Raw genomic sequence first — 144,179 nt, 5'->3', positions numbered from 1 at the left:
GCTGAGCTGCCCGAGGCACCGCAAGGCTCTGCTTCCCCGGCTTACCGGGAAACGACGTTTCTGTGGCTTGAAAACAGTATTGCATTTGCATTTGGCATGCTTTTCCAGTTTTCTCTGAAAATAGGCGATGATGTATGTCAACTTACCCCGTATACATACAGTGTGCTATCAGGGGTGCATGGGGTGGGGACCACATTCCCATTTGAAACACCGTTGGAGCAGGACAGCAGAGGCTGCTGTAGCCAGGCCTGACCACACGCAGGCAGGGAGCCCACTGGTGGGATGACTTACTAGGCTATACAGGCGTTGAGTGCAGATGCTTCCACCTACGTAGAGATTTGTACCTGAGAGCTCTGGAAGACTACATCACCTTTGCATGTTTACCAAACATGTACAGTGTGGACAGTGTTTCAAAGTAGCCCTGTCTGGAACCACTGGAGAGAGCAGTTTGGATCCGGCTTCCAGACCTACTGACTCTCAGAGGCAATATGGAAACTGGGTTCCTTCATCTTTGAGCCCACATAGATGCCTACTGCTATTTTGTGACATTTTGAGGACAGGTGTCTCCATCAACTTCCTCATTTAGGTTGAGGTTAGGGTAGTGGCAGGTTGGCCACACACACCGCTGAGCACACACATGCACGCTGCCGGTGTGTCCCGCTGGGGTTTGACTTCTTCTTTAGCATCCACCTGATGATGGTGGGTTAGTGTGCTAGAGTGCACTGCCCTCCTGACTGCACCCAGACACCCTGACGTCAATGGAAGGCCTACCTTGCCATTCGCTCTGATTTCTATCCTGGTCCCGAATTCCAGCTTCTCTGGAGAACATTTGATTGGGCAAACTGGGACATTGCTGGGTCTTCTGTGTCCTGGACTTCATAACCCCTTCTTGGCTTATTCCTCTCTTGAAGTGAAAAGGGATCTCTAGAAATTTTAAAAAGAAAAGAAAACAAAATGATAACAAACGCAAAAACACAGAGTGCAGAGCCTTTAAAGGGTGTAGAGCCTTGCACAGTTCCAGGGGCTGACCTGACTGGGGGTGAGGGATGAAAGCGGACAAACAGCTGGACTCACAGAAAACCTGGGCTCACGTGGATCGAGCTTTCTGATGGAGAAGCCACAGCCCCACTAGAAGCTCAGCATTATTTTATTATACACCGTTGAACGAGGAGTATTGAAAACAGATACAAAAAGGAATCTGTGTTATTATATAGAGCTGAACAAGGAAACAGGCTCAGCTAAGCCAGTTCTAGGGCTCTGTGGGAGAGTAATTTTCAGGCTGTAAACACGGGGAAGAGTGGAGCTATGGTGGGCACTCTCTGTACATCCTACCAACATCTGCACTAAAACCAGCAGAAGGCTTTGCTCTGGATAAGTTTTACCCAGAGAAGGCTTTTGATGTGTTTATAAAAAGATAAAAAAGAAGGGGATATGACTGGTGGGTGTGGTGAGATATGGGGGAAGGGGAGCCTCTGCAGGCCCACGCTGAGCCCTCCTGCTGAGGCCTCCCCTTCCTCTTCTCTTCTGCCTCCCCATTTCTGCCCACACCTCCAGTGGCTCACACGGATAGGTCCTCTTCACTCTTCTCCCCACTCACCCCTCGACCCCAGCTCCCAGCCCCCGCAGGCATGCCCTGGGAACTGAGCAGCCGTGCCTGCCAGAGAAGAGTGGGCCAGTGAAGCACACAGTCTAGCTTCTGGTCTTCACTCCCTCTCCTCCCCTTCAAAGCCACTCCCCAGCCTCATCCCCAGCTCTGCAGTAGACAACCTGTTGTGGACTTTCCTTGTTCTCTGCCCTCAGGGGACTAAGCAGATCCTGGCGGGAGACCCACGCTTTCCTCCCTCCTGAGGACCCCTCCCATTTCTAAGTGTCATCTCCCATTACCTAAGGACACATTTTGTAGCGAACCCACAGGAGCCCGGAAGAATTTCCCACCAGGCAACACAGAGCCACCACTACACTCTTCTAAGAACCAGACAAGGCAATAGAAAACAGGGAACAAAAATACTCATTCAAAAAAGACATCAGCACCTAGGATGTCTTAGTTAGGGTTTTATTGCTGTGAAGAGACACTATGACCAACAACAGCATTTAATTGGGGCTGGCTTACAGTTTAAAGGTTCAGTCCATTATCATCATGGCAGGAAGCACGGCAGCATCCAGCTAGACATGTGCTGGAGGAGCTGAGAGTTCTACATCTTGATCCAAAGGAAGCCACAGGAAACTGACTTGCACAGGCAGCCAGGGAGAGCGTCTCTTCTGCACTGGGCAGAGCTTAAGCATAGGACCTCGAAGCCCACCCCACAGTGATGCACTTCCACTAACAAGGCCACACCTCCTAATAGTGCCATCTCCCATAGGCCAAGATTATTCAAACCACCACATAGGATTATTATCTCTCCAAACCCAGATTCCTAGATGCTGGCATGAAAACACAATCAGTAACAGCCAAGGTAATGTCTCCACTAAAGACCAGCAACCCTACGACAGTAGGTAGGCCCTGAGTATTCCAACACAGATAAAGTACAAAACAAAGACCTTAAATGACCTTTATGAATATGATAGAAATCCTTCAAGAGGAAATAAATAAATCCTTTAAAGAAACCTATGGAGGGGGCTGGAGAAATGGCTCAACAGTTAAGAGCACCGAGTGATCTTCCAGAGGTCCTGAGTTCAATTCTCAGCAACTACCCGGTGACTCACAACTATCTGTAATGGGATTCAATACTCTCTTCGGGTGTGAATAATTGAATAAAGGAAGGAGAAGACACACAGGTCAAACGCACAGAAAATATTCTCACAAAATCATAGAAGAAAAATTTCTTAACCTAAAGAAGAAGATGCCTATTAATGTACAATAACCTTACAGAATATCAAATAGACTAGGCCAAAAAAGAAATTCTCCTTGGCATACAATAATTAAAACATTTAGCACACAGAGCAAAGAAAGAAAATGAAAATCTATACGGGGAACAGACCAAGAAATAGATAAAGGCAAACCTATTAGAGTCACAGTTTCTAAAAGCCTGAAGGGCTGGGACAGATGCACTGCAGACACTATGAGGACAGACAGGCCAGCCCAGATTCTATACCCAGTAAAATTCTCAATAGACAGAGAAAATGGGACATTCCATGATAAAACCAAAATCAAGCAATATTTATCTGCAAATCAAATCCTACAGAAGGCAATAAAAGGGAAACTTCAACCTAAAGAGGTTAACCACACCCAAGAAAACACAGGGAATGAATAATCTCAGACCAGCAAAATCAAAAAAGAGAAACACACACACACACACACACACACACACACACACACACACACACACACCATGCCATACCACCACCACTAACAATAACAACAACAATAACAACATAACAGGAATCAACAAACACTGCTCATTGATGTCTCTTAACACCAATAGTCTCAAAAAACAATAAACTAATAGAATGGATATGAAAACAGGATCCATCCTTCTGCTGTATCCAAGCAACACTCCTTAACATTAAAGAGAGACACCACCTCAGGATAAAAGAATGAAAAAAGTATTCCAAGCAAATGGATGTAAGAAGCAAGCTGGTGTAGCCATTTTAATATCTGACAAATGACTTCAAACCAAAACTAGTCAGAAGAAATAGGGGAAAACATTACTACATACTCATCAAAGAAAAACTTCACCAAGAATATACTGTAATTCTTAACATTTATGCACCAAACACAAGGGCATCCAAATTCATAAAAGAAACACTACTATAACTTAAATCACATACCAACACTCACACACTGATAGTGGGAGACTTCACTACTCCCTCTTACTAATAGACAAACCAAACAGAGAAATTCTGGAACTACAGATGTCATTAGCCAAATGGACCTAATAGATATTTACAGAACATTTCACCCAAACACAAAAGAATATACCTTCTTCTCAGCACCTTATGGAACTTTCTTCAAAATTGGCTGCATACTTGCACACAAAGCAAGTCTCCATGGATACAAGAAAAAATAACACTCTGCATCCTATCTAACCACTGTAGAGAGAATATCTTATGTATTTTATAGATGTATCACCTGTCAATTAAAAAGCCCATGGCCTATGGCTTAGGCAGGAAAAGGAAGGTGAGACATTTAGAAAGAGAAAGGATTCTGGGATAGAGCAAGGCATGGGAGGATTCTCTGGGAAGATGTAAGGAGACAATATACATGGTTCCTGAGCACAGATCACCAGCCACAGGGCAGAGTGTAGGTTAAAATCAATGGGTTATCTTTAGTTGTGATCTAGTCATAGAAGAGCCTAGCTATATGGCCAAGGTATCTGTAATATATTTTGAGTCTGAGTCTTATTTCTGGGAGCATGGGAATGGGAGGAAGAACTGGGCCATAACTTCTACAAACCACCATAGATTAAATCTGGGTTTCAACAGCAACAGATACAAGACAAAGCTTACAAACTCATAGAAACTGAACAACCCAATACCAAATGAAAAATAAGTCAAGATGGAAATTAAGAAAGAATATGAAGACTTTCTAGAATTGAATGAACTTGAATACACAAATACCCAAACTTATGAGACACAGTGAAGACGGCTCTCTGAGGCACCATAGCACTAAATGCCTACATAAAATAATTGGAGAGATCTCATGCTAGTGACTTAACAGCTCACCTAAAAGCTCGTGAGTGAAAATAAGAAATAATATCAAAAGAAGATGATGGTGGGAGAGAACTGAACCAGAGCTACAATAAACAAAATAGGGACAAACAAACAAAAGAGAATCAATGAAACAAAGGGTTGTTCTTTGGGAAAATCAGTGAGATTGACAAATCCTTACCCAAATTAACTAAAAGGTGGAGAAACAATATCCAAATTAAAATTAGAAACAAAAAGGGGGGAGCTGGAGAGATGGCTCAGCAGTTAAGAGCACTGACTGCTCTTTCAGAGGTCCTAAGTTCAATTCCCAGCAACCATGTGGTGCCTCACAACCATCTGTAATGGTATCTAATGCCCCCTTTTGGTGTGTCTGATACAGCCATAGTATACTCATACATAAAAAAACAAACAAACAAAAAAACCCAAATAATTAAAAAAAAACAAAACAAAACCAAGAAACAAAAAGATGAACAGTAGTGGTGCATGCCTTAAATCCCAGCATTCAGGAGATAGAGACAGATGGATCTCTGTGAGTTCGAGGCCAGCCTGATCTACAGAGCTGTAGTTCTAGAGCTACAGAGAAACCCTGTCTCAAAACAACAAAATGAGTGACATAACAACAGATACCAAGAAAATCCATAGAATCATAAAGAAGGACATACTTTTATTTTTTTATTGTTATATGTAGCTATCTTCAGACATACCAGGAGAGGGCATCGGATCTTATTATGGATGGTTGTGAGCCACCATGTGGTTGCTGGGATTTGAACTCAGGACCTTCAGAAGAGCAGTCAGTGCCCTTAACTGCTGAACCACCTCTCCAGGTCCCAGGAAGAACATACTTTAAAAACCTATACATTGGGGCTGGAGAGATGGCTTAGTGGTTAAGAGCACTGACTGCTCTTCCAGAGGACTCAGGTTCAAATCCCAGCACTCACATGGCAGTTCACAACTGTCTGTAGCTCTAAGACCTAATACCCTCACACAGACATAGATACAGGAAAAACACCAATGCACATAAAATAAAAATAAATAAATTAAAAACCTATATACTGCTGAATTGGAAAGTCTAAAAGAAATGGATAACTCTCTTGATACAATTACTACTTGCCAAAGTTAAATCAAGATCAGATAAGAAATTTAAACAGACCTATAACCCCTAGTGACATACAAGCAGTCAGTAAAAGTGTCCTAACCAAAAAAAAAAAAAAAAAAAAAAAAGGAAAAAAGCCCAGGGCTGGAGAGTTTTAGCACAGATTTTTCTACCAGTCTTCCAAAGAATAGTCAATGCCAATACTTCTCAAATTATTCCACAAAATAGAAACAGAAGGAACATTTGATTAGGTTACAGTTACCCTGACATACAAACCACATAAAGATTCAAGAAAGAAAGAGAATTACAGGCTAATTTCCCTAATGATAATAGGTACAAAATTTTTTAATAAAATACTTACAGACTGACTCTGAGAACACACGAAAAAGATATTATTAAACAAGTTTCATCCCAGAGATGCCAGGATGGTTCAACATACAAAAATAAATAAATATAACCCGCCATATAAACAAAAGTCAAAAGTCACATGATCATTTCATTAGATGCAAAAAAGGCCTTTGACCAAATCCAACACCCCTTTATAGTAAAGGGCCTGGAGAGTCAGGGATACAAGGGACATACCTCAACATAATAAGGGCAATTTACAGCAAGCCAATAGCCAACATCAACTTAAATGGAGATAAACTCAAAGAAATTCCACTAAACTCAGGAACAAGATGAGGTTGTCCACTCTCTCCATACCAATTCACTATAGTGCTTGAAGTCTTAACAGGAGCAGTAAGACTACTGAAGCTGTAACAGGGCCTTCGACCTCAGCACAACTGACTGCATGATGGAAGTATCATTCAGGCTATAAAATCCAGCACCCAGACAATACCAATGGCCAAAGCTGAAAAAAGGCCTAATCTGCCAAAGTCCGTATAGTTCAGAAAAAGCCTCAACCTTGTCCTAAGCTTGGTTTTCAGTTTCTGTAGTTCTACTTCTGGCTAACTGTTCTTGTTAACTGAAATATGCAAATCCATTTTTGTGCTTAAAAACTCACCCTAAAAAAGGCTCAGGGCTACACTGGGATCCTGAACATCCAGTGTAGTTGCCTGCTAGCTAATAAAGATTTTCTATTGACTTAAATCCATGTTGGAGAAGTCTTTTCTGATAAATACTCCCCAATGAAGGGGGTACAAATTAGAAAGGAAGAGGTCAAAGTATCATTCTTTGTAGGTGATATGATAGTATATATAGTTGACCCTATAAATTCCACCAGGAAATTCCTCCAACTGATAGCACTTTCTGCAAAGTAGCTGGATATAAAATTAACTCACAAAATTGAGTAGCCTTCCTATATACAAATGACAAACTGAGAAATAAACCAAGGAGACAACACCTTTCACAATACCCTCAAATAATATATCTTGGGAGAATTCTAACCAAGCAAGTGATAAAACCTTTAAGACATTAAAGAAAGAAATTGAAGAAGATGTCAAATGATAGAAAGATCTCCCATGCTTCTGGATCAGTGGGATTAATATAAAATAATTGGCCATTCTACCAAAAGCAATCTACAGGCTCAATGCAATCTCCATCAGAATTCCAACACAATTCTTCACAGATCTTGAAAGAACAATGTTAAGCTCCATATAGAAATACAAGCACACACAAACTAGATAGCTAGAACAGCCCTGAATAATCAATTATCTGCTGGAGCTATCCCCACCCACTATTTTAAGTTGTACTATATAGGTTAAGTAATGAAAACAGCATAGCATTGGCACAAAACAGACAGGTTGATCAGTGGAATCAAACTTGGGATCCAAACACAAATCCATCTATGAACAAACAGAACTCTACAATGAAAAAAAATTACAATATCTTCAACCAATGGTGCTGGTGAAGTTGGGTGGCTGTGTGCAGAAGAATGCAAATAGTTTCTATTCATCACCCTCCACAAACACCCATCACTCAACTCCACACAGATCAAAGACCACAGCGTAAGGCCAGATACACAGGTTCTGTTAGAAGAGAATGTGGAGAATAATCTTGAATTCATTGGCACAGTAAGAGATTCTCTGAACAGAATACAATGTTGGCACAGACACTAAGCTCAACCGTTAACAAATCGGACTTTATGTCCTCTGTCCAGCAAAGGCCCCTGTCATTTGGACAAAGTGGCAGCCTATAGAATGGGAAAACATTTTCTATCAACTACATATGCAATTGAGGGCTAATATCCAAACTAATAAAGAACTCAAGAATCTAAGCATCAAGAAAACAAAGAACTCAGTTAAAAAGAGGACACAGATCTAAACAGAGAACTAAAAGAGGAAGTTCAAATGGCAGGGGAACACTTGAAATGTTCAATATCCATAGTCATCAGAGAAAAGCAAATCAAAATTGCCTTGGGATTTAATTTTAGTCCAGTCAGAATGGCTAAGGCCAATAACACAAGGGACAGCTTGTGCCATGGAGGGTGTAGTGAAAGGGGAACATTCCTCCACTGCTGGTGGTAGCGGAAACGCCCAGCCACTGTGGAAATCAGTGTGGTGGTTCCTCAGGAGGATGGAAATAGATCTACCTCAAGATTCAGCTGTACCACTCTTTGGCATATAATCAAAGGACGCTCCACCATACCACAAGGACACTTCTCAGCTATGTTCACTGCTGTCCTATCTGTCCTGTTCTGATAGCCAGGAATTAGAAACAATCCAGATGTCCCTTGACAGAAGAGTGGAGTACCACTCAGCTATTTAAAATGAAATTCTCAGGCAAATGGATGGAACCAGAAAAAAAAATCCTGAGGCTACTCAGGTAACCCAGACCCAGAAAGACAAATATGGTATGTATTTATTTATATGTGGATATTAGCTATTAAGTTATAATACCATGTTACATTCTGTAGAACCACAGAGCTTAGGTAGAGAGTAAGAGGCTGGGGGCCAGTGGGCAGACAGCTGTCTCTAGAAAGAGAAATGGAATAAATAGTAATAGATGGATGATGTATGTGTTTGGGGGAAGAGACTGGAATGAGAGGATCAGGTAAAGGGGGGGCAGGGGTTTGCAGGAGGAAATATAGGGAGAGAGAACTAACATTCAGGGCATTTGAGGGGTAGTATGGAAACCTAAGATGGTAAAAACTTCCTAAAATATAAACACATATGACAGTGATCTAAATGAAATTGCCAAATGAGTGAGGCATAGTCTCAACAGGCCATTTTTTTGGTCAACAATCAAAGTTTCCAGTATCAGAATTGGATTGCTTCTAATTGAGCTGTTGGTCAAAGGGGTTCCATTGGAACATCCAAGCAACCAAGACTGTTGCCAAGACTACAGGCTGCACTCCATAAACTGACAGCAAGGCCCCATTACGGAAGACAACACCCGCTTAACACACTGAACATGAAAATGTCAAGATGGAACCTACACAGAGCCTCTACCCCTATGTTCTACCATCTTGGGAACATTCAGGAAGGCATTCTGCATGCTGCCAAGAGAGAAACATAAACCCGGTCATCCACAAACCCTTCAGTATACCATGCCCTGCCTTCAAGATATAATAACGCAAGCTTGTAGGAGTAGCCAACTAATATCTTCGATTTGACTTAAGACCTGCTTCATGAAATAGAATCCAAACCCGACACTGGTGACCAAGAATCAGAGACTAGATAGCCCAGGGATCTAGGATGAAATAAAATACACCTGTTCTAAAAGTAAATAAATGTAGCAGTAAAGAGTCTCCTAATGACATTCTGCTATACCTCTCTGCAAGTGTCACCCACCATCAGAGAAGCTCTGTCCTGAAGCCGATGGGACAGATGCAGAAGCCCGTACTCAGAAGCTATGAGAGAGAGAGAGAGAGAGAGAGAGAGAGAGAGAGAGAGAGAGAGAGAGAGAGAGAGAGAGAGAGAGAGTCTTTAGAACACACAGCCCTAAGTGGAATGTCTACCACATCTGTCCGCTCGGGGCTCTGGGAACATCATGAATGAGGAGTGCCCTTTGCCTGTATGTTGTGGTAGTTCTGTGTTTTCGTGCAGCTCCTGATGTGTGAACAGTGGGTTTCCATTTCTTGAGTCTTCGTTTGGGCTCTTTCTATTTTCTTGTTTAGTCCAATTCTGATGTGTTCGTTTTTGTTTTATCTTATTATTTTTGATTATTATCCCAAGGAAGCTTATTTGTTATCTAATGAAAGACAGAAGGGGGTGGATCCAGATGGGGGGTAGGGAGGATTGGGAGGAGCAGAGGGGGGGAAACCCTAATCAAGATGTATGATTAAGTGAGAAAAGCATCCTTTTCAATAAAAGGAAAATAAATAAGATGAAGGGTCACCTCCCTTTCCATCCTCCGGGGGAGGAAGCTGCTTGATTCCCAGGTGAAGCTCTGACGGGTACAATGGTTTTGTGACCCAGTTGTGTGTCCCCCATGTGTGAGTATGATCTAACTTATCAAGGAGCCTGCTAAGGAGCATTTTCTCTATCCTCCGTGCAGTGACAAGGGTCAGCATTATTGATTCTGCTACTTATTGACTTGAAACAAATCAATCTAACAGGAAAAAAATGCTAGATGTAAAATATGTAAATGTAAAATATGTAAGCTGTAAAATATATAAGACATAAAAGTGAGTTTTTTTAAACATTTGTTTATTTTGTACATCCCTCGGTATATCTTTGGCAGGAACATTTTTGGCATGGCTTGTGTGTAGAGGTCAGAAGATCATTTATAGGAATCGGTTCTCTCCTGCCATCATGTGGGTTCAGGTTCACACTCAGGTCTGGCACTCACTGAGCCATCCCACTGCCTCCCAAGAAAGGGTTTCAGAGAAATATTGTTTTGAAATCCTGAAGGTAGCTCTCCTATAAAGCAGTTGTTGACTACCCTGAGCCAGTACACTTCAGCCTGAAGGCTGTGGCGTGCCTGCTCTTTGTCGTAGCATGGAAAGAACAGCCAAAAGCCCGTTTCAAAATGCTTTGTAGATAAAAGGTACCATCCCTGCTCCTCAGACAGCAGCAGAAGTTTGTAGCCCACAGAATCCCCAACTTCTCTGCATCCCCACAGGAGGGCCGGCCAGCAAGGGCAAGCAGCACACTCTTTCAAAATAACCATTCGTTTAGCACCAAGAGCTAGGTGGATAGCTAGGCATTCCTTGTTCTTTAAAGTGCCAATCAAGTCATGGGACACGCCTTCCTAACCCCAGCTAAGCCCCCAAGACTCTCCTGAAGACAAGTTAATGTCCTGGTGTCAGATTAGAATGAACCCACGCCTGACTCAGCTGAAAAAGGAAACCAAAGATATTAGGTGATGGTCCAGCCAGACAGCTCAGCAATATGGACTTGTCTCCAAGCCTGACTACCTGAGTTAAATCCCTAGAACTGACATGGTTGGGAAGAAAGAACCACTTTCCCCCCCTTTTCTCTTTCTTTCTTTCTTTCTTTCTTTCTTTCTTTCTTTCTTTCTTTCTTTCTTTCTTTCTTTCTTTCTTTCTTTCTTTCTTCCTTCCTTCCTTCCTTCCTTCCTTCCTTCCTTCCTTCCTTCCTTCCTTCCTTCCTTCCTTCCTTCCTTCCTTTCTTTCTTTCTTTCTTTCTTCTTCTTTCCTTTCTTTCTTTCTTTCTTTTCTTTCTTTCTTTCTTTCTTTCTTTCCTGTTTTGGCATTTTGAGACAGCATTTCTCTTTGTAACCTCAGATATCGTAGAATTCACTCTGTAGAACTAGGCTGGCCTTAAACTCACAGAGCTACGCCAGCCTTCGCTTGGGATTAAAGGCATATACCACCAGCACCTGTCCTCTCACCACCGAGGCAAGAACCCACACACTTTTATTGTGCAAGCATGTTTACACACACTAATAAATACAGTTAAAACTTAGAAAACAATGGTACGAGATGAGAGAGAAGACACTGAAAGCATCTGTCCAGTTCCGAGGATACCAGTCGCAGCTTCCCCCGAGTTCACACGCTGATGTCCTCCCTTTCGAGGGCTGCAAAACAGAGCAGATTTAACTCAGGAGGTGACCAGTCATGAGGAAAGGAACTCCAGAGAGGTGCCTTTTTCTGCCACCATGTGAAGACATGGCTAGAAGCAGCACCTATGGAGCGGGAGGTAGGTATCCTTGCCAGATGCCAGTGTGCTAATCGTGCTGATCTCGGGCTGCCAGCCTCCAGAGTGGCAAGTGGGGAGATGCCTGTTGTTGTTAAACCACCAGTCATGCATGTCTCCCAGCAGCATCAAAGGCCTTAGTGCTTTCCCCTTTTCACAGTTCTGAGGTGGAACAGAAAGGCAGGAAAACCCAATGAGGACATGGGAAGGGAAAGAATCCCTCGCTGGAGCTACTGACCATCCTCTAGTCAAGGAGTGAGAATTCCAAGGCTGGAGAGACTACTCACCATGCTACGGTTAAGAGTTGAGCGGTGGTGGCCCACGCCTGTAATCCCAGCACTCTGGGAGGCAGAGGCAGGCAGATTTCTGAGTTCGAGGCCAGCCTGGTCTACAGAGTGAGTTCCAGGACAGCCAGGGCTACACAGAGAAACCCTGTCTCGAAAAACCAAACCCCAAAAAACAAAAAAACAAACAAGCAAACAAACAGTTGAGCGCTTCCAGAGGTCCTGAGTTCAATTCCCACAACCATCTGTAATGGGATCTGAGGCCCTCCTCCAGTGTGTCTGAAGACAGCTTCAGTGCATTAAAATAAATACCATAAAATAAAATAAATAAATAGCATAAACACTCACATTCATAAAATAAATAAGTATCATAAAAATAAATAAATGACAAAGAACCACTGCAATGGTTCATGTCTACTGCTGAGACAGCTGAGATTCCCCCTTGAGGACCACCGCCCCGTCTTCCGCATGACCCACTCTCCCTGAGTCTCCCTTGAGAAGCTCAGACCCACACTTGGATATGCCTATGTCTTATTCTTTTCTTAACTTTTGTGCTTAAAATCTCTTCTTTGGAGCTGGAGAGATGGCTCAGCATTTAAGAGCATTGTCTGCTCTTCCAGAGGTCCTGAGTTCAATTCCCAGCAGCCACATGGTGGCTTACAACCATCTGTAATGGGATCTGACACCCCCTTCTGGAGTGTCTGAAGGCAGATTCATCATATGAATAAAATAAAAATAAATAAATCTTCTTTAAGAAGCCTTTTTCTGACTGGCTCCTTCAGCCCGTGTCCCCTTAGCACTTTTCTGCATTTAATAAACACCCACCTCTGTTCCACACTTGCTAGTCTGAAAATTCCTCCTGTATCAGATCCTAGAACGGCCTCAGTCGCAGTTCCTGAAAGGTTAAGTGAACTACTTGGGCTGCTAATGGTGATGAGGGTGACAGTGTGGAACTGCGTCTCACTGGCCCTCTGTTCCCTGGCTAGTCACAATCTGAATGGTGCTCCAGATTGCTAGGAGGCTGGGTAGCCCTGGAGCAGCCTGTGCTCAGGTCCTCCGAGGAGGGTCACATGCAAACACTGGGTACTATTTGGGTCTTATGGTACAAGCTGAAATCCTGGCCCCTCGGAGGGCTGGGCATGGCAAGTTCAAGTGCAAAATGAACTTGAGACTGTGTCCCCAAACAAAAGAGAACAAAAGTCGTGATCAAGACAAGGAAAGAAAATTCAGTCAAAACCTCAGGCCTAAGATTTACAAGAGAGCTTTCTTCCTCTGAGACCGCTGTGGTTGCACACTGACGCTATAAAGAAAGCCTAGCCTGGGATCTCCTGGGACTCCCATGCCCTGTATACCACCAAACCCACAGTTCTTTTATGCGCTCTAAAGCACGTTATCAGACTTTAAAGATAGCCTGTGACCTGCAGGGAAAAGGAACTCTTTTGCAGTATTGTCTCACAGTTCCAAGCAGAGCAATACGCTAAGGGGTGTTTAGGGAAGCAGACCCCGCTCTTTGTATCAGAGGGGGCTTCAGAAATCAGTGGAAAGGCAAAGCTGTCCTACACACCCTTCGCATCCAGACCCAAGCACAGTCATTAGTTCATGTGCTGGTTTGCCTCCGACTGCTGTGGGAAAGCACAGACTGAGCACAGCGCAGGGACTAAGCACAGCTTAGGGAAGGAGAGGGTTATGCAGCGTCCAGGTCCCAGTCGCAGCACATGACTGAGGGAAGTGAGGGAAGGAGGCAACAAGAAGCATTCCTTGCCCGCCTATGTGTCTGACCTGACACCTCTTTTTTTTTTTTATTGAGTATCTTCTTCATTTACATTGCTAATGGTAAAACCTTTCCCAATTTCCCCACTCCCAAAAGCCCCCCTCCTCAAAGATTCCCTACCCCTCCTCCCACCCCCTGCCTCCATGTATATGCCCTTCTACCCGACACACTCCCACCTCCACCCCCACCCCACCCCTGTCCATTTCCCTTTGTTGGGGCATCTATTGAGCCTTCACCTGACCAAAGACCACTCCTCCCACTGGTGCCCAACAAGGCATTCCTCTTCCACATTTTTGGCTGGAACCATGTGTACCCCTTCGGTTGATGGTTCAGTCCCTGGGAGTTTTGGGGTGTCTGGGTGTCCAAAGTCATTGTTCTTACTTCTGGGGTGAAAGTGAAAGCTTTCGGAATGTTCCATAAAGCAAAGGCAGAGGTAGCGTCTAGTAGTGTCTGAGGCCACAGTGGAGCCTCCTCTGCTTGCTTTAATCTGGTGCATGTCTTTCTGTCACTATAAGAACTTCATGAAGCAGTTAGCAGACTGGAACATGGGATTTGGGGTAGCCTGAGTCTGTTCCCAGGCCATGGCCATTTGTAGTTAGCTCCAGAATAAACTCTCTCTTCCTGTTTGAGGTGAGGTGCTGTTTTTGCATTAACATTTCCCTTTAAAACATGCATTTGATGGATTGAGAGCTTCTACTGAGAACAGTAGTCTTAGATTCACCATCCGGTAGAGAAAGCAAATGTCCAGACAGGTGATCTTTCTCCATTGCAAATCACGGACCAGTCACAAACTTCTGTGTGCCAGGCATATTGTATAAGTGGCTTGAGTGGATTGGCCCTGCTCTGACAAGGCAGCCCGGGGGCCTTTCCAGTAGAAAATCCTTGGGAAATACTATTCTCATGTAGAGAGGAAAAAGAAGAGTTGCCTCTTACCAGCACTGAAAGGGGCTGAGAGCTGGTTTCTGGCAGGAGCTAGCAAGCCTCCTGTAGCTTACCTTTCCCCTTGTTCAATCCAAGCAAAATCTCCATGTGTGAATCAAAGAGGACACAGGACTGCTGAGGTTTTGCATTTCAAAGTAGTTTTAAAATACCGGGAGTGCACTGGAAAAATTCGAGTTAGGGAAATTCTGTCAGCTGGGCTCTCTTAAACAAAGAAAAAGTTGAGGATGTGAACAAGAAATGCAAAACTCTCTAAAAAAAGAAAAAAGAAAAAAAAGCTTTGCTAAGACCATTAATCAAGGTTGTTGTGTTGTTCTTAAAATCACATGCACACCACGGTAAGCATCGGAGGTCAGACCTCTTGTGGGACTCGGTTCTCTGCCTCCACTCCATGGTGGTTGGGCTTGGCAGACAAGAAGCACCTTAGCCTCGCAGGCTCCTCTGTCAAACTTTCATTTTAAATTATCCACCTGGCAAGATTAGGTTTTGAAAATCTCTTATTGGGAGGCTGATGAGACGGCTCCACTCATAAAATCTCTGGCCACCTAAGCCTGGCAACTTGAGTTTGACTTCTGAAAGTTGTCCTTTGGAGAATTTATTAATGGTCAATCCAAAAAGCAGGTATAATTTATGTTTTAAAAATATGGAACTGGTGGGATATGGTGGCACGTCTGTAATCACAGCACTTGGGAGGCTGAGGCACGTGGATCATAAACTGAAGGACTACTCAAGCTACAAAACAAGACTTGTCAGAAACAAGGTATTCATGGTGACATAGTCTCATCCGCAAACACCATTTCATTTCCACACATATTCCAAAACTAGTTCCTGCTCCAGAGCGTTTTGCATGCAGTGCCAGCAATAGCCAGCAGGTGGCGCTATGAGGGCTCAAGCAGGCCAGCAACTAGAAGAGAAAGCCAAGTAAGGTGACTCCTACCGCCATTCTTACAGCACAGATCCCCACGGAAGGCAAACTGTGTTCTCCTGACTTCTTCCTGTTTAAACATATTTGACATTCCATCTTTTATTAACATGTTTATATCTGAGACAATTCTTTGTACACTGCCACCCTGCCTCAGCACAGGGTATCAATCACAGACTCCATAGAAATATTATGTATGTCTTAATTGTCTTGGAAACTTGGCAGAGTAATTGAAGGATTCAAAGGTCAAAGAAAACCCACTTTGTCTTTCTTACTTTTCAGAAAACAGAAACCTAACAACACAAAGATTGATAGGAATACATTTCCCCGTCTCTTCCACATGTTGTATTATGCAGTAGAGATGTCAAGCTGACAGGACTCTGTTGTCTTCTGTCTGATGAAGAACATGCCTTAGCATGCCTACTAATAGAGATGCTAACGTATAAGGAAAAGGGATGACTGGAGAAACCATAAAAGAGACAAAGAGTCAGCACAGGGGAAAGCATTTCTCCTGACTGGTAAGAGCCAATCACAAGACAACACGCCATACTCAAAAAAATCATCCACACTGTTTGCATACAGACCCATGTGAGAGAAGACCAATGCGTCACCCTCTCTAGAGAGCAAGCAGGGTCCTAGGGCATTGCTGTCCATAGTCTTGGGCTCATTACACCCTCTTAGACTACACATAGGAACAAGCCTGATATCCAGAGACATAGAGGCAGGTGTTCACTTTAGTAGTTGTATGTAGCCCAGGTTGCCCCAATCCATCCTCTGCCTCCTAAGTGCTGGGATTACATGTGTGAGCCAGCAAGCCCTGTCAGTCCAGCTAGCCTAGCTGTGAAATATTTAAGACAGGGTCTCACTATGTGCTCTCTCTCTCTCTCTCTCTCTCTCTCTCTCTCTCACACACACACACACACACACACACACACACATCTGCTCACTCACACACTCACACACACATACACATATGCTCACTCACACACACACACATTCTCACATACACACACATGCTCACTCACACACACATTCACTTACACACACACATGCACACATGCTCACTCACACACACAGTCACACACACTCACACACACACACACAAGAATGTCTCCTGAATACATTAGTGGAATGTAAGATATGGAATTACTAAGATATCCAGGATTGTAAACTTGCTGAGTGAGATGAAGTCTCCGTCTCTCCTTCGAGGTGAGCATCTAGGAGCAGGCAGGCAGGCTGTGTCCAGGCGTGGTCTCAGGAGGGCTCCATGCTGTTCTCTTACTTATCTATGTTAGTTAGTTCTAGGCAATGCATGTGTTTGTTTCAGTGATAAGGAGAAGCACCAGGAAAGTTTATTTAAGCCTGGTTTACATAGGCTAGCCAGGCCTACATAGTGAGACACTGTCTTAAAAACATAATACTGCTGGGCTTGGTGGCTCACACCTGTAATCCCAGCATTTAAGAGGCAGATGAAGGAAGATCTGTAGTTTGGCCAACCTGGGCTACATAGTAAGTTCTAGGTCAGTCTGAATTATAATATGAAATCTGGCCCATGGTGGTGGGTGGGGCTGGAGAAATGGCTCTGTTCTTCCAGAGGACCTGGCTTCTATTTCTAGCACCTACATGGCAGTTCTTCATAAATTAACCAGTCACTGACACTTGGTTACAGTAGCACAGAGGAACCAGGATTCTCTTCTCCATCTCATGTTTCTACAAGGAACCTGCATTATCTTCAGTATCAGTAAACAGTAATTTTTAAGATGTATTTATTTAATATACTTATGAGTATACTGTTGCTGTCTTCAGACACACCAGAAGAGGACATCTGATCCCATTACAGATGGTTGTGAGCCACCATGTGGGTGCTGGGAATTGAATTCAGGACCTCTGGTAGAGCAGTCTTAACTCTTAACTGCTGAGCCATCTCGCCAGCCCAAGAAAACTACTTTTAATGAAGAAAAAATGAACTAGGACTCATGGCATAATCAAAACTAACTCAAAATGGCCTGGAGACTTAAATGTAAAGTCTAAATTATAAAACTTGGAGAAGAAATCTTGGCTTTGCATTTACCGATGACCTCAGCAGACTGGGAATACAAGTTAAGTAGACTTCATCTGAGCCTCAGGCTCTCTTTGAAAGACAATTACAAAGATGCAGCAGGGTGCGCTGGCACACACCTTTAACCCAGAGGCAGAGGTTGGGGGTCTCTGAGTTCAAAGCCAGCCTGATCTATAGAGCAAGTTCCAGGACAGTCAGAGCTACAAAAAGAAACTCTGTCTTGAAAAAAAGCACACACATGAAAATGTGCACATACATGTATGCACACACATGTGCACACACACACAGACATACATGCTCACACATACACACAAATAATATGAAGAGATATGTTACCAACCAGAGAGATTATTTTCAAAACACAGTTTTGCAAGTAAATCCATCATATTAAAAACAGAAATTTGGTAAGAAATTTGGTAAGAGAAGAAAATCCACCTAAAAATGGGCAAACGGTTTGAACAGATGTCACCAACACAGGTATGTGGACGGAAGAGCAGAGAAAGACAGTGTGCTTAACCACAATTAGGGAAAGGCCAGTTCAGGCCACAGTGAGCGCCAACTCCACATGTTTTGATGGCCTAAGTCAATTGTTGTTTCTGGCCAATCTGAAAGTCCCACATGCTTATGAGGATGGGGCAATGGTATTTCTCATGAGTTATGGTGCCCATGGTGGGTGTGGCTTCACTATGAAGAACAGCAAGCAGTTCCTTGTGGGTGAACCTAGTTTCTCATGTTACCCAGAAATGTCACTTTCAGGTGTCTGCTTGTCTGCTGGCGACAAACAAAAACATATGTCTGAGAATGTTTATAGCACTTTCTTTCTTTCTTTCTTTCTTTCTTTCTTTCTTTCTTTCTTTCTTTCTTTCTTTCTTTCTTTCTTTCTTTCTTTCTTTCTTTCCTTCCTTCCTTCCTTCCTTCTTCCCTCCCTCCCTCCCTCTCTCTCTTTCTCTCTCCCTCTTCCTCCCTCCCTCTCTCTCTTTCTTTTCCTCTCCCTCCCTCCTTCCCTTCCTTCCCCCATTCCCCTTTTGCTTCCTCTTTTTAAAAAATAGGGTCTCTCAGTGTATCTCACACTGGCCTGGAGTTCACTTTGTAGCTCAGGCTGGCCAATCCTGTTTTAGCCTTATGAATGGTGAGGTGGCAGGTGTGTGCTTCTCTGTCTTTTGTATAGTATTTTCTTTCTTGCAAAGCTGCAAATGGCCCCAGCCACTGGGCGTGTAGATAAGGGTGAGCAGGCCTCTTTGCTGTAGTGGAGTGCTGCACGGCTGCAAGAACGGCAGAATGCAGATACACACCACAGTGGAGAAGTCCCAGATGCCCTGAGATGAGGAAGACCACATCAGGCATGATTCCATTTGCAAGACATTCTAGAAAAGGCAACAAAAAGACAAAGTGCCAGGAGCCATCCTCACTTAGATCTCAATGCCAGGAGCCATTCTTACGTAGATCTCAAAACCCCTCCTCTTGAAGCCCATCTGTGGATAGGTTACTATAGCAACTCCTTTCTACTTCACCTCCTCATTGACCCCCTTTATCATGCCAAAATTCCAGCAGCAATAACTAGCCTTTCCCAGAAATTATGAGAAACTGTTTCTTAGAAATAATGCCAACTCTCTGAGATTGCTCCCCCTTGACCCCTCCCTACACCTTTACCCTTCCCTTTAAATTGGCTTGTGTAAAAAATAAAATTTGACAGCTTGATTGGAATACTGACTTGCTGTCCGTCTCTCGTGTCTCTTGCCTCTCGCCTTTCCCTAGGTAGTTCCGGGGACCCTGCTGACTGTCCTGCGGGTCGAGACAACAAAGAGGATCAGAAGGCATGACCACTGGGGAAAAGGAAGGCATAAACTGGTTCATGCCAACTGAGGTGGAGCTGTATCTCTCTGTGTTTTAACAGGACTAGAAGCCAAATTTAAATGAGGCTGGATCCCTCTTTAATTTGAGTTTTCATGGTTGTTGTAAAATGAAAGTATTCTGGAGATGGAGTGTGGACAGTTGTTGCTGCTGCTGTAAAATGAGGCGCCTGACATAGTTATGATTTTGCATCTTCTTGTTGAAGACACTGGCCCAAGTGACTGTGGACACAGTGCTGTGATTAAATGACACCAAACACAAAAGATGCCAGATCGGCCAACAGGGATTTTCATTAGCCAGATCTATGACACTTTGAACATAATAAACACTGAGAAGATAAAAATTTATAACCCATAGAACTGAGAAAAGAAGCCATAGTTCCATGTTGACAAAATGTAATAACTGGAGACAGGAATTAATGGGCAAGAGAAAACCCTTCACAGTAGCTTCCCAAGCTGTGAACAGGACCACAGCTTCGGGCAGCACTGTTTGATGCTCGTTATAAAAACCACCAATTCAGCCAGGAATCTCTAAGGATAAGGAACCTCCTTCAAGGCACTCTGTCAGAAGCAGGACATTCACGTGGTCTCCATGACCATGTGATCCACAGGACCCACAGTGATCCGCGGGGATCCACAGGACATGTGTTACACAGGGAATGAGAACTTCCAGGCGAGAGGTCACCTCATCATGGGATCCAAGCCATCATCTGTATGACCATGCCCACCCCAGTGGGGATTAGTGAGGACACTCATACCATCCAGAGGTGGCATTACCAGCCTAAAACTAGACCACGTCAGATCCATGGAGAGACAACCTGTCAGTCCTCTGCCAGTGTTCTTTGAAGGAGGCAAAGACACAGATAACAGAGCTGATGCAGGACCCGTCTCAGCTTCAGTAAGACGCGTGGACTTGACTTCTAAAGGCAGATTGTGAACTTCTGCCAGAAACCACGAGAATTCTCCCACATTGGTGCATTCTCATTTTGTGACTACGTCAGTCTGTTTCCTCCTCCCTCTTCTCTCCCCATCCTCCCTCCTCCCTCCTTACTGTTCCTCCTCCTCCTTCTCCCTTCTCCTTTTTCCTTTTCCCCCTTCTAATTTGGTTTTCTACGTGTCTTTGTTTGAAATTTTGTCCATGTTGTTCTTGTTCCCAGTGGTGCAAAAGCACCGCTTCCTACCTTATGCGTGTGTGTGACACTCAGGGTGATACACTTGTATGGGCATTACTCATTTGATGTAGCCAAGGAACTCCACAGTGCTTCCTCTGCAGTGGTTCCAGCACCAAGAACGTCCTCACTGGCGCCAGTTGAACATCTCCTCTCTGACATGTGAAACATGGTTGCTTTTACCTCTTCATAGTGTGTGGCTCAGCAACATCTCATAGTACCATCAGCCACTACATTTCCTCATCTGTAATCTGGGTATTTCATTTGCCTATTTTCCTGTTGGCCTAGTGTGTGTTTTTAATAAGAGATTTGTAATATGCAGGACATGAATCATTTGTTGAGTGTGCTGCAAATATCTTTTCTTGGTTTATGGTTTGTCTTTTCACATTAACAAAATATGTATGTGTATTTGTCTTTTTTTGTTTTGTTTTGTTTTTTGAGACAGGATTTCTCTGTATAGCCCTGGCTGTTCTGGAACTCACTCTGTAGACCAGGCTGTCCTGGAACTCGGAAATCCGCCTGCCTCTGCCTCCCAAGTGGTAGGATTAAAGATGTGTGCCACCACTGCCCAGATATGTGTTTGTCTTTGTCTGAATATAAGTACAGGTGTCCACAGAAGCCATAGGCCTCAGACCCTGAGGGGCTGGAGTTACAGATAGTTGTGAGCCACATAGCATTGGTTCCTCATAAACCTTGGTTCCTCTGAGGGAACAGTCCATGCTCTTGGCATGAGTCATCTCTCCAGCTTCGTGCTTTCACACTTTAAATGTGTGCAGATACAGAGCAGTTTCTGTGTGTGGATGTGTACGGGTCCATGTATACGACAGACGGAAGCTCTCAGGTTCTCCAGTGTCATTTCTCAGGAGCTATCCACTTTATCTTTTGAGATAGGGTTTCTCCTGAGACCTGGGACTTACTCAGTAGGCTAGACCAGCAAGAACTAGTGTCTGTCTGTTTCTTTCTCCTCAGTGCTGGGAATACAAGCACATGCCCCCACACGCAGCCTTTTTGCATTGGTTCTTTACACTTGCGGGGTAAGTACTTTACTAAGTGAGCTGTCTTTCAAGCCTCTGTTAATTTATTCTATTGGATTTTTTTTTCATTTTGTTTTTTAAAGAATATCATGTATATCATGCTGGTGTCAAACTCAGTATGTAGCCAAGAATATCCTTGAGATTCTGCTCATCTTCAAGTAAAGCATTAGGATTGCAGTTGTGCACTCGGATACCATATCTCGCAGCACTGAGGGTGGTACCCAGGGCTTTACGCATGGTTCAAGCACTCTACAACTAACTGCACTACATCTCTGCCCAGCCTCACCTTCAAATGAACTCAAACGATCCTTCTACCATCCGTCAATCTCTCTGCCCTTGTTCTGTTTTTATTGTTGTTGTTTTAAATGTGCTTTTCTTTCTGGGCATAGGGGTGCATGCCCTTAATCCCAGCACTTGGGAGGCAGAGGCTGGGGAATCCCTGTGACTTTGAGGTCAGTCTGGTCTAAATGCCGAGTTTCAGGACACCCAGGGCCATATAGAGAGAGTCCATTTCAAAAGACTAAAATAAATAAAGTTAAAACTTCTTCCTTCCTTCTTTCTTTTCTTTCTTTCCTTTCTTTCCTTTCTTTTCTTTCTTTTCTTTCTTTCTTTCTTTCTTTCTTTCTTTCTTTCTTTCTTTCTTTCTTTCTTTCTTTCTTTCTTTCTTTCCTTCCTTCTTTCCTTCCTTCCTTCCTTCCTTCCTTCCTTCCTTCCTTCCTTCCTTCCTTCCTTCCTTCCTTCCTTGAAATGGGGTCTCACTGTGAATCGTTGGTTGGATGGGAATTTGGTATGTAGATAAGGATGGCCCCAAGTTTGCAGTTTCCTTTTTTCTTAGCCCCCCAACTGCTGTGCCATTACAGTAAGTTATGTTGGTTTTTATTTAATATATACTTTACATTTATTTTTTCATTCATTCATTCACTTTGTTTGTGCTGTGGTCATAGGCATGGAGAACTTGCTGTTGTGGTTATCGTCTTCACTTTGTAGGTCCAGGAGATAACATTTAGGCTGTCTGTTTTAGTGGCAAGTGCCTTCGCAAGCTGAGCCATGTCTCCAATCCCCGCATCTTGATTTAAAATTACCCTTCCCTATCCACTGCATTGATCTAATTCTACTAATAGACAGCTGTTTTTCAAAACATTGGTGTTTCCTCCCTAAGCTCTGAAGGTTAGCAGCAGGCTAACTTTGATGATCCCAACAATATCTACTGATTGTCTAAGAAGCCACACTAGCTCTTTTGAATAGCAAGGCAATTTCATAATTGTTTTTCAGCTCCTATCCTGGCAGTTTCTATTTGTTAACCATGACAACTTCAGTCTGAAACTATTCAATGGAAAATTCCATATGTCAGCATTCCTATGTTGTAAATTTCACAACTTCCTTAAGTGACAGAATCTCTTGGGACAAGAATCATTCCTTGTCTAACACATCCATGCACTGTACCTTTAGCCTGTCAATCACTTAGCCATGTCAGTTAAAGGTTGGCTGCCACAAGGATGCCTATGTTCAGTTCACCCTTAACTTAGTGAAACTTTTGTTGGGCATATCCTTATAATTGTTGCATTTCTTCATTAGTTACTGGTGGTCATCTCTCGCTGTGCGTGTAAGGCACGGAAGAGGCGTTACTCTTCCTTTCATTCACTCACCCACTGTGTCAGAAAAGCAGAGGACGACTGGATATATTATCTTCAACCACGAGGGCTACATCTTCAAATTACAAGTTAAATATTGGGAAAGCAAAAAAACCCGGCCAGATGTGGTGGTACATACCTGTAATCTCACAATTTGGGTGGTGGAGGCTGGAGAGTCAGGAGTTCAAGGTCATCCTCAGTTATAGAGTTTGAGGCCAGCATGGGCTACATAAGACCCTGCCTCAAACAAAACAAAACAAAACAAAACAAAACAACAACAACAAAAACCAAATAAACAACTCCAGCACTGCCCTTTGGTCTGGCTCATTCTATGCACACAGCCCCTCTTCTTCCATCCTCCCATTGTCTACGATGTTTGCTGGTGTATCTGCGATGCCCATCTCCTCTGCCATGTTCAAACTCCTTCTAGGCAGAGATAATTCAAGCTGCCATTAGCATGCTGAGCATGCTGTGTAGAATGCTATAAATGGCAGCTAGCAAGAGGAATGCAAACAGTAGTCAGCAAAGGTGTTTTTTGCACAGGGATATTTGGACTTCACGCCATGGGCAAATATTTATCCATAGCCCAGAAGCCAGAAGTGCACCGTCCTTCCATTTCTGCTGGTGAGGGAACGTGGCACTGCACAGGCATTGCTTCCCAACTTACTTTGTGAGAAGTTGGAGTCCACAGTTGTGGAATGGAGGGTCCTCACTGGAGTCATGCCACCTCTGAAGACAGGCTCTGCAGACACTGGGGTGTAAAGACAGGATTCTACCCAGGGCTGCCCTAATCCTTCCCATTCTTTATTTTGGCCTTTTGGCTCAAGACATAGCCTCCTGGCTGTTACAATTGGATGGAGAATTAAGGAACTAGCGATTACCTTGAAGAAGGGACTAGTCTCCCCTCATAGAGAGAATGATAGCTCAGTTACCACGTAGACTGATACACAGTCCTCACACAGAATGTGAATCCTGGTTTGGATTATGGGGTCTTGGTCAATCCTTTTACTCCCAAAGATGTTAGTTTACTTAGAAGCTACAAGGTGATAAAAATCCCATTATTTCAGAACAAATGGAGGTCATGCGTTTCTTCCATTCTTAAAACCTTTGCCAGTACATTAGTTCTTTCTAAACTTTAGAAGCTACCAGAACTCAGCATACTCACTGTAGCCAGGTATGATCCGGCACCTTAGCAAACTATAGTCACCATCCTTAGAGGACCACACTCTCTATGTAAGCCTCCTCTACTAGCAGAAAATGGTGACCATGCCCTCTCTATTACACCACTGCCCACCCAGTCAGAGATGGACGAATTGGGCCATGGTTCATCTCTGATTGTGCTTTGTGAACTGTTGACCTTGCTACCTCTGACCTGGCAGGTGTCTCAAGTCCTTTGTTCTTACAGCCACACAAAGTAGCTATAGTTGTCCTTTGTCAGCTTCTTGTCTGTAAGATAGTCTGGTCTCTTACCTGAGTAGGTGGAGACCTCTTGTTAGAAGCCATCTTTACTTAGAATTTGTTAGAACAATTTGAATTTGTTACATTAGAAGCAGGGATATATGTTCCCTGAGTGTGGTGATTGGAATGAAAATGGCTACTATAGGCTCCTAGAAAGTAGCACTATTAGGAGGTGTGGCCTTGTTTGAGTAGGTGCGGCTTTGTTGGAGGAAGTGTATGCCCAGTGTCTGCCTTCCTGCTATCTGAGGGATCCAGATGTACAACTGTCAGCTACCTCTCAAACACCATGTGTACCTGTATGCTATGTTTCTTCCTACCACGACAATAACAGACTAAACTTCCGAAGTGTAAGCCAGCTTTAATTAAATGCTTTCCTTTACAAGAGTTTCCATGGTCATGGTGTCTCTTCACAGCAACAGAAAGCCTAACAAAAACACTGAAGCTGAGGGAGTGTCTCAGTGGAAGCTAGCCAGCTACCCCACGGACACTGGCCTTTCTCCTTAGAGTTTCTGCCTATTTCTCCCAAGGGCCACTAGGTTATCTCATCTGCAAGCTTCTGTGCTTTTCTTCTCTAGTGTTCCTGGCCCCTCCATTTTAACCCTCAGTTCCTTTTAAATCCAGGTGTCTATTCTTACTGTAATGTGTGAGCAAATTGCGTTTTTTCACTGTGGGCTCTGTTCTCTGACTGCCTACTGACAGCTGGCTCCTGCCTCATCAGCATCATAAAAATGCACCCAAGGAAAGCTAGGGGATGTCATGAGGAGTGACTTTATTAACAAAAGGCAAATTACATCTCACAGTGCTCTCTTGAGACAGGATCTTACTACACCAAGCCTGGCTCAATCTAACTTTTTAGTTCGAGTATTCAATGGCCAGGCCTATGTATCCAACAGTGTCTGAGATCTTCAAGTTATGGCTATTAGTTTGATGGTGCCCGTTTTTGAATGGAACATATTGATTTTTTTTTAATCATTAGCTTCTTTCAATAGGAATGTTTCAGAACATGACCTTGCAGTTCCCCCAAGGACCCAGCTGTTTTTGTATCAGCCCAGATCTTCAGACAGATGCAAGGCTGAGACTCTGTGTGAAGGGAGGCACTCTCCCCAGGGCCACCTTTTCTTCCTGTACGGGTCCACTGCACAGCTGCAGGCTTGGGCTGGCTCAGGGTCAGAAGAGACAATGTTAGTGTTGATTCTGTTCAGTAATTTTATGCTACTTTCTAACAAGATATATAAAAAATCAGATCCAAGAGCACAAGGGTGAACTAGTGTCATTGTACCTGGCACCTCTGTGGAACTTTATCTCTTGGATCTCCCATGTAAATGGCAAAGGGGGAATAGAAAATGCTTAGGAGATATGGCCAAGTTGTCCACGGTGCTCACGACACCCTCTCCAGATTAATGTTCTGCTCTTTCATGATAGAAAACAAAATCTTACCATAGTAGCACCAAATAATGTGTCATAGTAAGTCATCACCGGCAGAAGATCCTCCTTCTTTCATGATCCATACTCTTTAATTAGCATGCCTGCTTGTGCTTCCATTTCTGTCATCTGGATGGGACTGTGGTGAGGTGTGTTGGTTGTGTGCCAGAAGAAGTGGACCCACCTCTGGAGAGGTGGTTCTGTGGTTAGGATTACTTGCTGGTTTTGCAGAGGGCCCAGAGTCAGTTCCCAGCATCAACACAGTGGCTCATAACCCTCTGACTCAAGTTCCAGGGGACCCAGTGCTATCATCTGGCCATTTTAGGAACTGTACATATGTTCACAGGTGTGTACATATATGTACATGTAGCTTAAAAAGCCTATACCCATATAATAGAAATAAATAACTATTTTTTTTTAGAAAAGAACTAGAATTGCTATTTCTCCATAATTAATTCACCCACTATCATACTCTGCTTCAAGGGCTGTGCAGCCCACGGCTTTGGGCACACATTAGCTTCTCTAGTGCACTGAACTCAGCAGGTGGTGCAGAAATGAGGGGGTCATTCCTGTGTGCACCTCAGTTTCCACTTCTAAATGCATTATTTAACTGATATGTTTTAGAAATTATCCAATTCACATGGAGTGTTTTAGTCTTATCAGTACACGTTAAGATGACATTTTTAGGCCGGGCAGTGGTGGCACACGCCTGTAATCCCAGCACTTGGGAGGCAGAGGCAGGCGGATTTCTGAGTTCGAGGCCAGCCTGGTCTACAGAGTGAGTTCCAGGACAGCCAGAGTTGTCAAAACCCTGTCTCGAAAAAACCAAATCCAAAAATCTAAAAACAAAAAAACAAAACAACAAAAAGATGACATTTTTAATGGCTTTATAATGACAGATTCTTAATAACGAGGACAAATCAAGCTTAGAAAAAAAATCAGTGTAATAAGAGAGAATTTATTATAATGGAAAGTAATAACTGAGACATAAAAAGGAAGATCAGTGGTGTGTTTCTATAGAACCAATGAGTGTGTGTGTGTGTGTGTGTGTGTGTGTGTATGTGTGTGTGTGTATGTGTGTGTGTGTGTGTATGTGTGTGTGTGTATGTGTGTGTGTGTGTGTGTGTGTGTGTGTGTGTGAAGGGGAAGCCTCCATCTCTTTACACACATGTGCGCCATGTTCAAGTAAAGGGATTTTAACAGATCAGCGTACACACCTGGTTGGGCACTCCAACAATGACTATCTGCATTCTGGAGTGGCTGAGAACCCAGTAGCTTCTTGGTGTGCAAAGTTGAATCCCTCAGAAGTCCAGTCCATCTCTGATGGAGGTTGTCTGGCACTAAGTTCCCACTGGAAGACTGAAAGACCTGGGGCATCATGTCAGCAGCAGGGACAGGTGTGCTTGTGAGGAAGAAGCCAGGCTCCTGAAGCAATGCTTGTCTTCAGGCCTCATTATATCTGGGCTGTCCTTGGGAAGATGTTACCCACTCTGAGGGCAGGTCTCCCTCAGTTAATGCTCCCTGACCTGTCCCAAGGAATGCCTCCTAGGTGGTTCCAAATCCCATCAAGCTGTGACAGCAAGATGAATCAAGATTGTCTTTCCTTGAGGCTCACAAGTTCTCTGAAGAGCAGTGTCTCTCCTGTCTGTTTTGTTTGGTTGTCTGGTCTTTGTTTCTGCTGTGGTCTTTGCCATCATCTCCTTCATCTACCTTTCCATGTTAATCCAGTTGTGTTGAGATTCTAGCTATGCACAGCACCCTCCATTGGACAAGTACTGTACCAACTGAGCTACATCTCCAGCTCCTAATTACTATTATTGTGGTTGTTTTTGTTAGTAACAGAGTCTTATTTTATAGCCCTAGCTAGCTTGACACTCATGGCCATTCTCCTGCCTCACACTTTCTAATGCTGGGATTATAAGCTTGTACCACCACAACTGGCTTTGTTGGTGAATTCCTAATAATTCAGATTGTTATCAGTCTTTTTACTGGAAAGTCAGTTTGTATTATGACTGCTAATAACCTATTAATAGCCAGTCTAAATCACTATAATATTAATCCAGTCTCTGATCTCTTCATAATGTTTTCCTTTTTACTGATTGCTTCTTTTTTTTTTTTTTTTTTTTTTTACTTTTTTTTTTTTTATTCGATATAACTGATTGCTTCTTTTTGTGGTTGTCTTCATTTTTTTTGTTGTTGTTGTTCAATTCCCCCCCCCCCCTCCTCCTTTGGTAAGGAAAATTTGGAATGTGTTAGGCATAGCTCTTATTTTCTCTTGCTCATTACATTTAATTTTGCACATGAAAGAAAAGGTGAAAGATATTATGTCGAATCCATCCTGTGAGCAGCAGAAGGTCTTTGGTAGAATCCCCCTGCCCCAGCCTCCTGACTTCTGTTTGCTGCTTGCTTGGCGCTTTATATGGAATGGTTCCTGTGTGGGGCCAGAACACACCTCCACTTTAGCTGAGACCTGGTTTTGTGCAGGAATGCCACGCTCATGGTGACTTCCCCTGTCACTCAGCTCTTGCATTGGGGCTGCTTTTCCTCTATGTAACTACTTCCCTCAGAGGCTCTTATTCCAGGCTTGTGGTTGCAAACACTGTTTTCATTTCTCGGGGTACATCATTTTGCATCCTCAAGATTGAAGAGAGCACTGGGGGGTTCTGATTTTCATCAAGAGCTCTAAAGAGCCTCTTTCTGTTCTAATTTCTATTTTTGTTACTAAAAAGATCTTCTCTTAGCTCATATTTACTTAGTACATGACCAAATTGTTCTCCCTAACTATTGAAAATGTGTTATTCTTAACTCTGTTGAGGAATGATTCATATAGAATGAAATTTGTGCTTATTTGTGATCAGGATTTCACTATGTAGCTCAGGCTAGCCTTGAACTTGAAATGCTCTTACCTTAGCCTCCTAAGTGCTGAGATTACAGTCATGCATAATCATGTCTGGCTGAACATTTGCACTGTAATCATGACTGGATGAACTGAGTTCTGTATGCACTTGTGACTGCTGACACAATGATACGATTCGTGATGAGTTCTGTATGCGCTTGTGACTGCTGACACAATGATACGATTCGTGATGGTGCCGCCCTCTTTATTCTTTTGCATCAGGCTTCCTTCCCTCCAACTCCAGCAACCAGGGATCTATGTCTTGTCACTATGGATGACAAATAAGTGGACACGTGTACTCTTTTGATATTTGGCTGCCTTGTTTGTAGCTATGAGCCCTGACTATATTGTATGCATTAGTGGCTTGATCCTCTGACTGCTAAGTGACATTCCATTCTGCATACATATCATGGCTTGATGATGCATTACTATTGGATAGAAGCCATTGCTCATGACAGGGTTGTCAAAAATATTTCATGTGCATATCTTCATTTCTCTTGGATAAAGAAAAGAATTGCTATGTCACAAGATAAGTCCTCTCCCTACCTTTTGGAGATGGAACCTAGTGTTACACACATGCTAAGCAACTGTTCTACAACTGAACTATGCATCTCTAGCAGGTCTGTTTCCATTTTACACAAATGCTAAACTCTTTCCCAAAGTATCTGTACTACTTTAAAATCCCCACTAACAATTCTTGTCTTTTTGAGCTACACCCTCAAAAAGCTTATTTTGTCTTTCTAGTTTTATATATCCTTATGAATTCATATTAGAATCTAACTGTGAAATTAACTGGCTACTGTGACTAAAGTGTTTTAATCTGCTAATTAGACATAGACACCTTCTTCTGTGATGTATATGTTTATCTTTCTTTTTTTTTTTTTAAAGGCGGGGTCTCTCTACATAGCCGTGGCCCTCCTGGTCATCTCTATGTAGACCAGGTTGGCCTTAAACTCAGAGAACCACCTGCCTCTGCCTCCTGAGTGCTAAGAAGAAAGGCGCGTGCCTTCATCCCTGGCTCCTTTCTTTTGTCCATTTGAAAGGAGTACATTGTCTTCTTATCATTTACTTTCATGTCCTCTCCCTCCTTTTCTTTTGTAATAAGATAAAAAATGTGTATGCGTGTATATCTCGTGTAGGTGTGTGCAAGTGAGTACAGATGCCTACAGAGGCCAGAAGAGGGTATCAAATATCCTAATATCAGAGTTCCAGGCAGTTGTAAACCACCAACATGGGTGCTTCAAACCAAATGAGTTTGTGAAAGAGATGTGCTCATACCATTTAGCCTTCTTTCTAGCTGCTGGCAAAAATGCTGGCTTTTTGTCTTAACATTTAAGGTCACGTGCTTTGTAGCATCTTCTTTGGGCTGTGTGTGTGTGTGTGTGACATATTTCTTTGTTTGATTTGCCTTCTTTAGTTAATGGTGGCCTTTTCAGAGCAGGTGTTTAAAGTTTTTAGGAGGCCTTACTTTTTAATTTTTGTCTATTGTTTATTTTCTATTCCATTAAAAAAAACTTTGTCAAGCCAAATACCACAAAGACTTGTTTTCTCCTAGAACAGTGGCTGTCAACCTTCCTAATGCTGCAACCTTTTAATAGTCGTGTTGTAGTGATTCCCAGCACAAAATTATTTTTGTTGCTACTTTATATAACTGTAATTTTGCTACTGTTATCAATCATAATGTAAATGTCTGATGGTCTTATGAAATGGTCTATGAAAAGATCATTTGATTCCCTAAAGGGGTCTTGATTCACACAATGAGAACCTCTGTCCTAGAATATTACAGCATTGGTTTTCATGTACAGGTATATAATGCATAGGTTGCTGATTTCTTTTGTAGGGGTGTGGTCAGGATTGAGGCGAGGTGTGTTGAGAATTTTGATTTCATTAAAAACACAGAAATGTTATAGGAATATGTCTTTGCTCTAATCACAGTTGTGGGATATGGGGCTGCTTTAGATTGTCCACAGCAGCCGACTATGATTTACCTCATGCTGTAGCAGGCACATGATTTTGCCAGCTGATGATAGTTTTTGCCATTGTATGACATTTGGAATTCTGGGGAATTCCAAGGGTATAAAAATGCTAGAGCCTCTAGAAGGGCTCTTGCTACTCCTCTTCTTCCCCTTTTCTCCTCCTCCTCCTCTTCCTCCTCCTCCTCCTCCTCCTCCTGCTGCTGCTGCTGCTGTCTCTCCCTCCCTCCTCCCCCTCCCCCCTCCTTGATCCCGTCCCTCTCCCCCCTGCTGCTGCTGGTTGCTGTTGTGGTTTGTCAAGTGGTCATGCACAAAGAGAAGAAACTGGGTATTCTGACAGTGAGGATCAAACTTGCTGCAAATTAGCAGAAAGCAGTCTAACAATAACAATGCACTTTTCCCCTCTAGCCTTCTTTCTTTCCTATCTAGTGTGATGGGGTTGGAAGGGTGGAATAGGGGTGGAGAAGGGTGGTTTAAAAAGGAACTCATAAAGTAGCCAAAAGTATGGGTACAGTGGGTGTATTAGTCAGGGTTCTCTAGAGTCACAGAACTTACCGAATGTCTTTTCATATTAAGGGAATTTATTGTGATGACTTACAGTCTGTAGTCCAACTAACCCAACAATGGGCAGCCACAGATGGGAAGTCCAAGAATCTAGTAGTTGCTCAGTCCCATGAGACTAGTTGTTTTAACTTGTCTGTAGAAGTAGGTTCTAACAAATGTGCTGGCAAGTAAGTGCAATCAGTCAAACAGTGAGTCTTCCTTCTTCCAAAGTCCTTATGGAGGCCTCAAGCAGAAAGTGTGGTCTAGATTAAAGGTGTATACCACCAAGCCTGGATCTGGGACTTGTCCAAGGCTGACCTTGAACTCAGATCTCTCCTTGCCTCAGTCTCTTGGGATTAAAGGTGTGTACTGCTTTGCCTGGGCCTAAACTTTTCATGGCCACTATGACTCAAGAGCTCCATGTTGAGATACAGGTCAGACATGTGTCTTCAAGCCTCAAGATTAGATCCTCCAATTCTGGATTGTAGTTTATTCCAGATATAGTCAAGTTGACAACCAGGAATAGCCACCACAATGGGGTTTTTCAGCATGGATATGAAGCCATTTCAGACCATTGATAGATGAGACTAAAGTACACTTCTGTGCTGATACTGAGGACTGAGCCCCAGGTCTTACATTTGCTAATTAAGGAGTCTACTGTTGAGCTATGTCCCCAGCCCTTGTACAGTTGTACAGGTTTTGAGAAATCATGTGTGGGATGCCACAGACCTGTACAGAACAGACAATCAACATCACTTCTCTTGGACCAGTCCTTTATTTTTTAAATTTATCTTTTTTGAATTAGATATTTTCTTTATTTACATTTCAAATGCTTTCCCCTTTCCTTGTTTCCCCTCTGAAAAAAACCTTACCCCATTCCCCTCCCTCTGCTCATTAACACACTCACTCCTGCTTCCCTGACCTGGCATCCCCTACCCTGGGGCAATGAGCCCTCACGGGTCCAAGGGCCTCTCCTCTCATTGACGTCTGACCAGGCCATCCTCTGCTATCCAGGTGGCTGGAGCCATGGGTCCCTCCATGTATACACTTTGGTTGGTGGTTCAGTCCCTGAGAGCTCTGGAGGTACTGACTGGTTCACACTGTTGTTCCTCCTCTGGGGCTGTAAACCCCTCAGCACTTGCATCTTTTCTCTAGCTCCTCTGTTGGGGACCCTGTGCTCAGTTCAATGGTAGGGTGAAAGCATTCCCCTCTGTATTTGTCAGGCACTGGCAGGGCCTCTCTGGAAACAGTTATATCAGGCTCCTGTCAGCAAGCACTTGTTGGCAACCACAATAGTGTCTGGGTTTAGTAACTGGATATGGGATGTATCCCCAGGTGGGGCAGTTTCTGGGTGGTCTTTCCTTCAGTCTCTGCTCCACAATTTGTCTCTGTATTTCCTCCCATGGGTATTTTATACCCTAACTAAGAAGGACCAAAGTATCCACACTTTGATCTTCCTTCTTAAGCTTCATGTTGTCTGTGGATTATATCTTGGGTATTCCAAGCTTCTGGGCTAATATTCACTTATCAGGGAATACATACCATGTGTGTTTTGTGATTGGGTTACCTCACTCAGGGTATTTTCTAGTTCCATCCATTTGCCTAAGAATTTCATGAATTCATTGTTTTTAATAGCTGAGCAGTACTCCATTGCATAAATGTACTTACTACATTTTCTGTATCCATTCCTCTCTTGAGGGACATCTGGGCTCTTTCCAGCTTCTGGCTATAATAAGGCTGCTATGAACATAGTTGAGCATGTGTCCATATTACATGTTGGAGAATCTTCTGGGTATATGCCCAGGAGTGGTATAGCTGGGTCCTCAGCTAGTACTATGTCCAATTTTCTGAGAAACCACCAAACTGACTTCCAGAGTGTTTTTACCAGCTTGCACTCCCATCAGCAATGGAGGAGTGCTCCTCTTTCTTCACATACTTGCCAGCATCTGCTGTGTCCTGAGTTTTTCATCTTAGCCATTCTGACTGGTGTGAGGTGGAATTTCAGGATTGTTTTGATTTGCATTTCCCTGATGAGTTTGAGTTAATTTAAATACAGCCACTTTGCTGAAATTGTCAGGTTTAGGAGTTCTCTGGTAGAATTTTGGGGGTCACTGAAGTATACTATCATATCATTTGCAAATAATATTTTTACTACTCCCTTTCAAATTTGTATCCCTTTGACCTCTTTTTGTTGTCTAATTGCTTTGGCTAGGACTTTGAGTACTATATTGAATAGGTATGGAGATAGTGTACAGCGTTTAGTCCCTGATTTCAGTGGGATTGCTTCACGTTTCTTTCCATTTAGTTTGATGTTGGCTACTGGTTTGCTGTATATTGCTTTTACTATGTTTAGGTATGGGCCTTGAATTTCTGATTTTTCCAAGACTTTTGTCATGAAGGGGTGTTGGATTTTTGTCAAATTCTTTCTCAGCATCTAATGAGATAACCATGTTTTTTTTTTCTTTTGAGTTTGTTTATGTAGTGGATTACTTTTATAGATTTCCTTATATTGACCCATCCCTGCATCTCTGGGATGAAGCATACTTGATCATGATAGATGATCATTTTGATGTGTACTTGAATTCAGCTGGCGAGAATTTTATTGAGTATTTTTGCATCAATAGTTAAAAGGGAAATTGGTCTAAATTTCTCTTTCTTTGTTGGGTCTTTGTGTGGTTTAGGTATCAGAGAAATTGTGGCTTCATAGAATGAATTGAGTAGTGTTCCTTCTGTTTCTATTTTGTGGAATAGTTTGAAGAGTATTGGGTCTTCTCTGAAGGTTTGATAGAACTCTGCACTAAACCCATCTGGTCCTGGGCTTTTCTTGGTTGTGAGACTTTCTATGACTGCCTCTATTCCATTAGGGGTTATAGGGCTGTTTAAATCGTTCATCTGATCCTGATTTAACTTTGATACCTAGTCTGTATAGGAAATTGCCCATTTCATCCAGATTTTCCAGTTTTGTTGAATAAAGGCTTTTGTAGTAGGATCTGATGTCTTTTGGGGTTTCCTGTTTTTCTGTTATGTCTCCCTTTCCATTTCTGATTTTGTTAATTTGGATACTGTTTCTGTGTCCCCTGGTTAGTCTGTCTAAGGGTTTAGCTATCTTGTTAATTTTCTCAAAGAACCACCTCCTGGTTTTGTTGATTCTTGGTATAGTTCTTTTTGTTTCTACTTGGTTGATTTCAGCTCTGAGTTTATTTCCTGCAATCGAATCCTCTTGTGTGTATTTGCTTCTTTTTGTTCTAGAGCTTTCACATGTGCTGTCAAGCTGCTAGTGTATACTCTCTTCAGCTTTTTTTTTTTTTCCAGCTACTCAGAGCTATGAGTTTTCCTCTTAGGACTGCTTTCATTGTGTCCTATAGGTCTGGGTATGTTGTGGCTTTATTTTCTTTAGATTCTAAAATGTCTTTAATTTCTTTATTTCTTCCTTGACCAAGATATCATTTTGCAGAGTGTTTTTCAGCTTCCACATATATGTGGGCTTTCTACTGTTTTTGATGTTATTGAAGATCAGTCTTATTCCATGATGATTTGATAGGATGCATGGGATTATTTCAATCTTCTTGTATCTGTTGAGGTCTGTTTTGTGACAGATTATATGGTCAATTTTGTAGAAGGTACTATGAGGTGCTGAGAAGAAAGTATATTCTTTTGTTTTAGGATAAAATGTTTGATAGATATGTTAAATGCATTTGGTTTATAGCTTCTGTTAGTTTCACTGTTTCTCTGTTTAGTTTCTGTTTCAATGATCTGTCCATTGATGAGAGTGGGGTGATGAATTCTCATACTATTCTTGTATATGTATATTTTGAGCTTTAATAAAATTTCTTTTATGAATGTGGGTGTGCTTGCATTTGGAGCATAGATATTCAGGACTGAGAGCTCTTCTTGGTATATTTTTCCTTTGATGAGTAGGAAGTATTCTTCCTTATCCTTTTTTGATAACTTTAGGTTGGAAATCGATTTTACTCAATATTAGAATGACTATTCCAGTTTGTTTCTTGGGACTATTTGCTTAGAAAATTGTTTTCCAGACTTTTACTTTGAGGTAGTGCCTGTCTTTGCCACTAAGGTGGATTTCTTGTATGCAGCAAAATGTTGGGTCCTGTTTACATATCCAGTTCATTAGCCTTTATTTTTTTTATTGAGGAATTGAGTCCATTGATATTAAGAGATATAATGGAAAATGATTGTTGCTTCCTGGTATTATTGTTGTTAAAGGTGGAGTTATAGTTTTGTGGCTGTTTTCTTCTTGGTTTGTTAATGGAAGATTGTTTCCTCCCCCAGCATTTGAGCTGGGTTTTCGAACCTCCACACTAATCATTAGTTCTCAGGCCATGACGTTCCTGTCCCTTTGTTCTTAATAGAACAATACAGCTTCGTCAGGCGGTGGTGGCACACGCCTGTAATCCCAGCACTTGGGAGGCAGAGGCAGGCAGATTTCTGAGTTTGAGGCCAGACTGGTCTACAGAGTGAGTTCTAGGACAGCCAGGGCTATACAGAGAAACCCTGTCTCGAAAAACCAAAAAACCAATACAGCTTCTTGTTTTTCACCTAGGAGCTACAGCTAGCCAGCACCTTGAGCTAAACTGCTGAAATCCGCTGATGTGTCAGACTTGCAGTTTCCTGATTCCAGCAGGCCACCTGCCGACAGTGGAGTCAACACACGCTGAACCAGTCTCAAGAGATTCTCCCCATAGCCCATATATAGTGTCAAATCGCCATATGAAAATTATATCTTGAACAGCAATGTTGTCCTAATGTCATTTCTTTCTCCCCGCCCCCCATGTGTCCCCAGCTTCTCTTCCAGGGACCCAGTTCACAGTAGCTGCTGGTAGCAACAGAAGATTACTTTTTTGTTTTTTCTAGGGTGTAGTTTCCCTCTTTGTGTTAGAGTTTTCCATTTACTATCCTTTGAAGGGCTGGACTTGTGAAAAAAATATCATGTAAATTTGGTTTTGTCATGGAATATCTTGGTTTCTTCATCTATGGTAATTGAGAGTTTTGCTGGGTATATTAGTCTGGGCTGGCATTTGTGTTCTCTTGGGGTCTGGTCTGTATGATATCTGTCCAGGATCTTCTAGCTTTCATAGTCTCTGGTGAGCTTTCATAGTCTGGTGTAATTCTGATAGGTCTGTCTTTATATGTTACTTGATCTTTCCCCTTACTGCTTTTAGTATTCTTTGTTTCGTGTCTTAGGTGTTTTTCTTATTATGTGACAGGAGGAATTTCTTTTCTGGTCCAATCTATTTGGGGTTCTGTAGGCTTCTTACATGTTCACAGGCATCTCTTTAGGTCAGGGAAGTTTTCTTCTATAATTTTGCTGAAGATACTTACTGGCTCTTTAAGTTGGGAATCTTCTCTCTTCTACCTCTATTATCCTTAGGTTTGATTTTCTCCTTGTGTCTCGGATTTCGTGGATGTTTTGGGTTAGGAGCTTTTTGCCCTTTGCATTTTCCTTGACTGTTGTGTCAATGTTTTCTATGGCATCTTCTGCACCTGAGAGTCTCTGTTCTCTTTTATTCTGTTGGTGATACTTGCATCTATGACTCCTGCTTTCTTTCCTAGATTTTCTATCTCCAGTGTTGTTTCCCTTTGTAATTCCTTTAGTGTTTCAACTTCCATTTTTATGTCCTGGATGGTTTTGTTCTGTTCCTTTACCTGTTTCATTGTGTTTTCCTGTAATTTTTTAAGGGCTTCTACCTCTTTTCCTGTGTTCTCCTAAAGTCCTCTGTCATTATTATGAGATGTAATTTTAAATACAACTCTTGCTTTTCTGGTGTGTTGGGGTATCCAGGACTTGCTGTGGTCAGAGAACTGGGTTCTGATGTTGCCAAGTAGCCTTGGTTTCTTTTGGTAGGGTTCTTGCACTTGCCTTTTGCTATCTGGTTATCACTGGTGTTAGTTGGTCATTGTGTCTCTGACTGGAGTGTGTCCCTTTTGTGGGCCTGTAAGCCTGTGTCAGCATTCCTGGGAGACCAACTCTCTTCTGGCGGGATCTGTGTACAGAAGGCAGCTGCTCAGTTCCCAAGTGCAAATGATGACTGGAAGGATCCTGTCCTAGCTGCTCCACTGTATGCCCTGAGCGTTCCTAGCAGTTTTACTCCAAAGAGTTATTGGAGAGAACGTGGGGATCTCACCTCTGTGCCCAGAAGTGAAAGAGGTGCTGGGAGATCACTCTATCCTGATGGGCTGTGTACAGAAGGCCTGGCTCCTGGGTGCAAATGGCGACTGGAAGGCTCCTGTCCCAGTTGCCCCACTATATGCAATGTGCACTCCTGTTCCCGTCAGGACAGTTCTTGGAGAGAAAGTGGAGATCTCACCTCCCCACCCTGAAGTGAAAGTGCCACTGGGAGATCACTCTTTCAGGCCAGCCCTTTATAACTCTGTTTCTCATCACATCACCTGGCAATCTGACTGGCTTTTCCATTTCTATAGTTTTACCTTTTCTAGAAGGTATATGAACATATATGCTCAGCCTTCTGAATGTATAGCAAAGTACATTTAAATTCCATCCATGTTGCTATGTGAAGCAACAGTTCAATCATTATTTCTGAGTTGTATTCCATGACATGAACTTACCAATTCATCTAGTCACCCACTGAAGGATGATCATTATTTCTGACACAGATAAGCCTGCTATGAGCACTAGCATGAAAGTTATACACAGGTTTTTCTGTGAATACCAATCTTTAGTTCACTTGGCTAAATATCTGATAGGTTATATAGTAAGTGTACTTTAAAATATTGTTTTGTGTATATGCCTGGCATTGCATGGAGGTCAGAGAATAAGCTGTGTTGTCAGGTTTTTGTTCTCTTCCTTTTATTTTCTTTCTTTCTCTCTCTCTTTTTCCTTCCTTCCTTCCTTCCTTCCTTCCTCTCTTTTTACTCTGTGGACTCTGGGAATTAAACTCAGGTTGTCAGTGCATTTACCTGCTGGGCCATCTCACTGACCAGATTCATGTACTTTTACTTTTTATGGAAACTGCTAGGCTTCCCCAAATTGCCTGCATACATTCTGCACATTCATTAGGGTGGTTTATTTTGGATTCAGGTTTAAAGGGGGAAAACTCCAAACTGGTGGGGGAAAGCATTGTGGCAGGAGTGGTTCAATGGAAGCTTGCTGTACAACTTATTCATACTTTGGCTGATTAGAAAGTAGGGAAGACTCTGGATAAGGATGGGGTATAACCTTCAAAGGCCTTCCCTAATGTCCTATTTCTGCCAACCAGGTTTTAACTTTAAGGGTTCCACAGCCTTGAAAGAACACCTTCAGATGGCAGCAAGCATTTAAACTCATCGACCTATGGGGCACATTTCACATGCAAATCACAATACTAGTTTCCCTGTGGAAACTAGATGGTTCTAGATTCCTCTAGTGGTACACTGTATGTGAAATGTGGGTTGGTTTGTTGGTAGTTATTTCCTTTGTCCACTCTTCTGCTGCATTCTTGAATCAGGCCCACATGACTCCCAACTGAATTTGTCAGTTATTTGCACTTGGCTTTTCCTTTCCTTTTTTTCTTTTCTTTCTTGAGGCAGGGTTTAGCTGTGAGTTCCTGGCTGGCCATGTACTTGAAGCAATCCTTTTTCCTCTGCCTCCCAAATGCTATCATAGGTGAATGTTACCTTGCCCACATGCCTCATCTTTAAAACTTGTTTAAAAAACATTTGTCTCCTTTTAGGTGGTGGGGATGAAGCCATAACCTCATATATGATAGACCAGTACTTTATCCCTTATCCCCACCCCTAGCGACCCCCCATTTGGGCTTTTTAATACTCCTACTTCAGCTATTGTGCTGGACCAGCATGTGCTCTTCTGTCTGTAGTTTTCTCTGTGCTCTTCCCACAGTGGAACTGGTTTTCTTCATTGCTCCATGGCTTCAGTTTTTGCTCCCCCCATGAAGATTCAGAATCTTCTCAGAAGGATGAAAAAGGTGTGTGTGGGTGAAATTCCTTAAATCAGCTATCACAGTGATGGGCAGTCTCGGGATTCTCCCTACCTTTCATGCTTCTCCATGAGCATACAAGGGTGCCAGTGTTTCTACTCTATGGCTACGGGCTCCAAACTCATCATATTCCACATGGCATTTACAAGTTCATTAACCATTTTGGTTGACGTGTAATCCAATTCATATGGAGTTGGCTGTGTCTATTATAGGCAAGTGAATACCCTTGACAAAGTCCTAACCCTTTTTAGGTGTCTTACCCCAGATTTTCAGTTACTTGGTTGCTTTTAAATTTTGATCTCTTAGGTCAAGTGAATTGCACATTTTCTCAGTTGTAAGCTTGGGAACAATAGTCTTCTGAACTGCGTACATTTCTGACATAGAAACTATGTGTGGGTATGTACAAGTGTGCAGGTGCACTCAGACTCCAGAAAGGGGCATCAGATCCCCTGGAGCTGGAGTTATAGGTGGCTGTGAGCTGCCTGACATGGGCACTAGGACTTGGACACTAGTCCTCTGCAAACACAGTTTATGCTTTTAACCACCAAGCCATCTCTCTAACTCCATGTTTTGGTTGAATGCATGACTATGTGAATTCTGAGTAGCTATACATTCTCATCTTTATGTTTATTATGCCAAAGCATTCTTACCAACCACAACAATCAAAATCAGGCAGTAAACTGTTCTATTCCACTTCTCTGATCCTGTGGCCTTCCTATTTTCACAAGTTGTCCCACTGATAAAGCTCACTCTGGGAGAGCCGTTTCAGTCTTGGGCTGTACTTGGTGTTCATGACTCTTCTTTAGCCAGGAACTCTACCTGTTTTTCCCAGACTTTTATGTGAGGCTTTTAAAGATTACACACCTGCACAGACCATCTTTCAGTAGGAGTTTCTTTCTCAACAACTAACTCAGATAGACTTTTTTTTTAACATATGAAAAGATATATTTGGATCTATGATTCCAGAGGGAGAGTTCATAATGGAAGAAAAGAAGTGACAGCAGGCACCTGGGGCAGGCAACAAGAAAATGTAGTTGTAGAAAGCCTCTCTCCTTGGAGAACTGATTGATTGCTGAATTCCATTTCTTTCTCCTGTTAGAAAACTTTACTTTCTTAAGGCCATAGCTATGTTAGAGCATGAGATTTGAGTCAAGGCAGACATAGAGTTGAAATCCTGTTTCATTTGTTGGAAGTGCAGATTCAATGGCTTTTGATTGAGTAATTTAATCTTCACTTGTCCCACTTTTTAATTAGCACAATGTACGGCACTTATGGAGGCATATAGTGTGCAGCAAATGATCACTGCATGACTTATAGACTGCACTTGTGCTCTTCTGTGTTTCCTTCACTATTCCTTTTATTTATTTATTTAAGCCAACATAAAGTCTTTATTAACAGGTCAGTGACTGCACTGGGTGTCAGGTAGACATCTTTGATCACAACAAAAGACATTCTGTTCTCCTACTTCATTCTGTAGGTACACAACATTTTTATTCACTCATAATTGAAGTGTTTCAAATAGAAATGATTTTTTTCGAGAATAGGATTCAAAAACTAAGATTTGGGTGTCAGGTGTCAATGAAGGTATGGTGTGTCTCCCAGGACACCTAGGTACTTACTGAGGGGAAGGAGCCTTCTTGGCTTGAAAGCTACTGACCTATAGGAACCAGTGTATCGGACAGCTCTGAGAGCTCATTTTTAAACCCTCACATTTAGCTAGTAACCCCATGTAGGAGAGCATAGACGGTTGGAAGGTGTTTAAGGACTTTCAGAGCACTGAAGCCAGAAGCATTGCACCATTTTCACTACAAGCATTGCAGTTTGGCTTCCTGGTTGACACTGAGCCTTCAACAGGTTTCTAGAGGGAGTTGGAGAGTTGTCTGGAAGTGATGAGGAAAGGGGGGGGCGATTATATCTGTGCTCACAGCAAGTGATCATATCTCTAAATATTAGGTGTTCTTACATACAGGCTAAATGTTTTTCTAGTGAATGAATAAAAAAAAAATGTTTAGTTTCCTGTCCTGGAAAATTTCAGTTTTAGGTGAAACTGAGAAAACTACTTTCTTAAGGCCAAAGCTAGGTTAGAGCATGAGATTTGAGTCAAGGCAGACACAGAATTGAAATTCCAATTCATTCATTGGAAATGCAGATTCAGTAGCTTTTGACTGAGTAATTTAATATCCATTTGCTATAATTGAGATACATGCCTTTTTATATGTAATACGTTATAAAGTATTATGAAATAATATCATTGTGCATATCTGTTTCTTAAGTGAACATTACCTATAAAGCAGGGATAAACATCTTCTCCAACATTTTACGAGGAAAAATTTCAATCATCTAAAAGTTGAATTTCACAGGAGACATTCTTTCAGCGCCTTTTAACTTTCTGGGAATTGGATGCTGTGTCTGGAATTCTCACTGAGCGGTGACCAGCCTCCATGCCAGCCTCTCCAGGGACCCACCTGAGCGGATCCTCGGCCTTCCCAGCTCACTCTTGCCCGAAACCTCCTCATCTAAGGCGTAGGCTTTGGGGGCTTGCTTTGGGGTGCTCTGGAGTCGGTCTCTGAGGTTCTGGTACCCAGTTCCATCCCCGCGCCCAGTCCCACCGCAACACACCTCCTCTCCTTTCCCTACACCCTACGCGACGCGGCTACTGCCAGCTAGAGCGAACGCGAGTGCGCGTGCGTCAACGCAGCGATCGCGCGCTTGAAGCCTGGTGGCGCGGAAGCCAGACTCAGCCGTTACCGTCTCCGGTCGCGCTTCAGTTCCACTTGCGACGGCGGCGGCTCAGCCGTCGTAAAGCGCCACCGCGCCGACTGCTGCAAGGCGATTTATGACAGCCTCAGGCTCGACTTACGGCGTGTGGCTGTCCACACTCCTCCCGCCTGCAGCCTCGGCCTTCTCGCCGGTCCGAAGCCGTCTCTGTGCGCTGCTCTTTCTAGCGCGCGCCGCCGGGGACTCGCTGGCGGTCAGGCTCCGGGGACCTTGGGCGTCCGCCCGCCGCCGGCTGGCTTTTCCGCCCGCCTTCCTCCCGGCGTGCACCGCGGCGCGGCCATGTTGCCGTAGCGTTGTTTTCTTCCTGCGGAGGCGAGGGTCCGCTGCGGACCGCGACGCGCGGGCCTCGCCTCTGCTCGCTCGCGGCCGCCGGCCCTCGCCGCTCCCCCGCCTCCCCGGCCCGCACCCGAGCCGTCGGCCCTCCAGCGGCTCGGGGGACGGCTGAAGGCCGGGCCCGGGGACCACCATGGCGGCCGCCCTGGGCGCGGGCGGAGGAGCAGGCACTGGAGGTATGTGGGCCGCGGCGGGGGCCGTAGACCGGGCAGCCTTTATGTAGGGCCTTCCTGCTGCCCCGCCACAGCCGGAGTCGCCCCCGGCCTGCCGGCGCTGTTCAGGCTGGGAGCGCGGAGCGTTAGGCCCGAGGCGGCGCCGCGAGGTCGGCGGCGGGCCCGCGACGGGGTCGGGGCTAGGGGGTCGGGGTCGGGCGGCCCTGGCGATTTCCAGTCTTCCTGGAAGATTCCCCCTGGGCAGCGGCAAACAGTCCACTCAATGTAAGAAGAATTTCGCGGCTTATTAGAGTGCTTTAAATAAACCTATTATCATCTAAGGAAAACCTGTGTTTGACAGTATGCTTGAAAGGGGTGAGGACCACCGTCTACAAAGGGTTAGTTACTGAACCAGCTGCTTGGGTGTTGTCATTTTGCAATCGTAAACGATATGGGAGACTAGCCAGGTATAAGTAAACACACGTTTTGTTGAATGAGGGTTTTTTAAAAGATGTGGAACAATAAAAAATGACGTTTCAGGACTTGGATAGAAGACCCTCATAGTAAAGTGTGGACAACAATAGCATTGGCCAGCTAGTTCTGGCTATAGACACTAGAACTATTCTACATATTCTAGAGATGTTTTGTGGTGCTTACAGATGGGGGGGGGGGCATGTTAAACAACCCTGCTTAGGAATTCTGACCCAAGTACCACAATGTTTGTATGATAAAACGAAAAACCAAAACGACAGAGGCTGCATCCAGAATGCCATTGCTGGCAGAATGTGGTATGTATGGTATATGTCATTGCCAGCTTATATAGATGATTTTTTAACATGCATATTCGAGGCTTTCTAGTTAAGTGTTTAAAATACATTTTATCTGCCTTACTTGATTAGAGACGGTAAAAACTTAACATTCTATATGTGAGTCAGTGTTATGGGAACCCTTGGGTCAGAACTGTTTTTAAAAGATGAGGATAATATTTTCATTTTCCATTTGTTTTTTACTAATGTGGATTGGGGTTTTCCAGAGACTGTGTGGCATGTGAAGCCTTGACATTGATGGCTTGGGAATTGTGTGCTTTTATGATTTTTTTTTTTTTTTTGGTTCTTTTTAGATTTTGGGTTTTTTTTGAGACAGGGTTTCTCTGTATAGCCCTGGCTCTCCTGGAACTCACTCTGTAGACCAGGCTGGCCTCGAACTCAGAAATCCGCCTGCCTCTGCCTCCCAGAGTGCTGGGATTACAGGCGTGCACCACCACCGCCCGGCTTTTTATGATCTTTTAAGTCTCTTGTTTAAAACTTTAAAAAATAGTAAAAGCTGATAAGTATCCACACAAATAAAATTTGAGGGCCGTATATTAGTTTTTAGCCAAGGAAGTTTGAGGGTTGTAATTTTAGAGGGCTAGGTTGGTTTTTTTTGTTTGTTTGTTTTTTGTTTTTTGGGTTTTTTTTTTGGAAGTTTGGAATTTTTTTTTTTTTTCCATCTTACCATCTTGCCAGCATTTCCCTTGTGTAGACTCAATCCAAACTCCTTGGGAAAGTAGGCAAGTTCTTTTGAATGTTCACCCTGGTATGGCAGCTGTGCAGTCCTGGAACTGCTTGTGCTCCTCATCCCACTTTCCTGCCCTGCAGGGGCTGTGTTGTAAAAGTACTTTATACCCTACTGGTACTTGCCATCTCTGAGGCTCACTGCCTCCTCTGCTAACCTAGACCTAGTCCTGGAAGCTTCTAGCCTCTGCACAATCTTATCTAGGCTTAGAATGTTTTAAGCCTCTGAGACTTACTGCTGAGTAAGTTCACCCTTTCTAGTCCTTTCTGAACCTTGGCTGGTTCAACTTTGCTGTTCTAGCTCAAACTCTTCTCAGGTGGATTCAATCTGGCTTCTCTGGGCTTTTTCTGAATTGCTGTTTGGCCTCAGACTAACTAGCAATCACTTCTCATCTTCTGGTTCCTTCTTATTCTCTGGCTTGTTCTCTCTTCAACCTGTCTTTGTAAAACTCCCAGTCAAATTGCCTCCTTCCTCTTCTCCCCCCCTCCTCTTTCCCCTCCCCCTCTCTCCCCTCTCCCCTCTCTCTTTTCTCCTCTTCCCTCTTCCCCTTCTCTCCTCTCCTGTCTCCCCCTCTCTCCCCTCCCCCTCCCCCTCCCCCTCTCCTCCCTCCCTTCCCCTCTTCCCCCTCTCACCTACCCCCTCTCTACCCCCTGCTCCCCTCCTCCACTCCCTCTCCCCTCTTCCCCTCTCTCTCCTCTCTTCCTCTCCCCTTCCCCCTCCTTTCTCCTCTCCCCCTCCCCCCTCTCCCCCTCCAACCCCTTCTCTCCCCTCTCTCTCCCCCTCCCACCTCCCCTCTTCCCTCTCCTCCTCCCACCTCCCCTCTCCCATTTCCCACCTCCCCTCTCCCCCTCCTACCTCCCCTCTCTCCCCTCCCCTCTCCCCCTCCCCCCTCCCCTCTCCCCCTCCCCTTCCCCTTTTCCCCCTCCCTTCTCCCCCCTCTCCCCTCCCCCCCAGTGCATACCAAGGTCATGTCTGTATTCCAGCAGAGGGATTAAAGGTGTGTGCTAAGGCTGACATACACCACAACTAGAAACATGTTTTTTTTTTTTTTCAGTAAGTAACACAATCTTGGGGTTCACAGTGTGATCAAATATCCTGTAACTATCTCCTGATTCAGTATGTTCCAGCTCCTGAGGGAGGAGGCCTTACTAGAGAAATCATTGGTTTCTCTTTATCTGTTTGCTACTTAAGTGCCTCCCTCTCCATTGGTTTCTCTTGAACAATTACCTTAATCTGTACATTCTTTTTTAAGACCTGTAAGGACAAGCATGTCTGCCTGCAATGCCATGCACCCCAAGTTCCTGACCTTGTACATGTGTTCAGCAAATACTTGATAAATGAGTTAGAGATTGAAATATTTCATTTAAAAGAAAACAGCACCCTTTTCCTTGTCCATTAGATCTGTAATGTTTGCTGTAGAACCAACAAAACCCTTACACTGGAAATACTTACATTGTAGGTAATACCTTCTTTATATCTATAGTTTGCTTACTTGACACCTCAGTTTAGCATATCACCTAGCACAGTGGCTTTCAAAGCTTTACAGTTAGATCTCACACTGACATTGTGGTTTATTACTACACAAATTTCATGGTTGTCCTAGTGTGTACTCTTGACTTCTGTTTCATTACATTAAAAGGCTGCTGTGAACCTGGCATGGGTTAGTAATCCCAGCACTTGGGAAATTGAGGTGGAAGGATTTGAGTTTGAGGTCACCTGGGCTACATAGTGAGTCTGTTTTTATCCCCTTCCTTAAAACCTGGTTGTGGCCTAATCCGAACTGCATTGTTAAACTTAATTCATTAATTGTCCGAGAATTGTCAGTTTAAAATTATCTCAATATTGTAAAGGGTTGATGTTTGGGAGTGGGGGGTTGGGGGTGGTGGTGGTGGTAGTAGTGGTGATATTTTCAATGTCAAGTGATATTTTCACTGTAACCAGAAACTAATGGAATCTCTAGGTGGCCAGAATAGATAATAACAGAGGTACAATTATATCATTGTGAGACTGAGGTGCTTACAGGGATGAAGCATGCTGGGACTTTAGATAGAGGCTGTTGCCAGGTAAGGTGGGAGAAGCATGGGGCCCTTGCTGGGAAAAAGAATATTGCACCAGTGACATTGCACATTGGAGATGAGCATAAATTCAGAAGTTGGTCTTTAAGGACACATTGTAGAGCAAATAATAAACTTCAAGGTTTAGTGCTTGCTTTGCAGTATAAAATGAAAAGTCAGAACAAAAACGTTAGCAAAAATCTTCCAAGCTGAAGTGTATGTTAAGACCTAACAGTTCATAAAACAGCTTATGAACCGGGTTAGGATGTGTGTCTTGTTTCACAATTTAACAGTAATCTTGGACGTTAAATACACTGGTTTTATAGGTGAGAGAAATAAAATGTACTTGTAAAATTTTGTTTTTTGGGTCAATTTTACTAAAGGAAAAGATTAAGAAATTTTAGACATACCTAATAGTAAAGAGAATGAGTCTACTGTCAACATTTATCAACATTTCAATGTTGCTTAAGCTCATGAATTAGGTTGTTTTTGTTGTTTTGAGGCTGTGTTTTTGTCAGTTTAATGTAACCTCAGTGTCCAGACAGGTTCAGGTTTACTGTGTCTAGCAAGTTAAAATGAGTTTACAGTGACTATCAGGTGTGTTTGTGACACCCTGCACACGTATTATATATGTGTTCATATGAATGTGTGCAGGTGTATGTCTGTGTATGTCTGGGTGTGTGGAGGACAGTTATTACTCTTCACCCCTTGGAGACAGGATCTCACTGAGCATGGAATTAATCTATTTGTGCTAGGCTGTCTGGCCTGTAGGCCAGAGGGATTCCTTGACTCTTCCATCTCCCGTCTTTTAGTATAGGGGTAATGGACTTAAAAGCTTCTGGTCCGGTTTTTTTATGTGGGTACTGGGGATCTGGACAAGGTTTTTATGCTTGTGTGGCAGGTACTTCATTAACTGAGACATCTTTCCAGTCCTTGAGTGTAGTTTTTCAGATAGGAAAGATCTGTTGTATACATAAACTACCTTGGAAGGTGTGGATAGAATGTGTATAATTCTGGGTTTGCTTGTTCACTTGAGAACAATTTCTTTTCTGTGTCTGTAGGTTAGAGATGTGTTCATCTACCATTAGTATTTCATGAGCATCTTTGTTTATTTTTCTTTTTCATTCTAGGGTCTTGTGCTGATGTCTGAAGATGGATACCTTTAAGATTGGGCTCTCTGAGGCATATATATGGAGAGTTTGGGTAGCTACTTTCTAGTCATCCTCAACACTCAGTACCATTCTGTCATTCTATCAGTCAAATATTCCCTTTCTCTTTTAAATGAGTCTGAATTTTTGCTAATGTATATGGGGAAAGTAGCTTCAATGCTGTATTTTATACTACCTATAGTGCTCAAATGAATCTTTATGTGCCTTGTAATTACGTGTTCATGCATTCACTTTTTAAAAATTGGGCAGCAAATGTATTTCTTGTTTCTAAGTTCTTTTTGATGATTGGCCCTTTGGTCTTCCATGTGACCTTGCTTTAAACTCATTGTGAAAGTTTTTCCTTTCCTTTTTGACGGATGTCAAAAATGTTGACTTCTCCATGTCACTTTCTCTTTCCTTTCACATGCCTTCGTAAAAGTCTTGTTTTGGGCCTTCTGTAGTTCCATGTACTGAAGTCCCCATCCTTCTGTTATGTAGGGTTTCCAGTTAGTAGCTTTTCAATATTATGGCTTATTAGCATGCCGTATGCACGTGTTCTTGTCACACGGCACATGCTTTTCAGAATGCTTTTTGATTAACCAGGTACGTTAAAACAATGAATGTTATAATCACCATCCAGGAGTCTGTACAGAATTCTGTTGGTATTGTGACTTGGATTTTGATAGGGTTGTTAACATAATTTCTAAAAGGTGGGTTTCTTTTTTTAAAAAGATGTATTTATTTGATATATGTGAGTACACTATTACTATCTTCAGACATACCAGAAGAGGGTATCAGAATTCTGTTATAGATGGTTGTGAGCCACCATGTGGTTGCTGGGAATTGAACTTTTAACCACTGAGCCATCTCTCTAGCCCTAGTTGTTTGTTTTTTTTCAACCTTTAAATTCTCAGATTTCTTCGTGTTTTATAATATAATAACAGCTCCACTGTTGTCTTTGTATATTACAGGGTTTCTGTTGCTGTGATAAAACCTCTTGACAGAAAAAAATTGGGGAGGAAAGGGTTTATTTTAGCTTATACTTTCATATCACTGTCCATTAGTCAGGGCCCGAACTCAAGGTAGGAACTGATGTAGAGGTCTTGGAAGAATGCTGTTTATCAGCAGCTCTCCCCATGCCTTGCTGCTCAGCTTGCTTTCTTGGACCACTACTGCCCCAGTAGATTGGACCCTCCCACACCAAAATCAATCAACAGAGTGCTCTGTATACTTGGCTACAGGTCAGTCTGATGAGGGCATTTTCCTCAAATGTGTTCCTTCTTCCCAGATGACGCTATCTTGTGTCAAATTGACAGAACGCTAACCAGGACACTTTGGTAAATGAGATGGTTATAACTAGTTGGACTCTGGTTTTAATAATTTAGAGATTTAGATTTTTCTAATTATATAGTTGTACCTGTTGAATCTTTATCTGTGTCTCTCTTTTTTGGAAGTCAGGTACTTGAATAGAAAGTATTGGCTGTCCTTCCAATACCAAGTCTAGTATAGTGAGTGGTGAGAGATGTCCTCATCTCTTAGAGGAAGTTCTGGGGAGTTTGGGAAGTATTAAGTGTTGGAAGAATACTCACTCGACTGTGAAACTACACATGGGTTTAAAGTTCTTTCTATTTCTTCTATCATTGCACTTTTTAAAGCTTTTTAAAAATTGAAATATCAGTTTTAGTCTTTTTTGTAGTATTTTATATTTTCAAATTAATACTCTTACACTTTTAGTAGCATGCTAATAAGTAGGTTTTAGTATTTTGCAGTATTTTTTTATACAGTGTGTAATGCATTTTATCATATTTAATCCTCATTACCCTATGTATTCCTTTTACTTCTACTGATTATCTTCCTAGCTAGTCTACCTTTTTAATGTCTTTTTTCAGTTTTTAGTGACTTGAGTTTACTTGGGGTTGGTTATATGAACATGGGTGAGGGACTTCTTTTTTTCTTTTTTTTTACACAGGAGAATAGGCAACCTAACAGTGGTGGCTGTAGCATTGAAGAAAATTACCCTTCCAACAACCATTAGCTAACTACCAGTAGATCTTCATGGGGTTGGAGGTTGTCCTCTTGTGTTCTTCCTGTTTAACTGCATTAACTGCCTATAAACCCTCAGGAAGGGCTGAAGTTTTGTAAGCTCCTCTCCCATCCTTGATACAGTATTGAACAGTCTAGTCTTGTGAGGTAATCATAGCTGCTGTGAGTTTGTGAGTTCTGTGCCTAGTCATGTCTGGAGAAGACTGCCTCTTTCTCCAGCTCTTACATTCTTTGTGTCCCCTTCTCTAAGGTATTCCCAGAGCTTTGGATGGGGTGATAACAGATACTTGATTTAGGGCTGAACATGGAAGAACCAGTCAGCACTTTGATCAGTTTTGAGTTTGCAGTAACCACTAAAGAAGCTTCATTGATAAAGTTGAAGAGCAGCTCTCACTTAAGGGTGTAAACAAAATATTCAGGAAGCAGTTTGATGGGTATATTTGCCTATTTAGCCAAGTAACAATAGTAACTTCCCCACAGTGACTTGTGACCCTCTCCAGCCATGGCTCTCTATTGTTACTTTTAGGTGTATGGGAGTGGCTTGTTGCATTAGTTATTGGTTTTAGGACTCACTCTAATAGAATGATTTTTATCTGAACAAACTATATGTGCAAGGTCTTTGCTATTTGTAAATAAGGGCACATTCTGGGGTTATAGTGATCAGGATTTTTGATGGGCATTAATTATATGTAGTATGATGAAAGAGTGGGCCTTGTTTCTGATCCCTATGCACAGTTTCTAAAATTCTTGGAATTTGTTCTCTCTTATGCTAATGAAATGAGTGGAGAGGGATTTCCTTAGCTTTGAAATGGGAGTTGGTTGTATGAAAAGCCAACCATGTGTGTTTAAGGAGTTAGATGTTGGTGTTCAGGGTTAAAAGGGGTGATTGATCTAAAGAGAGATCCTGCAGGATGAATATAGGCTTCTCAGTAGCTGGGGATTAGCTTCTCAGGACTGAACCTACCCATTTTGCATTATTGTTACTCAGAAGACAGTGTTAGCAAGTCAGTTTCTGCATAGCAAAATCTCTTATCTGATCTAGGGGTTGTCAGAAGGAACCATTACCTAAGCAGTTCTCAGCCATAGGAGGCTTACTGGTTTGCCAGGTATGTCTCAGAACTAAGTTGTGCAAAAGTTCTGAGAATCCTTCAGAAGAGCAACCCCATACTCAGATAGCAATCACTATTTACAAAAGGCTACCACAAAGCAAGCCTAGGTGCTGTCATTCCAGAATTCATGCCAGATACAATGGCTCTGCTAAAATTCTGCTAGAGTTTAGAACTTTGAACTCTTAACCTTCCAGGAATGCAATCACATTGTGCCCTTACTGTGCACACATCAGTGAGCTGAGAGGGTGGCATATCTTGTTCTTTACTAACTCCTCACTTAGTTGTCTTTGTAAAATTAAGTTAGTTTGACTTGTAGATTGTACTAATTTAAACAGTCACTCTGTAGCATCAGCACTTACCTTTATGTTGACAATCCCAGAATTAGGGGTCCATTCAACAGCACTGCTCCTGCTCACTGAAGATGACAGATGAGGTCCAGGCTCCCCACTGTGGTGTTTGGGTAGGCTCAGGATCTACAGTTTAGTAGTTCACTGGGAGAGAAAAGCTGTTTGGCTTGTTTTCATTTGCCTGGTTGTGCCTTTGGGAGAGTAGATGTAGGTTCCAATGGTGTTCATTTGTCAGATCTTCCATTGGTTTTGGTGTTGCTGTTACGTAAAAAATATCTTTGCTTACTCTAAGAACAAAGGTTTCTTTTGTTCATTTACAAAATATTGATGCAGATTCACTTTGTTTATTTAATTTTTATCATGGCCGTACATTGTAGGTGAATTCTCCCTGACCTTATTATATTGAGGTATTTAAAGCTATTTCTGTTAGGTCATTGGCTGGCTGGGATTTCAGTAACCATCCAAGAAGGGATAGAATAAATAGTATTTGCAAAAATGGTTTGGAAGTCATTTAATGGACAACTGCCTGCCTGAGTAAATAAATGGAGTAGCTGTGGACGTGGGAGAGATGAATTGTTATTCTATTGCAGTATCCAATATACATAGTTTTAAATAAAAAAATCAGCTTGTACAAAGAACCCAGGAAAGTATGACCTACTCACAGGAGGAAAAGAAATAGCAACCACCTACCAGGAGGCCCAGAAATACTTTGAAGTAACTGTCTAAGAAACTTCTAGGCTACAAAAGAAACCAAAACAAATGAACATTATTATATACATTATTAGAATTTAGGAGAACAGCATGCTCAGAAAGAGACCAATAAAGAGTAATTTCAAAGGAGAAGCAAAGAACATTTCTAGATCTGAAAAGTACAGTCTCTGAAATAATATCTTGACAGTTCAGTAGGAGACTGAGCAAGTGTGTCGGTCTATAAGAGTATCCATTTAATGGGGAATTAGGGAAAAGTATGTGGGATACCATGAGGTGTGTGCTTAAACACATGTGCATGCCCTGCCTAGGAGATTGCAGGGACAGCCGACAAACCCCCTAGATTCAGAATGAAGATACAAGTCTGTATATCTGAACACCACAAACAAGGTAGCTTGATAGAAAGTTTCTTACAGTCAGACGACTAGAAAGTCTCTGGGGGGATCTGCATATCATATTCTGGTGATACTTGTCTAGAAGCCTCACTGTCTGCTCTGACATGGGCCTTTCTCTATGTTATGTCTTGTCTACAAATTTCCTTTTCCTCATAAGGAAACCAGTCATTAATGTAGTGTTCTCTTAGTGTCCAGTTTTTCTCAACTTAAAATCATTTTCACGTTATTTCAAAAAACAGTAACAGAATTATTCAATTATTCACATGACATCATTCAATTATTGTGGATCTGCTAACCATAAGATTTTTTTTTGCAGCTTTCTGTACATGTAATTGTCATCTCTGTGAAGGATAGTTCTGCAGGCTATAAGGCACACTGAGTTTTCTGTAACTCCCTGAACACCCCCCCCCCCCCCAAACTACTGATTCTGGTGATGGGCAGCATTTACTCTAGTTACCTTTGTAGTGATGAGGCCTTTTCTCTTCCTCTTTAGGTTTTTCTCCTTATCTTTGGCTTTGGGACATTTTAATTTGTGTGTGTGTGTGTGTGTGTGTGTGTGTGTGTGTGTGTTGTAAATTAAATTTGTTGAGCTTTTCTAGATATGAAAGCTGATAGTTTTTTAGTAAATTTGGGAAGTTTTCAGCCAATCTTTGGATGTTTTCCCTGCTCCTTTGTACCCTTTTTCTGATATTTTTTTTGGTTTATAGTCATGGGATAGTGGTGGTCCACATTTTCTGCAGTAGTTGTCACTTGATTTTTTTTTTTTCTATTTTGCCTGCTTGAATCTGCTTTTGTGACCCCTATAAATGAATTTAGTTTGTTTGATTGTTTGAGGCAGGGTCTCACACTGTATCCCTGGCCAGCCTAGATCTCACTTCATACCTTTGGCCAGGCTCATGCTCATGACAGTTCTGCCTCAATGTCCCAAGTGAGTGCTAGAATTAACTCATGTGAGCTACCATGCATGGTTCCTGTGATGTATTTGATTTTTAAATGTGTGTGTACATGTGTACACACGCACACATACACACATAGGTCAGAGAACAACTAGGGGAAATGGTGTTTTGCTTCCACCTTTCTGTGGCTTCTGGGACTTGAAATCTGGTCTTTAGGCCCAGTGACAAATACCTTTACCTCTGCTGAGCCATCTTGTCAAGCCTTCCTGTTAGTTTTAATTTCAAGATATATTTGGTTTAGTACTGGTTTGCTTTTTTATGTGGCCTTTGCTATGGCATTGCCACCTTAATTTCTAGTTCTTCCTACTTTGAACATAAGTCTTTGAACATCAGTATCAGTGATGGCTACTTAAATGTTCTTATGAACCTCTCAGTTATGTTGTCTCTTCTCTCATTTCCGTGTATGAAGGGTTGTACCTTTCTTTTTCTTTGTTGTATGCTGTGTCATAAGACTTTCCCTGTGGAGAGGGAAAATCCCGCATGTGTTTATGTATGCAGATATGCCTCCTCACTAAGAAATTCACTGCAGAACAAAGTATGCATACCACCAAAGTCCAGCTTGGTGAGCCAGTGAGTTTTCTGGGGGTCACTCTCAGGAATCTGGGTAAGGGTCTCACCCGCAGCAGAGGTGACTCAGAGACAGCTGCATCACTCAAGCCTACCTCAGCCTGGGTTACAGCTAACAACCTGGGAACACACTGCATAGCCTGCAGACAACTCAGTATGAAGTGTTCTTTTCAAGTGACTTGATCTAAACCTTTACCCTGTAGCTGGTCTGGTCTGATTTTAAGAGTCTTCTTTTCAGCTTGGCTGGTCTGAGTGTCTTTCCTAAGCCTTCCCCCCCCCCCCTCCTGAATGGGTGTTTGAGGTAATAATACCTTGGTGTGGCTGTGAGTGCTGGTTTCCCTACTCCTTCCTGGGTTTTTTACTGTTCGTTGCTTGTTGATTCCTTTGCCGATTTGCTGACTGGAGTGTGAAGCTTCTATTTTCCTCTTGAGAGGCACATGTGCGCTGAGCGTCTGTCCTCCAGGTGGGTCTTGGTGTGGGAGAAGGGTTCCCCCTACAGCTGAACCTCCATAGCAGGTAGGCCGGGGGTGTGGGAAAAGACATCAGAGGTTCTAGCCCTTAGCTTGAGAACCAGGGGCAAAGAGCCCTATGATTTTGGAGGAACACTGAGTCTGTTGCTGCCACAGTTCTGAAAAATGTAGTGAATTTCTGTAATCTGTGTTTCACTTGGTACATCTCAGAGACTTTATATAGTCATTTTTTAAAAGTAGACTATGCATCCTCTCCTACCCCCCAATGTAGCCCAGCTGTCCTGGAACTCACTATGTAGACTATGCTGGCCTCGAACTTATAGAGATCCATTTGCCTCTACCTCTGCCTCTGCCTCCCAAGTGTTGTGATTAAAGATGTGCACCAGTACTCCCTGCTAAAATCGGTTTTTATCAGGTTCTCTCAAGAGTCTTAACGGGGAAACGGTTGATTTAGAACCTTAGTAGTTAGTTTTACAGTTTGAGCTAGAGAAATGCCCTAGGCTATAGGTATTTGTGTCACTCAAGTGCTCTGGGTCTGGGCCTGAGTGGACTCTGCACAATCAATTCCCAAACCCCCTTTTGTTTTTCTTTTGGAGACAGTGTCTCTGTAGCCCTGGCTGTCCTGGAACTTGCACTGTAGACCAGGCTGGCCTTGAATTCAGATCTGCAAGCCTCTGCCACCTGTGTGCTGGGGTTAAAGGCATCTGCCACCACTGCTCAGCTTTACATGAAAACTTTAATTTCAGTTTTTAGTGTTTCTTAACAATAAAAATAAATGTAAGTCTCTTATTTTAAAAATATATTGTCACACTTAAACTTCCAGCAAATTTGTAAGATAAATAATAACTTATTTTTATGAAAGAAAGAAAGAAAGAAAGAAGGCTTCTGTCTGTTTCTGAGCTATCTCTGGCTTCTCATCACCATGTTGAGATACGAACTGTGCCATGTGTGTAAACTGTGCACTTTACATGGCATACAGACAGCCACTGCTCCTGTCCTCATTCCATGCCTTAATGGCCAAATTTATACCAAGTTAAATAAAATACAGTTGAAAATTTGCTCCTTAAGATTTGACAGTTTTTACTTTTTATAAATTGTGACCAATAGAAAAAACTTTTATGTAGCTTGCATTATATTATGTGTGTGTGTATGTGTGTGTATGTGTGTGTGTGTGTATCCATTATATTATTACTGTTACTTATTTGGAAAATGTGAGGGTTGAAAAAATTATTATGAGTCTATAACTTTTAGCAAATCGTTTGTGCAGTAACAAGTTATAATTTAAAAATGCTGTTCTTGCTGTATTTTCATGCCTAGTAGTCAATACATTTTGGACTTCTTTTATTAAGAAAACTAATGTTTCAGCATGGCTGAAGATTTATGATTGCTATATATGGATAATCTGGAGCGTTAGGCTGTACTCCTAAGGAAGCTGGTGTCTAGTGATCCTAAGGAAGCTGGTGTCCTAGTGATTGCCTTGTATCCGTCTTAATTTAACAAAACTGACTTGACTATACTCTAATTCACAGATGATGACTTTGACCAGTTTGACAAACCTGGTGCAGAACGGTCCTGGAGAAGAAGAGCTGCTGACGAGGACTGGGACAGGTATGTCAACACTTGTGCTCTCCCCATGGTGCCTTGTGTGATGTCTGTGATTCTGTACTGGATACAGAGATCTTCACCAAAGATAGTGTGCTGGTCCTTTGGTGTCCTCCCTGTCCTACATGAACCCTGCTGGACTGATGGGAGGTCTCTTCAGGATGCACCAGGGCCAGGTCCAAGTTTATGTTGTAAGTAGCTGTGTGGAGCATGTGCCCACTTTCTTTCTGTTTATAGAACAACACAACAAACATTTGGATGCCACAGTACCTTTTGGTGTATATCCTAGCCAGTAGTTAGCAAAACTTTAAACATCTTGCCATTGTAATATCAATTAACTTTTAATTTTGTTTCCATACCTATTAGTGCAGGTGAACGTGCCTGCTTTATAAACCATAGTTGCACACACAGTGGAAAGCAGTTAGTGATGGCTGATGTCATCTCAGTGTGGTGGGTATCTCTGGGGGGAGCTCTACTTTTAGAGGAGGCATGCTGTAGGTACACAGACTGGTTGTATTAGGTGCTGAGGCGAGTGAACAAAAAATATATGATGGTTTTGGACTGATTTCATATAAGAACAAGTGCCCGGAAGTTTACAGGATGATTTACCGTGAACTCTTGGATAATCAACCTAGATTGATGAGTTAGCCTTTCCTGACTCAGTCAGTGCTCAGTCAGGATTCTAGAGAGGACTGTTAGGGTGAAGGAGATATATCTTTTTTGTGTGGGTGAAGGTGGGGGAGGTATGTATTATTGCATGGTTTGGACAAAGTTAATTTTTTCAACAGAGTATAGTCTGCCTGAATTTGATTGCACTTACTGATACTTACTTATTCAGACTTTCAGGCATACGTGGAGTATAATAGGGCACTGTCAACCCAATGTACTGTCAGCCAACTTGGAGATTATCAGTTTTTCTCTATACAGTCTACAAACCCCTCAAATCAGATTTAGGTTACCTGGAAACACTTGAGAATTCTTAAAATACAGACTATTTACACATACAGACATATTGTATGTAAGGAAAATCCCTGATTATACATGCCTGACTATTGTTCATATTTGCCCTATTACCTGTTACGTTCACGTATGTGCCTGTATCCGTGCATTTTCACACAGTGCAGGTAGGTGCATGTGCTTTCCTATGGTTTGAAATTAAATCCAGATCAAGGTCTGTATTTTAGAGCATTGGTTCTTCCCATTTGCGTTGTCTGTCGCTACAGTGAAGTGCTTGGACAGTTAACATAGGAAGTTGTGTGCCCATAGTTCTGGAGGCTCCACTTGGTAATTGAGTGCCGGTTAGCTTTGGGCCGCATGTCATGGGAGAGGCACATGGCCAAGTAAAACCGCTCATGTATGTTATGAGCCAGAAACATACTTACGTCCCACTGTTTCCTGGGACCTTTCACTAGTCCATCTCTACTCAGCCCCATTACCTTTGCAGTACCACCCTGGACACCATGATTTTAACTGAATCATGGCCTTTGGAGGTCATTCATCAGCAAATTTAGCTCTTTGTGAAAGAAACAAAATGATATGTTTTCTAGGATTTCTACTTGGCTGCTTGTCTGTATATAGTCTAACCAACCCCCTTGTATTTTATGTACATATATATAGGTATAAAGGTTGTTTACATTGAAGTTTTAGTGTGGTGAGTCTGATGTGGAAGCCTCTCATGTCTGTCTTGTATCTCCACTAGGAGCCAAACACGTCTGGAGGATTTAATGTAGTCACACTGGTTTGTTTCCTATAGTGTGTTAACTAGGAAGTTCTTCCAAGGCACAGGTTAGACAGGTGTCTTAGTCAGGGCTTCTATTCCTGCACAAACATCATGACCAAGAATCAAGTTGGGGAGGAAAGGGTTTATTCAGCTTACACTTCCACATTGCTATTCATCATCAAAAGAAATCTGGACTGGAACTCAAGCAGGTCAGGAAGCAGGGCCTGAGGCAGAGGCCATGGAGGGTGCTGCTTACTGGCTTGCTCAGCCTGCTCTCTTATAGAACCCAGGACCACCAGCCCAGGGATGGCACCGCCCACAATGGACCCTCCCACCTTGATCACTAATTGAGAAAATGCCTTACAGCTGGATCCCATGGAGGCATTTCCTCAAGGGGGCTCTTTAACTCTAGCCTGTGTCAAGTTGACACACAAGACCAACCAGTACAACAGGAGATTTTTCATTTGCTCTTTTCCAAAGTAATTACCCATAACATCTTCCACTCCTGAGCATTGGTTTAGAATAATTTTAAAGCATAGACTCTTATGTCAGTTGTGTTTAATCTGTAGTAGTTATTTTCTTATGGTGGTCAGACTGCTCTATAGTCCCTCAGTTAGAATTGATACCAGTTGACTCCTGAGTCTGTCTGTTTTTGGGACTTGTAGTTTTTGGCAGCTTCCTTCCTGCTATGTTGGTTGGTCATGGTGTGAGGAAGCCTGGTTTTATTACTCTCCTCAGTATTGGTAGCAGTTGTCTCTGTAAACCAGCTTCTTTTTCCACATGGTGTGCAGTATGGTGTTTGCACATTCTAGATTCTGTGTTTTGCATGTTTTGATACTGTTTAAGTGTCAAACACCTTCTGTCTGCTGCATAATGGAGCAGTTTGGAAGAGTGGTTATTATGAAAACCTCCTGTCATGTTGTATTAGTGGAGATTTGCAAGAGAATGTGGTGATGCTGACTCGGCATCTGAAACATGTTCAAGCAAGGTAGGTGGTGCATACTGAGAAGATCTTAACTGAGAATCATTTAATGAAGGTGTATTTAGGGAACAGGCTTAAGGAATAAGGGACACCCACCTAGAACATAGTGGTTCCTGTCTAGGTCCCAGGAGAGGGCAGATACTGGACTGAATCCAGAAGCTGCAGGTGGGGACATCTCTGTGAGCCATTCCTGGAGGATATAGTCTAAGTCCAGAATGAGTTGAAAGAGACTAGAATGGATAGGACCCAGAGGGCAGTAGACCTGAGTTCTCAAGCAGTGGCCATGTTGCCATACATAGTCAGGAGGTGACTGACAGGCATTCAAAATTGATTTCTTATTTTCAAATGCTTTTGCTTGTTATCAAAAGTTGCATATTCTTTGTAGTTTTTCTAGTATAATTATGAAGCCCCCTCTTGTTACCACCCCAATTAATGTGTCCTGAGAAAGTGATATTGCCTCCCATTTCCCATTTCTTAAATCTGTGGCATGGAGAGAAACTCATTTTCAAAGACGTTCTTGCATGGTTTTGGTCATATTCTATATTTTGGTCAGGTTCTCAAATAGGGCTTTGACCGGTAGCTTATTTTCCTGCCCTCATAGGAGGAATCTAACATAGAAGTCAGTCAAATCCCACATTACTGGTTTTAAAATGTTGGAAAGAAGTATGCAGAGGTCAGAAAGGTAGTCTTATAGTCCTTGTCTTGCATCTCTCTCTTTCTCAGGTTGTTTACTCTCTTGTCCATCTTCTGTTTATGAAGTGAGGGTATGAGACTAACTACGGGGTAACTTACAGTAACTCAGCCTTTAGCAGATGAAGTGAGACAGTGTGCTCAAGTTGTTTCTAGTTCTGAAAGGCTTTTTATATGAGTGTATATATCTCTTTCAACTCCATCTCTACATTCTTAGAGTTTCTAGTATTGTGTTCAGCAACATACTAAAATAGTAAATTAGTACTAGTGCTAATCTCACAGCCTATAGAAATTTTAAACTGGAGCCTAGTAGTCTTAGTAAGAATATTGGTACAGTTAGATTTTCCTAGATCCCTCAGTATCTAGATCATCATGATTTTAATTGTATTTTTCTTATTTATGTTGGTTTATAAAGACATTTGTTTCTAAAAGTTGATTTCCTGGAATTAAAAACATAATCTAGTAGTAGCCATTTTCAATTAACAAAGATAATGTTTGGACATGTTTTCTCTGCTTTGGGGGCCTAGATATTTTATTTACATACATATTATCACATATGTGTTGCTGATAAAATTGTAGAACCAGACCTGCTTTGGGAACAAAGAGAACAAATGAGAATGGGGAGAAGTGGGAATATGCTATATACCTGAATGGAAATGGCCTTTTATAAGGCAGTGGAAAGTATTTCAACCTTCTTGATGTGTTAAAGGTAACCTCTGGAGCCTTGAAAACCTGTTCCTAGTCACTTTATCACAAAAGCATGCTGGGAAACCTGAAGCACACCACACTCCTTAGTTACTGCATATGTTCATAACCTCATCATAATTTAAATTTTTCTTTAAAATATTTAAGATAATTGTGTGTGTATCTGCATGCCATGTGAGTGCAGTGCTCTTAGAGGCCAGAAAGGAATCCTCTGAGCTGTACTTGAAGGTCCCTGAGATGGGCGCAGGGAACTGAACTCATCATCTGCAAGAGCAGGATGCGCTAACTGCTGAGCCACTCACTGCTTTGGCTCAAATATTTTAAGTTCCTTTTGGTTTCTGCTGGTTGGATGAGCATTAGATGATTTCTTGTGTTTTTTTTTTTTTGTTGTTGTTTTTTTTCTACCTGATTAATGATATTGAGTACCCTTTTCTTCACATTGTAAGTTTTAAAGACGGGAGAAGCTTTAGGTGTTTCTTTGTATATAGTTCTCATTTTGTTGATTATTCAGCAGGTACAAAGGGAATAAAGTGCTCTATACAGTGCTGAGCTTAAGTCTAGTAAACCACCTTCTGTATTGAGGTGACCTTAGCATGTACAAGACAGACTTGTCCATGTATCCTTGAGAATATCTATTCTTTTGGTAGAAGAAGGAAATTGTAGCTACCTGGAAGTTCTCATATTCTGGAGCCTTTACTGGATTTCTGAATGCTGTTCATTTTCTAGTCTAATAGTGACATTTTGCATTTTTTTTTCCCCAGTGAACTGGAAGATGACTTGCTTGGAGAAGATTTACTGTCTGGCAAAAAGGTAAAAAAAAAAAAAAATAAATAAAAAAAAATAAAAAAAATAAAAGAGATTGCTTATAAGATTTATACCTAAAACAGGGATGCACCACCATCCCTTGTGTATGGGGTAGATTTTTAGAAAGCTGAACATGGACCAGAAGTTTGTAAATGATTGTTTTGTTGCTGTAGATTGACCCAGAGCCTCACAGATGTTCAGCATGTATTTTGCCTTGGGTTTACTCCTCCAGCCCAGCAAAATAGCTGCTTATTAGTAGATGCTTTGGATATTACCACGGAGAGCAAGTATTTTAGAAGTATTTTAGTTCCTCCTGTGTCCAGTATACTCTTAGCAGGTATCAGAATCAGGATAACAGTAGCATAAAATACGTTACCATATGTACATTCGTAGGTACATATTCGTGTGTGTGTGTGTGTGTGTGTGTGTGTGTGTACACGTATGAGACATGTCTCATCATTGATGTTCTGGTCCACTGGCTCTTACAGTCGTCTTTCTTTTTTTTTGTTTTTTTTGTTTTTTTGTTTTTGTTTTTATTTATTTATTTATTTATTAATATTTTTATTTTCTATATTCTTTGTTTACATTCCAAATGATTTCCCCTTTCCCGGATCCCCCCTCCCCTCTTACAGTCTTCTTATCCTCTCTTCCCAGTGTTCATGGCTATATATAAATGTTTGTTGAAGTTTTTCTCTTAACCCAGCTAGCTTCCAAATATTTGAGACTAGACTATTATATTTATTCAACAGGCTTTACAATAAATGAGCAGTATTACTGTATTTTAATCCTCTAAGCTAATCTGGGTATTTCCTAGTCAAAATCCCAGTTATACTTGCATTTCAATTCTGCTTTGGCTCTCTGGGTTCTAGGTATTTATTTACTCCTGGTTTCTCTTGGAGTCTGTCCCCATGGGGATTTCCCCCTTCTTCTGTTTTCCTCCTCCCCTGTCTGAGAGTCCAGGTCTATTGACTGGTCCAGGTCCCCTGACCAGTCATTGGCTGATCAGCTTCTTTATTTACCAGCTGCAATAATTGAGGAGCAATGTTTTGTAACCAGATATGGGGGCTTAGAAACTAGCATTTGAATAGCATTATTTGAAAGGATAATCTTTACACAGTGCACAATAATATTATGCCTACATCCCAGATGTTGCCTGAGCCTTTGGTGTAGGGTTTGTGTAGTAAATCCCAGCTGGGGATGGGTACCCCACTGTCAGTTGTTTTCTACATTTTGACCAGTTAGTTGTAGGCCAGTTGTAGAGTTCTGTAATGGTCTTGGTTAGCTGCCAAAAGAAGCCTTTTTGGTGAGGGGTGAGAGCTACACTTACTTGTGAATAAAGGGTAGGGGTTTTTTTTGTTTTTGTTTTTTTTGTTTTTGTTTTTTTAAGGGTGAAGTTGGGATTACACTATGTGCTGGTTGGCTTTGTGTCAAAACAAGCTAGAGTTATCTGAAAGGAGGGAGCTTTGAGAAAAATACATCCTAATAATTCATCTGTAAGACATCTTCTTAATTAGTGATTGAATGGAGAGGGCCAATCCCATTGTGGATGGTGCCCTCCCTTGGCTGGTGGTCCTGGGTTCTAAAGAAGGCAGGCTGAGCAAGCTCTGGGAGCATGTCAGTAAGCAGTACTTCTCTATGACCTCTGCATCATCTCCTGCCTCCAGGTTCCAGCCCTATTTGAGTCTCTGTGACTCCCTTCAATGATGGACTTTGGTGTGGAAGTATAAGCCAAATAAACCCTTTCTTCCCCAACTTGCTTTTTGGTAATGTCGTTTCATCACAGCAATAGAAAACCTAACTAAGACACACTGGTTTAGGAAAGTAGCAGATGTAGGTCTTCCTCTAGCGTCCATGACTTTACCAACTACAAATTGGCTAGTTGGACAGTTTTCATGCATGAGTTTTCTTCAATTGAGTAGGCCTTAAGTCTAATTAGGTGGTTGTTGGTTACCCTGGAGATACAAGTCACTATTGCACTCTTGGCTGTATCTTGCCATGCTGGTCACTATTGTAATTTGTAGGCTTAACAGCTGGGTAAAACTTTTAATTGCTTTTCTCTCTTGGCAGCTTATATAGCATCTTTAGATACATGAAAGCAATTTTTCAGGGAGGGGGCTTCCAGGCCAGTCCTAACTTGATTCCTTTGAGTTCCCTTTGCTAGTTAGTGTGTGATGTTTTTAGCAATAGGGTCTTATCTTTAAGTGTTAGGAGGCAACCAAAGGTGATAGATAGCACCTGCATTTATTGTTTGAGGCATCTCTTTGGATTCCCTTGACCAACAACTCAAAGGGGAGTTAGATAGTCCATGATTCTTAAGGGAGCATTATCACCCCAGTGGAGTAATTTTATTCAAATTCTTTAGTATATGGATACTTACTATATATAGATGCATGTTTTTTTTGTTTTGTTTTGCTTTTTGGGACAAGGTTTCTTTATATAACCCTGACTGTCTTGGAACTCACCATGTAGATTCTTTAACTAAGAGAGTCTGCCTCTGCTTCAACCATGCCCAGCAATATGTGTGTTTTTTTAGCTTTTTAGGTAACCATGAAATAATGTGTCTCCCTATGGCATTTTCAGTCATCCTCTTGATCTCCCCTCCCCAAATAAAGTTGTCCCCTGTGTTCTCATTTTTCCCTTCATAGCACCTGTGTCCTACTATTCCCTTCTAGCACTTTCCTTTACCACGATCACATTTACTTTGTTTCTGTGGTTACTCCAAGGTATGTATTTACATCAGACTCTTCAGTGGAAATGAAAGTATGTAAGAAAGAAGAGAGAATGGATTAATTTGTTCTAGTGGGGTTTTACCTAGCACTATCAGTGCTTAGTTAGAGGTAATCTTGTTTCAACTTCACTTACTCACTCTGACTGTTTAGGTTATTTTAAAGGACACTTTAGGTAAGTTGTTTTGGGGCTCTTTGGAAGTCTGTCAGAGGGCAGTTCTGGTCTCAGGATATGGGCATTTCAAGATTCTACTGCCAAGTTGCCTCCTGGAAATGTTTTTCTTTTCTTTGTATATGCTTACACTGTAGTCTTCAGACACATAACTGAGAGGGCATCAGCTCCCATTACAGCTGGAAGTGAGCTACCATGTGGTTTCTGGGAATTGAACTCAGGACCTCTGGAAGAACAGTCAGTGTTCTTAACCACTGAGCCAGCTCTCCAGCCCCAGAAATGTTTGATTAGCTTTTGTTCCTAGTAGCCGTCAGTGTTTTGATAATCCTTTATCTCAAATTCCAAAGGTGTGATCCTGCTTTTAAAAAAAGTCTTTGTCAGTGTGACTGATGGTAATGATTTATGGCTGTTTAGTTCATATTTGATTTCTGATACAATTGGACCTTTCTTAGGTCCAGTTGTGCATTTGTTAGGAAGTTTATTGCTCTTGTCTGACTGGACTAGATGCGTATACTCTGCTCTTCTGCCAGAACTAGTGAAATATATAGAACTATGCATTTGAGTGACATTTAGGCTCTTGTGACAGTGCAGAGCATCTAGGATCAGGTATAAATCTGTTGAAAGGTAAGGCAGCAAACTGAGGAAGGAAGAGGGTGGTTGAGGGGGAGCTAGGTCCTTCTTCCATCCGTTTTACTTTGATAACACCTCATGTCTAGACAGGTTGGTACACCAGGGAGTCTGGTGGTTTGAATATGCTTGGCCCAGGGAGTGGCGCTATTGGAGGAGTGGCACTATTAGAGGTGTGGCCTTGTTGGAGAAAGTGTGTCACTGTGGGTGTGGGCTTTAAGACCCTACTTCTTGGGACAGGAGTGATAGCTCAGAAGTTAAGAGCACTGATTATTCCACCAGAGATCCTGAGTTCAATTCCCACAACCAAATGGTGGCTCACAAGCATCTGTAATGGGACTGATACCCTCTCCTGGTGTGTCTGAGGACGGCTATAGTGTACTCACATAAACAAAATAAATAAATTAACAAAAAAATAGACCCTAGTTTTAGCTGCCTGGAAGCCAGTCTTTTGTTTGCCTTTGCAACAAGATGTAGAATTCTCAGCTCCATGCCTCCTGGATGCTGCCATGCTCCTCCTGCCTTGATAATAATGGACTGAAACTCTGAACCTCTAAGCCAGCCCCAATTAAATGTCCTTGTAAGAGTTGCCTTGGTGCCTGTTCACAGCAGTAAAAGTCTAAGACAGGGTCTCTGTCATAAGCCAGTGTTTGAGGACCCCTTTGTCCTCATTTTTAAAACTCTGCTGTCCTATTGAAAGTCCTCATTCTTAGGCGTTTTAGAGGGGACTTTTTTCTTGGGAAGATGGGGCAAAGGATTTTGTAAGCACTTGCTGCCACTCTGTGGTCCTTGTTTGAGACCTTTGTACCTTAACTATTTTCTTGACTGTTTGGATGGCTGGTTACATCACTAAAGCAAATTTGTTTTAAATCTGTTTATTATAGCTCTATCCTGCTGAGCTGGAAGCATAGTTTTAGGTAGCTTATTTGTCTGTTGAGATAGAGAAGGTCTTTTGTGCTAATATATTTTCCTAGAATTATTGATTATTGGAAATACTGTAATGAAAAATACAGTTAAGTTTAACCAGTTTTACAAGCTGTAGATGTCAGACACTTATTGTTTCATTTAAGAATTAAAAAATCAAGTCAGTTTTTCTTTCTTCACTTAAAGGTGTGTGTGTGTGTGTGTGTGTGTGTGTGTGTGTATGTGTATGTGTCTCTGTCTCTGCCCTTTGAAGGATATGCCTAGAATTTAGAACTCTAACCGATCACTCTAATGCTTCTGCATACTAATGAGATGGTTGACAACATTGGAAGACCTGAGCTATTTGTATTTTCATGTCATCTATTTGAGAAAGCCAAAGTTATGTGTCTAATTGGTTTAATTTCTGATCTAGTGACCTTAAAAACAGGTTGTATCAGATTTGTATCTCTTGTCTTATTTAAAAACTTCAGATTTTTGTTTCTGTCATTGTTAGTCATTTTAAGGCTACCATTCTTTTCTGAAGCTGACCTTTAACTTAAAGAGATATGCCTGCCTGTGTCTCCATGTGCTGGGATTAAAGACATGTCATTGTGACAGGCAAGGCAGCCATTCTTGTTTATTTTGGTTAAGAAAAAATTGTTAACAGGGATGTCTTACATACCTTTTTCTTTTGTGCTAGAATTATAATAAATGTGACCATTATGCTTGTGTGATATTTACTTTTCTTTGGCATTAAACATTTCTCAGGGGTTAGCCAGTGGGTTATATGTGGGGTTTCCAGATTCTCTGTGGCAATGCCAGACTGAGCAAACCTGTATGGCAGGAGGTGGAACAGTAGGAAGTTAGAAACAACCCTCTCAGGGTAAGCTTGTGCTTGGTAACAAGTCTTATGGAACTGACACAGATTAATTAGATTTCTTCTTTTAATTAGAATCAGTCGGATTTGTCAGATGAAGAGCTGAATGATGATCTTTTACAGAGTGATAATGAAGATGAAGAAAATTTCAGGTACTCAATAGTAACTTATTAAAACTGGACCATATTAAGTTGATGAAAATTGTTTATATATTTTGTAATTATAATGAGTAATTGAATAATGTGGTATTGGACTTAACATACAATTAAATTCTGAATGAGATATTGTTGTATTCTGATGTGGAAGTCATATAGATTGTTCCCATAAATAGGTCACTGACTTACAGTCATGTATGCCTTTCAGAGAAGGTTTGAAAGCTCAGTGCTATCTGCCTGGAGGGTAGTGGTCTGACTTGATGCAGGCGACTGCAATTTAATGTTGCTGTTTTTGTTTTCCTTTTTAGACATTATTTAATTGATGCTACTAGGGAGAAGTACTTAGAAATACTCATTTTCTGTTTTAGGAGGAAACATGGGAAAAATATATACATTCTCTGGGTTATAAAATGTGATTGCAGATACATCATATGAAGGCCATAGATTTGAAACCTGTTTTTTCACATGGTTTGTGACTAAAAGTATACTTTTAAATTATTCTACTAGCAAGATGCATTTGCCAATTCTCTTCTTTGATATGATGAATTGTATTGAGATATTTTGAGTGAAGTTGGCCTTGAATATATCTTTGGAATTTGGCCAGATGTTTGAAATCTATGGTGTGCTCAGTTTTGCTGTATAGACTTGTTGCTGTGAGCACAGATTTATTTTGTGGTCTTGAATCTGAAGTCTGTGTGTGTGTGTGTGTGTGTACATATATTTAACTTAATTAAAAAATTTTGCTAGAATGTATGTCCGTGTGGCACTTGTGTGTCTTCTGAAACCAGAAGAGAGGGTGTCAGACCTCTGAAACTGGAGGTACAGAAGATGGTCATGAGCAACCATGTGGGTACTGGGACTTGAACTTAGGTCCTCCAGAAGAACAAGCCAGTGTTCTTAACAGCTGAGCCTTATCTCCAGCCTCTGCATTCGACCCCTTACTTTGAAATGTTTGCACTTTAGTAGGTAGTGATAACAATTAAGTATAATATGGGTTTTGTGGCTTTAAGACCCTTTGCTCTCTGATGAATTGCTGGTTTGTTGAGTTTAGTTTTTGTGACAAGGATCATATTGTAGTGTAGGCTGTTCTGACTCATGTCAATCCTCCTGTGTCAGCATCCTGAGTGCTGGCAGGATGAGCTACCACAGCGGGTCATGTATCAGTTATTTTTTAAAATATATTTATGATTACCACTTATTTGAATGTTAAGATATACTTTTACACAGATATTTAATGTTTTGATTTTCTAAAGAAGAGCTTATAATTTATATTATTATTATTATTTTTTTTTGGGTGGGGGGCAGGACCAAATTGTTGTTAACCATTCTAACTCTTGTTACTGGAGAAATGTCCCAGTGGTTAAGAGCATTTATTCTTTCAGAGGACTCTCACTTGTTTTCCAGCATCTGTATCAGCACCTACTATCACCTGTAATTCCAGTTTTAGTTAGGGGATCCTGTGTTGTCTTCTGGCCTGTGGGAGCTAGGCATGCATGCAGTGCACATACCAAATCCCACATACCAACGATAAATTAATCTTAAAAACAATTCTATGCTTTTTCTGAGTATAGAGTAGTATTCTTGTTTTCTGTTAGCAGGTCTACCAGACAGAGTCTGTTTCATTTTATAAAAGTAGATGGAAATGTAAAGTGTTTAGTTTTAGCCTTGGATGTATGTAGGCCATAGCAGCTTCTTCATCTGGCTGACTTCATTTTTTAGTCAGATAACAGACCTGACAAGTGGAAATGCTGTCTACATTGTGGGTCAGTGGCCCTGGGCTACTTGAAATCTAGTGCAATTGTATTTTACAGATTGTTAAGAGCGCACTCACCCATTGGGATATTTTGTTACCTGTGATTAAGTCTTATAACTCACTTAGGTAATGATACAGCTTTGAGCTTCCTCTCAGTGTATCTTTCATTGTGTTTTGTCATCTAGTTCTCAGGGTGTCACCATCAGTCTGAATACCACCTCTGGCATAGTTACATCATTTGAACTGTCTGACAATACCAATGACCAGTCCGGAGAACAGGAATCTGAGTATGAACAAGGAGATGATGAGCTAGCCTACCATAAACCTGAGGAACAAGAGCTGTATACTCAAGAGTACCCAGAGGAAGGACAGTATGAAGGCCACGACGCAGAGCTGACAGAAGACCAAATAGAATATGGGGATGAGCCAGAGGAGGAGCGGCTGTACAGTGATGAAGTGCTGGACATCGAAATCAATGAACCTTTAGATGAATTTACAGTGAGTCTTTTCTCTTTTGAATGGTCAAAGATAACATGGCTTCTTGCACATAGGCTTCTAGACTGATTTGAAATCTATTTACCTCCCATGGGAAGGAGAGAAATTAGACCTTATTATCACTGTCTGCCAGTTTCTTTATCAGAGCTATGACAAAGTTTTGTGTTGACAGCTTGTTTGGCCCCTGGTAATGCTTCTTTGTCATTCTGGAAAGCTGCAAAGAATTGTGACCTTGAGGATTGTACCCTAAGGAAGAAAACAGCTTTGTGTGGTGGAGGCACACTGTCAATGTTAGAAGTACTTAATGCAGAGCTTTTATCCAGGCTTTAGACAAGATCTGATAAAGTCCTTCTCAGGTGAAAAGATTATTGACCTGCTAAAGACATCTTTAAGGTGCTAATATTCCACAGTGATTGATGGCCTGTCTTCATTCATCCCTTTCATACTGAGAACTGTCCAAACATGAATAAAGAGGTTGAGGTTAGTTTAGAAAATGTCACATATAATTTGTTATCTATTTGTAATCGGCAAGCTGACATGGTGCTGGTCTTCATTTCAGAAAGATTTCTTTAGTAGGTAGTGTTTATTTTTATTAAACACCAGGAAAGTATTGGTTACTGGTGGCAGATTAGTCGTTTGTCATAATTGTATATTATCAGAAGAGGTTTGTGTTTTAAAAAAGCACCTAATGACATTCATGCTGGAAAGCCGGTGCTGCATTGTGCAATGCCTAAGAGTTTCATCTCATTGGGGTTCCATGTAGGCAGAGTAGTTGGCAGAACCCTGGATGGTGGTGCCATCATTTAGTGTGTACTTGTGTTTGAGGACATTGGTCAACATCTAACGAGTCTTGGTCTTTAGTGTAATATAACAGCCTGCTTTACTAGGGGTTGATAATACAGGGCCTGAAAATACGTAGTTCAGCCATGACAGGACTTTGGTGTCTCAGGAAGTTGAGGTGTGTGCTTCTGAAAGTGTGTGTAGTTTGTGATGAGTAGAGTCATGAAACAGCATCATGGAGCCTGTTGTCTGTGCTCCTGTAATGATGTGTTTTAGTGATTAGCCCTTCAGGAGATAGTGTCTTCCGATACTGCTTACTTATATGAGACACTATAAAATGCTTGTCTTTCAAAAATGTGCTGCTTTTTTTCTAGTGTTTAACTATTACTATTCATTTGTAACATTAGCTGTTCATTTCCTTGGTTCTCTACTCTTTAAATAGTCAGCACATCTTTACTAATTGTAATTCATATAAATGTTGTTGAACCATAAAAAGCATAGAATCAAGGAAGTGCTCATACAGAGTGGAAAGTGTGGATAGGGTGAGTTTGCCACTTACACAGTTCTTGGGGACTTGTAAAGAGTGAACTTGTAGTCAGTGAGTCCAGCTTTTATCTTTGTCTAGCTTAGGACCACATAAAGTCCCAGGAATAATACAAAATCCATTTAAATAATTTAGCATCTTGTGGTCCAAGATTCAGGTACTGAAAAGAATAAAATATTTAAATTGAAACTCTTACAGAATTTACATGAAAATGAATTACTTTTTTTCAGAATTAAAAAAAAAATCCCTCAGAAACTTTAAAGTTTCATTTAGAAATTCTGAGTATACTAGTATTTCATACCTGAATGTTCTGTGAGTAGTGGCAGCCTACTTTGCTATGTCTGGTGTTGGAGCTAAAGCTATCATCTTCTCTCTTTGTGGATACTACAGTGATAGGGGTTTGAAGTGACTGACTGCTCTGGGTGGGAAGAAATTAGAATTAAGCTGTGGAGTACTTTGCTCTTGTCCAGCAGCTGCGATCTTGTCTCAGACTATCCCTGATGTGCATATTGCCATTAGACTGATAAACACATGAACAGATTGTGTCCCCAGGTACCCTATAGGTATGTAGTTTATTGAGTGATTTAAACTGGTTCCTTGTCAGAATTGACTGGCTCTCAAAGCCAGATTTAACTCTGAAATGTGACCCTATAAGCATAGGCTTTCTGTGAGAGTCTGCTCCTAAGACCATGCATTTGGTGCAGAACTGGCTATAGAATCCATAAGACCACTTTGTAACTGGAGGGGATACCACCACGTGTGAAGAATGGGAGATCCTAGGGATGTTGAGAGACTACTTAGCACTGTTAAGTGAATTTTGCAAGCACCATTGTTGATGAGTGTGATTGCATTTTACCCATGTATACTCCGCTAGCAGCAAGTACCAATCCTCAGTAGCCAACAGAACAGTATTTGTTGGTGACATTAAAGTACATTTACTGTGAAGTTGGTATCGAATGAGATTTCATAAAACGTTGTTTAAAAATCATGTTCAAATTTACCATTTGTGTAAAGAGTAGCAGACTGTTCCATTGTGGATTTGGCTGAAATGTTGCTTTGATGGGATGCTAACAGGTTTTGTGCAAAGTGGAGTGCACTCTCAGGATCATCTTGAGAACAGGAGGGTCAGTTCTCCCACCTTACTACTTGTAGGCAGTGCTTTCTTTGTCAGTGTGGTGGTCTCTTTTCACCCTGTCTTCTACCTTGCCTGAACTCAGAAGGACAAGCTTGCCTACGGATAAGCCCTTTCCATTTCATCCAAAACCTCACCCAAGAGGAAGAAAGGCTTGATGAAAATCCACTGTAGTGTGATGTGTGGAAAACACTTTGTCAAACCATCCCACTCCCGCTTTTGCTGTTGGCCTCGGGTTGGTGAGGGGCATAGAGAGCAGCTCCTGTCACCGCCAACTCCTCAGTGAGCACACAGCCTGGGTCTTGTAAGGCTTTTCTCCTTTGGGCAGCTGAGAGCTGCTCAGCCAGGCCTTGGCTGTTCGCTGGAGCAGCATGGGTGCTCTGTTTGCATGACTGCAGAGGAAGCTCCTATGCTATGTGCTCGGTCAGGGCATCCCCACAGTAGAATGTGTTAAAATAATTCTGCATGAATCATACATGAAAAGTGGTTGAAAACAACCAAAGACTTTGTGAGAAAAATGTTTCTTCTCTTTAATGGCTGTTAGGATGAAGAATACTTGCAGGCTTATGGTGGGCAACAAGGGCTGCAAGTGCGGGAAGACTGTGAGGCTGAAGATGACTTAGATGAGATTACTGAGTCCCAGGTTGCTTCTGAGACCCACGAGGTACTTATTCAACTTCTACAGTTTCCTGAGTTTCTTTCCTTCCAGATTTAAAATGAGAACCTATTTTTTTTTTTTTTTAATATTAGTGAAAAACCTACATGTCTGCAAACTGTGTGCGTTATAGTAGAAGTCCAAGCCTGGGCCTAGAGAAGTGAGTTCTGGTGCCTGACTCCTGTGAGAAAGAAGCGTGTGCTCTGGAATATAGTGCTTGTTTGTTTTCTTTTTATTTGTGTGTGTGCGTGCGTGCGTGTGTGTGCGTGCGTGCGTGTGTGTGTGTGTGTGTGTGTGTGTGTGCTTGCTTGCTTGCTTGCTTGCTTGTGAGTATCTGCATAGCACATACATGAGGCAGCTTGTTTTGAGGGGTCCATCTCAGGGGTTCATCAGGCTGGCACAGGGCTGATTCTTAAAAGTGTTATGTCACTGCTTTGAAATCAGTGCTATAATTACTTAATCAGTTACTGTTAGCTAATTTGTACCATTATTCAAGAAACAATGCAAAGTTAACCTGTTTTAGGTTCTGTCTTAAGTGTTGAAACGGTGATGATGTGGGTTTCTGCCTCCAAGGGACTTTTGCAGTTTAACGTAGGAAGGAAGGTACTGAAAATTACTGTTGTGCACAGCAGAAAGGGATAGCTTCCAGGAGAGAGGCTCAGACACAAGCCTGAAGGCTCCTGAGTACTGTACAGTCTTGTTGGGGAAGGCCAATGTCTGAGACTGTATATAAGAATGACCTTTGACCTATCCTTGAAAGAAGAGTGGTCTCTGGTAATTCTGAGCTCCTGTTGCACTGAGAACTGGTGGCTACCGAGGCTAGGTCTGTAACAGGTCGTAAAACCTTCTTATTCCTGGAATAAAATGTTACAACTTAACATTTCTTCTTCTTCTAATACTTTACTTAATATTCTTTCCTGTTTGCTAGAGAATATATCCACCAAAGCTACCTAGTACTCTGTAAGGATAGGGGTAAAACAAAAGCCTTTCCCTGAACTGAATTTGAGTTTTTCTTTTTGTACTTTGTGTCTCTTTGAAATAAATTAAAAACAGAGAGAAAAAAATAAGACTACTGTAAGAGACTATTTACCCCAGTTGTACAGTTGTAGAAGGTATTTAATCCAGGGAACCATGGTAAAGTTGAAGAAGTCCCAGAACAGGCAGACTGATTGCCTAAAATGCCCAGTATCACTCTTCCTAGCATATTGGTGACCCAGCTTTTTGGGCCTCCAAAGACAACTTGAGAAAGAAATCAAGACCTGAAAGCAGGGAGCAGAGCAGTTGAAAGCTGCTGAGGAGGAGGTCAAAGGTTGGCACGGGAACAGTTCTGTGCATATATCATATGTCCTCACATGGTAAGCAAATGAGCTATAAGCTCATGAAAATATATTCAATAAGCTAAGAATTAAAACCTATTTTAATACAGAAAAAACCAAGACTACTGAAGATGTCTTATTTTGTTGGGGGACCTGTAATAGAAATGTCACAACAGCATTTCTCTTATTTTCTGCGTATTTGTGAACACTTCACTGCTTGTTCTTTGTTGTAGTATCTCTGCCCAGGTGTGCTTATGTACCTGATCACCCTGAAAGAAAGGGTCTTCAGGACAGGTCTGTATTCTTATGAATAGAGGTCCCACATGCAAGGATCCATCCTTAAGTGTACTGTTCCCTCTGGATGTGATCACAGAGCCCTGGGCAAGCAGTGCCTCAGGGAAATGCCACTGCTGGGGAGGTGACTCATGACTCTGCCCAGTTCGACCAAGTCTTGGTCTTTTCACATCTTCCAAGAGTATGTGGTGGGCTACTCTGCCAGCTTTCAGGAGTGCAATCAACACTCTCACCGTCCTTGACAGGTTCATCAGCCGTGGAGCATGATGTCCTTTGACTCAACACTTCTACTTTAATGAGTTTAGTTAAAGGGATAATATAATCTAAGATGGATTCCCTAGAACATGTGGATGGTGACAGTGCCAAAATTTTGTTAAGTCACATAATGGCTCCATAGGCGTGGAACCCAAGCCTTTCTTTTGCTGTTCAGCATGGGAAGAAATGTCTGGTAATTAAGTGAGAAGAGCTAGGTGATATATTCTCCCCTCAGCTCCTCCACTGCTTGTTTGTAAATCTAAAAACAACCAAAGTTTGGATGAAGATAAAGTATACTTAGTGATTGTTTTTAGACTATAGTTAGTTAGTTGTGACCAGTTTTCTGTTAGCCCCGCTATTGGGTTATTGTAGACAAGAGGATTCTGATGTTCACTGGTCACATAGCCTAGCCTCCAGAAATAGTAATTTTTTGGTTACTTTAAGGGAGTAAGAAGAGACTGATAGAAGACACCCACTGGCCCCCTCTGGCATGTTCGGATGCCCCCCTTGTCCAAACCACCCCTCCCACACACACTATAATAGTTTATATTCAATGAATTAGTCATTTACATATCAAATGATTTTTTTTTTTATGCATGCATATACCCAGCTCACAATTTTGCCAGCAGCTGTGGGATGCAAGCAGAGACAGCTCTACACAGCTCCCTACAGCAGCCTAATGTCTTTTCAGAGAACTCCAGTTGGGTGAAGCTGGCATTTCGATTTTACCACAAGAAATAATTTCAGGATGAGTCAGTATGGAGCATATTTGGAGTTCATGAAGAGAGAGGACAAAGAGAGACAGATTACACAGGGTTAAAAGAAAGACTCCTAGAGAAAAGATAGAAACCCCTCCCAGCATGAGTCACACTGTATACGTCTTTGAAGAAGCTGCATACACTTGCTGGTAGGTTCTTCAGGGTGCTGAGGAGTTTAAATGAAACCATAAGGTGCTTCCTGAAGTGCTTTAGGAGTATTCATGTAAACTAAAGTTATAGTATATTAAGTATACTATAACTTTAAAGTTCTTAATTTCCAGACATTTCTTCCCATGCTGAACAGCAAACGAAAGGCTTGGGTTCCGCCTATGGAACCATTATGTGACTTAACAGAATTTTGGCACCTTCGCCATCCTCATGTTCTAGGGCTTTGACTTCATCTTAGATTATATGAACTTTAAATGGGAGGGACAATCCCATTACCCTTCAGGAAAGCTCAATGTTTTAAAAAAAAAGTGTTTTATGAATATGAATATTCTATCTGCATGCCCACCTACATGCCAGAAGAAGACATCAGATCTTATTATAGATGGCTTTGAGCTACCATGAAGTTGCATAGAGTTGAACTCAGGACCTTGAGAAGAGCGGCCATCTCTCTAGCCTCCCTTACCATCTATCTCTCCAGCCCCTCAAAAAATCAGATTTAGCTCAAGGGAAAAAAGGTTCCTGTTTATATCTAGCATTCACAGAAAAGATCATTTAAAGAGTAGTCATTTAAAGTCCAGGCATTAACACTCAATTAGACATCTTCTACACCTGTACAACCGGGTGAAGAGTCTCTTACGCTAGTTTTATTTTTCTTCTTTAACTTATTTCAAGAAGTGAGATTAAGGTGCAGAAAGAAAAGTAAAATTCAGCTTAAAGGAAAGGCTCCTGTTTTACACCAGCAGTCAGAGAAAAGATTGGAATAGTCTCTTAAAACCCTAGAAAAAGCAAGAAAGTAATCTTTCAACAATCCAAAAGAAGATAACCACACAAACATAAAAATAACATCAAAAATAACAGGAAGCAACAATCACTATTCTTTCATATCTCTTAACGTCAATGGACTCAATTCTCCAGTAAAAAGACACAGACTAACAGACTGGATATATAAATAGGATTCAGCATTTTGCTACATACAGGACATACACCTCAGTGTCAAAGACAAACACTACCTCAGAATAAAAGTCTGGAAAACAATTTTCCAAGCAAATGGTCCCAGGAAACAAGCTGGAGTAGCCATTCTAATATCGGATAAGATTGACTTTCAACCAAAGATCATCAAAAACGGCACAGAAGAACATTTCATCCTCATCAAAGGAAAAATCCACCAAGAAGAACTCTCAATTCTGAACATTTATGCTCCAAATGCAAGGACACCCTCATTCATAAAAGAAACTTTATTAAAGCTCAAAGCACACATTGCACGTCAAACAATAATTGTGGGTGATTTCAACACTCCATTCTCCTCAATGGACCAATCAGGGAAGCACAAACTAAACAGAGACACAGAGAAACTAATTGAAGTTTTGGATCAAATGGATTTAACAGATTTTATATATACATATACGTATATATACACATATACACATGTATGTATATGTATATATAAACATTTCATCCTAAATCAAAAAAATATACCTTCTTCTCAGCACCTCATGGTACCTTCTCCAAAATTGACCATGTAATCGGTCACAAAACAGACCTCAACAGATATAAGGAGATTGAAACAATCCCATGCATCCTATCAGATCACCACAGACTAATGCTGGTCTTCAATAGCAACAAAAACAACAGTCCATATGGAAGCTGATCAACACCCTACTCAGTGATAACTCGGTCAAGGAAGAAATAAAGAAATTAAAGAGTTTAGAATTTAATGAAAATGAAGGTTCAACATACCCAAACTATGGGACACAATGAAAGCAGTGCTAAGAGGAAAACTCAGCTCTGAGTGCCTCCAAAAAGAAATTGAAGAGAGCATGCTTGGCAGCACACCTGAAAGCTTTAGAACAAAAAGAAACAAATACACTGACAGGAAATAAATTCAGGGCTGAAATCAACCAAGTAGAAACAAAAAGAAATTGTACAAAGAATCAACAAAACCAGGAGGTGGTTCTTTGAGAATACAAGATGGATTAACTAGAAGGTATCGAGACAGTATCTAAATTAAATTAACAAAATCAGAGATGAAAAGGGAAATCTAACAACAGAAAGTAAGGAAATTCAAAAAATCATCAGATCCTACTCCAAAAGCTTATACTCAACAAAACTGGAAAATCTAGATGAAATGGACAATATTCTAGACAGATTCCAAATATCAGAGTTAAGTCAGATAAACCATCTAAACAGTCCCATAACCCCTAAAGAAATAGAAGCAGTCTTTAAAAGTTTCCCAACCAAAAAAAGCCCAGGATCAGATGGGTTTAGTGCAGAGTTCTATCAGACCTTCAAAGAAGACCTAATTCCAATATTATTCAAACTATTCCACAAAATAGGAACAGAAGGAACACTACCCAATTTGTTCTGTGAAGCCACAGTTAAACGCTGATACCAAAATCCCGAAGACCCAACAAAGAGAATTTCAGAACAATTTCCCTTATGAATATCGATGCAAAATTCATCAATAAAATTCTGTTTTAGTCTGAAAAGATAAAACTGAGAAAAGAAATCTTTAATAAATAGCAACCAAAGAAATGTTAGCCACGTTCTTTACAGTAAACCTAACTCCAGAGCAGCAGCCTATGAGTTGTAACATTTCTGGCAAAACTCCTTCTCCAAAACCAGTGACATTAAAATTCATAACAGTCGTAAAATTACAGGTGTGAAGTAGAAATGAAAATAACTTTATGGTTGGGGGTCACCAGAACAAGGGGAACTGCATAAAGGTTCTCAAAATTAGGAAGGTTGTGACCTACTGCTCTTGAGGCATGCCAAGTATTCATTTAAAATTTTTTACTTTTATTATTTTTAATATTGTGCCTGTGTATGTGTGCATGCAAATGTATGTGTCTGTGTGTGAGTATGAACATATGAGCACAGTACCATGAAGGCCAGAGGAGTCAGATTCCACCTGGAATTACAGGTGGTTGGGAATTGCACCATTTGGGTACTGGGAACCAAACTCTGCAAAGCCAGTACATGCTTTTGACCCCTGAGTCATCTCTCTAGCCTCAATAATTCTATAAATGAAATGACTAAATTGTCAATTTAAAAGATTAAAAAAATCCTGACATTAACACCCAAAGCAAATAAACAGCTTCTTCTCCCCCTTCCTCTCCTCCTCTGCCCTAAATCCTGGCTTTGTAGAGGCTAGCACTACTGTTTCTTTTACCTTACTCAGTCTAACTAAAGTAGAAGTTCATCTTAATGTCTACCTGCTCCCTGATTTGTTTGCTGTGGTGTGAACCTAGAATCTCAAGCATGTTGAACAGTGGCTATACCACTGAGCTACAGACCTATAACCATATAGGTATTGGTAGAATAATTGAGGTAAATTATCATGTGTTGGGTTTTTTTTTTGTTGTTTTTTTTTGTTTAGGTGATTAATAAATGGTTTTCAAAAGTGATTATTTCATTTTATGTCCTTCCTCTGGTTGAAAATCCTCACTGTTCCTCCTCATTTGGTATCACTTTCTTTCTTCAGCCCTTCAGTGGCTACATGGTTGTGGGTTTCCTTTGCCTTTCTCCTGGCTAATGATACTGAGCACTGTTCATATACTCTATTGGATTTTATGTAGTTCATGGGTTTCAGTTCAGTCCCCTTTAAAATGGGTTGACCTATGTTTATATAAGCTACAGAATTTATAAGGGCTTCTTTGAGATTATTGTTTATGTATTTATATTCCACATGGACAGTATATTTTGTTTGTGCACGTTATTAGTGTCTGTAATCTAGAGAGGTTGCTAGATAATTATCTGTATATTCTAGATATTAAATCCATTGGCAGATACATGGTTTGTGAATTTTTTTCTGAACCTCTGATTACAGCATTATTTTCTAAAATTTGTTGTTTTGTTTTATTTTACATGAGATCAGTAATGTTCAGGGTGCTATGGGTATAAGCAAATTAAACTTTAATTTTTTTTTCTTTAATGTATATGGGAGCTATGTTTGTGCCAGGTGTGCAGTGCCTGTGTCCTCTTGAACTATCCAGCCCTTACATTTAATTTTTGTAAGTAGAAAATAATTTGAACGATGTCTAAGTAATTTCTGTGACCTAAGAAAATTTTGATTATCCCATGATTGTAAAATTAACCCTGGCTTTTCTTCTGGAAACTTTGTATTATTAGCTAATGTTATAATTAGAGGCTCCCTTATCTAAAAGCATTTGAGGTATGAGAACTATCATTATTTTTAAGTAAAAATGCTTTTCCAACTATTTCACTTTTACTGTGTAAATTTTCCCATCAAGTCACTGTAGTTTTTGTGTTGTTGGCTGATTTTATTTACTGTCAGGCTGTTCTGCACCAATTTGTTTTTATAAAGTCTGTATGCCAGCACCACAGCAGTTGCAATAATGGAACATGAAACCAGGTAGTATAAATCCTCCAACTTAATTCTTTTCTAAGGTTCTTTTCTGTCAGGGATTTGTTAGTATCTACTATAAGTCTCGCTAGGGCCTTGATGGAGATGGCCATGTATCTCTACACGAAAAATGGATTGGATATGTTTATTATTTTCAGATTTAATGTTTAAAGGTTTTGTTTTTATATTCTTTGTGGTATGAGTGTGTATGAGAGAGAGAAAGAGAGAGAGAGTGAGTGTGAGTGAGTGTGTGTGTGTGTGTGTGTGGTTATGTACACGAGTGCAGGTGTCTGTGCATACCAGTAGAATGTATTGGACCTGCTAGTCCCGGAGTTACTGGTGGTTGTAAATTACCTTATGTGGGCGCTGAAAATTCAGCTTGGATCCTTTGTTGAATAGAATGTAGTCTTAACCATTTAGCCATTTCTCCAGCCTTCCCTTCCCCAGTTAGCATGTTAATAAATTATCTGTTAATGTAAACAGTGTATTTTTTTCTCTGTAATCAGAATCCTTTTTATTTATTTTGCCTTACGGACTTCCAGTGCAGGTGCTATGTACAGCAGAAAACTTGCTTCAGAACTGATTTTCTTGCCATATTTTTACTGCTGAGAAGAAGGTATCTCATTGCTCATCATTAAGTTTTGCTCTCAGATTGAAGATATTCTTTTTGGTTCTAGTTTGCTGGTGGTGATTTTTGAATGGACACCAAACTTTATTAATTGTATTGTATTTCTTGCAGTAATAATATGATTATAACTGCTGTAATAAGGTTTTGCTTTGGTAGATATGATTTTTTTTCTGTGGCCATATTACTAGCATGGTCTGTGGATTCAAGAATTGGCTTCCTTGGGAGCTTGTTAGGAATGTGTACTCTCAGGCCCTAACCTGGACCTCCCAGGTCAGAATCTGCTTCTAAAAAAAGGATCACCTTCTAAAATGGTGTATATGTATAATATACATTGGTGTATATCATTGGTGTACCACGGAGTGGTCCTGCCAGAGCATGTGGAGGCACAGCAGGGACTTTTTGGCAATGGTGTGTTGAAGCCTCATCATAGATACTACTCATTCTGATTGCCTACATGTACACAATGATTCAGAAATGGTAGTCTTTAGTGTAAGAATATGAAATTCTTGTGCTGCAGAATTCTCCAGCATGCTGAACCTCAGAGCACTGAAAAGCCATAGGCTTTTACTGAAAGTAAAGTGTCAGTCTCCGTGTTCAGCATTTGGATTCTTCGTTTTGTTTTCCTATTTGTACTATTTGTTATAGAGTCTAACTTGTAGTTAGCTTTTTGCATTGAGAATATTTAGGAAAGGAAATTAATAGTAATTTTCCATAAGTTTAGCTTCTTATATATTTTCCTAACAGTATGTCTTTGTTTCTTTGAAGAGTAAAGATAGCGTTCATGATAATGAAGAGGCAAGCTGCATTTTTTATTACAGTGGTAGAAAGTGTTTAATTGAGCCTTATTATGTTTACTACATGTCTGTCTTCATCTGCCAGCAGGCCACTGAGACTAACCTGAGAGGGCGATGATAGGGCCAAAGGACTCAGAAAGAAGAATTGTATGAAAACAATTGCTTTAGTTTGGGTTAGCACTAGAGGAAAGTTTTATGAGAGACTCTACTAAAATAAAACCTGGTTTTAGTGTGAAGAAGTGGCAGAAGAAATGGTTTTTGTCTTCTACTGGTCTCAGCACTAAGTCTGTGCTGAGTGAACACAAGACAGGACGAAAGAAGTCAGTAGGGAAGGGGCAGGGGTAGTGACCACAAAACCCCAAACTGACAGGGACTGCTCTCCTTACAGATCAAAATATATGATTAGCTGTTCAGCTTACATGGCTGAAGTAGCCATTACAGCTTCCAGGTGAGTCCTGCGCTGTTAACTGTAGTGTTTTCTCAATGGTGGATTTACAGATGTTAGTTTACCTTGTAATCATAGACAACTTAAATTGTGTGGAACTTTGTTGTGATCTGGATTAGTTGTAAGGCAGCAGAGCTGTTTAACTGATGTTTAATTTGTCTGTGCTCAGGCAAATGTGAGTAGCCGTAGTGGGGAGGTCCTCATGTATTAACACAGGCAGGAGGTTGAAGGGTTCCCAAAGTTAGTGTCTTTTTAATATTTAATTTTTTCCCCTACTGGAGTTGGCTTTAGGTTTTACATAGCCTTTTACCAAGAAGTTAGAAATGTACTCACATTTTAAGTGACCGTGAACTCACTCTCCCTCTTTGCTTCTGTCTGTCTGTAGGGAGGAATGGAAACCCTGGAACTCCAGAAAGACATAAAAGAAGAATCAGATGAAGAAGATGATGATGATGAAGAATCTGGACGATTACGTTTTAAAACTGAAAGGAAAGAAGGAACAATTATTAGGCTTTCCGATGTAACTAGAGAGAGAAGGAACATTCCAGAAACTTTGGGTAATTTTTGTTTTTGGCCTGTGGGTAAATTAATTTCATCCATCCATCCATCCATCCATCCATCCATCCATCCATCCTTCCTTCCTTCCTTCCTTCCTTCCTTCCTTCCTTCCTTCCTTCCCTCCCTCCCTCCTTTCCTTTCCTTTTCCTGTTTCCTGTTTCCTGTTTCCTGTTTCTTTGATCTTTATTTCCACTTCAGATCTCTCCATATCTTATTATGAATGATTGTTGGTGAGGGTATATGGTATATGCCCAGCTGTGCTATGCTCAACATTTTGCGAAACAATCACCTCTGGATTATTTGTTTGAGTGCAATATTTAAAAGTATTTATTTATTTAGTTAGTTGTTTTCTTTGGGAGTGTATGACCTAAAGCTACCCACCTTTGTGTCTTGTGTTCTTAACTGTACTGAGGTGGTAGTAGGGGCATGCTTGGCAGAGATACTGGCCCTTCTGTGCTGGACTGTGTTCCTTAGCTAGCCAGTGCTAAATCTTGGCCATATTGATTTTATTTTGCACTTGCAATGTCCTTATAGCCATTCTTTTGAGTTTTCTCTGCCTGTTGTTCCTGGGTGTTCAGTAACTAGTTACTAGGGATCATTAACTGAATGTCAAGCACCTACCACTGAAGGTCTTTCTCAGACTGTTGCTGGCTGAGAACATTAGCCCCACCCCTCTGTACAGTCTGTGTCCTTTCCCACTGATCATTGGGTTCATATTGGAGTGTCACAGTCACCCCAGGGACTGCAAGTATTACTTAGTGGTAGAAGAAGTAGCTGACTAGAGTGACCTGGGGCTTTTGAAAGCAGTATTGGGACCACTCCCAGCCCTTTTGAGTCTTAGCCCCATGCGTTGCCCAGGAAGATTATATTTTCAGTGTGTTCTCAGGATCTTCTTGGACTTTAGAAGAACAGGGACCACCAGAGTATGGCTTTCTGAGGAGGAAGGCAAAGCTCACAGGACACCAGGGTCTACCTGCCTTTCTATTTTGTCCTAGATAAAAATAAAGGTCAAGGCCTCATTGCCTTGCTGGTCTGTCAGTTTCTCTCCATCTCCCTTACCCTTTCCCCTCCTATCTCATATCTCTCATCTCTTTTTGTGTGAATGTGTGTTTTTTATTAAATAATATTAAAAAAAAATTATATACACTGGTGTTCTGCCTGCTTGTATGTCTGTGAGTGTGTCAGATCCTCTGGAACTGGGATTACAGACAGTTATGAACTGCCACGTAGGTGCTGGGAATTGAACCCAGGTCCTCTGGAAGAACAGCCAGTCCTCTTCACCACTGAACCATCTCTCCAGCCACCCTTTATTGTTTTAAAACACCATTGTTTGTGGTTTGTATTAGTTATTGTTCTGTTGCTATGACAAAATGCCGTGACCAAAAGGAACTTAAAGTATTATTGGGCTTGTAGTTTCAGAGGCTTTGAGTTTATTATGGCAAAGCAAAGGTATGGTAGCAGGAATTGTTACTTGATCCACAAGTAGGGGGCAGAGAGAGCAACACACACTGGGATGGTATGAGTGGTCAGAAAACTCAAATCCTGCCCCTAGTGACATATCTTTTCCAACAAGTCCACACCTACTAATCCTTCCCAAATAGTTCCACCAACTGGGATAAACATTCAAATACATGAGCCTATGTACCTTGTCATTCAAGGCTTGCAGCTTGCAGCTTGCATGCTGGCTAGGAACAATGAGGGAATGAAGAAAAGACAGACAAACATAGTGAAACTGGGAGCCTATCTAGTCTTGGTAGAAAGTCTGCATAAGAGAGCAGTCTTGGGTTACAAATATCTGGGAGGAGGAAGACGCTGTTAGTCTTTGCCCACACTGACTGGACTCCCGACTCCAAGGAAAGCTTTGATATTCCTCTTGAGCCTGGTCCATATGGGCGTAATGATTCATGCCACTTTACCATGGGGCAGTCTGCCTGGAGTCCTTAAAATGATGGGGTACATTTTAAAATACATATTCCCTCAGGTCTTCACTCACTAGGGGTTCCCCTACTACCTAAGCTATAAGGGCCTTTCTCATTCAAACCACAAAATACTTGTTTTTACTACTAAAGAGGAGCAAGTCTTTCAGGGGCACATACCAATTCTTCAGGTGATCACTAAGCTGCCCTCATCCACTAACACAAATTCAACCCATCACAGATATTAATATGAATTGTATCTCTGAGATTGTATCTCCGAGGATGTGAGCATGGCTGTTCTCCAATGCTCTACTTGCCTGTATTCATATTTTAGTTTGGTCCATCCTTTTTTTTTTCCTTCCCTCCTTTTCAGAGTCATGTATACTTTGATTTTTTTCCTGAAAGCTGTCAAATCTGCTTTCTTTTCAAGGTACCTGATTACTATAACTAGTCTTTTCCAGAGACAAGGCTAGGAGGGTTGTTTTGTTATAGACAAGTCACATCCCTGGAACTAGGGAGGAGAGGGCTTAGAATCTTTAGAAGCAGTTCTATAAGGGAAATAATTTGATAATGTATTTTTTCTCTAAAAAGGACTAAGTACATTTTTTTAGAATGTGGGAATTGAACAAAAGAAAATGCTAAAAGTCTTTTTCTTTATTTAGAGTTCTAATTTAAGGAAGCATAATGTTTTGAAAGTTTACTAGAAAAATCATTCAAAGTTGGGTCATTCTCAATATACAAAGGATGTTAACACTCCTCAGAAGACTGAGAGTTTCCTGAGAGAAGAAGCTTCCTTGTAGGGCTCGCACCTTCCCGGACAGTGGACAGATAGAAAGCTTGGTGAGGAAGATGGTGCCACAGTCTTTGAGAGCTGGAAGTTTACATGAGTGTTACCTGTAGGCTTGTCTTTGTGTCCCTAGTCCCAAGATGAAATTTATTGGATTGTAAAGCAGTTTGCCTGCTTTTATACTGAGATAAAAGTGTATTACTTCTAGAGTCCCTGTGTTCTCTAGTGATGGATAGTTTTTGAACATTTGATTTTTTTTGTTTTTTGTTTTTTGTCATTTTGTTTACAAATAAAATCTTATAAAAAATTAGGTTTATTTTGTGTTTCCTGAAACAAACGTGTGTTTATCGTGTGTGGAGCTCAGAAAGGGGCCTGGATCCTCTGAAACTGGAATTAGGATGTTTATGAATGGCCGTGTAGGTGCTGAACATTGGACTTGGGTCCCCTGGAAGAGCAACCAGTCCAACTCCTAAGCCAACGCTACAGCCCACAAATAACTTACTCCTTTAGTGATAGATAGCCTTGGTTACTCTTAAGAATCAGTTGCTGCTATGGTACTTCTCATTTCTGACTCCGAAAGCTTGTGTGTGAAGTGATCTTTTGGAGATCTAGAATGGAGTTTGATCATTTTGAGACACATGATGAGCAAAATCTCACTCGTTGATTGGGATATTTACTTCAAGCTGGGTTAAAAAATAGAATTTGGGGCTAAGGTATTCTTATTTAATTGGTTAGCCCTTTTCACAGTCAGGACTTTTTCTGCAAGTTAAACCTTACAGAAATATATTTAAGTCATGCTTTTCTCTATTTTCCCAAGAATGACATCCAAATGTGAATTCAGAATGTAAATCATTTGTGCCACAGGCATAGGTGGTAATTCTCTGGTAGAGCCCAATTGAGCTAGAGTGTATGTGTAAAGCATTGGTTTATTGTATATGAAAATTCCAGGACATGCTCTACACAAGGATACTTTGACCAGATTTTCTCTAGACTTAGCTTAGAAGTGAGAATAGTGGCTCTCTTGTTCTAGGAAGCATTTTGAAAGCAGCGATGGCCGTGAGGGAAAGTGTTTTTTAAAGCTAAGCTTCCTAGTCACTCTGAGTTTTGTGTTCAGTCTCACTGGCACATCCATCATATTAAATTACTTTTTATTGCTTTGTCTTAACTGCTTGACAACTCTTACGTCTTGTCTATTGAACTAACACGTTCATAGACCTGTTGGAAGAACACTTTCATCCAGTGACAGTGGGTGGTTGTTAATGCTAGTAGACACATACTTACCTTTTTATGCTATGGTTCTTGTTTTAAAATTTTGGAGGTTCAGTTATTTTATGATGTTTGCTATTTTTATTTTGCCAAACTGTATGACATAAGTATATATTCATTTCTAACTGCTAATTATTTGGATGCAAATATATTGTTCCTGGAAATGGTGTAGTATAATTGTAGTTGCTTTGTGATATATCCCTTTAGGATTTGGACATAGTTCAGGAAACACTTATAGGGAAATTAACATTTCAGTTGAAGTTACAAATGTAATTTCTATCCTGTCATATTTTGGTGACCTTTTGTGACAGTTTGTCTCAATTGGCGGAGAGCATTTTTTCTTGCTGATTAAAGATGTCATTTGAAACCATTTTATTACTAAGGATAGTAAAATTAATCTTGACACTCAGAACCACTAGAAAAATAATTGCTGATTCATTGCATAAAATGTGTGTGTGAAGCAATAATGTAGTCAAGATTAAAATAAAAATCTATGCTGATTAAAAGATTATGTTTTCTCATTTGAATGAGAGGAGATTCCATATCAATATTTTCAAGAAAATGAATTATGACTTAGAAAATTTTAGTCTGATGTGTCAAAGTAGACTCCTGTGATACTTAACTGCCCTCAGTGAAGAAGGAAGGCTTATGATAGCGTTTAGTGATATTTTGAGAAAATACATATTTACTAATATAGGATAAATGTACATAAATACTATGTAGTCGTATTAATAAATCGAACTTTTTAGATACTGCTGTAAAATAAAGGGACCCTATATGGATGAAAGGGCTCCCTTAGATGCTTAGGATCTACTATTGGAAGATTTTTAGGGTCGGTGCCATGTTCATTGCACTGTGAAACATAGGAACCCATGTAGACCCATGAAGCTCCTGCTTTGCTCTAAGTAGCCAGCTTTTTTCTTTTTTCTTTTTCTTTCTTTCTTTTTTTTTTTTTTTTTTTTTTAAATGCATGGCTTTCCTCTTATTTGACAAAGTGTAGCTGGCTGCATGGACACACAGCGTCTTTTTACAGCATGACATGTTATGGATGTAAAAGTTTAAAGCAAAATGCAGTTAATGACTGTTCCATTCAGGAGTTATCCTTCATAATTTGACTTCAGAAGGAAGTCAGTAATGGCTTTGATTTATTTCAGAATACTCGGGGTTTATTGGTTTTGTTTGTTTGTTTCCTCCTGATTCTGTGCCATTGCACAGTAGTAGCATTTTCTTGGTTTTGTTTTGTTGTTTGTTTTTGGTTTTTGAAATGGGGTTTCTCTATTTAACCCTGGCTGTCCTGGAACTTTGTAGATCAAGCTGACCTCAGATTCATGTAGATTCACCTGCATCTGCCTCCAGAGTGCTGGGGCTAAAGGCATGCACCACCATGCCCAACTAGTGGCATTCTTTTACTGACCTCATTGGTTCCCAGTAGAGGAGTGGTTTCGTTCTCTACTGTAATGGTCTGTAAACATTGACTGCTTTTTAGACATACTAAATGTACACTGTGAAAATGAAAGCATTTAAGATTGATAGACGCCGGGTGTTGGTGGCACATGCCTGTAATCCCAGCACTCTGGGAGGCAGAGCAGGCGGATTTCTGAGCTCAAGGCCAGCCTGGTCTACAGAGTGTGTTCTAGGACAGCCAGGGCTACACAGAGAAACCCTGTCTTGAAAAAACCAAATCCAAACACCCCCCTACCAAAAAAAATTGATATTTGTATTAGAAATTGGTACTTGGTTCTTAATGTTCTCTGCACAGATGTGTGTAGTATGTGCTGTACTTAACACCTGTACATCTTTTTACATAGAGCTTTCTGCAGAAGCCAAAGCTGCACTGCTTGAATTTGAAGAAAGAGAGCGACAGCACAAGCAGGGGCGCTATGGTTCCCGGCGGGGAGGAAGGCGAGGAGGCTCTCTGATGTGCCGTGGAATGGGAGACCAGAGGCGAGACAACAGCGAGAGGGGAAGGATGAAGGAGCACAGACCTGCCCTGCTTCCTACACAGCCGCCCGTTGTGGTAATTACAGTGTTACAATGCAGTACCTGACAGTGTTAGAACAATGAAAGTGTGCTCCTGTGGTCTACACAGCTCACACACCTTTTCTGAAATGACACTGAAGCAGTAGAAGAAATGACTGAAGCTTTTGAATTTTGGTCTGTGGTAAGATTTTATTTGTACCCTGAGGATTGGGTCCTTTTTCTATTGGGTAGTTAAAAATCCATCTCAACACTTCTGTTAAGTAGCTGATAGCCTGTGTGGCTCCAACCGAGCCCTGCTTTTCTCCCTTATATCAGTGAGGCTGCCTCAATAATGCTGCTGAAATATGCTGATGTAAACACAGGATTTAGGCCATAGTTGATTGTTTTATAAACTCTTCCTATAGGTTTTCCCCTCTATAGCAGTTTTTCTTAATTATATCTTTTAAAAATGTTCATAACTCGAGACTGAACTATGCAATTGGATGGATTTCTTCTGGGAGGTCTCAGCAAAGATAGGAGTCATGGTACGTTGTCCTTTTGTAAGCTAGAGGTAAACTTCATAGCTTTCTCCTTTGGTAAACAGTGTTAGGAAGAAACATAATAGAAGATATGACCCTAGTGTATGCCACATACCCCTCTAAGGCTTGCAGCCTACACTTGGCTTCTGTTAACATTGTTTTAGATTCCATCCATTGGTGAAGTGATGAAGTAGAAAGGGTGCTGTTGGCCTTGCATGAGAATGCAGTTTTAATGTACCACAGGGAAGAGGGAAAGGTGGGTGATAGCACTTGAAAGTTTGGTGACATCAGAACATTGCTCTTTTGTACACAATTGGTTGGTTCTCTGTCAAGGTTAACAAGTTATGCCCCAGACTAGTTTTTCATCAACATGAGTGCCTATTTACCAGTGAGAAGGAAAATGGAAAGCAGGTGAGATAACCTTTAACAGCTAGTCAAAAAGCAAAGGTAACCTGCATCCTAACAGGGTACCTGTGTCTTTGAATGCTGGTGTAACTGACCCCCTGGTGGGTTGCATAGCCACCAAACCCTCTGACCAGCCATGCACTTTGGCTGAAGTCTGTCTTTCCTAATGGGGCTATCATGTCAGCTTGCCGGTGGTGTCCCTCCCTAAGCTGCAGAGATGCTTGATTCTGTTGACTTACTCCTCATGCAGAACGGATCTGTCCCCTTGCCTATTCACCTCCTCATTCTCAGAGGAGTGTTGTTGGGTCTTGTTTCTTGCTCTGGGTTCTGGTTTGTTCTTGAAGTCAGCTTCCTGCACTCTTAGTGGACACTCATTCTGGGTGTCTGTCTTATGGCTCATATCCCAGGGTCTGAAGGGTCACGTGGCTTCCTTTCTCTTTTAGGCTGCTTTGCTTTAGAGCTCCTCTACCTCTTCCCCTGCCACCCCTCACACTTACATGCTGTTCCCTGAAGATTGTACCACGAGCTAACAGCTCCATCATGTCATGTTACCATGTCTTTGGTGGGAACTTTTGGAATAGTTGTATTTCTCCAGGTCTCTCTCAGAGTTTGGGCTCTCCATTCAGAAGAAATCAACTGTGGGGAAGCTCCTCTAAAGCACCCAGCTAGAGTTCCTGGTGGAGTCCAGGCCAGAACAAAATTTTCTGCTCAGCTGAGCGCCCCCCCCCCCCACCCAGGTTAATGAATAATGATAGTAGAAGGGTAACATTATTAAATAGGGCTCATAGCATCCAGCAGAAACCATCCAGGGATGTTGAGGTATTTCTAGTTTAGCTTTTTCTTCATTAATGAGCTTCCCATGGATGAACTAATAGTTTCTCTTTCACACTGTAGATATTTTAGGTGTTTTTATATCATGGGATAAACAATAATAAGATCTACTATTCAACAGTTTGCTATTCTCAGTATTAGTCATTAGTTAATGACATGACTTAGCTATTCTCAATGACAATCTTTTTTTTTTTTTTTTTTTTTTTTTTTATTCTTGGGCAGTGTGTTGTTCTTGTCCTTCCTTGTCAGAAAGTTAGGGGGAACTTTAGAAAGACATGCTAATGTCTGAAATGGGGAGGAGAGGAGATCCCACCCCACTCCCCAATTTCAATGCCAGCCTCTCTCAGTAAGCTCAAACAACATGCAACCTTTTCCAATTCTATATATTACACACTTGCATGCATAAAAGTAATGGGCAGTGTGCCCTGGATTCTAGGAATAGGAGAGTTCAGGTTTATTGGTTTCTGAATCTTTGGAGAAGTCCTTTTTTGAGAAAGACAAGCAGCCAAAGCCCTATACAATTTAACTTTAATCTTCTCATTCCTCTGAAGTCTTTTGACAGACTGGGGCTGCTCATCCCATCCACCTCACACTGTGAGCAGTCATTTTCCCAGAAAGGGCATCATTGGGGCTTTCTCACCTTGCATGTTGTTGTATCCTTCAATTGAATGCAGAAACCCTCTATAATTGGGCATCATCCCAGGGAAAGGACTAATTAGACAGCTGAATTACAAAGTGTTTTGACTACAAATTGGCAGTAGTTGATTCGATTAGTGATTAAAAGCAAAACTCGAAGAATCAGATTGTCTGATTCAAACTCACTTTCTGCTCCAGTCAGGAATAGGCCTGCTGCTTCCTGTACAACCTTTCAATGGGGACCTGAGGCATGGGCCTGTTGGGGATTGCAGGGCCACTTTAGGTATCTTGGCTACTTTAAGTTGTGCTTCTATTTGTTTGTTTGTTTATTGATCCTCTATACATATTCTATGCCTTCCTCCCCCCCCCCCCCCCCCCATTAAACAGGAAGTCCCTTTGCCTATCTTCTCCATTCACAGTCTATTATTCTCTCTGCTCAAGGCATCTCTTTTCTCTAGTGGAGGCTTGGCCCAGACACCACTTTCTCAAAGCATCTTCTTGGAACAGCTCTATGTAGCCGTGACCCTTTTAAATGGCAAGTTTCTAGTTACTGCTTCCTTCTGCCTTCTGTCCCCTTGAGAAGAGGCAGGGCTAACTATGCTTAGAGGCTATGGGTATCTTCGCTCATTATGGACAATTTGTTTCCTGGGCAGAATTTTATTTCTTCAGAATTCATGCTGTGGGGGCTATCATTTCTTCTTTTTTTGCCATGGACTGGCTGAGTTGCGTGACATCTTGTTAGTCTATTGCACATCCTGTGTACAAAGTTTGTGTACAAGTTTTCACTCTAAGTCTACGTCTAAGAAGTTAATTGGTGTAAGCTTGTAGCATATCAGCATTACTTTTGTATTCTTCTAAATGTTGATTTCTGTGACATTTTCTCTCTTGGTGGTTTTCAGGCTCACTCTCCAAGATTAATCCCTCCTCCACAGCCGCAGCCTCCACCACCACCACCACCACCTCAGCAGCAACCAATCAGAAGTCTGTTCCAGCAGCAGCAGCTGCAGCCTCTACTGCCCTTACAGCACCCACATCACCCCTCCCCACCACAGGGAGTGCACATGCCCCCCCAGATCGAGACTCCAAGGATGATGCTGACCCCTCCCCCAGTGACTCCTCAGCAGCCCAAGAACATCCACATCAACCCACACTTCAAGGGGACAGTGGTAACCCCTGTTCAAGGTGCGTGTTTTTTTCTGGTATGTGTTCATTCATAAAACTACCACAGAAGCAGCTAGATTCATATTCAGGTCTGTGAGGAGTCACCGACACAGTGTAATTTGTAATGTAACTTTGAAGAAACTCATTTCTTCAAAATGTCTATCTATTACTTTGTGACTGAATAGAATATACTGCGCCAATCTCAATGTGAGGCACAATCTGAAGGTAGTTGTTGAAGTCTCTGAATGCTTATTTCATGTGTCTCATGGCAAGGATGTTGGAAGTGACAGCTGTTCTTCTTAGGTCAAACATGGTGTGCCTCTTTAGTTTGTGTTACCCAACAGGGAAGAACCAGGCTATCTTTCCTTTATTGCTGTAACAGAAGAGGTGATGGAGCTGGGAGCTGTTATGTGTAGCTTCTCTGAAACACTTGCTTCTCTCTGTTCCACCTGTTCCAGGCACCCTGGCTTTGTTGGAGAGCAGAGCAGACCAGAGTTCTGTTCATGTTCTTGCTCCTTCATGGGCAGAGGCAGACTGTCAGCACTCAAGGTCGGTGATAGGCCTTGTGTGGCATGCTGAAAGCAGATGCAGAGGGAAAGTAGAGCAGTGTTGGGAGTGTGAAGTGGAAACTTGAGGGTTCTTTGGAGAGTTAGTTGTGTTGTGGTGTTTTGTTGGGGCACAAAGGTGAAGGAATGTTTTCCTGAAGTGGACACGGGTGAAAGACTAAGGCAGACTCGTGAAGGAGTCTTTTGCTGTAGTAGACACAGGAGAGAGGATATTCTGATAAAGCAAGCACTTGAGAGGACACATGATGACGGCATGCATGTATTTATTGGTCTGCCTTACATTGCATTTGTCGCGACTACATAGAAAGAAACATGCCAAAAACCCTCTGGTGATGTGCTGTGGTTTCTTGCTGCTTCCATGGACGTGGACTGATTGGCAGAGTGATGCCACCTGAGACAGACGCACATGCTAAGGCAAGACTCATGCTGAGGCAAGGCCCATGGAGGACACATGATATCTGGAGGGTATAAATAAGACTCAGTGGACAGGGACGGAGGAGACTGAACTTGGCTTGCTGATAGAGCTAGCTGTACAATGCTTATTGGTCTTTCTTCTTTGCTGATCTTCACTGTACTGAGAGAGGAACAGGTGAGAACTTTTCCGGGTACCTGGTATCTCTCCATGTCTTTCTTGCTGATTTGTGCTGAGGCCTGGCTGTGCCTGCTCAGTGGTGCCACCACTGCTGCTGACCTGACTCTACTGGACTGCTGATATTTCCATGAGGTGTTGTGAGTGGATTGAGCTTCCACTGCTGACTGAACTGAATTACCCATTTCCAGACAACATAGACAGGACCTATTTCTGAACAGGTCCACTTCCCCCATATTCTTTCTTTCTACTACCTCTGGTGGATGATGGGCTAAAAGGGAGGTTAAAGCATTTAAGAACCATCATTAAAAAGAGGCGTTGAAAAAAATTAAAGTTAGAGGAATGTATACAGTTATCTGGGAGTTAATTGAGTTGGTTAGTTCCAGGGAATGAAGAGTGGCTCATTGAAGATGGACACGAGTAAGAGGGGCTGTTGATAGTGAGCACACGTCTGGGTTTGAAGTAATTAAGAGAGGCAGACACCTTATGGGTAACAAAAGGAGGGAAGTGATGCAGGGTCCCCCCATGTGGGCCCATGTAAGGGCTAGTTTTGAATGGGAGGAGTTGCCTGGGTTATGGTATATCAAGCTGAGGCACAAGGGATTTTGCTTCTCACATAGCTGAAATGGTCATTTGGTAATAGAATGCATTTTTACTGTGCTTCTGTTTATGTATCATTTTAGTGCTCTGTTATTATTTGCTACTGACATCTTACTATTTGATCCTTATACTTGAAAATGATGTTATACCAAACAACTTGTAGTGCTTCTCTTACCTAAGTTAAAAATGGGTTACTGTGGAGGCAACTGGGAACATCAACAGCATGTTGGCCCAGGAGCCACTATCTAATGCATATTGTAGTGGTGGATCAAGAAAGAGCAAGATCAGAAGTCACAGTGACAGCAGAGCAGTTGTTGAAATAGGTACCATTGGAACTCATTGCAGCTGCTTAATAGTCATTTAGCATTTGGGGTAAATTGGAAAGATGAAAAGTTTGGATAGGTGGATGTCTCATGAGCTAATTGAAAATCAAAAGTGTCATTTTGTCTCAGTTCTACTCAATAACAACAAGGTATTTCTTGAGTAGTCTGTGATGTGATAAAAGGTGATAGCTTGTGAAGACCAGTTAGGTGGATGGACCAGGAAGTGAAGAGGACTGGGGAGAAGTGTGGCCAGCTAGTATATGATTGCAGAAGCCAGGACTCAGAGCATTGTGCAGCAGAGGCAATGGGAGGCTGCATGTAATGCAGGTGGAGTGGACGAATAGGGAAGAGAGGTGAGCTCAAGAGCTAAAGAGATTTCACTGGTTGAGAGAGAAAACAAAATGTAGGGTCTCTTGACTGTGCTAGTCAAGCTGCTTGCTTATTCAAGGCATTCTCCATCTTTGCCTCCTCAGTGCTGGGATTACAGCTGGGTTACATAGCCATGGGGCATATCTGCAGGGCCTAGGGATCTAACCATCTCTCCAGCCCCCAACATAAGTCTCTTTTTAAGTTTCCCTAAATTGAACTTTTCAGTGGTTGTCCTACACCAGTATCAGTTAGGCATTTCCTTATAAATTTCAGGTGGCTGGTAAGATGCATAGATTTTCTTCAGCCTAACAGAAATAATAGTGTTGGAAGCACAAAATAGTAAAGCTGTAACTAGGCCCTGGGATGTTCTGTAGGCCAAATGGTGTGATTTGCTGAAAGTCACCAGGCCGGGAAAATACTAAATTCAGGTCCTGCATCCTGGAACTTGAGTGACTCAGCAAATGCCAGTCTGCTTGACGCTCTTTACTGTCACCATGAGCCCAGGACCTTTGACACGACTTGTTCTTTGCCTTTTGTGTACCTTATGCCAGAAAGAGGAAGACCTTATTCTCACTTGCCTCATGTGCTTGTTCATTTAGTACTTTGTTAATATGCTTAAATCAAAGCCCCAATTCTTGGGAGAGACTAAGTGCCGAGATATGTTCTACACATGCAAAGTATAGCTCAGACTAACATGTCTCACAGTCTTAACAGCTAAGTGCACTTACAAATCTTTTTAAAATGTATACCTTTAATCCCAGGACTTGGGAGGCAGAAGCAGATCTCTATACATTTGAGGCCAGCCTGTTCTATATAGTTCCTTGATAGCCAGAGCCACATTGTAAAACCCTGTCTCAAAGCAAACAAAAAAAGATTGATTCTGTCCGTCTGTCTATCCATCGATCCATCAATCCATTCATCCATTGATCCATCCATCCATCCATCCATCCATCCATCCATCCATCCATCCAGGGTCTTAGTATGTAGCCTCGGTTGGCATCGAGCTCAAACTGTGTAGACTAGGCTAACCTGAAATTCACAGAGATCTGCCTGTTTCTGCTACTTGGGTGCTAGAGTTTTAAAGGCATGTATCTCTATGCCTAGATGGACTTATTTTTACTTATGTGAATTGGTGTGGTTGGTGTAGGTATATGTGTATGTGTATGTAGATATTCATGGAGGCCAAAAGGTGTTGGATCCCTTGAGTTGGAATTGCATATAGTTGTTAGCTGTCCAGAATGAAGTTATGAACTTGAATGCCTGCAAGAGAGAGTATGCACTTTTAACCACTGAATTATCTCTACATCCCCCTGAAAATTAATTTATTAAGTAAATGTATGAGTATGTTTACATGTGTGTATATATGTGGTGTTGGTGCTGAAACTCAGAGCCTTCCCCATGCTAGGTGCTAGGTAAATGCTTTTCCACTGAGAGAGAGCTCCTGATCCTTGCATGTCTTTTTTTTAATTTTATTTGTTTTGTTTTTTGAGGGTGAAATTCTGCTTCATTGTAATATGATTTAACCAGTTTGGTAGACTCCAGATATCTATTCTTACAACTGTAATAAATTGAAAATGTCTTCTTTTAGATACACAGGCTGCTAAGAGTAGTAAATGCCAACATTTGGGGTTCAGTGCTTAACTAGACTGGTGGAAACAGCAAAAAATTTAAGTTTCCTTCTGCTCAATGAGGTGCATAGTGAGGGGTTGGGTCTTGATCCTACAGCTCTCTGGGCCAGAGCACAGCTGTTCCTATGTTCTGTTCTGCTCCTGTGAAGTCTGTATTTTCATAAAAATGGTTTATTTTTCTGGAACAAAGAGGGTGGAGACATTGTCAGTATTGCCAACTACTTTGAGGTTCTTTTTAACAGAGCCATTCATAGAAACAATCAGCTCTTACCTCCCAGTTCTTACCTCCCAGTTCTTATTGTGCAGTATTGGAATTGTTTAGTTCCTATAAATGGTTTGGAAGCTAGGCGTTTTATATTTGGTACTTGATTTAGAAATACTTTCCATCTGTTGTTAAATGCACCTTTTCTACACCTTCATATAATCTTCTGAGGTGAGAATACTCTTTCTCTGCTTCATAGCCTGCTCTTTCCCTTTAGACTCCTGTTTGCACTGTGTCTTCTCACAGGAAGTTTTATCCAACAGCAAGTATCAGGATAGAGGTTTGCTTCTTGTCATTCTCCGTAAGCCTGTATGAGTGTTGTTCCAGCTTTTCTCTGCCCGCCTGTTTTCTTCCTCCTCTTTTCTTCCCTCTCTTGTGACCCCATAGAATTCACGTTTCAGTTTGTATGTATAACTGTCAGTCTTAATTAAGCTCACTGTTTAGCTCAGTTTGGCCTCAAACGTGCAACAGTCCTCCTTCATACTCCTGAATGGTGGGGTTACAAGTGTCCCCACAATGTCATATCCTACTGAAACTAAATCTTCATAAAAATTTACCTTATTTTGTTGTAAAAATATTTGAACTCTAAATAGTAATTCTTTGTTAGAACTTAAGCTTCATATTGGTAGTTTTATTTTGGGCTAAAACTACCCTTCCCTCTCCCTTAAAAGTACTAAGTATTTATAGATGAAGTCTAAACTTAATGTTGCTATGTGCTCATTGTATGAAATGTATACTTTGTATGTATATTCCTCCTGCCAGCTGGTCTGATGCCAAGTGCTTAAAATCTATTTTCTTACAGTGCCCTTGCTGCCAGTTCCAAGCCAGCCAAGGCCTGCCGTGGGACCCCAAAGATTTCCAGTGAGTAGCAGCTGCTGTTCTCTCTGGCAGGGGGAAATACATGGTGACTGAGAGGTACTGGTGTTGTGCTTATCTGGCCAGAAACAGTGGTAAAATGTTCACTGCAGTCTCTGGTGGAAAATGTCTATTAAAACCTTAAGGTCACTGGCTGTTTGAGAGTGAAATTAATTCTGTAGCTATAAAATTGCTGAATCAGGACTATCAGAGGAATGCTTTTCATCTTAATATGAATTCTGATTTTTGTCATGCTTCTGTGTTGAGGGCACATCTTACAGGGAACATGGCATATGTGAGTCTTTGTGTCAAATTCTAGGAAATAAGAATTAAGTGCTTGGTTATTAAAGAACTGAGAGTATTCTTGAGCCACGGGTTTCCTGTTTGTTCTTAAGTAAAAAAGTCTGAAACAAAGCACACACTCATGCTTCTTGTCCTTTATCTGTGACTAGAAGAAAACCATCCAGTATTTGCTTAAATATATGCATTTTACTTTCTTTGAATTCTTGGTTTATTAAAGCCCTGAATACATGTTCTTTTTAAGAACCATGGGGAAATTAGTCCAGGCGTTGAAATGCCAGTACTGTTTATATGGAAAAAAGAAAGTGATTTTTGAGTATGTGTAAGTTGCCTATTGATGATGAACAATTGATGGATGTGTGTGGTAGCTCCAGACAGATTAGATGGAGAGCTTGCCTAACTAACCAGGTCCGCTGAAAAGGGCAATGCTGAATTCAGGGTGTAGAGTAATTTTTTGACACTCTTGCTTTGTTGCTGTTATTTGTGGTACCATCTGAAGCTGTTTCTTTTTTGTCTTGTTTCCATACTTAGCAAAGTTTATTTTCTTAGATTGCTGTTCAAATTGTATAAATTTAGTTGTTTTTAGTTCCCAATTCTTATTCAGAACATCTTTGTAAGTGGCTGCATCCCCCAGGCTGTCGTGACGTCATTCCATGTGTGAGGAAGCATTTGGTTTAGTTTGTAATGCTGCTTCTCTTTCTTCAGACCTGTGTGAAATTTGCTATTGGTCTTGTTTTCATGTTTAATTTACATCGTGGTGCTATAATTTGATGAAAAACAGCAATGCTGGTTTTCAGAAATTTATGGTATTTAATATTTTTATGAAATAGATTACTTGTCAATATGAAATTAAAGTAATTTGCAATTTTTATTTAACCTTTATTTTTCAGTTGTGCATAATATAATTTTATCTGATAATAGAAGAGAAAAACCCAATGCTGTTTTAAGAATATTATTAGAGGAAAATGAAAGCTAAGCACTTGGAGGTCAGAGGGCAACTTGGAAGGAATTGGTCCTCTCCTTCTACCATTGGGTTCCAGGGATGGAACTCAGGTTGTAAGGCTTTGTGGTTGGCATGTAGTTACTGCTCAATTGCTGTGAAGAGACACCGTGACCAAGGCAACTCTTAAAAAGGAAAAAATTTATTTGGGGGCTTGCCTACAGTTTTAGAGGATTAATCCCTGATCATCATGGTGGGAAGCACACAGACATGGCACTGGAGCAGTAGCTGGAAGTTTTATATCCTAATGTGGGTGTAGGCAGTATTTAAATGAAGCCCAAGTTTTGTCTGCTTAAAACCTAAGTAAAATTATAAAGACAGCTGAAACAATATTATGGTCTAATTAAGCCTTTGACCATTTATTACTGCTGGTCATGTAGTGCAGATCCTATTCCAGTCCTTCCCAAAAATTGAGAGACAATTAGTATTACTTACACAGACTTGCTTTATACAGTGACCCACAATCCCAACACAGGCCTGTAGTCCTAGCACGTAATCCTAGCGTGCGCTTTCTGGGGCCTGCACCAGGGTCTGTGATTTGCATATCTCCTGAAGGTTGTGGGCTTCCTCCACCCACTTCTCCAGCAGGAGCTGCAGCAGCTTACACAAGTTCTTAAGGCTGAGCTGCAGGGCCTCAAAGCAGCAGATGGTTGTCTGACCTTTCCAAAGAGAACGCCCAGGGTGAGCCCCACATAGGCCTGGGTGTACCCCAAGGTGATACTCTTCTGCTTCAGCAGCTTGGCCACCTGCTCTAGCTCCTTCTGCAGGGCTTTCATGTCCTGGGACTCCTCCGGACTTGGTTCCACCCTCTCCAGCAGCACAGGGCCCAGAGGAGGTGCCCTCTGAGGTGCTTTCCACTCGGGCTCCTGCCTGGCCCTCAGGCTACAAAGTCTCCATGCCAACTTGGGGGACCAGGCCCAGTCCAACCTTAGGTCCATAGTATGCCATCCCTCCACAGAACTCATATGCCGGGGGACACAGGGTGATTCCCCAATACCTCTGAGCTTGGTCCAATTCCAGACCCACCTGGAGGTCCTTGGAAGCTTAGCCAGGTTGGAGGGTCCACCTAGCCTGGCTCCAGCCCTGTTGGCCCATCACCTGGTGGGGGTGAGAAAGCGAAGTATGAAGCCAGGTGTCCAGCTATGGGGAAGGTGGGCACCTGAGCTGGGGGCTGCTGGAAGCTGAAGTCTACTGGATTCATTGTATTTCTGTGGTACATAAAATTAAATTTGAATTTGGAAGTCTCTGTACCAATTTAAATAGAATTGGAAATTGAGCAGAGGAAAGTTTATCCTGCTCGTCATTGTCAAGTGGAGTGTTCTTATTGCTCTGAGGATAGACATTATCCTAGAGAATGCTGCACATACAAGTGTGCAGCTGGTTTTCCTGCTAAGAAATTGTGCAACAAAATGGTCCTTTAGGAGATGTAAAACACACATCAACTAACTCCAAATAGGAATCCCACAACAGACTTAGGGCATGAATACCACTGAAGTCCAACTTAAGTGAACCAGTGGCTGACTTACAGGAGCAGAAATGACTCAGCGCTCACCGTGGGTGATAGCTCACAAAGCAGGGAACCTGAAGCATCCTGCACAGCTTTCCGACAGCTCGACGGGTTGGAGAGTCTTTTCCAGGTGTCTCAGTGGGTCTAACACTCTTCAGGCAGCTCTTCTGGTCTTTCTTTGCAGCTCAGCTTGCTTGTGAGGGTGACTCTGGGTTTTTATTGATTACTCTGACAAAGAGAGCCTGCAGAATCTGGTCAATTTCAGGGACTTCCTGATGCTGTTTCAGGTTGTTTACCTTGACTTAAGGAGCTACCTGAGGGATGGAATGTTACAATTTCTGAGGAAACTGTTACACAATATTAGAGTTGAGAGTACTTGTGAAAGTGAGTAGTGTGTGTGTGTGTGTGTGTGTGAGAGAGAGAAGAGAGAGAGAGAGAGAGAGAGAGAGAGAGAGAGAGAGAGAGAGAGAGAGAGAGAGAGAGAGAGAGAATGTTTAAAATTTTCTTTTTGGTTTGTCTTCAAGGGTACATTGAATTTATATAGGAGGATCAGTTAGTACTTACTGAACTAGGAACGATTCCTTTCTTTGCCTTACTGACTGGGAACCATACAGGCAGTTCAAGGGGACCATGGTACATTTGCCACTCAGCCTGAGCATGTTTTTTTCTTCCTCATTAGAGGTAACAGCACTAGCTTAAAGGCCCATTTTGTTTAGCAATTTTATGAAAACTTTAAAAATAACTAAGAAGTAGTATGTGTAGAATTTTTTTCCTAGTGACAGTTTCCTCTAGATTTGTTGGTTTAATGTGTTTTTTTGTGCTTGTATTTTGAATGGTGCTGGGGTGTGAGCCCAGATTATTTCCAGCCTTGCCTCCATCTTACCACCATTAAATTAATACAGAGACAGCCTAACAACAAACATTTGCATTTGATTACTTAGCATTATTTTAGATTTTTCACTTTTAAAAACAAAATATATTGTAGACTGTTGTAAGATGAATAGTGACTATTTGATAATTGAATATCATCTTTTCGGTCAAAGATTTAAATGTTAGGGTGAATAATACTCTAAGAAGATCCTGTTTTAAGTACTCAGTTTTGGAAGGAACTGCTCTGGAGGCATAGTTTTTGGGTCATGTTAGTCTTCACACATGGATGTGGTTTCTAACCCTTTCTACCCATGTTTGGTAAGCCTCAGTACTTTGTGATTTATGCTTCAGGCTAAAAATTAGGTCTGTGCTTTGGATTTCCTTTTTTAATTCAATGAAATGGTTATTTTATATTTTCAGACCACAAATTTCTTGCAAATATACATTATATCTCATTTGATATTGCTCAGAGAATGGCTATGTTTCACATTTGTCTTGAGTCAGTGTTAAAATCTTCAGAATATAAAGTGTACCTGTTATTTAGAGGAAATAGTAACATCCAAGGCAGGGGTCTTGGGTATTCTCCCTGAATACCTGTTACCTATTAGCACCGACCACTACACTCACTGCACACAGCTAGAGCTTGCCAGTATCAGTGCAGAGCACATGTATGCCTTGTTTTATGATAGGAGGCACTAGTTTACCTTATAGGCAGGCCCTGTCTTTTTTTCTTCTTCTGTTCAAGTGTTCCGTGTTAAAACTCTTGGTTTCACTGCATATGGACAGTTCCTCCTGTGTATGTCATTACCATGGAAAGTCATGAATTCTTTTCTTCGTGTATGTTTTTTAGTTGTCCTAGAAAAGACATTGTTTGCTCACAGCAATGCAAAAACATCAATTATTGCAATAAATGTTACTTTGAGGATTTTGTCAAGATAGTTTCCATTTTTCGGTTCCATTGCTGTTTTATATATACATTTTCATTTAAAGCAGTTGTTCTCAGACTGTGGGTCTTGACCCCTTTCACGGGGGTCAGCTAAGACTATTAGAAAACTTAAAATTCGTAGCAATAGCAAATTTATAGTTATGAAGTAGTAATAAAATTTCTGGCTGGAGCATCACCAAAACATGAAGAATTGTGTTAAAGGGTCATAGTATAAGGAAGGTTGAGAACCACTGATTAGGACTTCCTGTTTCAGTTCTGTAATTTTTGCACTGTTATATTAGACTAGTGATGTTTCTGGTAACCAGTAACATACAGATAGGCTGTAAAGATTCCTCCCCACCCCCCTTTTTTTTAGTTAAGATTTTCCAAATATATTTTGATCATATTTTTCTTCTCCCCAGATCCTTCCCACCTTCCTACTCATGCAATTTTATACTTGCTCATGTGTTCTCTTTTTCTCTCTCTCTCTCTCTCTCTCTCTCTCTCTCTCTCTCTCTCTCTCTCTCTCTCTCCACACACACACACACACAAAACAACAAAACCAAATGTCAAACAAAAGCCCAGTAATACACATGGGCGTGCGTGCACGCACCCATACACACTCACACACACACAAAACAACAAAACCACACTAACTCCCCCAAAACAGTAGAGTGCATGGGGCCTACCCTGGAGTGTGGTTGATATGCTATAGCAGTTACACTCCCTTTAGAGAAAGTTGATTTTCCCTTTCCCAAAAGGTATCAATTGCAAATAGCTTCTTGCTTAAGTGTGCGACTATGTGTCCATTTTCCTTTTCTCCATACTGGTGTTGAATACTTTTTTTATTTCTCTTTATTTAAATCAAGGATGAAATTGTTTATAGTTTTATGTTGAAATTAGCCTTTAGCAGTGCCTTTATTGTTTGGTTTGACCTGGCAAATGAGGCTGGTACAGTAGGGCTCTGAGCTAGGCTGTGGTGTGTGGTATCAGGTGCTGGTGACTGGGGCTTGCTGGATGGGGCTTGAGTGCTATTTCATGCAAATCATGTCTGCGAGACTGCTGCAGCAAATCCCATTTCTTTTCTGATTATAGCCTCACTGCTGAGAATCAAGACTATGCTCTCTCTCTCTAGGAAAGAAAATCTTGCTTTTGAGTGCGTACAGTTTTTACAACATCGCTGCAATGCCTTATAATTATTAGCACTTAAGATAGGGAAGGGATGATGGACATTTTCTCTTATCAGATCTTTGAGGAGTAGCAAGAGAATGTGGTAGGAGATCCTTCCAGCTGTCAGACAGTGTCAGGCTTGCAAGCAGAGAATGCAGTTTAAAATGCAGGTGACATAGTACCCAGCATCCTCCACTTGCTTCTGGGTTTCTGATTAATCATGATTACCATACATTATCATACCATCAAATTTAATCATATCAATGAATGGCCATCTGCAGCAGTAACACAAGCAGCGAAACACAGTGGAAAGAGCCATTAAAGGTAGAGTGACTTACCAGATTCAGTAACCCATTAACTTGACTCTGTTATGTCAGCATTCCATATGCACAGCACTGGAGGTGGGGCTGGGTTAAAGGCCACACTGACAACCCAGAGGCCAGGAAGTAGCCACTGAAATTGTTTCATACGGAGTTCTTACACAGCAATCAGAATCATCGCATATACAGATTGTATGTGCACAACCATTCATGCTTGGGCATTCCTATGGAGTTTAGAGGACAACTTTGGAGAATTGGTTCTCTTCTACAATCTGGGTTCTCAGGTACCCAGGCTTGGCAGCAAGAGCCTTTTACCCATTGAGACACTTTTCTGTCCCTAGATGACATTGCAATGTAGCTTACCACTAATATTGCAAACTGTTAAACACTGTTAACCAATGTTAACAGTTTAGTAATGTAGCCACCAGTGATAGAAAGTTAAAATCTTAGAATTGCTCTCTATACTAAGAAAATCTCTTTGGAACACAAAGAACATACCAGTTATTTTTATTTTATTTTATTTTATTTTATTTGTAAGAGAGAGTGCATGTACACATAACTTGGTCTTCGGGAGTACTCCTCAGGATCTGTGCACTTTATGTATTTTGAGACAGGATCAGTTACTGAGACAATCCATCACACAGGGTCTGTGTTGGCCTTGCCAGTCACTGAGCATCTTGTGTTCTAAATGAACTCTTGCATGTGGCCGGGTCCTGTCCTGGGGCAGAAAGCACCCGAGATTCACTGGCTTTGTTGTACCTGCTGGTATCTTGTCCTTTCTTGTGGCTGTGTAGTATTCTAGTACTGCTGTTTGTTTGTTCACCACAGTGTTCCTGGAAACAAGTGCACAACTTGAGGTTGTCAGTGGGTCATGTGGAAAATGTGTTTACAGTTGGAAGTTTCTCCATATAACTAGATCATAGCTTTTGTTGTTGTTTTGAGATAGGATCTCTTTATATAGCTTTGTCTTGGAACTCATGCTGTAGACCTGACTATGCCTTCTAAGTGCTGGAATTAAAGTGAAGTGCTACTATAGTCTGGCTATGGCTTTTCTTTTTAATTGCTTCTGTTTTCTTTGAAAAAAAAACAAAACTATGCCTTAGAATTAATTCTGCAAGGCTCTTAACAGTCCTTGGGAGGATTTCCTAGTAAGGTCTGTTAATGGGCACAGTGGTGGCAGGTTTGTTTGCACAGGCAGTGACAGAATGTAAGATCTCTTGGAAGGTTGCAAGAGTAGTATTATGCACAACAGAGAGGTTTTTAGCTTATTGTCACCATTCTGTTTATTGCTTGAACCAACATTAGTGCCTTGCTTTAATTTACCCGGTGTTCCTGAACATAAAACTAAACTTCCTTCTTTGGAGTATTTAACGTATATCTCTAAATATAAAATGCTTTCTAGGAAAATCAGTGTATTTAAACAAGGCACAACCTGAAAGAAAAAAAAAAAAAACCTATGGCTAATGCTCAGATAAGAGGATTAACACATGATAGAAGGCTGTAATTTTAATTATGTCAGGGGTCACTTTATTCTTTGCTTTTAACCCATTTAATCAGAATTAACTGAGAGGTGTTCTTAAGTGTCAATTCGTTTCTTACAGAGTTCTTTGCATTTTAAGTAAGATTAATAAATGAAAACATGTTATACAGGAAGGTTGTAATTTATTGAAAGATTCAGGAAATTTCAATGACATTGTTAACGTATTTAATTAGTCTTATTAAAGCATACCAACTGACCCTTTAGAGAAGCTGATAAGTGTCATAATAGCAGTCGAAGCCTTTTATTCTCGTCTTTATATGATTACGTTTTTGCTAAGCAATTTATGCAAAGTTTCCATCTGTGTTTTTTTGTAACTGAAGTTATCAGTTCTTTCTGAATAGGATTAATATAGATAATGTCATGTAATTAAGAAGAGATGCAAAAAAGAAAAGCACAGTCTATACAGAATTACGAGGGGATAATAATCTCTTATCTTGGATTTTTAAAGAGATATAAAAAAAGCAAAACAGTTTGAATGGATTAAACTAGTCTTTTCTTTGCAATGGTAGAAGCACTTTAGTACTGAAAGTTCCATGACACAACACAGTTGTAAAAGAATTCAGATTTGGTGAGAGAATTAGTCATTAAGCTTTATACCCACGAGGTGGCAGGAGTCACATGGTAAGGTGTCCTGTGCCTTAAGCATTGAACTGAAGTAGATGAAATAATCTCAAGTGTGGCTGCTGTTCATCTGTGGTGGAGCTCTTAACCTCGAGTTTCTTCCTATTAAGGAATAATGGCTTGTTGAACCTTTCTAAGTACAGTATTGTCTATATGATTTGTGTGGGCAGGCTATGTTCAGGGTCATACACCAGATCTCAGTGATTGTAAGAGGGAAGGATTGAGAAAGGGAGAACATGTTGGGTTGATGGTAGTTCTGTAATGTTTTGGGGACCTATATTACTTACCTGCTAAGTTGCTACCTGAGTGCCTATGTTCCAGAGTATGGCTTGCTAGATGGTGTGCACCAGCTCAAGTACCCCTGATTAAAGAAATTGTAGCATTGTAGTTGTAGCATTGTAGCATTGTAGTTGTGGCCTTCTGAGATCCTGGGCTGGAGTGATGGTAATTGAGGCTGAATCTGAGGGTAGCAGAAGCTATAACCTGGCTAGGCAGAGGGAATCAGGAAAGAAAGTATATGAAGCAAGACTGAACTGTAGTTCCAGCTAAGAGTCCTGCGCCGCAGACCCTTACCTCCTACTTAAGGCAGAGCACTGAGCATAAGTCCCAGCTTGAATCAGCATGTGTATATAAGAGTTCTCTCTCCTCCTCTTCGGTAGATCTCAGAAAAGCAGTGAATGTGAGTCTGGGTGGCATTTGAAACATCTGCCCATATGGTTTTGATACCTAGATGGCATCAGTACCTATGTCATGAGTACTCAGAGTTGGCTGACTTCACAGGTAGAACTGCAAAATGTTCGTACTGAATGGTTCATTTGTCAAGTTTCATGCCTCTGGCTCTGATGTGCCCTCCACATTTGCAGGCCTGTGGGAGAAGAAGGAGCATAATTTATGGGAGGTTTTAGCCTTCTAGGTTAGAGATTCCACTCACTGTATATGCTTTCTTACCTGTAAGACCTTCAGGGAAAGCTGTATGCTAGAACCTTGCTAGTTCTCAGAACATGACAGACACACTTGAGGACCTCCAGCAACTAGCTGTCTTTGGGGGAGTGGGGCTCAGGTTTGTGTAAAACAAATGACACTGGTATGTATTAGTATTTTATTAGCACCCAAGTTCTTGCAGTAACAATGGGTTCTCTTCCTCTTCTTCCTCCTCTTCCTCCTCTGTTAACTGCCATCCACAGACTTAATTAGGCCTTTGGACAAATTCAAGAGTGCTCTTGGTTCTGACCACTAATTGGGGCAGAACTGAAGGGTTAGGGGGAGAGTGATATCCTGGTTTCTCCATGACAGTAGAATTTAGCAGAACTTCACTCCACACAGTGTAGAAACCAGCCTGCATTTCCAGTTATACTGGCCTTATCCCCTTGGAGGATTCAAAACTGTCTGGAGAGGTAGGGGGAAGGGAACGATTCTGAAAAGCCCCATTTGTCATATGACTCGTCCTATTGAGCCTCTACTCAGTTCACGGAACCAACACATGTTCTGTTTATGTGAGTCCTGTAATAAGAACAGACTGGTGAGATGACTTAGCATCTAAGAGCACTGACTGCTCTTCCAAAGGTCCTGAGTTCAAATCCCAGCAACCACATGGTGGCTCACAGCCATCCGTAATGAGATCTGACTCCCTCTTCTGGAATAACTACAGTGTACTTACATATAATAAATAAATACATCTTAAAAAAAAAAAGAAGAAGAACAGACCGGAATGCTGGGCTTAATTTAATTATACTCAGTTATGAAGTCTGCATGAGGAAGTCAGAGTGAAAGGAAACTGGAGCTTGCTGATTGTTCTTTTTGGGATCTGAACAGAAAGGCCAGCTACAGAAGGTCTTGTCTTGCATTTCATGACAGTGTAGGAGCTAAGTATAGAAACCAGGGGCACAATGCAGGAAGTCACTCTGGTGTAATTCCTGACAGGTCATCTAGAAACCCAGGTACGGTGCAATAAATCACTGGTTTTGGAAAGGAACTAGGTAGGTCAGTAGGGTGGGAAGAACAGCTGTGCAGTGGTGGCAGTGGCAGCATGGGGTGATGACTTGTGAATAAATTAGGCTTGCTGCACTCTTGTTTGAAATTGGTGAAAATTAAAGTAGTAAAAGTTTTCACACTCAGTATTGCTGATTTCCAGCTTCAGTGCCCGTATTGTGTAAGTGTCGTGTTAAAGTCTTCCTTCTTGAGTTCCTCCTGCTCTACTCTTTGTCATCTTGTTAACATAGCTAAAAATTGAAGAGCCTGAAGCATGCTCACTGATAAATACCACTGCCAGTAGCATGCACTCAGTGCTTGTTGTAACTCAGAATGTTTATTTCTATGAAAAATTGGCTAAATGAAGTAATAGAATAAAAACTTAGATTATCTTAAATAGGCTGCTGCTAAAAATTAGCACGTACATTTCTAATGACTGTGCAATACTTGGATACAATAAGGCTGGCTGCTCAGGCTGTTGCAAACATAGAAGCAGCTGTATTGCAGATCAGAACCAGAAGGTGATGAGATGGAAAGTGACCAGAGCAGTGGGAGAAAAGCTGACTAGGATAGGAGAAAGACTTCCCAGTGGTGATGGACCAGTTAAAATCACTTGGTGATACTGCTGTACTGAGCCTTTTCATTGTATAGTCCCTCAGCAGGCTGAGAAATGGGAATGTGGGTCATCTGTGATCTACACCAGGGTGGGTCTATGAACAAACCTCAAAGAGCAGTCTGGGCCCATCTGGAATAAGGAGGGGTGGCAGAAAGTACCATTTCTACCAGAGAAACTGTTCCCAGGGGTATTTTTGTTTAAAACAAAAACATGAATAAAGTTTTTAAAGAAATAGATGCATTGTAGAAGTTTAGTATAGTTTCCAGAGTTCATAGTGCCACAGAGAATGAGTGCATTGATGTTCTGTATCTAAGGGGAAAGTTGATTTCTCTTTAGAATCTCCACCTCTGGGAACTTTGTCCTGACAGTGATGACCTGTGGGAGCTCACAATGAGTTTTTTTCAGTGAAATCTTTTGTTGTGGTTGAGGTATGACATTGACCTTAGGCAGTGATTTGACACCATAAAGATTTTGTTTCCTGGTCATGTTTGATGAGGTAATTTTTGTATGGGCAGTGATGATGGCAGTCTGTGAACCAGAACACCTCTGTAGATGTCCTCTGTAGATGATTATGTAGTACATGATTATGTTCTTGGAGTCACATGGTAGTTGTTAAAATTCTGTGAGGGCTGGAGAGATGGTTCAGTAGTCAAGAGCACTGACTGCTCTTCTTAGGAGTTCAGCTTCCAGCACCCACATGGTGACTCACAGCCATCTGTAATGGGATCTGGCGCCCTCTTCTGGAGTGTCTGAAGATAGTGACAGTTTACTCATATATAAAATAAATCTATAAAAAATTATGTGAAAATCACTGTAAGGTCAGTCTGTGTGATCCTTCATTCCGGCCAATTCTATCTCCCAGATCCCCTGACATCAAAATCAACCATATAACCAAAGACTCAACACTGGATTCAAGAAACCTCTAGTAAGCACACCAAGTGCCTGTTCTAGAGTTGGGATTTCACTTTACTCACAGATACTGAGTTCTAAACTGTTCTAATCTTCTGAACTGTTAGGAGAGGTAGACCCACTGTTTGCTATTTCTGATGGCCTCTGTGTGTTTTAGACTGTCCCTGAGGTGGCAATTCTACACAGCTTTGGAGGACAATTGTCTAATTGGAAAGTGTCAGGATTGCTGATTTACTTGGTGTACTAGTTTATGTCAACTTAGAGTCATTTTGTAAGAGTGAGTCCTAACTAAGAAAATGTTCCTACCACAATAGCCTGTGAGTAAGCCTCCTGGGCATTTTCTTGATTGATGATTGATATGAGAGGGCCCAGCACATAGTGAGATGGCGCTACTCTGAGCCAGTGCTCCTGGAAGAAAGCAGGCTGAGATTAAATAAACCCAAGAAGTCTTTCCCCAAATTTCTTTTTTGACATGGTGTTTTATAACAGCAATAGAAACCCCTATCTAAGGCACCTGGATCAGAAGCCATAGGATTAGTTACATACCAGAGGTATATATATAAACTGGTTCTCATTCATATATTCTTCTTCCCTTCCATTCTCCCTTTCCTCCCCCTACCCCATCAAATGTTACATAAACATGATTTCTAGTTTACAATGCATGAGAATTTGAAGATCACTTAAGAACATGTTTGGATATATTTATAGGTGTTGAGTCATCTTTATCTGAAATGAGTATGGTTTGGGGAATGCATAATCTGGATTTTACCCATTGAGTAACCTTAAGCCAAAATTTGAAATCTGCTCTATGAAACTTTGAGTATGACTTAGAAAGTTACTGATTTTTCAGACTAAGGATGGTCAAGTTGTATGTGCGAGAATATGCTGATGCATGAACCTGAAACTGGGGTGCTCACACTGTGCTCTTACACATAAAGAGTGTTACAGTGCACATGATGTCTTTCATTGACTTCATGGCAGAATGGGCATGCCTGTTAGAACTCCTGATTCAGGTTTCTTATCAGCATGGTAACAACCTGTGTTGTAGAAAAAGCTTTTCTACATTTTATCAAAGTGAAGATGTTAAAGAATCCTCTCAGAGCATCAGAGTAGCGATGTGTCTAGCTAGTACCATTATTGTGTGTGTGTTTTGAGGATGGGCAAGTATGTTTTACATATTCACAGGTTCCTCATTGTTGGCTGTGCTTTGAGGGCAAAGTATATTGTCTTTTTTGGTAGCAAGAAACCTCTTTAGATGTGGTGAGGGTTGTCTCAGTCTCACTTGACATAGCTAAAAGTAACAGCTAAAAGAACGTGATCTGTGGGGATTTCTGTTCTATATCTTTCAATAAATCCTAATGCTTTATTTTGAGAAAGATGTAATGTTTACATTTCAAACCTTACTTTATTACGGGTTTGTGGTAAATGGGAGTGTTTGTTTCATAGTATTGTTATTGTGCCTCCAGGTTCAGGCTTGCTCTCTCAATCTCCGCCCTCCCTCTTCTCCCACCCTTGTGTGTGTTTCATGTGTGAATGCACATGTATAGGCCAGAGGTTGATACTGGATGTCTTCCTTAATCACGTTTCTATCTTATTTTCTGAGGGTTTGTAACTAAATCTGGAGCCATTTTAGCTAGTCTGAGTGGCCAGTGAGCCTCAGGAATCCCCCTGCTTCATTTCCCCAGCACTGGTCTCTAGGTCTGTGTTACCACAACCTGTGTTTATATGCATACAGAAGATTGGAACTCAGGTCTTGATACTTATGAAGCAAGTTCCATTCCAAGTCCACATCTCCCCAACTCTAAAGTAGAATTTTATATTTGTTTGTAGTTTCTGTATGCTTGTGTGTAAGGTGCATGTAAGGAGGTCAGAGGACAATTTGCAGGGTTAGTTTTTTTCTCTACCATGTAGGTTCTGCGAGTCAAACTCAGGTTATCAGATTTTATGTGAGATACTTTGCACCCACTGCCATCTTGCTGGCCTTAGAGCAGACATTTAAAGGCAACAGAAAAAAAGTATTTTTGGTGCTATAAAATGGTGTCATATTTAGGGAGAATAGCTAAAATTAGTAATAAAATAATAAAAAACTAAGAGTTTTGGATTTATGAGGAAAATTGTTTTTCTAAATTTTATTTTTAATTATATATGTACATGTATATGTACATGGGAGTACAGTAAATTATATATGTACATGTATATGTACATGGGAGTACAGTGCTAACAGAAGTCAGAAGAGGACATTGGATCTCCTATAGCTGGAGTTACAAGTGATTATGAGCTGCTTACAGTCATGCTGGAAACCAAACTCAGGTCCCCTGCGAAACCAGCAAGCATTCTTAACCACTGAGTTAAGAGTTTAAGAGTTGAGAGATACTGGGTCATTTCTTGTGAATGAGGTAGTACTACATGACAAGAATTTGATATTTCATTTTAGAACACTTTGTGGCCTTTGAGTAGCAGTTCCTTTTATAGTAGCACAGATTTTACCTGTCTCAGTGACTACACTAAAGGACAGTGAGATGAGGCTCCTTTCCTTTACCTCTCTCAGGTCTACTAGTAAAATACGGCTACTGAGAATGATTGAGTTTGTTGGCTAGTTTGGTTTTCTTTGGGTGCTTGGTATAGAACATAGGACCTCACATTGATGGCAGAGGAGCACTTTAGCATTGAACTATAACCCATCCTGAATGTAAGTTGTCTGTATACAAGAGAATCAGCGGTGGTGTTTTTCTTTTAATAATTTGATTTCTTAAAATTAATATTTTTCTGTTATCTCGGGTTGCTAACTTTCGTTAAGGTACAAATTGAAATTTTTTTTCTTTTGAAGTAAATTGCTTTATAGCTGTAGCTTAAGGTTGTGTGAAGTAGATAACGAAAAATAGCCTCTTTGATAAAACAAATGTCACGAATGTCCAAAATAGACATTTAGTTTTTTGGGTTTCTGGAGGTAAAAGTCACCAGTTGTATAGATTTGAGTAAGTTTGGAGGCTGTGCTATGGCTCTCTAGTAATGTTAACATCCTGAATTTAGGTTTTTGATGCTACATGTTGATTCTTGATTGTTTTATGGCAAATCGCTTTTTATGGAATATCATTTATATTTACATATAGCTATTTATCTTGATACATGTGCATACTTAGAGAGGCAACAGCTATGGTAGGCTGATCATAGGAATGCTGTTTGGAGTTTGGGGTTATGTGTATATTCTGAAGCTACATGGCGTTTTTCATCTCTTTTTCCATTGTTCTTTAGGGCCCTCCAGAATTTCCACAGCACACACCTGGACCTGTTCCCAACAGTTTTAACCAGCCACCTAGACTTCCTCTCCAGGACCAGTGGAGAGCCCCACCCCCACCTCAGGACCGAGACCCTTTCTTCTTAGGAGGTACATGAAGGGATGTAATGGGTGTGAGGTGAAGTGGCAGAAGCTGAAGTGAACGGTATACCTGTGTGGTTACTGCTACAACAGAATTTACCTCCCACTAGGAGATATGTTACAATGATTCTGCCAGTCATCTCAGTGGCTAAATTTAAACAGTAATTGGATCTGAAATATGACAGTCTTTTACAAAGAAAGAAAGGTTTATAGAAAACAACATACAAAATCATGCTGGGATAGCTAAAATCTAGGATTCTTTATAAAATATGTTAACACTTGAAAATAGTGAGACAATTCCTGAAAATACTCATTGTAAATGTCACTTATATCCAAATGTCACTTGGATAGAGGGATGAGATGAGAGCCTAACCTAAGCTGTACAAACACAGGGCTTGGGCTGAGCTCGGAGCGTTTCTTTCTTGGTTCTAATTATTCCTGGGCCTAAGCCTAGAAGCATCTAGCCTTTCTATACAACCTCATCCTCCAAGCTAACTGATTAGATCTGCTTTTTTTGTGCTTCTGCCTGAATTGCTCTGCTTGGCCTCATACTAACTTTGGCAATACATTCTAATCTTCAGGCTCCTTTTCATTCTCTGCCTTGTTCTGTCTTTACCTATGTCTAGCTTGTTCTCTCTGCAGTCTGACTCTTCAAAAAACTGCCATCCACACTCACCACCCACTTTCTTCCTCTCAGTGCTCTTAAATAGCCTGTCTTTCCTGTCTGTTCTGTGTGAGTTGAGTGTATCCTATCTCTCACTCATTCTGTCAATCTTTCTCTGATCCATCACTTTGTCTGCCCCTCAATTAGATGTCACTTTTAAAATATGGCTGCTTTATTCTATAAACTAACCTCAACTTCATTTTTTAGGGATTAAAGGTGTGTATTAAGGGTGTGTCTGTATTCTAGCCAGATCATAGCTAATCCAGTAGGTATCAGCATTCTGGAGAGATCTTACTTTAGGATGTGGTCCTTTGCCAAAGCAGCCATGTTGCTGTATTAAAATTCTTCTATAGCTCATCTAAGAAGTGTGTGGTTTTTCTAACTTGAAGGTAATAAATAACTATTCAGTTTCAGGTGAACCAAGGTTCCCCAGTCATCTTTTTTTGGAACAACGAAGTCCTCCTCCACCGCCACCTCCTCCCACGCTCCTGAACAGCAGCCATCCTGTTCCTACTCAGAATCCCTTACCATTCACTCAGCCTGGACCAGCATTTAATCAGCAAGGACAGCAGCCAGTGTTTCCTCGAGAGAGGCCTGTAAGACCAGCCCTGCAGCCCCCAGGCCCAGTGGGGATCCTGCACTTTAGCCAGCCAGGGTCAGCAACTGCCAGGCCTTTCATTCCTCCTAGACAGCCGTTTCTACCCAGCCCGGGACAGCCATTCCTGCCTACACATGCACAGCCTAACCTTCAGGTATGCATATGAGCTAGCCTTGAAGGAAACCATGCCTGTATGGTTATGTAAAGGATATGAGTGGTAGTCTTAAGTATACTGTTTATTACAGCCAGCTCTTCTGGACAGTATTGTTTACTTCCTTAATACTAGGGAATGTGATAAAGTGAGTCTTGTTTTCCAGGAACTGAACTTGGTCATTCTTGGAATTTTAAGACGGATATAAGACTAATAACATTTAACATATGTAAAGCCCGATAGTTTATCTCCTGTACTGCTTTCTCAGCATCCTATTCCAGCTAGGGAGAAAAAAGGGCCTTTCTTGGTGGGGAGAAAAAGTGTACTGTTCTTGCACTTTATGTGACAGGCTTGTGCGCCCTCTGCTGGTAGGCGTTTACTGGCCAGTACAAGTATTGTGACATTTTTTCCTTGTGTGTGTGTGTCTGTGTGTGCACGCACGCATTGTATTTTAATCTTAATTATCAAGATGTATAGTGATTGCATGAGATGCAGTGGTATTCCTTAATTGCAGAATTTGGGAAGTATTGCGTACCCCAAAAAGGAGTGGGGAGAGTTGGTAACTTGTCACAACTATTTGGATACACAGGGAATATAAGAATGTCCATTTAGAGAATAGAGAGATGGCTCAGTCATTAAGAGCATTTGCTGCCTTTCCAGCGGATGGGATTCAATCCCCAGCACATACATGGTGACTCACAATCATTTATAACTCCAGTCCCAAAGGATCCGAAATCTTCTGGCCTTGGTAGGCATCAGACATACCCATGGTACATAGACCTATGTTCACCTAAAGCATTCATATACATAAATGAAATTATTTAAAAGCATAGCTAAGCTGTTAAAGATAGCATAACAGATAAAAGCACCTGCAGTCAAGCCTGGTCACCTGAATTTGACCCCCTGGAATTCACATGATGGAAAGAAAGAACTGACTCTAGCAAGTTATCCCCTGCCCTCCTCAGGCACATGCTCATGTTCATTCCTGTATACTCACATGTACACACAGCTAGTGGAACAATAAGGAAGGGACATAATAGTAAAAAGAATATGTATTTAATCTGAAAAGAAAAGATAACTATTTACAGTGTTCAAAATAGGTTAAATATTTTCAATTTTTTAAATAAAAATAGAAATAATTTTTCCTTTGTTATAGAAATATAAGAATATAGGTGAATCTAAAGAAGTTAATAATTCCGTTACCAAGCACAGTCACCATAAACGTGTAGTTGGAAAGCAGTATGTCCTTGTGTCTGTACTTTGTCTTTGTAGACCCTTTAGCATGCTGTGGGAGGTTGCCTTTTATGATGATGCATATGTTTAGGCAAACAGAGGTGGTGTCACCAGCCAATTGCTGCCTTTATGATGCTGTTAGTTTTCCATAAGCTTCTTCTCATGCTGGGTTTTTAAGGAAACCCTTGTATTAAGATCTCTCTAGCACATTTATTAATAAGCTATTGTTTTTTTTTCTTTTTGTAATGGAAGGGACCCTTGCATCCTCCGTTGCCACCACCTCATCCACCACAGCCCCAGCCGCAGCAACCCCAGCAGCAGCCCCAACATCACCAGCACCAGCCTCCCCTCCAGCCTCCTCTCCAGCCTCCCCACCAGCCTCCCCCCCAGCATCAGCCTCCCCCCCAGCATCAGCCGCAGCAGCCCCAGCATCACCACCACCTCTCCGCTCCTCCACCGCCTCTGATGCCCATGTCTCAGCCGCAGTTTAGGCCACATGTACAGACTGCCCAGCCTCAGCCCAACAGTGGTCGGATGCAGTGTACCCCACGTCAGGGGCTCCGGCATGTGAGTAACAGATGCACAGATGTGGATTAACTTATAGGCTTTATGGGTCAGAATTGTTGAGCTAGGTAATTTTCCAGTTTTAAAAAATTAATAAACAATATATTTTCGAAAGCAAACCCAATTTTTAAAGAATACTTTGCAAAAACTTTTAAATTATAGATATTAACTTACCCTTTTCTGAGCCTTGAGTTTTCTGTAGTGATTAGACTGTACTGTTGAGTCATTCTTCCAGTGCAAGGGGCTTAGCTTTTGATATAGATTATCTGCCTCTGTGGGTCCTGAATAAGAGCTGACATTCAGTTATAAGAAATTAACTTGTATTTGTTAGTGGTGTTACATTTTACATATATAAATGTCAGCAAATGTGGGTCTTCTCATCCACAGAAAGGAACTGGGAAATAGTGGATGGTTTGAGTAAACTGTAGCTTCCTTCCATTGATTGTCTTGTCCTCCACTAGTATCTGCCATTACTCTCTTTCAGGAAAAAATCACAATATCCTAACACAGTTCCTTTCTATAAGTCTGCCTCTTAGTCCTGTACTTTTATCCTCAGTTTGAGCAAGTCAGTAAGTTGCTTTGACCCTGTTTTCCTAATCCTGTCTCTTTCTATCGTAATATGACTTGGATGAGAGCTTCAAGGGATTTCTAGATAGAGGAGAGGCATGTGTAGTCCTGCTCCCTTGTTAAGGTAATGTCAGAAGCTCAGTTCCTCCTTCTCTCAGTCACCTCTGACCCTTGACAAGAGGGTTCTTTCTCAGGCATGTCTTTTCTTGTGAGAGAACTTTGTGGCACCTTTCTCCTCCAGAAAGCTTTTTATACGATTGAAACATAGTATCGGCTTCTCCTGTTCCATTTTAAACTTAGGTAGAATAGAGACAATGTGCCATTGATATAATTGACTCCCTGAGGCAGGCAGAGTGGTGTTGTTGTAGTAATTGTTTGGCCCAGAATGCTGTTAAAAATGTTAGTCCATATACTGAAAAATCACTGGGTTTGACTTTTGTAAATGAAAGCTGTATCTCTATGGCACTAAGCCCTAAGCATCAGGGCACACAACAGCTTTAAGCAGAAAAACTATTTGCCACAGAGTACGGGGTTTATTCTCAGAACAGAAGGCAGTTATTGATGATAGTGTTCCGCTGTGTTTTCACTCACTGATAAACTTATCTTTCTTTTTGTGACAGAATGCAGCATCTCAGAATCTAAGCAAACGGCCCATGCAGCAGATGCAACCCACTGCTCCCAGAAACAGTAATCTCCGTGAACTCCCCATAGCACCTTCACATGTTTTGGAAATGAGTGGCAATCGCTGCTCCTCCACGCCTGCTGCTCAGGTGAAGTCCATTGTCAACACATCCCCACCTTGTAGGTCTGTGGTGGCTTCCAGGAGCTCACAGGGAAAGACAGATGCAAAAGCCAAACCACTTAGTCCTGGGCCTCAACCTAAGGAAGAAGCAAAAGCAGAAGCAGAGGTAGGATGCCTTCCTGGGTGCATTTGTTCTGGAATAGGGTTCTGGATGCTTGGTGGGGGGCATGCAAGAATTATATTTGTACAGTTATTGTTGTATTATATAGAATCAAGATAGTATTTAGAAGATGTTTTCTGTAAAGGAAGCAAGTTCTGTAAATGTTCTAGACAATCATAGTTACTTCTGTCATTGTGGTACAAAGTGGTTTATAAATAGTTCTTACAGGAACAGATGTGTTGAATACCAGTAAAACCTTCCTCTCAAAACCATGTTGTTCTGTGGCCTTACTTATATTTGGTAATTTAGAGTAAGTGTGGAGTAATAAATGTGGATCAATATTTTACATGGTCTTCACTTCTTACAAACCTCAACTTACCTGTCAAATGAGGGTGCATCTGGGAGCTGGGCACAGATAAGTGCATTGAGTTATGTGAGTACCTGTAAAATCCGTGCTGAGTGGACTGATTATTATATTGTTCAGTGTAATGATAGCAACACTTGAGGGAATTCATCCTTCTAAAAAAAGCAGTTAACACTGTTTTAACCTTTTAATTAAGTTTTCATCATTCAGGTTTTCTTCTGATAAGTGATTATGATGGTATTAATTTTATCACATAAAAATTAGGAAGTCAGAATGTTTTGGATGTTATTTAATAGATTTATTAAAAGTTTGATATGTGGGTTTCATAATCAGTGCGTGAAAGAAAACTGGCTCTGCTAGACTGGGATGATGTGGTTTATAAAGAGCCTTTGTGATCTGGGTCTTGGGTTGCACCCTTGTAATTGTATCTACTCTGAAGCCTAAGTGAGGCAGGAAAATCAATAGTTCAAGGCCAGTCTGGGCAACTTAGATCCTTCTCTGAATTTAACAACAACAACAACAACAACAACAATAATAATAATGTGATTTTATATATATATATATATTTTCTCCCTCCCCCAGTGGTAAAGCATTTGACCAACATTCACAAGGCCCTGTGTTCAATCTCAGCATCCCCCTCTCCCCCAAAGAAAAAAACCTAAATAAAATGAATTTTTTTTCCTTCCCCTAATCATTTGATAGTGCCTTTGGGTTATATAGCTAGCTTTTCAGTCTGGTTCACATACATGTTTCTTGTATAACAGTGACTTAATAATATAAGGAGAGGAACAGTCAGCCATGTTTACTCATTTTGTTTTAGACTTACCAGGAATTCTGGAAATTTACTGCAGGCAGGCAGATAATTTATGAAAGTAAAATAGAAAGTTGACAGATTGCAGTGGTGTAGGTTGAACGCCTTAATTTGGTCTTGTTTGGTTTTTGTATATAAATGGAGCCAGGCTTGTATTTTCTTCTTTTTAAAGAATATATTTATTTTGCTTAGCTAAAGGTGACTTACTGACTGGACTTAGATTTATTTAGTTGGTATTGGTACAATAAAGGATAAATCTAAAGTATTTTATCTATATCTCTGGATCTGCTTTAACCCTTTCTTGACTGCTTGGTAAACAGATGCTGAGGAAATCACTCCTGTGTTAGGAAATGGTGCATCTGGGTCTCGGTGCTGTTATTGCACTGTGGGCTTCTCACTCACCATGCCTGCGCTGCAGTAGCAACTCCTCACCTACCTACCTACCTTTAGTTTGGTTTGAAATGTACCCAAGACTTTAACATGCAACAAACCGTCCACAAGGTGCCCACTCAATCCTTCACCTCTATAATTGTCTTTCATTTCTAATTCTTGAGATTTATACACTTAGGCAAGATTTTTAACTAGGTGAATTGTTGATAGATTGAATCTTCAATAAAGATTTTATGGATAGGTGATTTAATGAAGCATTTTTAAATTATAAGCTTTCTTCATTGGATTTTTTACTAAAAAAATCACTAGATTTTTGAAGTGAATTCTCTGTATAGACTTTGAGTATAGTTTGGGTCTGGGATATTCAGGGCATTCACTTAACATTAATATTCCAATACTGTGATTAGCAGCATTTTGATTCTGAGGCGGGTGCGTGAGTTCAAGGTCAGAAAGATTGACTTGTGCTATTCATTATAACCAATTATTCTGTGACAAATGAGTTTGAGATCAGGCTGAAAATTCTGTACAAAAAATCAATAGTTCTAATCAGGGCCTTTCAGGTCATTTACACCCCACCTTTTGTTGGTTTGTCAGGGAAGAGCCAGATAAAATCCTTGTGACAGCAGGGACTCATGGCTGTTGCCATTTCCATTCGAAACATATTTTGATATCTTAAATGAATAGTTTAATTGGTTTCAAACTTGTAAATGAGTGGAAATTTATATTATTTCATTTTTAATATTCTGATAAGGTTTTCCAAATTAGGTTTAGCTGTATAATTTTCCCCCCTCCCTAGAGGAAAGAGTTATACTTCTTGTTAAGCAGATTTTTGAATGCCTTTTTTCAAATACTGAATTGCAAGGTTTGGGGGGACATTCATTTGTTTGAAATGGCCACCCTACCACATAAAGCAATGTGAACTGTGTTTCATTTTAGTTTCCTGATGAAGATGAAGAGACAAGGTTATATCGCTTAAAGATAGAGGAGCAGAAGCGACTGAGAGAAGAAATCCTGAAGCAGAAGGAACTACGAAGGCAGCAGCAGGCTGGTGCCAGAAAGAAGGAGTTACTGGAAAGACTTGCGCAGCAGCAACAGCAGCAACAGCAGCAGCAACAGCAGCAGCAACAGCAGCAGCAGCAGCAGCAACAACAGCAGCAGCAGCAGCAGCAGCAGCAGCAGATCTATGGCTCTCAGACTTCCATGGAGCAAGAGGAACTGGCAGCTACACCATCACCCACTAATGGTAACCCATTGTTACCTTTTCCAGGGGCACAATGCAGGCAGAATGTGAAAACCAGACTTCTTGTTAAAAACCAAGACATCACCACTGCTAGTGTTCAGCCCAAAGTGGTAAACTTTGTCCCGCCTGGTGCTAACATGCAGCATCAAGGGCAACACTTAAGACCACTGAAGCATCTGCGACAGCTGCCACACAAAGTCCTCCAGGTCAAGCCTATGGAGATGGAGGAGTCCCCCCACTCCCCACAGGCAGCCAGAGTGACCACCCTCCAGGGCCGGCCTCAGGACACCAAGCCAGGGGTGAAGAGGACTGTCATGCACAGGGCCAACAGTGGAGGCGGTGGAGATGGGCCACATGTCAGCTCCAAGGTCAGGGTGATTAAGTTGTCTGGAGGGGTAAGTGGATAAGTTTTATGCATTTCTCTGTAAGTTTGTTTGCCTTAAGGGATATTAGTCTCCATAAAACAAGTTGAACGTGAACTCTGGTAGAGTCATGTATATTAACATTCTACTTAAGATTCAAGTTCTACTTCTGTCTGAACTCATATTGTCTCAGCTGTCTTGAGTCTAGTGAAAGGCATTATGTCATCCTGCAGCTATAACTTTGTCAGTTTTAGCTTTTTTTCTTTGTAAGTAAGAAACAGTTTTCTCATAATCCAACAAACTGTCAGGTTTGTCGTAGGTGTGTGTACACCTTTAATTCCAGCACATGGGAGGCAGAGACAGGCCAATCTCTGTGAGTTCGAGACTATACTGTTCTACAGAGTGAATTCAAGGCAGCCATGGCTAGCAAAGAAATCTTATCTCAAAAACATTGTTATACACATAGTAGTTGTTTATAGCATTATGCATGTATGATCAGAGGGGGTGGACCCACTTTTGAGCTACATACTTGTCTGCATAATGCTGTGCTCTGTAGCAGTGATACCTGTTGTATGCATTTCACCTTATAAACTGGTGACTAAAGGCATCACATTTGTACAGGAGAAAGGAAAAGGGCCTGTAACTCCACCCATGAAGTACAGCAATGCCCCTTGGTGTATGAAATGCCATGTATGTGGGTTGCTTGTCAGTTAGCTGAGTATGTGGAGACAGAAAACAGAATTTCTCCCATGCCATAAGGGCATGTCTATACAATAATGTCTAGTAAATTACATATGTAGGATAGTCAGTGAGCATCCACAGTCCTGTCTCATCTGAATGTTTGCCTCCTGTCACATTTAACATCTGAAGCTGCTGTGTTAAGTGGCACAGTAAAGTTTGTACAGTGGCTTCTTAGCTTTGGGTCTTTATTTTAAACTTGAGGGTTTAATCTGCCTCATTGACTTAAAAGCTCAAAAGAAGATGGCTACTGGTGGAAATAGACTGACTTCCTGCAGGTGGGAAGAACTGTGTAGATGCTCTGCCATAGAAGTTACCTTTCTACCCATAGGGAGCAGCTTTTAAACTAGAAAGCATACTTCCTTCAAAAATCAAAAAAAACCCAAAAAAACAAAAAAACCTGTATTTACTTAAAAATATATTTCTGCTCCAATGTAAAACTAAGTCATTTAATATGAAATTTATTTGTGATTTTTGCCTCATTGCTGCCTAATTTTACAACAAATAGGAAAAACAGTCTTTGGAATTTTCCACTTAAGTAGCCATTAGTCAAATGCTTTGGAACCGGTTCTATTTAACCTTTCTTTTTTTGACTCTTAAGTACTGATGTACATTTCTAGCAGCTCTTCTACTGCTGTGTTGGCAACTTTGATCAACCTGATGAGTCTCTGGTGGTGTTAGCTTTTTATCTTGACTAAATATATTTCCCTAATGCTACTCCCCCAAGTGGATAGGAACTGTTATTAAGAGAATATGTAATTGTGGGTTAGTTGCAAAATGTGCCTAATTAGGACAATTCAGAAAGTAAGTAGCTGTGTGTCCCAGCGGCTAGTGCTGTCACATTTATTTGACTTTTATCATCGCCTTTAGTTGCTGCTAGGTATCAATCATAGTGGACCTCTTCTCGGCACTGGCATCAGGCTAAAGTTCAGGCCTGTGCTCTGCCTCTAAGAATCTAGCTCTGAGTGTGCACTGAGCCAGGCATCACAGTTGGGCTACCTGAGGGTGAGAGGACAGCTTGTAAGTGGATCTGTGTGAAAGGTTTTAGTTTTCCAGTTCACTGTGTAAATTAAGATACTTTGTTGTTGGCTGAATTCTATTTTGCTAGGAGCTCTTGACTTCTAATAGGATAAAAGTACAATATATAGCTTATACAGTTTCTTAAGGAAGACCTCATGTGTTTTCTTTTTAATTCCTGTTTTTTTAGGAGGTGGCATAGTTTCTTACTGTTTCCTAGAGCGGCCTCAAACTTATTACCCTTCTCCCTTAGCCTCTTGCATGCTTGGATTGCAGGAATACATCACACACATGCATGTGTGTATATATGTCTGTATGTATAACCTGATTTCCAATGGTCTTATGTGACTTTATGAAAGGATTGCTAGACACCTCCCCAGGGATCACAACACACAGTTTAGAACTGCTGCTTTAGTTGTAGAGAGGTGTGTGTGTGTTCCTAAGTTAATAAATTCAATCTGTTCATCCTGTATAATAATTATAGGGCAGAAATGAGCTCATGCCTCCTTTATGGTGGTCTGACACAATCTGTATAACTAAATTGAGAGTGTTCAGTAGTCTCTTCCTTCTAGCAGTCACTCTCTAGCCAGGCTTTCTGACCAGTACTGCTTAAGCTCTGAGTCTCTGTCTGTGCTTGGCTCTAGCCAGCTGTTCTTATACCCTCATACCAGGTGGGAATGACCCAACTTCTTTGGGCTTGTGTGTGTGACTTATAGCCTGTGAGCCTGCTGTGACTCCCAGTGGGTGTTTCTTGTCTTCCATAGCTGATTTAAAAATTAAATTATTCGTCTTTGCATATTTCCTTTTGATTTTTGAGATAGGGTCTCATGTCATTCTGAATTCGCTATGTAGTTTGAATTCCTGATGATTTTGCCTACACTGCCAGATACAGGAATTAAAGTGGGTTGCCACCATACCTGGCTTTCTTAGAATTCTTTTAAAAAACTGAAAGATGGAGAGCCTGAGTTTAAGACAGTAGATTTTAGGTTTCTCATTTCTTTAATTACCTTTAAAGATGTTTTCATTCATTTGTCTCCTAGTTGTACATTAGTTCTATTTATTGAAATTATTTAGGTTCTCTTTATTAAAACAATTTCATTGTGGTAGTAGGAAACCACCCTAAAGATTTTCATAAGAATGACTTCTTGGGGGCTGGAGAGATGGCTCAGTGGTTAAGAGTACTAACTGGTCTTCTAGAGGTCCTGAGTTCAATTCCCAGTAACCACATGGTGACTCACAACTATTTATACTAGGATCTGATGCCCTCTTGGCATACAGGTGTCTGTATAGAGAGAGCACTCATTTATATAAAATAAATAAATCTCTTAAAAAAAAAAGAATGACTTGTTGATATTTTTGTGTACTCTGTGATGGCTGGATCACTGTTCAGTTATGCATGGAGGAAGATGCTGCGTTTAGGATAGGGCTTGTTATTGGCATCATATTTATAGCTCAGGCATCTGATTGGGTTGGATTCTGAGTCTTGGCCCTATTTAGTAATAAAAGCAAAGGTAGGAGACATCAGAAGTTTATTTACTGTGAACTGCTGGAGCCATCAATCGTTCTCTGATTAACCACAGAAACAAACAATTAAAACAAGTGTGTGCCTGGGCCAGCTCTGCCGCCTCTTCTGGCTCCTGAGAGGTGAGACTCAGTTCACCTCTGAGTGACCTTGGTTGCTTGGTTTACATCTTGGTTTATCAGTAAAATGAAGGTATAGTTCCTTTCAGGGAACTGTCCTTTGGTTGAAGGGAGAAAGTGCCAGAAAAGTAGGTAAATAACGATCCTAACCCAGGTTATGAAAGATTTAGAAAAAATTAAGCAGTTTTTTTCTCTGTGAACACATGGAAAAGTGGGAGAGACTCAGGACCCCCACCCAGCAGGAAAGTCAGCTATTCAGCTGTGGCTCTTTTTGTATTTATTTTTAAAGGCTGTCCTACTATCCTGAAGAATGCCTCAGTTGGTCTATAGGAGCTTGCTTTGGAAAATCAGGTGAATTTGTCTTTTTCCTATATTAGAGAGGCAGTGAGGGCATGTCCGTCCTTCTCACCAGGCTTCCTTCGGAGACAGTATGTGGATCCCTCATTCTGTGGCCACAGGCTGAACTTCATTTTGTTACATCTTCAATGAAAGAAAACTTGGGGCTTTGCTCCTTTACCACATTCACCAGGTATTTATATCTTGAGCTGCATTTGCTCTTCCACCTCCAGCTCCTGTCTCTGTCTTTTAATGTCCTTCTCTGATCAAGTACTTTCTCTTCCTCCGATGGTTCATGAGAAGACTGGAGTTTCACAGTGCCACCTTAGGCCAGAGGTGTGCACGCTATAGTGCGTCAGCCTCGCCTGGGCTCTCACCCACAGCCATGGGTTTGATTTCTGGTCTCCTTTTAGTCTGGAGCAGTCTCTTGGTCTTTGTTGCTTGCCCTTGACATTTAAAAAGACTAAAGTCAGTGACTTTGTAGCCAGTGCTGTAATTTACATTTCATCTTTTTCTCCTTTTGATCAAGTGTGAGGTTGTTTGTGTTTGGCTGCTGGCGGTTGGCGGGAACCTGTCCTTGGTGTGACTGTGCAGACTTGCCCTATAGGTATTGCTGAGATTAGCTTTGATGATTCAGGTGAGGCCATGTTTGCCAAGTCTTTCCTACAGCTAGCCTTCCTACAACTAAGTTGTAGTGGGAAGGAGCTCCGTGTGAGTGCTCCACCTAGTACTCTAGCTTCTTACCATCCAGCACTGATGAGTCCAGTTCCAGTGTGCCTTGTGTATCTGCTGTAATTACTAGTTCGTTTTCAGTCTGCTTTGTGAGGTTTGGATTTTTCAATGAACTGGCATTGCCATTATTTACTTTGATGCTAGATTTCATCATAATTGGCCAGAGAGTGCTTCTTCCTATTGGCTTTTGTGCCCACTCCATTGTTCTTGGAATGTATGCTAATTTCCCTGCTGTGTCTTGGCCTTTTTCTGTGTGGCTCTGGGGTGGGTCTTCTCTATAGAAGTCTTTAGTCCCTTGAAGCACAGATACCAGGGGCTGCTGTGTTCATCAGCTTCCCTTTGCTGTGAAAAGGTGAGTAATTGGTTTGAAAGAAGAAAATGTCTACCTTGTCTCACCAAGTCAGGTTTTGAGCCACAGTTTCTAAGCCTCTTTGGTGCTATGTCTGCAGTGTTATCACGGCAGAGAAGGTCTACTTGTCTCCTAGCAGCTGGGCAGAGAGGAAGAGAAAGGAGATGAGGTCTCAAAAATCTCTCCAATCATTAGCTTTTCCTGGGGAGACATGAAAAAATATTTGTCCATGAATCACAGTGGCAGACCAAAATAGAATTCTACCCAAGTCCAACTTGGTAAACCAATGAGTTTACAGAGCATAGAGGAAGGGTAACTTACAAGGATATAAGTAACCTCGAAGTTATATCCCTACCGTCTTACTCCATTATAGACAGTGACCTCATGAAAGATGTATCATGGAGTTCTACTTTTCAGTGAACCTACCGTGTCTTATATATGCTGGCATTTCCTGAGATCATTTGTCGCTGCAGGAGGATAGGAAAGAGTCATAGCAGGAATCCTAGATGAGATTCTATGACCATCTTCTCCATTATAATTAAAGTGACCTGGCTACCAATGTTTTGCTTTTAGTGGCCCTGGCTACTGAGCCATAGTATTCTCTATCCCAAGATGGCCTTATGTTATGCTTGGAAAGAAAAGTGCCATATAACTGGGGCACTTTCCCATGACCTGTTCAGTCTTCCAGGAACACCACAGATTGGAAACCAACCACATCTTTAACCATGGCCTTTGAAGGACATGTAAGATCATGGCTGTCAGTGGTCAGACACCATTGTCCTTAATGCAGATCTGTACCTTCTTCTGGGAGTTGCAAAGAGAACAATCATCAAGGTACAGCTGAGCCTGCTGTGTTTTACTGAGGGTTCCTATCCCTTGAAAGATTATTGTCAGGCAATATATACATATGCCTATCTTTTTTTCTTTTACTACATTCTATTAGAGTTATATGGTAGTCAAAAGAGAAATTGAATATATTTGAGTCTTTGAAGTGAGTCTCTTCTGTACCTCAGGGGCTAGCCAAGACCTGCTCTTATGATACTACTAGCCAGAACATAGGACACTTAATGGGAGGGGGGGCTATCTGGGGATTTGCCCTTCAGGTCAAGGTCTCTGGATTCTAATGTTCATGCATTTTGGTGATGGCTTCCGGCTGCCCCAGTTACTCAGGGAGGAAGGACATGGTATTAGTAACAGCAGTGAGGTCTAATCAGAGCCTGCAGAGCAGCCATGGTCTAAGTTGTCACAGCAAATGTGACACTAGGCATTAATGGTGATTGAGCTGCATACAAAAGCAGGCCTGCCTTTGTGGATGGAGTTCTGTAGTGAACTGAGCACTCCGTGGACTCTGAGTGTGAGATAGGCACAAGCAGAAGTAAAGTGGGCTGGCAACATAGCAAGGATACCTGGAGAAATAACTGGCTTCTGAGTGGAGTAAAGGAGTGGGTCTTCCAGGGGTGTGTGTGTGTGTGTGTGTAGAGTGGGGTATGTGTAACTGTAGTAGTTCCTGACTGGCATTGGCTTGTGTACGGAGAACAGGAGAATCTGGAAATGGGCCTTGCATAGGTTCTTTAGGTCTTAATTCTTAGAGCAGTGGGAGCCACTTGAAAGTTCTGATGAGTTGATGCTCTCACTTTGTTTTGCTGTCTTAAGGGGAAAAAAACCTAGGAAAAAAGAAAATTGGCAGTTGTTTTATTCTCCAGATTAAGGTTTTAGTTCTATTTTAAGCATAATATAAAGAGAACATAAGGTATACCTAACACACCTTAGTGTTGAGGTTGTGATGAATAGAAACACAACATTTTATCTCTCCAATCTTCTGTTACTTTGGGAAGTACCAGCCTGATGGAGAGTTGCTCACCTGTCTTTAGTCCCAGGCTGATGGAGCATATCCCACATCCCCTTCTTGTTCTCTGCCTCTTATTCTGGTGAGTTCTCTTGAGCCTCTTATTTTCTATTGCTCAGGACTGCTGCTGTTCTGGGAGCCCGGCTGGTGCTTCTGCAATGCTCTGTCCTGTCTGCTGACTAGAGCTTCCCGTGCTTTTAGGGCTTTAGCTTCTGGTCCCTGCTCTTGAGCAGCTTTCTGCCTTCTCACCATGTTTGTCACTAGAACCCTGGACAGCTTCAAGGGCACTAGAAATCCTTAGATGTAAACATGAAGCTGAAGATGTCTGCTTAGTTGGGTTTCTTATATCAAAGCAGAGGAGGGGAGGACACGGATTCTTTCCAGAATGTCCGAGAGTGAACATGATTGTTGTTCCCTAGCCTTGTCAGTGATACCAGGAAGTGAGCAATATAGGAGCAGGGCCCAGAATAACATTGATCTTTACTATTAATCTTTGCAGCCATCTTCTGCTTTTCCCTTCAAACTCCTTTTCATTTGGTTTGCTGAACAGAATTCTTTTGTAAGATCTGTTTGCCGCTTTTGAACTTTAAAAATGTTCACATTTATTCTGGTGTGCCACCGTTTACTTGTGGTGATCAGAAGACTTAGGAAAGTTGTCTCTCCATCATGTGCCTTTCAGGGACTAGAACTTAGGTCATCAGGCTTGCCATCAAACACCCCTACCCACCGAACCATCTTGTCTGCCTGCTGTTTTGAACTTTGAAGTGTCACATTTGCTAGTTTGAAACAGTTATTTAGAGGACACAACTCTGCCCTGCTTGGTTGGTTGTGGCCGAAGCTAGCTGGCAGCACCTGGGCATAGCCTAGGCGGCTCAGATGGAGGAAGAACTGACTGTAATTGTGGTCTTTGCAGGTATGCAGGACAGGACCATAGATAGAGTTCTGAGACTGTTGGTGACATAGCTGTAGCAGTAGGTAACAGGCTTGCAGTGGGCAGGTCTGCAGGAACAAAACTGCCCCTGAAGCCTCAGCTCTGAGTTGGAAGAAGCAGTTCACAGCTGCGCTGTTTAGGAAGTCTCCATATTGCCAAGCACCTAGAACCTCACTTCCAATACATTTTCATTTTCACCTGGTTGGTTTGAACCGTCTGCCCTGGACATTGTTGTTTCTCCTCAGAAGCTTAGGGCTTTGGTGTTTTGTTGTTGTTGTTGTTTTTTAAATTGTTGTTTGTTTGTTTAATTTAAAGACTAGCTAATTCTTCTCATATCTAACTAATCTCAGAATGGAGGATTATTACAAGGTAAGCTCCTGAATAAATGACACATTCTCATATGGTAAAGTGGACCACATGTGCTAAGTGAATCCCCCATGAAGTAAAGCCCAGTAGTTAGGGCTGGCTACTCAAGTAGCTTTTGTCTTTTGGGTTTGGTTTGTAGTTGCCTTCTGGGCCCCATTATCTGAAATAATGTTCCAGATTTCTGTCCCCAGTGTGCTTGCTGGCAAGTAAGCATGGCTGATCAATGTAAGGTGTTCTCTCATCCCACAGCGGCACCCTGGGCCAGAGTTCTACACATTGTGTACTTAGAAACTTTGCATAGCTTGCATATCGTTTGCTGTGCTGATCCCAAATGAGTCTCATAGAGATAGCTGGGATAGGCCTGTATTGTTATCCTTAATAGAAACCTGTGCAGCCAGGGTTGTGGCTGCACCATCGTCCATACTGCTGGTGACAGTGAAGTGTGGACTTATCAGAAGGAGAATTCATAAGAGGTTGCCCTGGGACACCATGCCACTGTCCTTCTGTGTGTCCTGACAATGTTATCTGTCCTTTCAGTGCTGAGTATCAAATGTCTGTCATGAGTACAGAAATTAATTTAATGTCACCTGAAGACATGTAATTAATCTTTTAGAGGTTTTCATAATACCTTTACAGAAAGAGTTGCCAGTTTGGCGGATTTGGATTTTGGGGTTTAGAAGAAGATAAGGAAAATTAATTTTTCATCAGGGTTAATACAAGCTAGCAGGGCCACAAAGGCTGAGGAAAATGATTGGGGAATTTGTCAAGTGTTGTCACTCCAGAATAATGCTGCTTAACGCCTGATAGGTATAATCAAGGGCTGAGGTTCTATGGAGAGGGATTAATCAATTTGCCTGCTAGTGAATGCAACTCAGTGATACCACTTCTTCATGGGTTTTAAAGAATGAAAATAAGATTTGATCTGTCAAATTGCAAGAAGCCCTGACAGTGTCAATGGGCATTTTTATCTGTACATTTAAACCATTTGTTATAAATAAATTTGTCCTGCTAATGTTGATGGCCACAAACCTCATTTTTTTGTAAGATTAAGCTGATAAAAAGTATTCCCTGAGCTTACTTAATTCAGATAGGAATTTTAAAACCAAACATTAGTCTTAAGGGACATTTTTATTTTATTCATTAAAAGACAATCATTTTAGAGCAGTTCAACAGTATGTCTCTACCTGATGGTTATTATGGCTATAATGTCTTCTCCCTTATCTGCTTTGGATAAACTGCTGTGCCAGTAGTTACAGCATGCACCCTGCTGCCTGGGGAGACTGTTCTTCCAGCAGACTTGCTTTTATATATAGGGAACATCATTCGGCATCTACTCAGGGACACTGGGTTGCTTACTTGGCAGCAACAGATTTCTAAGATGCTTAATTTGAAACAACAGTATTTTAAAACTTGTGCAACATAGAGACTAATAATTACAGGTCCTTTTTCAGTGCTAGAACTGGGTGTACAGGTCATAGCAAGCAAGATACAGGGTAGATTTAGTTTATCTTGAATCTCATTCAGGTTTGTTTATGTGCATGACTGTTATGTGCATGACATATAAAAATGTGTTCCTGGCAATGGCCGATTATCCTGTCTATTGACCATTTTCTACTAGTGTTAATCCAGAGTCTATGAGTATTAAACTTTGCCTGAAATTAGCTTTTTGTGTGCAAAAGTCCAGAATTGACCTCCACCCAGTAGAAACTTATGGGAAGGCAGACTCCTCAGAAAGTCAGGCTGCTGCCTCTGCCTGTCAAGAACTTTCAGAAGTTTTTGTCCTTGGGGAACAGGAGATGCATCCAGGCAAGTGCTTAGTCTAAGTGCCTATATTTTTTTCAGAATATAGGTGATTTCAAAGTAAAAAGTGAAGCCAGGTGGTGGTGGTGGCATGCACCTTTGAGCCTGTCATTCTGGAGGCAGAGGCAGGCAGAGCTCTGAGTTTGAGGCCACCCAGGGCTACACAAAGAGACCCTGTCTTGAAAAACCAAACATACATACACACACACACACACACATACACGCCTGCATCATGCTGTGATTTGGTTATCTCTTTGTACATACTGGAGAATTTCCATAGTAAAATATTCTTAAATGCTTTTACATAGCCACATATTGTAGGAGCCAATGACCTACCTGCACTCACTGGGGCCAGTGCCTCTCAGGCTGGGATCTGGCTGTCTACAGCTGTATCATGTTATGGTTAATTAAGATTTGAATCACCTTGATGTGAAGTGCTTTTTCTGTCTTCCTAGAGCGAACCCGCTCACATCTTGGGTGTTTCTGAGGGTATTCTTTAGTAGGTGCCTTTTCCTTTTGATGTTGGTGTCTTTGTAGTCAGCATAACACAGGCCTCCCATTCCCCTTTTTTTCTGGAATGAGACTGAACTAGGTAACACTTTTACCTTAGCACTGTGGTAGAATCCCCTAGGATTTGTGTTTTTCTTTGTGAGAAATGTCTCGTCAATTCTGTGTCCTTGCTCCTTAGAGCTCTAGTCTTTGCTCCTTGGATTTTGAGCCAGTTTGGGTATGTGTTTTTGTTGGATTGGCCCATTTCATGTAAGTTGACTGATATGCTGGCATATTGTTTATAACATCCTTTTCACTGCTTTGAGCCACATTGTTATGGTCCTCTGTTTTCCAGTTGAAACATTTGTCCTCTGCCCATTTGTTTTTCTTAGGTAGGATGGTTAAAGGAGTGTGGTGTTTGCTGTTTGCAGAGTAGCCAGTAGATAGTAGCCAATATCTATGGGGCTGATAGAGAAGTGGCTTCTCTGTATCTGTCCTTGAGTGTGACCGTTATTGTCCCATCCTCGTTGGTTTGGAAGTGGGAGCTGGTTACTCTTACTGTCTCAACTTGTTCTTGGAATAACTGTAATATTTGAATTTAATTCACTCTAAATGTTTTTTTAAATTATTATTTCTTACCATGTCTTGTGGGTTCCATGGGTCCATCCAATTTTGTTCTAGGACACTTGCTGGGTCCTTTGGGGGAAGGTGACAGTACATGCACTTGGTCCTGGCAACAGTGCTTTGTCACCTTTTCTTTCTCTGTGTTGATTCCATTGCCCCAATATGGTTGTTTTTGCAAGTCTGTGAAGTTTTAGGGAGACCAGACTTGCCAGTTTCTGCATGCTGCAGATGGTGAAAGCTCTGCTCCCTTATAATAACAGCTTATCTTTTCTTAGGTCATAGTTATACTGGTTGCTTTTCCTTGAAGGCCCCTTTTTTCCATTAAGTGGTCTCTAAAAGATAACTTAGGAGATTGTCTAGTCTTTTTTTCTGTGGTTATAACAAAATACCAAAGGCTGGATGAAGAAGAGAGTTTAATTTTGGTTCTTGGTTCTCCAGGCTGGGAAATTTTAGAGCATGGCAACCAGGATCCCAACTGTGGTGAGGGTTTCATGGAAGAAAGTCGGACAGACGCTTGCTGCAGAAGAAAGGTGGGGAGGGTGGAGAGATGTAAGAGGCCAGGTACCTTTTGATAGCTTTTCACAGAACCATATGAATCACTTCATGAGTGGGGGAGTCCCTGTGACCAAACAGCTTCTAAAGGCCTTATGACCTCTTATACTACTGCACTGACAGTTAACTTCAGAATGGCTTTGGTGGGAATAAACTATAATCCACCTCTATAGGTGGGTGGGAAAACCTCACGGCTGTGTAGCCTGTGTGGGAAAGTTACCAACCATCACCTGCCTCTTGACATCAAGAAGAGTACAAGTACACTCAAGGGTCAACATTCATGCCCACTAAGATTGCATAATGTAGCAGCACAGAATTCTCTGTTCTTTCTGTCTCACTCAACAGTCAGTCATTCTTTGAAATACTGCTAAAATACTACTGAATACTTCAGATTGCCCATAGGCCCGACTCACAGATTGTCTCTTTACTGCCGCTTGATAGCACAGACATGGGCATGCCTGTGGTCCTACCTCATGGTCCTTATGGTCAGGAGCCATTGGAGTTGAGAGCAAGAGGACCGGAAGACAGGCTGTGGATGTTTCCCAAGCTCTTAGCCAAGCACATCGCTACTTCTCTGTCGTTCACTGGCTGTGAAGCCTGCTAGTGGTACAGATAGATCCTCAGGTGGGAGGCCTTTTGCAGCAGACCTGGAGCCAGGCAACTTTTCCATTTGTGGTGCGATTGAGCAACAACTACAAAGTTAAGACTGGTTGTCAGCTTTCAACAAGAGTGTTCTTGGCAATACAAAATGAAGTAGTTTTACAGTGTAATCAGAGTGAATTAAACTGTACTTGTGTTTATTGCAGACTCTTTAAATGAATACATTTGTTAAAAGAAAATTTAATGTTTTAAATTTCAAAAATGTTGTTTTTAAAACTTTAACCCCTGCCCAATGAGAAGTTTCCCTACTGGTTCCAGGGAAGAGGCAGATTTGGTATTATTTATTTCTGAAAAGTTCTGCCTCAAGGTCAACACTGGCAGTGCCCCAGAATGGTGGGCAGACACTGATCTGCCTGCTGCCTTGTTGGTTTCAGCAGGGAGGAGAGAGCGATGGTTTTGCTCACACAGAAGGCCAGCCCCAGCGGCTTCCGCAGCCTCCGGACATGAGACAGCAGCCTACCCGCAAGGTGACCCTGACCAAGGGGGTTCCTCAGCAGCCCCAGCCCCTTCCTGTGGGGCCCCACATGTACCCAGCTGTTCCTCCAGGGATCAAAAGCATCCAAGGGATTCACCCAGCCAAGAAGGTACTGAAGTGGAAAGACCCTGGCCCTGTAGCTTTCCTGCCTGAGAGGACTTGGCATTGGGTGGGCTTTTTGGTACTTGCTGATACTCACATTAGTAAATGAGCCATTGTTTTCTTTCCTTTTTTTTTTCTCTTTCTTTTTTTGTTTCTTTTTTTTATTCGATATATTTTTTATTTACATTTCAAATGATTTCCCCTTTTCTGGCCCCCCACCCCTAAAAGTCACATAAGCCCCCTTCTCTCACCCTATTCTCTCACCCACCCCTTCCCACTTCCCTGTTCTGGTTTTGCCTTATACTGCTACACTGAGTCTTTCCAGAACCAGGGGCCACTCCTCGGTTCTTCTTGTACTTCATTTGATGTGTGGATTATGTTTTGGGTATTCCAGTTTTCCAGAGCCATTGTTTTCTTAGTCCTGATTTAGAAAGCCTTTCTCTCCACTCATTTACTTGGTGATACAACTGGAGAGTATGGCTGTCTTGCACCTTGTAAGAGCCACTGTCCAGTACAGACAGCACTGGTACGTCTGTTCCTCTCACCCACTGGATTGATAGCCGGAATGTTCCTAATGGAGAACCTGAGGTATCCTTGTCCTGTCTAGTCACCCCTCAGTTTAAGGAATAGAGACAAGGCCCTGTGGAGGTAAAGGAGTAGGTGAAGGGCATCTCCTGAGCCCAGCCTACCAAGGGTGGGGGCTGGGTCCCAGAGGCTCCCTGTCCCTTCTTGAGAACTAGAACGCCAGTCTAGTCATATTGCACACAGAGAAGTTCCAGAAGCTTCTGGGGGAAAGGCAGCTTTCTAACCATCAGAAGTGAGTGAACGCTAAGTCCCCTCTACAGCAGAGGCACGAGTCTGAGGTGCAGGTGAGGCCAGGCAGAAGGAGACTGTCGCAGGTTCTGCCCCTCTTCAGATGTCAGGTCTGCTGGTACAGGGCTTCTTTTACCTTGTGTGTGCTGTCTCTCACACTGGTAAAGAGATGGGGGCCCATAGAGAACTGCTGTTGCAGCAGGCAGATGTACACATTAATGTTAACTCCTGCAATACAATGGTGGATCTCACAGACTACATTTCCTTTCAAACCTCTGGCTAAATGAAGAACAAGACTTTAGAGAACTAAATATTGGCTTGCGAGAGGGGCTTCACCTCCCACTCCTTCGCTCTCCATTAAGAGGCCAATGATGTCTCTCACTTGCTGGAGCTTTTTATAAGGCTTTATATTAAAACCTAGTATCTGGCTGAAATCTATACCAGAGTGTACATAATGCGACTTTCTGTAAGGAAAGTAGAAAACACCTTTCATGTCCTTGAAAAACACCTTGAACCATCACCTTGTTTCTCCAGCATGTGCCTCCCAGGAATGGTAGTGACCTTATATATGTAGATGGACCTCTAAGTGTGTGCCTCTAGGTTTCCATTCCTATGGTGCCCACACATAGTGTATCAACTCTGGCTTTGTGCCTTTCCTCTGAGGTAGTGGGCTATGGTAGATTGCGTCTTTAAACAAAGTGCTAGGACAAAATTAGGGTAGGACATGGGTGAGGTCCAGTCTGCTTTGGTTCACTCTCTGCACACCTAGCTAGATAACTGCAGAATTAGGTATTCTCTTTAATTGCCTTACCAGTTGAAAATGTTAGAAATGCCAGCCATGTAGCCTTTCTACAGTGGAGACTCTTCACTGTGGTCCTGAAATTCGGGTAGCTTTGAAAGATGGTGCTTTTACTGGCAGGTTGGTGTATGACTATGTGAAAGCTCTGGAGGTGATTGTCACACATGGCTAGATAAGGTCTTGTTTCAAGGCTTGAGGATGATAAATAGAAAGCTTGCATCTTTGTATAGAATCCCAGATGACTCACTCGTATTTATTTTATGTGTATGAGTATACTGTAGCTGTCTTTGGACACACCAGAAGAGGGAATTGGATCCCATCACTGATGGTTGTGAGCCTCTATGTGGTTGTTGGGAATTGAACTCAGGACCTCTGAAAGAGTAGTCAGTGATCTTAACCTCTGAGCCATCTCCCTAGCCCATAGTTGGCGATTTAACCCTGTGTATACCATATGTCCGATGTCCATGGTGGGAGAAGTGTTTGTTTGGGACAGTTAGGATGGGATATGACCCTTTCCTGTGCTAATTGCTGCCAGTGTTGTATCTCTGTGGTGCTTGTATCATGAATGAAAGTAATGCCAGAATCCCTTCAGTACAGCTGTAGAACTCTGCAGCTTCCCCCTTCGCCTCCTTCTACCTGCTGGTGTTGCCCTGGTTAGCTATTAGGCCACCCTCTAAGAAGATCCGGTGGCTGACAGCGTGCCCTGAGGGACCCTGAGCACATTGTTACTTTTGTATTTTATTAGCCACTATGGGAAGAATCTACTCAGATGTCAGAATGCATCTACTTTGTCATTGCCAGGCTGTCATGCACGGACGAGGCCGAGGAGTGGCAGGTCCCATGGGCCGGGGACGACTAATGCCAAATAAGCAGAACCTTCGAGTGGTGGAGTGCAAGCCACAGCCCTGTGTGGTGTCTGTGGAAGGCCTGTCTTCGTCCACTACTGACGTCCAGCTGAAGAGCCTGCTGATGTCCGTGGGGCCTATCCAGGTGGGTTGCCTGCATGTGGTGACAATGCTAGTAGGATCATCTTTCTAGAACAGTGGGCATTGTAGGCTACATTTGTAATAAGATGGTACTCAAGAAGAAAGAGGCTAGTTTAGGTTTAGTTTAGGTTTAGTTTCCTCACAAAGTTTAGGAAGTAAATACTCTAATAGAACAAATTGTCCTTTGAAGTCTATCCTAAAGTTCACATGTGTACAGGTACCTATGTGTCAAATACCTATATCTTAAATTTTCAAGTAATTTAGCCTTCTTGTCTTATTTTCTGAAGCTGTGTCACATACTCACAGTACTGGTGTTCATCTTAGCATTTTCAATACAGATGTAGTAGTAATTTACACTTTGTGGTAGTGTCCTTTAAAAAGTTTGAGCTTGTTACCAGTCATATGAAGGATGGAGACAGACAACCATTCTATGTCTGGTAATGTTACATTTCTGAGCAGAACAAAGGGCATTTTTTTAATTTTGGTGCTTGACTAAGATGTTTCAGATTTCCGTTTACAGCTGGATGTGGTAGCTCACACCTCTAACCCTAGCATTTGTGAGGCCTCTGATTGACCTCTGACAGTGAGGCCAGCCTAGTCTACAAAGCAAGTTAATGGGCCAGACAGGGTTATATAGGAAGAAGGAAGAACCCTTCCTCAAACAGACATATGTCTACTTAATTTTAAGAGATCTGAAAGAGAGTAGAAGAGAAAGCCTTCCAAAACTGGGCCTGGTGTTTAGGTATTTGGGTTTAATTACAGCCACCTTTATTATGGGATTCTTAAGAGAGGTTGCTGGACTTACTTTAATCTTTTTTATTGAGAGATTAATCTTCAGACTTTGACTTCCACTTTTGCTAGCTGTTTGGAAATACACCTGTAATCCCAACACTCAGAGGCTCACTTCGGAGGAGCATAAGTTGAGGCTAGCTGGGGTATATATTGAGACTGTCTAAAAAGATGCTTTCTGAGTAGTTTATTGTAGTATGGGTTATTTGTAGGAACAAAATTAATAATAGAAGATTATAGACATGTAATAACATGTAGTTATTGTAACCAGAGAGTCAAAATAGTTGACTATTCAGAGTTACACAATGGCCCAGACAGTCCAGATTTTAACACCGTTACACAGTGTGGCCCCAGGTGCTTGCAGAAGGCTGGCATTTCTAATCAGGTCTTGTGAGGATTCTCACTTTCTCTGCTTTTTGCACTGAGAGTGAGGGCAGCTCTAGCACTGTTGACATGTGCTCTGGCTTCAGCATAAGCAGTCCTGGGTATTCTCTTGACTGTGGTGGTCCCCAGCAGACATGGTGAGTGGGACTTTGGGATTAATATAGATCTCTTAGTGGCTCATCCCTATCCCCCTTTAATTTGCTGTGTGTGTGTGTGTGTTTCTGTGCGCGCGTGCGCTGTAAACAAAGAATAATTGTGTTTTAAATAAAGTTTATTGTGGTCACCTAATATCCCCAGCAGAAAAAATGCTATATGCATCTGGATATGTCAGTAACATGCCTACCCTTTAGATGATAGCAGTTTCAGTCCTGTGTGCACCCTGGGAGTGCCTTAGGAACTGCTGGACCAAGGCTTCTTCTCCCTGGAGGCAGATCACAATGGTTTTGAGTAGGATTATATGAATATATACTTGGTTGGCTGGTTGGTTGGATTTTCTTTTTTTTAAAGACGGGGGTTCTCTGGGTAGCCCTGGTTGTCCTGAACTGGCTCTGTAAATTACATTGGCCTCAAACTCAGAGATCCAACTGCCTCTGTCCCCCAAGTGCTGGATTAAGACTATGCACTAACAAAATCAAAACAAAACAAAGTCTGGCAGTATTTGATGGGTAAAGATGTGACTCAAGGCTGGAGAGATGGCTGAGCAGTCAAGAGCATGTATTGACTGCTCTTCAAGAAGACTAGAATTTTAATTCCCAGCACCCATAAAAGGCGACTCATCACTGTCACATCTGGCCTTCTTGGACGCACACACAGACACACACACATGCACACACAATTTTAAATAATTTTTCTACATGATAGAAATGTGGTCCAAGATTGATTTCTTTGACTGGCTTGAATACAGTAGTCAGTGAAATGGTATTAAGTAGCTGAACTAGGATTTTAGCACTGTTAATCCTGTTTTGAGAAGAAACAGTGTGTTATTTCTGTTTGGTGTTTCAGAGTGAAGTAAGGTCAGTGTACTTGGGGTATCTAGTGCTCAGTGGCTTAGTACTGAGTGTTGGCCAAGGGGATAGCTGGTCTTTCAAGCTTTCTACTCAGGAGAGAGTGATGATAAAACACATTTTAGTACCCATCAGACCTGAGCATTTGGGGGCGGGGTGCTGTAGTCACCCCAGAGACACTACTGGTTTCAGTTAGCGTGCTACTTCCTAACATTCTACAAGTTCCCACAGCCTCAAGGAGACTAATGAAAGCTGGAGCAAGAGATAAATGTGACATTAAGTCTCCTGGTGTCTTGGTTTCAGATAGAGAGGGTGCAACTAGTTGAGACCTGAGTCAGTATGCCTTATTCTGAGAGCAGAGCTAGGTTAAAGCTTAGAGCCAAGGAAATAAGTTCATTGTAATTTTGAGGCCCCTCTGATAGAACAAATCTGTTTGCTAGACTTGGCCAGAAATTATGTTCAGAAGAAAATTTTTACTCCATGGACCTCCAGAATCCAAAAACAAAGAGTGATTCCTCCTCACATGGCTCAGTGACCATGACAGTTAGCCAGCATTGGCTGTGAGCCACAATGTAGTGACATCGGGCATCTAAGTGCTGCCTCTGGCCAGACTCTGCTGTTTACCATTTTCTCTGTTAGCTTAGTTGTTTGTCCTGCAATTCTATGGACTAGATTGGAATGCCTAGCAATTGTGAGTTTGTTTCTCGGTGCCACACTAACCCTCAGAAAGGCAGCTGGCCAGAGCTGTGAGATAAGATAACGGCCTGCTTTGCCATTTCTCAGTGTGCAGTTTTTGTTAGGGTTCTTACTTGGGAGCCAGTTCTCCTATGTCTATAGACCTGTGACAGCCAGGGCTCTGGAGCTCATTCATTCATTCATTCATTCATTCATTCATTCATTCATTCATTTTTAAATTTAGGGCATGGGGAGGGGAATTAAGAGGGTGGGGGGAGAGAGAAGGAGTAGAGGCCGGCCATGAGCATGTGGTGGTGGTGGGTGGGGGGATGACTGGACAGAGGGGAACAAGAAGGGAAGAGCAAGAGCTTATTTACCCCCAGCTCACCCTGATGCAGGCCCAGAATCCATTTACCCTGTGGTAAACCAGGGTGTAGTGCCATTCTTTAGATGAGTGAGGGCACCATCAAAAGTTGCCTTCCAGAAAGACACAGGGAAAGAAGTTGCTTTCACCTATGATTACAACTGCTTTGTACAGGGGCCCAGGGAGACCAAGGGGGACTAGTGACTTGTTTGCATTTTTGAGCCAACAGCCTAGACTCCTATTTTATATACAAACTTATGACATGTTTTATTTTATGCCACAGTTGGCATTAGTTAATTGTCTTTGTTTTCTTCCCCTAGAGTTTACAGATGCTTCCCCAGCAACGGAAAGCCATAGCAAAGTTCAAGGAGCCAGCCCACGCACTAGCGTTTCAGCAGAAATTCCACAGGTATCCTCTGTGCTCTGTAGTTGGTGACTGGGGAAGAGGAGGGTGCTGTGCTGGGCTGGGTTGTGCAAAGGTGCAGAACAAGATCTGGTTTCACAGCCTTTCTGTGAACTGTTCTCGTTGTTTGGAGAGGGCCCTTCTGTTTCCATATTCCTTAGGATTTGCTTACCAGGACCTCCACCCTCTGCTTCGCTCCCACTCACCTTGGTGCACTGCTGCCATCAGAGTGTGTGTTAACTGTCTCTTCAAATTTTCACAGGCACATGATTGATCTGTCCCACATAAATGTGGCCCTGATTGTGGAGTGATCTTGAATGGGAAAATCTGACCTCATGCTGCACACACTGTGGAATTTCAAGGAAGCTGTTGGTCGGTGCAGGATCCCCAGAAGTGCAGGTCTCTCCAAGTCTGCAGTTTGCCAACTTGTCTACGCGCCAGCCAGCCACAGGGTGATTCCAGAAGAGAGCTGTTTAAACTGGTGGACATGGGATTCGAGTCTGGTGTTAGATTGTTTGGAATTCTGTTGTCCACAAGAACTCTGTTCTCGTGTTCTTTTGTTTCCAAGTGCTTATAATGCATGTAGACCTTGTTCTTCGTGATCCTGCTGTGTGATTGGTCACAAAGTTTTAGATTCAGGAAAGAACGTTGCCAGCTCAAATTCCAAGGATTTTTTTTTCTGCAGCAAAGAATATTTGATAATGGTTGCACTTATCTTCAGTATAGGCTAGAAAAGAGTTCTCAACCAGACTTAACTGGAGTGGTCTCAGAAAGCCCTCACAGGCTCTGGTAAAACCTAAGTAAAAATGGGTGATTATGATTGACACTCACCTGCCCTGGAAAGCCAGGGTGTGAGATGGGTGTCTGGGAATGGTGCCATGGAAGTGGCAGTTCTGCTTCTTGTAAATACTTCCAAAGTGCCACCTGTTTCAGCAGAAATTCTCAGATGGGCACAGTGCTAGCTAGGCAAGCACTGGGCACTCCAGAGCCAGTGGCTCTGCCACTCTGCAGGCAGCCCTCTTGGCCTAGTTTCCTGGCATAGGTTGGGGCACAGCTTGAAGGGTGGTCAGACCTGCTTGGGCTTCTCTGCTTTTCAGATGCCCCAGCTCCGTGGCGTGTGCTGCCATTGCTTTGATCGCCTCACTGCTCTTCAGGGCTCTGAGTTTTCTTTGGGTTGCCCTTCTATCACATGTGTGAAGGATGGATTTCTCAGCAGGGCTGATACTGCCTAAGATAAGTGTATCTGTCCACATTAGTCATTTTGGTTGGTTCCACCAGGTGAGATTTGCTGTCTACAAAGCATGCCTTGGAAGTCCATGCTGGGCAGACATTAAACACAGTGCCTTATTATGTTTCCCCGTGAACGCTTCAGTGTTTGGGTCATACTCTAGACTGGACTGATACTAGGACACACTCAGGACTTTCTAGTTGTATTTTATACCTGTGATTTTATCTCACATACCTTATTAGGATGGAGGAGACAAAAGTCTGTTGTCATCTACTGTCGCTGGGTATAAGGAGGGAGTTAGGCTCTGGACTCAAAGCAGCTGGCTTCCACAGCTGAAGTTTTACATTACTTTTTCGATTAAGTTGCCAATGTTTTAGCAACTGGAGAATGGTATTCCAGGCCCCAAGAAACTTTGCATAGGATTGACTCTGAGTTGACACTATGTGCTGGCAAGGAGCACTGGGGGGGACACAGTTGTCGTTTGGGTTCTCGGCAGTTGAGCTGAGGTAGTCATAGGATGTCTTAGAAGACTTGTGGTATATGGCGCCACCTCTGAGCACAAAGCCTCTGCCTCGCCCCTGTGTGGTGCACTAAGCACCAGCCCTGCAGGGGCTGTACCCAGCTGCTCTAGCCCATCCAGTGCTATCAACTGGTCGTCCACCGACACTCCCACTCATTTCACTGGAACACAGGAAAGATTGATAGATATTTTGTTAAATTGGTGAGTTTGGTAATATGTTAGCTCTCATTGGACAAGATAGATGCCATGTAGGAGGAGGTTGAGGGTTAGAACACAGTAAAATGAATTTAACAGTTTCACTGCTTTTTCAAATAGTTTTGAGTGCTGGGCCTTTAAAACCCAATTATGCATTTTTGTCTGAAAAGTAGGCACTAAAGCATTGAAGTCAGGTAAGGAAGCATCCTCATCAGCACCACTGTTTACTGAGGGTCTCAGGGCCGCTTTGAGCGTGATGAGATACCCAGGAGCATGTGTGTCCCTTAACTGTCTGCACACATGAGCTCGTTTTTTCTTATTGCAGTGTCCTGTGAGACCAGCTCCAAGCACTGCTTAGAACAACTGCTCACTCTGACCTTGCTACACATCCACTTGGAGTGGACGTCAGACCAGGCAAGCCAGTTCTAAAGGCTTAGCTTCAGAGAAGGAAAGCACAGAGAGTGAAGGAAGCAGAATTAGAAAGAGCGCTCCCCACTTGCAGTGCCCTTCTCATAGGGAAGTCAGATGGTGGAAGATCTGCTGCAACCATTATCTCTGTTCTTTGTGTATCATGCATTTAAAATGAGATGGAACCATTAGCATACTGTGTAAATATGGACCTTTTCAGATTAGAACGTTAATGGAAATGCTTTTAACTCAAACAGCAACATCTTAAGCTATTTGTTAGTTCTTTTTTGTTGTCTTATCAAAGTTTAATGGAGACACTTTCATAATTGTTGTTGTGTGTACATTTGATTTTCATAAAGATGGTAGTAAGTCAATGCATTAACCCTCATCTGTGTATTATTTGTTCACAAGCTCCAGAAGGTTGAAGGATTGACTCTCACATCTGTCCTGAGGTAGAGAGTAGGGACAGACACAAGGTGCTGTCCCTCTCTCTGCCTTGTTTATTTTGTACTGTAATGAATGTGAGTCACTCAGCTGCTTACCTGAACATAACCTTATGCTGCCCTTGGCTTGGCCACATTTGTTAAATCCTTATATTGATACTCTTCTTGAGGGGGAAATCTCACCTTTTCTTTTTCAAAAGAGATTCTGAGGCAATCCCCCATCCTGGCCCCCACCCAATCCAAATAGGCAGCTTCTTGTGCAGGTCCTGTGCCCATGGCTTGCTGTGGAGAAGTGTGGCTGGAGGGGCTGGGAGGTGGGTTTCCCATAACCATTTTCATTTGGGTAGTTGTCATGTGATCTGCAACGGTCCAAGACGGTTGTCTGAATCAGGATGTAGCTTAGGTCCTGTACCCATTGGTCTTTTTTCCCCCACCAAGCAGCATTCTGCCTGAAGCAGGTAGAAGGTTTTGCTGCTCATGGAAAGGGTAGGGAACTTAAAAGGCATGGGAGGGAGGACTGGACAGTGGTCCGGTGGGTAAGGAGAGTCTTATAGGCAGGAATGCCAGGGGTGTCCACCTCTGATGGGGCCCCAAAGGGTAGTCCTACACTCAGGTGTAGAGCCCAGCAGATGGACATGTGAGGGATTCTCGGGGTGACATAAGCTAGGTGAAGGATCTTTCTTTGATAATTAGGCTTAAGGACTAGCCCTGTCTTCTGTCTTTGGGTTTTCATTTGTTCGTCTTTTATTTCCTGTGGCATTATTAGGAAGGTAAGCTTGATGTGGACCATTGAGTGAACCCGTCAAAGATAGGTCCCAGTGACCAAAGAACACGAGCCCAAGAAGGCCATGCAGTAGTTAAGTGTTGTTTGTGGTCATCGTTGGGTGCTCTGAGGGTCTTCTCTGTGTCCTCTGACCCAGGATAAAATGCACGAGTCAGGAAGCACTTCCTTGTGCCAGAGCTGAGGGCCACCCTGGGTGGCTCTGTTGCTCGCTGTTCCCCTTCCTGAGAATGAGCTTCAGTTCCCACCTCCTGCTTATTGGCCCCAGCTCTGGTTTTGCATCCTTACTCTCGTGCCCAGTTGCCTTGTTACCCAGAGAGGGAGAAGGGGGACCTTGCTGTGTTCGGCAAAGGAGATAACAAATGGGCACAGTGTAGACGAGAGCAAGACCCTGCCCACAGAGGAAGCCACTAGACGCTTAGCTCAGTTATGGGAAACCCTAGAGACTTCACCAAATTTAATGATTCTGCAATGACGGCTGGGGTATTTTAAAGTTTATGATGAAATGTGCTTTTTATATTCTTAAATATAAACTTGGAAAGGCATTTGGCCTTGATTTATTAAATCCTAAGGATTTCCTGTAAGGTTTTTTTGCAACCTATTTAGTTTTTGTCATTTAAAATGCCTAACTTCTTAGGTACACAAACCCATGGCTTTGTGTATCAGAACCAGAGCAATCCACTGATTCATATTGGATCCCAGGTATACCTCCTGCTGGTATCAGGTGTCCGAAGGGACACTTGCTAGGACCTTACCTGACTTACCTAGAAACTGCGGATCAGCTGCCTCTTTCTGTCATGTGTTAGTAGAACGGGCTGAAAAAACAGGTACTTGCACCGAAAGCTCTACTCTCCCTTAGATGGACAGTAGAAGAGGTTGTTAAGTACGCTCCTTGCTTCCGTTTACTGAGTTTTCGAAGGTTTATGGGAAAATGCAGGTGAATTAGAACCTTGTGTAGTTTCTCTTAGAGTCACACAGGTGGGATGGACACACAGGTGCATGTTACCATGTTCTGTGTTGGGAAGTTTAATATGCTCAAAGCAGCAGGCCTCTTGACTTTCTCACATGACTTTCTGCTAAACTACTTTTCATTTTAAGGACACGTACGGCGGAGGCTGGTTTGGGGACTAACGCATTTTGCATTCTACACTGTTGTCTTAGAGCACTCCCACACACACACACTGACTGGCTGCTGAGGAGCAGATAGATAACCACTTGTTCTTTACTTTTACAGGTGTGGGGTCCTGATCCTGAGCCGTCCTCTGTGAGGACTTCCCTCCCAGGCTTTAATTCTGATGTTTACTTTCCAGGTGCAGCAGCGCTACTGTGTGCTTCCTTTGACTTTAAGAGTGTCTGATGTTCTGCTCTCTTCTCCTGCTATCGGCCCACTCCCTTGCCCTGGCTGGGCCTCTGGCTCCCTCCTCACCTTCTGCTTCTCTTCCATCATTGTGTTGACTCCTGAGGTGTTGTCACTGTTCCCCCCCCCCCCCATCTTCCCCCTCCCCCCCCCCCCCAGTGAGTCCCTGTTTGCATGTTTTTTCCCTCTGCTTCTGTGGCTTCCACACCTGCAGTGACCACTGATACACACTTGAGTCAGGCTCCCTCTGGCCGGAGCAAACATTGTGGATATCTGCGCCAGGGCCACATGTGCCATTTCTCTAACCCTTTTGCCTTGGCAGGTCTTTCCTTGGGATTTGCTCCTCCTGAACCTGAATTGGAGAGCTTGACTTTTTGCTTATTATTTTGCAGTTTGATTCTGGGCCTAGAGATGCCAGTGCCTTTCAGCTGTGGTCTGCATGTCATTAACCACCCGTCTCTGTTTTTACCCCTCTACCTTTGCAGGACCCGGGGCATGGGTCAGTGTTAGTGGTAGCGTGCTCTCATTCGCATGGAAGTGGTGGCCGTGTGGCCATTATACTGCCCTTGCTGGTGTGGCCCTCATCGTCGTGTATTGTGTGTGCGCCTCCCTGCTGTGCAGGCAGCTCGGAGTGCAGGCTGTGTTGCTGGGAGTGCGCTGGCTGCTTAGAAACCACGAGACGCCACCTTGCTTTCCTCTGGCCTCACTGTTCTGCTGGTCTTCGTGTTTCTGCCAGTCACGTGCTCTTCCCGTATGAGGGACACTGCCGTGCCTTACTCCAGTTATCCTTGCATTCACTACGTGGAAACTCTTGCAGGCTATATATGTGAAGAATAGTTGTGATGTAGATGAAAATGTATTGTTGTGTGTATCATTTGTGTGCTTTCATAGCAAAAAAAATGTGTTTCAGCTGTACTGTAACCAAAAAATTCTGTCAATAAAACATTAGAGGTTTTCTTGGCTTTGAAGAGTTTACTTCCTTTTGCGTCTGTCCACCCCACACAATGCTCTGGGCAGTGATTGGCCCTGGATGGATGGGACTGGGGAGGGCAGCTCTCGGCACAGCCAAAAGCTGTGGCACCATGGCTCCTTTCTTTTCCTTTCTTTTCCTTTCTTTTTTTTCTCTCCCTCCCTCTCTCCCTCTCTCTCTTTCTGTCTCTCCCTTCTCCCCCTCCCCCTCCTCTTTCCCCTCTCCCTTCTCCCTCTTTCTTTTCGGTTTTTTCGAGACAGGGTTTCTCTGTGTAGCCCTGGCTGTCCTGGAACTTGCTCTGTAGACCAGGCTGGCCTCAAACTCAGAAATCCTCCTGCCTTTGCCTCCCAAGTGCTGGGATTAAAGGCGTATGCCACCACTGCCTGGCTGGCACCATGTCTCCTTAATGGAACCATGAAATCAGAAAACTTCACAGCACTGTGTTTGGGTTTCAAGACCTGGGACTGACCAGATGGTGACAGGCTGTTGCTGTGGTCAAGGTGCTTAGACCCTTTAGTCCACTTACACTTGCAAGAAAAGAAT

General features: G+C 41.8%; 1 protein-coding gene and 1 pseudogene across 7 annotated transcripts; one reads left to right on the top strand and one right to left on the bottom strand.

Annotated features, from left to right (window-relative positions):
• The first annotated feature begins 42,517 nt into the window (after positions 1-42,517).
• Positions 42,518-143,627, top strand: Rbm33 (RNA binding motif protein 33). 7 transcript variants are annotated; one of them, XM_052172960.1, is made up of 20 exons: positions 42,905-42,971; positions 47,686-47,758; positions 55,828-55,906; positions 60,759-60,807; positions 66,182-66,258; positions 68,200-68,512; positions 71,510-71,629; positions 81,027-81,198; positions 86,977-87,185; positions 90,438-90,720; positions 95,839-95,897; positions 110,890-111,022; positions 112,086-112,429; positions 113,912-114,226; positions 115,411-115,698; positions 118,194-118,892; positions 131,315-131,524; positions 133,931-134,119; positions 137,652-137,740; positions 137,997-143,627. In XM_052172960.1, exons 2-20 carry the CDS (start codon positions 47,746-47,748, stop codon positions 138,043-138,045), a joined length of 3,690 nt encoding a protein of 1,229 aa, XP_052028920.1. In that variant the 5' UTR covers positions 42,905-42,971; positions 47,686-47,745; the 3' UTR covers positions 138,046-143,627. The 7 variants fall into 7 exon arrangements, with proteins under 7 accessions (XP_052028922.1, XP_052028918.1, XP_052028919.1 ...); XM_052172958.1 differs by lacking the exon at positions 47,686-47,758 and having other exon boundaries at positions 42,525-42,971; XM_052172959.1 differs by lacking the exon at positions 47,686-47,758 and having other exon boundaries at positions 42,526-42,971; positions 131,318-131,524.
• LOC127679236 (POU domain, class 5, transcription factor 1-like) lies at positions 97,690-98,392 on the bottom strand (annotated as a pseudogene).
• Positions 143,628-144,179: the final 552 nt, after the last annotated feature.

This window comes from Apodemus sylvaticus, chromosome 2 (assembly GCF_947179515.1).
Source record: "Apodemus sylvaticus chromosome 2, mApoSyl1.1, whole genome shotgun sequence".
Classification (NCBI taxonomy): Eukaryota; Metazoa; Chordata; class Mammalia; order Rodentia; family Muridae; genus Apodemus; species Apodemus sylvaticus.
The sequence above is the reverse complement of the archived record's forward strand: the minus strand, read 5'-3'. Positions and strand labels throughout refer to the sequence as shown.

Coding starts and splice junctions, on each gene's coding strand:
- Rbm33 (XM_052172958.1), top strand. CDS start 42,929: ATGGCGGCCGCCCTGGGCGCGGGCGGAGGAGCAGGCACTGGAG. Junction 60,808..66,181: donor ATTTACTGTCTGGCAAAAAG/GTAAAAAAAAAA, acceptor TCTTTTAATTAG/AATCAGTCGGATTTGTCAGA. Junction 131,525..133,930: donor GGATTCACCCAGCCAAGAAG/GTACTGAAGTGG, acceptor TGTCATTGCCAG/GCTGTCATGCACGGACGAGG.